At 40.7% G+C, this 123,083-nt stretch overlaps 2 protein-coding genes across 7 annotated transcripts; both read right to left on the bottom strand.

Annotated features, from left to right (window-relative positions):
- Window positions 1–41,381: 41,381 nt before the first annotated feature.
- dicer1 (dicer 1, ribonuclease type III) lies at window positions 41,382–68,849 on the bottom strand. Of its 4 annotated transcripts, XM_026151933.2 has the most exons (29): window positions 68,311–68,449; window positions 65,833–65,937; window positions 65,485–65,686; window positions 64,061–64,223; window positions 63,816–63,946; window positions 62,908–63,042; window positions 62,643–62,803; window positions 57,540–57,708; window positions 55,564–56,036; window positions 54,877–55,009; window positions 54,150–54,392; window positions 53,911–54,065; window positions 53,283–53,415; window positions 53,104–53,179; window positions 52,883–53,022; window positions 51,850–52,029; window positions 51,527–51,740; window positions 51,284–51,437; window positions 50,990–51,172; window positions 50,431–50,536; window positions 49,668–49,843; window positions 48,463–49,222; window positions 47,992–48,144; window positions 45,771–46,406; window positions 44,606–44,864; window positions 44,245–44,513; window positions 43,043–43,205; window positions 42,766–42,841; window positions 41,382–41,896 (listed from the first exon to the last, which is right to left on the bottom strand). In XM_026151933.2, the coding sequence occupies exons 3-29, from the start codon at window positions 65,596–65,598 to the stop codon at window positions 41,731–41,733; spliced, it is 5,721 nt and encodes a 1,906-aa protein (XP_026007718.1). In that variant the 5' UTR covers window positions 65,599–65,686; window positions 65,833–65,937; window positions 68,311–68,449; the 3' UTR covers window positions 41,382–41,730. The 4 variants fall into 4 exon arrangements, with proteins under 4 accessions (XP_026007718.1, XP_080149615.1, XP_080149614.1 ...); XM_080293489.1 differs by lacking the exon at window positions 68,311–68,449 and adding an exon at window positions 68,776–68,849 and having other exon boundaries at window positions 63,816–64,223; XM_080293488.1 differs by lacking the exon at window positions 68,311–68,449 and adding an exon at window positions 68,537–68,647 and having other exon boundaries at window positions 63,816–64,223.
- A 16,996-nt stretch (window positions 68,850–85,845) lies between these two features.
- clmna (calmin a) lies at window positions 85,846–121,980 on the bottom strand. 3 transcript variants are annotated; one of them, XM_026151939.2, is made up of 13 exons: window positions 121,586–121,980; window positions 101,196–101,257; window positions 97,108–97,203; window positions 96,919–97,002; window positions 96,748–96,840; window positions 95,829–96,025; window positions 95,178–95,371; window positions 93,524–93,606; window positions 91,273–93,420; window positions 90,240–90,421; window positions 89,426–89,513; window positions 89,286–89,338; window positions 85,846–86,996 (listed from the first exon to the last, which is right to left on the bottom strand). In XM_026151939.2, the coding sequence occupies exons 1-13, from the start codon at window positions 121,668–121,670 to the stop codon at window positions 86,879–86,881; spliced, it is 3,483 nt and encodes a 1,160-aa protein (XP_026007724.1). In that variant the 5' UTR covers window positions 121,671–121,980; the 3' UTR covers window positions 85,846–86,878. The 3 variants fall into 3 exon arrangements, with proteins under 3 accessions (XP_026007724.1, XP_026007725.1, XP_026007726.1); XM_026151940.2 differs by having other exon boundaries at window positions 86,526–86,996; window positions 89,426–89,510; XM_026151941.2 differs by having other exon boundaries at window positions 86,526–86,996; window positions 89,426–89,507.
- Window positions 121,981–123,083: the final 1,103 nt, after the last annotated feature.

The following is a 123,083-nucleotide window of genomic DNA, read 5'->3' as shown; positions in this document are numbered from 1 at the left end:
TATAATTTGTAGTGATTGCTCACACTTGCGGCCTACTTACATTCACAATGACAACCAAGCAGTGGCGTGACTCCAGAGAACACACTCTGTCTCTCTAGTGTTTCCTTATGTTGCCAGCTTATTTATTCTGCACAGTTTAAGTGGTGGCTGTGGAAAAGGCAGGAAACAAAGAGTCATTCTCAGAGCATGTATAAAGTTAATATAGAACTTTTTTCTCACTGTTCTGCTGCTTAGGGGAAAAATCTAGCCTGTTTTTAGTCTTTTTTCAGCTCACACAGCTCAAAGTTAGAGTAGAGAAACTGCAGAGCATTTACATCATCTTTTTAAATGACGAATAACATAAAAAGTGTAAGTGTGTTTCGGATGTACCGATGGATGACAAATTAAAGGAAAAACGTGAGCCCTCTCCCCAGACAAAGCAAAGTGGCTCTTTTACAGTCAAAAGTTTTTTTAATTCTAAAATATCTTTGCAATAATAGTTATTTGCGTTTCAAAAAAGATGAAAAACCTGTTCAGTCTATTCATTCAAAACATGCTATCTGTAACGAAAATGACTAAAATGACTCGAGAGACATCATCGTTAATAATTAAAGCTTCAGTATCATTACCCATGTTTTTATATCAGCGTTACAATTATTAAGATTAATTTTTAAGCAAAATTGATCATGTGTACAAGTAATGTACGAGGGCTCTGTTGTGCCCCAAATGATCAAATGCAAGTGTGCATTGTTGTTCTCTATGTTTAACATTTTGTTGTTTTGAATGGCTGTGAATTGTTACTTGTGTATTAAAATTTTGTGTAGCAGTACTCTGTTTAGATAAAAAAAAAAAAACAAAGCTTAAACATTTAGAGATTTTATTGAGCATCAGTAGTGCAAGATTGTGGTAGCCTTTACTACAACTGATGCTAAGAAACAGAAAGCTAAATTGGTCTCTCAGAGCTGGAGGGTTTGGGTTCCCCCACAAATCGTGGAGTGGCCATGTTTGTTTCTATGTCCTCTGTGAAAAAAACCACACATAGTAAGAACTTGCTTTTCTTTCCCACTATGAGTCCTGATGACCGCCCAGTGACCAAAAAAAGGTAACCTGATCTGTTTCTATTTGAACATCCCTCAGTGTAGCATGCAATTTTCGAGAGAAAGGGTTTGAACATGTGCACCAGCATGAGTCCAGTAGCTGTTATCTAAAAAGTCCGTGCAAGAGGTCACAACAGTCCCTGACCACATCTTCTGGGATACTTTTAAAGTGAAGACATCCAAAGTCACAGCCACAACAGCCCATAATGATCACAGCACATCAGGGCACAGTATCTGTGTGTGTAGCTGAGACGTCTGAATGAAAACCACTGATTTATGTTTCTTGCCACTGTATTTGTGTGATTTGGCAGCTTCAACTTTTCCCAGACTTGGAAAGTCAATTAATTCTCATTTGCAGCCTGGACAGAAGCTAGGGAATATTTAGATCAATCAGAATGATTTGTCTGGCATCGATATGTTGAAGGAAATGGAAAAGGTCTTCTTGCACAGATTAAACAATAGCATAATTGGTGAAATTTGGCTTTATTGTGCTAATATGAAACAGGTCCATTCTTTGAAGTCTGTTAAAGGACTTAAATAAATAACGAATGTATATTCGTTGTAAAAGAAAAAATGAGCATTTTCCCCCAAAACACACATGTTTTGAAGAAGTATTTATTTATTATTTATTTATTTAAGTATTTATTTATTTATTTTATTTATTAGAAGTATTTATTTCAAACTTTTTATGGGTGCATTATTTAACCGGCTTAGGTGACATCAGATTCATAGCCATCAGGTGACATGAACAGGTAACATCAGATTTATGGCCTGAATTATTCAGAAGGCATATAAAGGTACAACTTTGGTTGAAGTATGTAGTAGAAATATTCACAATATGTAATTCACTTCACAGACTGTATTGCTTTGACAACAGACAATCAAACAGGCTTCCTCATGATATCAGTTTTATTTCAGACAGATGAAGGACAGAAGCTGCTGACTCGATCTAACTTTTGTATTTTATAAGAGACTAAGCAGATCACTCAGCTCTCTGCCGTAACCATGTCTATTTACTCATCATTATGTTCAGTAGCCATTAAGCAGAGAACTTGTCATGCCGTCACAATAGTTTTTTCCTGTGTCTAATAATCTCATTTAAAGGCTTGTTTCTGTGCACTGATTAACGTATGATTAATTAAAGTACGTCTCCCCGAGCCCTGCCATGGCTGAATGTATGACTGCCTTATGAGGAGGGGGGTGGGGGCTAGAATGACTTCAGGGTTAGAGAAGTCAATGGCAGGCGAACTGCTTCAGCTCCCATTACATCATTCTCCCCACATGCTGAGCTGGGACTCAGTGATGTCACTCAGTTTATTCAGCTTCCAAGCCATTTGTTTTCCTATGAGTAGCTCTTTTGTTTATTTTCATAATTCTGAAGATCACTCTATGCCAGTTTTACATAGACTCTAAAACTCAATTAACCTAATGTGTCTTGCGTTCTGCGGGTGCTGCTGCAAGTCTCAGAAAAGTGCCCATTAAAACACATTTCTGACACTTTGTTTGCTTTGCAGAGCTCAATTATCAATGCACCAGCACCTTTTACAGGACCCTTGGCTGCAAGGTTTTAAGAGCTCCACGAGAGGTTAGATCTGTGATTTTTGTAGGACTTTCCAGAAGGAACCTTTGGGGGCGCTAAACACCTTTACTGCTGCCAATGTCTCCAATTACATAAAAAGCTAGAAAGAACCCAGAGATATAAGATATGTTCACAGAACAACAAGTTTGCTCTTGTTGGTACCAGTTAGCCGCTAGATGATCTATACTGAAATAGTGCAAGTTAAATATATGCCAAGTGCATGAAATGAAAGTATAGATATGGTATCATGACCTGCCTTCAGGGATACTCCAATAGCAGATGGATTGGACTCAAATTTTCTGGCTGTCTTGGCGGCTTAGGATGTCAAACTGATAAGACACTGTGACTGTATCCATACATACACAATAATACAACATAATCATGCAAAGAAGAGGGAAAAAAAGTGCACTTCCTCATACCGGGCCTTTACTTATTACCTCACCCCGAGGTAATTGTTAAACTCTGCAGGGATATATTTTGAGTGAAGGCATCAGCATCATGCTATAAATTCTACCTATGAGCTGTGGAGGGAAGAAAAGAGACTGAAAGTCCAAGTTCAGTGAAAGTGCAGGCTGAAGAAGGGCCCTGGAGCCAGTTCTGGGTTTCATCTGATTTGTGGTGGCAACAGTGGGCCACATGCCGGTCATCTCAGATGTGTTTTGGATTGAAAATAGGATTAATGTGCTAAGGTGTGATTAGACTGGTTAAACACAATTAATTGGAACAGACTCCAGTCGCCAGGGGAGCTGGGGTGGGGGTAGGAGTGTGAGGTGTATATGTGTTTGTCAATGGATGTCAGGGTGTTTCTGGATAGATTCCAGCTGAACCTACTGAACAAAGTGCGCTAACTGTCCAGGATTTTCCATGTCACTCCTTCTGTATGTGTATGCGCTTTGTGTAGGTGTGTGTCCACGAGCGCACAAGTGCCTTTTCCTTTTGCATTTTCTCATAGCCAACTTGTCTCAGCGCAGATTGAACACAGCTGAGAATGTTGGTCTAGGCCTGCAGTGCACCATCCTGGGGGAATAGGCAGGAACCGCAAGGCTGGACTTGGCTAGCTCTGCGACGGCTGAAAACTGCCATGCACCCAGGGCAGGGGTCCAGGTGGATCGGCTGGGGAGAGGGGAGTAATTTGGGGGTTATTTAAAATGATCTATTAAACCCCTGAACTTTAATCAGGGTTGCTACTATACTGACAGCCATGATTTACCTACAAATCAGTAGGACGGGGATGGGAGGGGATGGATAGGCTCAAAATGGGACCACTTCATCTGAATTATTTTCTAGGTCACTGGGGTTGGGGCATTAACATTGATGAGGCCCGAGGAAAGAGACCAATAGGTCTTAACAAATCTGCATTCCTTTCCAAATCCAACAGCTCAACATCATCCACGTCTGGCTGTTGACAAAGAAATTGCTTTATTATCCTTTTCCATCAACATATCCTTCTGGTATTAAAATGTCTTAGCTGGGAGAGGGCTCAGCATGGTGAATAGGAAACCTTGGTCTTGTCAGCGAAAGGCAGAATACCTCACACGGGGAGCAGACCTCACTTGTTTGAGTTATGTATAAATACAAGCCAGTTCTGACAGACACCTAAAGTCAAACTGGTTTACGGAGGCCCAGTGAAGCCAGAAAACAGAATCGAACTCTCACAGGTCATTACCACTGCCTGGTCTGTCACTGGGGTAATTGGAAAACCACGGGGGTGTGATGTAATCCACCGCTAGATTACAGACAAGTACACACATAAATATCCAATCATCACAGTACAAGGACTGAGACAAACCAATGAATGCATAATTGTGAGGATAGTGAACCTGTGGGCAACCCGTTTCATAAAAAGGTCTTGTCGGGTTAATATCTTCTCTGATCAAACGAACCTCAGCTTTGGAAGACGTCCACTTTACAGTCATGACCACCAAGAACCACCACGACCGCTGTTTACTGTTGAAATATTTGTTTTTTCCGTGACTTGCTTCCCAGGCAAACAATTTTTTAAAAACCCATGTAAACATTCAGTAATACTAAAATCCAGACTGTGTATGAAGCAGCCCATATGTTCTACCTACACTTGTTGAAATAGCTGCATATTCAAAATTTTTGTGTATTATTTCAGCCCTGCTTTTATCATCTCTTGAAGGTTTGTATAAACAAGATTTTACATTTAGCATCAACCATGTCTACCAACTACCTAACTGGTGTGCTAGAAGAGGAGCTTGAAGAAGCCTCATTTCTCTCAAAGAGTCCAAATGATGAAAAACAGTCTTTCCCAGTTCAATTCAATTTTATTTATATAGCACCAAAACACCACAACAGTCACCTCTAGGTGTTTTACATTGTAATGATAAAATTGTTTTTCTCGTTTTATATGAAGAAAATAAAGAAAAGTCCCAAACTGACTTAGCTTCACTTCTTTATGCCTTTTTCCTTCCCTGTAATTTAAACCACCACTACTCTCCAAACTTCTTAGGCAGGATTTATGGTCCTACATTGGTGTCTGCTTACTAGGACTTTGGATACACAGAAAGAGATATGTATGCAGCAGCTATGGAGATGCACTTGTGCACAGTTTTTCAAAAATGGACTAGTCCTTCAGCGCTGCTATAAATAGTAGGGGTGCAACGATACACAAAATTCACAGTTCGGTTCGGTTCGATACTTTGGTGTAACGGTTCGATATTTTTTCGACACAAAAAAATGTTCATGCTTTTTTAATTTGTCATTTATTAAAATTATAAATATATATTTTAACTCAAAAGCACAGTTTTTAAATTTAATATTGCTGAAACAGCAAGTAATAAAAAAAATAAATCTATCTGATCGAGAAATCACTCAGCTTTGGAAAAGAGAGTTTATTACAGAGAAATGTCTCTTTCCAAAATAAAAGCTATACTATACGCTTCTTCTGGGCTATATTCTCAGCAGCATATTAAACATATCAGGTCCCCATATGGAGAATCCTGTGCTAACGGCTGTCTAAATGACTCGGGTAAAGTTTGCAGCATGTGTGCTTGTTGTTTTTGTCTGCTTCCACTTGTCTTTGCACTAGGATGATGTCAGAGTAAATGTGCAGTCATATTCATTTTGTTCCCACTAGTGCTGTCAGCGTTAATCTGAAATGACGTTAACACCACAACACGGCAAATCTCCGTTAACGAGCTACCGCGGATCGTTCCGTACGTGGGGCTGGACGGCGTCAACACGTTAACAAGCAAACTGCGCTAATGCAGTAGTTCCCACCCATGTAATTGAGCATTGCATGGCAGATCCGACATACTGTTTTACTTTTGTCCATGACGCACTTACCTTCAGGGTCATACGTCACATGAAGACCAAAATAGTTCCAAAGGCCAGATCTGAATGAGGGTGGGGGAGGTTCAATTTGCCATGTTGCAACGAGCTTAGCTTCTGTCTTGCTAGCTTGCGCTGCGCTCAGTGGATCTGCGCTTAACAGTGCAGCCTAGGCGGAGTAGTCGAACGCAGATCCACTGAGCTCTCAACAGACAGCATCGTCAGAAGAAAAGTTGATAAAATAAATTAAAAATTTTGTATTGTTCGATACATATGCGTACCGAACCGAAAGCACTGTATCGAACGGTTCAATATCAATACGGGTATCGTTGCACCCCTAATAAATAGTTACCTAAAGCGGTTTTACTACAAGCCTTAGTCACACACATTCATACAAGCTCTTTTTTCTATACATAAATGTCTAACACTCATATGGATGCCTCAGGGGCAACTCAGGAGTCAGTATCTTGCCCAAGGATACATCCATATGTAGACTGGAGGAGCCAGGGTTTAAACCACCAGCCTTCCAATTGGTATAGGACCTGCTCTACCTCCCAAGCTAATGGAAAAAGAATGATTCTTTTCTTTGTTCTGTGATCACAAAGAGTTGGTAGAGCAATTTACTAAAAGAAAAATCATATCTTCTATTAGCATGAACAGGAGCAACAGCAAAGTTCAATAATAAGAAGGAAAGAAAAAGAGAAAGAAGAAGAAGGATGGGGAAGAAAAACAAAGAAAAGCAGAAGCAAACAAACAAATGAGGAGCACAAACAGAGGATATAGTGAAAAGCTTTTTAACAGTGAGTTTTGTGTATTATGACTAACCTAACGTCTTAGCTAGATACAGCTTTGAAAATATAAAATCAAAACAGTTACTTCAATCACATATGATTTTATCATTTTTATTACTTTTTTATTAACTTATAATTATTTTTAATTAATGTAGGATTTATATCTTACAATATAAAGCACCTTGGGGCAATTGCTGTGATTTAGTGCTATATAAATAAAAATGAATTAAATGATTTCCCTTTAGCCACCTGTTCTGGTTGTGAAATGTCGATTTGTATCCACTTTGATTAAGGGCACACATGCGACACACGTTTGTCCTTTTTGCCACTAATAATGTTATATCTTAGCTGTGTTGTGTTTCTGTCCAGTCTTGAAATGTTGAATTGAAAACAGCGAATTTATTAAACCATCTGTCAAATTTGTTTAAAAAAATTAATCAAATTTTAATTTTTGACTTTAAATTTAAATCATATTTGCTATATTTGGCATTTAAGAAAAAAAGCTAAACAATTTGTTGTGCAATTTATTTATGTTTTTCTTTAGGAAAATAATCACGCAAAAACTCTTTTTCAGATATGATACACTCGGCATCAAGGGGTTAAAGTTGTATATCTCTCACAAATGGACATCTATGACTGCCCCATTTTTAGGTGGCCTTTTTATTTGACACAATTCAATTGGATTCTACTACAAAACAAACATAGCATTACATAACCAAGTTCAATTCTTCAGCACTGCCGCTATAACAAGGTAAGTTGATGATGATGATGCTGTCTCATAAAACTATACAGAGTCAGGCAGCTGGATCTAATAATCAGCTGCAGAACCCCGTAAAACCTTTATAGGTCCCTGCACAAGGGTGAAGGGAAGACTTTGGAGTAAAAATCGGGATGAAGACAGGGAAGGCACCAATAAATCTTCAAGGATTAGGATTGAAAACAGGGATCATACGTCTACTGTCAGAAAGAGTCAGATGTGTCTTCTGTCATAGTTGCTGGGTGGTTGGACAGGGATTGTGCAAAATGTACAGGCTGCCCAGTCTGATATGTTCAGCCACATATGAATGTTGTAGAAAAGTACTTCTCTTGGGCTAAAAACACCCATCACAAAAAATGAGATGTAATGACAAAAAGACAAAACAGTAACCAGTACCTCAGTTCAAACAGCCTTTTTGTACTTGGAACAAGCTTTCACAGTGAAAGAGCCGTACTTTATGAGAGCGTTAGCTGAATTAACAAATTGCAATGCAAACGAAAAACATGTCTACAAGTAAAAACAATCTGATATGTCTGTCAGACTTCCAGTACACCCTACCACCCCTTCAATCTTATTGGAATTTTAGATCCGATTCGGTAACTTGAACTGAGGTGTTTTTCCCTATTAGATTTATAACGTCCTGCTGTTTCTGAGGGAGCCGAACACTAGCAAACTGCAAGGTTTTTGTAATGGCTGTGCCCTGACAGCAGAGTAATATCCACTGTCAGGAGAATTCAGGTGCAACAGGACTTAAAGGGAGGCTTCGCTGATGCCTGTCTGTAATTGGCCCAGGTCATGGCTGTCGTTTCACTGCAGATGACCCAGGTATTATATATTATTACAAAACAATGACTTCAAACCACTCATAAAATGAAGTATCAAGGGTATTTCTCCCAACCTTTACTTCTGCGGGCCTGGATTTTGTAAAAATCAAGATCCCCTCCCTCTTCTGTGTGTATACTTTTTTTCCCCACTGCCTGTCTTTTTTGAACATTAATTCCCAACAATGGTCATTTTCATGTGAGTGATAGCAGAGCAAGTCAAGACTCTCAGCATATGGCTGAGAGTCGGAGACCAGAGCTTTGAGATCGACTTAGCTTTAACTATTTTTTCTGAGCAGAATCCAAAGATGACCTGACTAATGGATGTTCACTGGTATGGCCCATAATACAGCCCAAGGCTCTTTCTCTCCTTGCTCACTTAGATGACTATCAAAATAATATCCCAGACTTGGCATGTGGTATCCTGAGTTGCTGCACTGATGTCCTATGAGCCTGAAAGTGTTTGCTTTTTCATGGAGAGCATTAGCACTTGCCAACTGTTTGCTTATTTCAAGATAATCCACCTAAAAAAAAAACCCTGGTTGAAGAGAAAACGAACCTTACAAATCTTATGGAAGCTAATTCATAAAACATATGTTAACATGTCAAAATGTCTTAAAGACTGAGGAATCTTAATGAGGTATTTGGAAATGGCCATCAGGACCAAGTCAACTTTCATTTGATTAATGCTGTCTTTAAATGACCTTCTCCTACCATGGTCACAATCCAGCTGTGTATGAGTATGATATGTGGACTATTCCTGATAACTCTGCTTGTTGAAAAGCTTTGGTTAAGTGGATAGAAAAATCCCAGAGAAAGCTATCGTATATCTTTTGGAAACTGGACCTTTGTTTTTTTTATACAACACTTAATCCCTTTTTCCATTATGAGGCTAAGGCATACACTTAGTTTTCTTCCTTGAGCAATACATTTCTTTTTCTATACATTTCTATAGGAATGTCTGGGATTCATGACAAAAAAATTTAATGGATAACAACATTTAAAACAATATTTATTTAACAGTGCATTTTCTCCTTTACAGGTCCAGGTGGAATTATCAACATAGCAAGGCGGGTGCAGGTAAGGCGAGCAAATTTGATGTCATAGGACAGCAGTTATAGCATAATGCATAATGAAGCAAAAATGGTGTCCAAATGCAAATTAATTAATTAATTATCCCCATTATGTTACCCATTCACCTAATGAGCAAATGATCCCCAGTTCACTCTCGAAAGGAGACAGAAATCAGGGGAGGCGTCCTGCAGAAAGAAACATGCCTGCATTCAATTTTTTAAAAATAATATTCAGAGTATTATCTTAGATTTTACAGAACTGTCATAGTTAAACTGCTTCCAGTAGGAAATCAGTTTATATATTTGCACTTTAACATAGTCCTCTATTTGGTTTTACATTAGATAAAAGATTGGATAAATACTGGAAATTCTAATAAATCACACTTTGTTTTTCATTCCATCATAAAATACTCTGTAAAGTAGCATATTTATCATGGAGTAGATTATATCATGTATTATGTTTCATGTTATGCCGCCATTAGAATCTTGCAGTTGGAATCCACTGTATTAGGTTCAAACTTCAGTTTAACAGAACGATTGTGAAGAAGAATCTTTATATTTTGTGTGTTTTATATGTATATGTAGTGGCCACTGGGATCAGAAAAAAACAGTTTATATACTAATTAATTTTGTTCATATGTATCCTTACAGAAATATCAGATTGCCAGCTGTTGATCTCTGCTGAGCTTAAAGAGGGAGGTCCGTCTTTAAGATGGTATTTGTCTGTTTGTAATTATCAGTTGGATCTAAAAATTTAAACTTAATTTAAACTCATACCAAAGCGATGCATTTATGAAATGCAGTAACTATACAAACATTTTGCAAATTGTTAACAAATAGGGCTGTTGCATTTTAGCAGAGCAAACAGAGCAGAAAGCCTTGCAAAGAACAGTTGCATTTGTGGTGTGTTATTCAACAAAGGTAAACACACACATTGCATCTGGCATTATGACATTCAGAATGCATAAGCTTTAGATAAACAGTCCTATACTGTAATGCATTCAGTGCTCGGCTGCCTTAATATTTCACTGCTCCTTTGAAGCTTTCCTGAGCTGTAAGGCCCTTATCTGCCCTAATGCATAGGTAATCACATGTGTCAGTTCTCACCACTTCCCCTACTGACAGGCCAATCGGCCAGCCACTCCAAACATGAAATACATCCTTTTTAAAAAATAACCCCCCTTTTGGCTTTTTTTCTCCTCCAAAGCCTGTGATGGACACACAGGGAGACTGTGTGACACTGATGGCTGGGTGAGGGCATCATTTCCATGAGTAAAATATCAAGCCCCTGTCAGACCTGTCAAGTGTTCCCCACACAATCATCCAAACACGCTCACACATAAACTCAAAGCATGCTAGGGAGCTTGTGCAGCACCCGTGTCAACAGATATTTTTTTTTATTCTTGGATTTTTCTTTTAAGTGCTAAATGGATGTGGCTCATTTGAGGAAAGAAAGCATTCATATTCGCATGTGTGACAGTTGAGGGGCTCATGGGATGCTCCTCTTTGCTCTGTGCCAGGCACTGTACTGTCAGGCTGGCCGGGGGCAAGAGTGGACAAAAAAGAAATGGAAGCACTTAGTACCGGGGCGAGTCTTTTTCACTGGGCACCACTTACAGGCACTCCATGAGTTAAAGAGGTTTGTAGAAGAAAACTCATCTGTCTCTTCTGTTTATGTTTCATTCATTCTGGCAGAATTTTTTGAATTATTTGGGGTTTTTTATATGCTCTACACTGTATGTCTTTGCGGTCTTTGCTGTATGTCTGTGCAGTATCTAGCGCAGTCAAAAAAGCATTTGCCCCGATCTTGGTTTCTCTGCTGTTTTTGCAGATTTTCCACAATAACATGCTTCAGATCATCAAAATTATAATAATAATAATAATAATAATAATAATAATGATGTTGAAAAATTAACCACTTTATTTTTCTTCAAAAGCTGAGTTCAGCCATTGTAAAGAAACATAAAAACCTTGGACTTCCTAGGAGTGACTGACCTACCAACATTACTCCAAGAGCCCATCAACAACTCATCCAAGGGGTCAAAAATGGTGGTGGTAGTGTGATGGTCCTGAGAAAATCTTGAATGAGAACGTCCAACATCAGTTTAGTATTATTTATATAGCACCAAATCAGTTGCCTCAAGGGGCTTTATAATGTAGGTTAAAGACCCTGCAGTAATACAAAGCAAAGCCGATGACCCCCTATGAGCAAGGACCTTTGGCATGCAGACTGGAGCAGAAAGACAACCATTTACCTTCCAGGTAGTAGGTTACCTGCTCTGTCACCTGAGCTACAGCCACCCCAATGGTGACAGTGGGAAGGAAAAATACTCCTAGGTTCAGGGAGGGGTGGCCATCTGCTGCAACCGGTTGGGGGCTTCATTCCCTTTATTTCCACGCAGTCGTGTTATGTAGTAGCAGGATAACGATCCAAAACATACCAACATGCACACCTCTGAATGTCCAAAAATGAATATTGTGGGGTGGCCTAATCAAAGTCTGGATTTAAATCTGATAACAATGATTTGGCATTATTGGCATCACACTTAAAAACCCTTCAAAGTGGATGAATTTAAAAAATTCTGCAAAGAAAAGTGGGCAAGGGTACCACAACCAGTTCTTTGGTTTAAGGGGCAATTACTTTTTTAAAATTGTTTGAATAACCCTTTTTCTTTAATAAAAGTATATTTTGATTTTTTTTTCAGGTTATCTATTGTCTAACATTATAATTAGTTTTCTGTTTCAACATCTTTGCACTTTGCAACAAATATTCCGGACATGTTGCTAATGTCAGTATTGTCTTTTGTCGATTATGTTATGCAAAGAAATAGCCAATGTGAACACAAAACTGATTCTGACTGATGAGCTATAACATTTAAGTGGGAGAAATATGCAAAACAACATGAAATAAGGAAGGGGACAATTTTACTTATTTTTGCATTTTATTTTTCAAGTTTTTGAAAAATCAGGAATTTAATAAGATAAGATAACCTTTATTAGTCCCACACGTGGGAAATTTGTTTTGTCACAGCAGGAAGTGGACAGTGCAAAAGTTATGAGGCAAAAATTAGAATACAATAAGAATAAATACAGTACACAACTGTACAGAATAGAATAAAATAAAATACTATGTACAGTAGAATAAAATAAAATAAATATACAATAAGATAAAAATAGAATACAAATACAAATACTATATACAACTGAGTAAAAATACAACGATGACAGAAAGGATTATTGCACTTAGTATTATTATTGTTATTGTTGTTGTTGTTGTTGTTGTTATTATCATTATTATTTGCATTGCAATTGTGTGCAAGTTTTGTTCTGGCACAGAGTAGAAAAGCACTATATAAGAAAGAGTTCATTTACCATTTAACATCTGGGTTTTAAGTACAGTCCACAAATTTTCAATAGGGTTTCAAGGAGTTTAATATTAGCCTGCTTTAGCCATTCCAAAACTAGTTGTGATGTGTGTTTGGTAACATTTAGTTGTGTTTAAGTTTCAACCATTTAGCTGCTGATTTGACATGAAAATCTGGAGATAGTCCTCTTTATTTATTATTCCATCCACTTTCCACTTTGAGCATTATTTTGCTGCCAGTGATATCGCTACGATATCACTGGCAGCAAAATAATGCTACCACCATTTTCACAGCAGCTATAACTATCTTGAATCTGAAAGCCTCACCTTTATTCATCCAAACATACCACCTGTCATTGCAGCCAAAGAGCTCCGTCTTTGTCTCATCTGACCATAGGCTTTTCTCTAGAAGGCATTTGGCTTGTTCTTATGGGCAGCTGCACACGGCATTCATGCCCATGAAGAGTATATGCAAAGTGGAAAAATGTACTTTAACCTGTTAGTAAGACATTTGGCTAATTCATAACATCAAATTAGAATAAAATTCTAACAACTGTCTAGTCTCCTGAAAACTTGACAGTAAGAACAGTGTTGAGTCAGAATACTAACCCAGAACACAGAATACACTGTGAGCAATATTGAGGCGTTTTCTTATTTCTCCCAAAACAGAGGCTTATGCTTCATTTGTCTGCTTCACGTAGGTTTGACTTGAATATTAATCCAGCAATTACAATGGAGAAACAGATATCTATTTTGTGCACCTCTGCTTTGTCCCTTTCCCTCCCTCGGCTCCTCTGTCCATCCATCCACTGCTACACCCCACCCTCCTACCGTGCTGTATGCTTATGGGAATCCACTGTAAAGAGTGTGATTAATTTAGATTATCAGTTGGTTGGGGCTCCTCAGCTGCCTACTTTTGATAAATTTGCCCTGCATCCTGAAGGCTAATAAGGAAAAGAAATGTGGATATTTCTCCTCCTTATTTGAGGATGATAGTTGCTGATGAGTTTGAGGGATAAGGAGAGGAGGATGTGGAAGAAATTGGGCTCTGGGGTTCTTTCTCCAGCCCAGCAGGAGGCAGCAAGGCAAAGCTCAAATAACAAATGAGTTTTGCTGAGGATTTGGCTAATCATCTCAGGCTGCCTCCCCAAGACAACTGGACTTATCAGAGAGAGGGAGAGAGAGGAAAACCCAGCACTTGAACTGTAGACCCTGGGCCCTAATTAACAACGACCACAAATGAAAAGCAGCTGTCTGTAATTACATAATTAAAGTGCCTTTGGGGGGAAGAAAAGCATAATTTCTGCAGCCATCGCCATAAATCTTGTGCTGTCCAAGTCCATACATTTAACATGAACTTTTCCCGAGCAGGTTAATGCATTACTCATATAAAAAACACACGATTCCTTTGTGTTTTGCTTGGACCTGCTTAATAACAAAGAGTATACCATCTCAGAGAACTCATTGAGCTTAAACAACTGACACCTCCACTTACCTCCATGTGTAAAACTTTCACTCCTTTTTTTTGTCTTTTCTCCAACACTAACTGGAGTGAAGCTATTACCTACTGTTCCAAAACTGACTGTTGCTGGGATAAAGCATGTTGAGGAAATCAATCTTGTGAGTTGCATGACTGACAGAGAGAGGAATTACAAGCCAGCTGCTACAAAGCAGGAAATTTAACTAAGGATTTCTTTTCTTTCATGTATTATTCTGTTAGTATGAGAATTTAATTTGACAATAGCCACCTTGGTAAATGGCCTGTATTTGTATAGCGCTCTATGAGCTTGAGCTTGAATGATACCCTGTGTGCGCTGGAGGGGGTGGGGTGGGGGGGCAATCCTACAAACACATTCTCATTTGAAATTAGCAATGAAAACCTCAAAGCGAACATTTGGTTTTACTTAGGATAATTCCCGTGAAACTCAAGTCAGACGGTAACTTTTACCCCCAAAACACCACAGCCACCAGCAGACGAGCAATTAAGCAATTACACCCATTTCACAAAGTAAGCCATAAACACCTCTAAGTGTATTATGAATAGACTCAGCACGTTCCGCTGGAACCTCACCGTGATCTTTTGTCAGACACTCTAGGGAATGATTAATAGTTTAATTTTTGAAAATTATTGAGACACACAAATAATTTGATAGAAAGAGGGGCTATTACCACATATTGTAATAGAGATGTTACAATGATGAAAGCTTTAATTTGTTTTTAGAGCACTTACAGGGGTTAGAAAAGCCACCTCGCTCCCCATCATCAATCATGTGTCACTTAACAGAAGTGTTATGTTATAGGGGAAATGCAAATATGCTGTCTTAAATGCATGCTGTCGAACAGCTGGCTTTTTCAGGCTCGCTGAATCTCTGCTTACAGTTTTCGCTATAAAGAAAATTACAAGTAGTCATCTGGCAGAGGATTTGTCCGTGCTGAATAAAGACCGGGATTGGCAGGAGGCACGACACTACTCTCAGGCAGTATGTAATTAAAACAGACAGATTTGTCCAGCTCTGCAAATCAGATACTTAAAGATTTCCAAATGCTAGGAAATATTGGAAATATTGATACTGAAGATTGGCCTATTCAAATTCATCAATGAATATGCTGTCTCTGTGTTAATGTTGAAAGTAAGCATATGCGGGATCACAGAAAACGAAACCAAATTCAAACCTTGCATGTGCAGCACAGTGCATGGCAGAAGTACTTCAACAGGATTACAACAGTGCTGCAGTTCAACGTCGAGGAGTGGCCTCAGCTGGGCAGCGTAGTCTCCTCTGCTCCCTCTGTTAGTCAGACCTCTGTCTGTTTTCTTTTCTACAAACTGATGTTTCATTGTTTGCTAGAAAAGTTCAAAAGGTATCACGAGGTATGAAGCTGAAACGGTTCCTGCGTTAAACATAAACACTGGCAGAGCCAAAATCTAAAGCAGATTTAGCAGTTTTATTTCTCATTGGTCTGTGGTGGTTCAAAAACTGCATGTATCCAACTGTACTGTAAATGAGGTTTCTGCGCCTGTTTTTCTAACTGGCCTTGTTGACACATCAGTGTGCTGCTACAGAAATGCAGACCTGATTGGGACCATGAGTGTTCCAGTGCATTTCAAGCGTCTTGACAGACTTCAGGGTTAAGATGTTCTGAATTAGATTTGAATTACAACCACTAAATGCCCCTGTCAAAGCTAATTACAGCTGACACTGGCCATGTGTGCTTGCTTCACCCACTCTTATAATGGAGGCACAGAGCTTAAACAAAGAAATATTACAAAGGAATCGCCCCAGAAATTGTCACAATGTAAAAGGGTAATAGGGAGGTATTTCTCAGCTCAAAATGCTAATCCACAGTCAGTCTCTGGCAGTGGCTTGGCAAATAAAAGGCCTGCAGAAAACTCCAGTGTAGGCAAGATTTTCTTTTTTTTAAGTTAGTGTTGAGAACAACAATGGCTTTTTTTGTTTGCATTTCATCAGTTTAAGTAACCACAAATCACATCGCTTCCACTATGAGAGGTTTGCGTAAAGATTTATACATAAGCCTCAGATGGAGGACTTTTCTCGATACAGCAAAGTGTCGTTCAGTGACTGCAGATGTTTAAGCTCAGTCTTCCTGACACAGTAATTGCCTGAGGAGGCAAGGTAACCTTAAACAACAGTCAGCATCGCTGAGAAAAATGAAAGGACGATGAAATAAATTAAAATTCTTGAGTGAAATGGTGAAAATAAACAGAATGCCTGAAATAGCACCATGAGTCCACAGAGAGGGACTCTGTCATTCCTCAAGGGCCTGGCCTATCAGAGCTAACTGCGTGTGCAGGCCAGCACTCCGTCATCCACACTTTCTCACTTAACTGACAGCTCAGGTGTAAAAGTTTTACATTTAGAGGACCAAAGCTCCCCTCCTCCACCCTCCTGCACCTCGAATCAGGACCATGCCAAATCAGAGCTGTCATTCGAACCAGCTACAATCAACGTGTTTGCACCCTAAAGGAAATTTAACTTGGTTCAGTTTCAGTTTGAGATCAACAGACTGTGTAGTGTGTGTGCGTACATGTATTAATATCTTTGTGTGGACCTAAAATTGGAATTTTACTATACTGGTGGGGACCAAAGTCCAGGTCCCCACAAGTTTGAAGGCATTTTTCAAAATGTGGTTTTAGTGTCAGGGTTACATTTGGGTTAAGGTTAGGTTTATGGTTAATGCTAGGCATTCATTTTTGATGGTTAGGGTTAGCATTATGTCAATGGGATGTCCCCACGAGGATAGCAAACCAGACGTGTGTGTGTGTGTGTGTGTGTGTGTGTGTGTGTGTGTGTGTGTGTGTGTGTGTGTGTGTGTGTGTGCGTGTGTGTGTGTGTGTAGAGAGAGAGAGAGAGAGAGAGAGAGATGTACTTTTAAAAACAATTAAGAGAAACACCCAAATGAATATGATTACAATAACAATGGATGATTTTGGTTTTAATGGAAGGGTTTTCATTTAACAGATTTTCTGATGTAGATTTTTTTGTACATTTTCTTTAGAGAGGAATTTATAATAACACTGTGTGGCCTTGAAAATGTTTGGCAATGTTATTTGTGAATATTAAGATGATATGACGCAGGCTTGGTTGTAGTAAACCCACACGCTGCGATCCTGAACTTAACTAAGACCCCAACACTTAAAATCTAGTGTCTCTAAATCTCCTTTACATTATATCAACAGTGTGAGTGCTGGCTGATCGGGACACATTTATGTTCATTATATTTTGTTTTTAGTGGAGAATAAAAAGTTAAATCACTTCCATCTCTGCCAACAGAAATTTCAGAACGTTTTTTGAAACAGAATTAATGCCTTTACGTCATTTCTGTACAAGCATGTTATTGTTTTCTCTCGAATATCGTTTTGGAGACCGGCAAGGTTTATTCATGTTTACAATGGCTCTCATGAGCTCTGATGTAATCCAACTCTAAAAAACAGGTCCACCAACACCTCGTTACTGGCTGAGGTAGCCCTGCTTTTGCCTTTGCCCTCTGAACCCCACAAGGTGCCCATTTCGTGACACCAGCAGGACCCCTTTTTTCCAGAGCCACCTCCTCACAGTTGAGCAGCCTGCCACAGAGCTGTGCAGCTACCTCCCTGTCTCTCTGTGCATAGGTGTGCATTACATACACAAAGTGCAAATTAGGTTACTGAACAATATTCACAGAGCTGGATCTGTGAGTCTCCAGCCAGAACTCATGCAGCATGTTTAAGGAAAACAGTTACAGAGCCATTATTATCAGGGGTGGGATTAGAGCGGGATTTGGCTGGCCATAAATATATCACAACTTCATTAAACATGGACAGCACTGGAGCGGGAAAATGAATGGATGGGGGATTTGAGACGGGTTGTGCAGGGGGCCTCTAAGATTGGTGTTTAAGATGGGGTGGTGGGTGGGGGTTTGGACAAGGCTTAGCTAATTCTCTTATTCTGGACTTGAAGGGGGGTTGATAAGAGCATTGCAAGGCATGAAAAGACTTTCCATCTGAAAGCACTTCATTAAAGGCCTTCCCGTGCTGCAGCTTTGCCCCGGCTGCTCTGGGAAGGCATTAAACAGCTGAGAGTGAAAGCTGAGTGGCTGGAGCCAATTCAGCCCAAAGGGGAACCTTGATTTGGGCCATTTATGCCTCATCACCGACTGCAAGGGTCTCAGCTTACACCACTGGAGGACACTCACCGTCTACTAAATTAGCTTTGATGCAGTCACAAACAGTTCAGAAAGAACAGTGTCAAAAGATATAAAGTATATAAAGTATATGAAACATAATATAGAAACATTCCTACTTTTATGATATTTATAGTCACATTTGTATATTAACAATTTAAAGTTATATCCATGAATTTTGGAGAAAATCACAGTATTTCGATTAACACATGGTTAATCCCTCTCTTAAACTACATGTAATTGGCTATAATTGTATTGATCTTGCTCACAATTTCAGCCCCGTAAATTGTTTGTCCTAATTCTGTAAAAGTGACACATACACACACCAGCACACAAGTATGTAAAAGTCACCCACTACAGTAGCCTTCATTGGGCTTCAGAGGTCACCCAATAATCAGCCTGAAAAAAGCCTTTATTCTTTTATTTATTTGATTGGAAATTTATTACAAATTTATATTATATTATATTTATTTTATTGTTTTCTTGTTAACTTATTGTTTTGTAATAACCCTATCTACCACTAACCAAGAATCCACCCCCAACCAGTTGTGGCAGACGGCTGCGCCGCACTGAGCCTGGTTCAGTTTGAGGTTTTTCCTTCCCACTGTCGCCAAAGTGTTTATTCATGGGGGGTCGTATGATTTGGGGCGTTTTCTCTGTTTTGTATCATTGTAGATTCTTTGCCTTACAACATAGTCTCACTCTCGCTATGTGACATACTGCCCCTTGCTGTGATGTGTCAACATGCTGGGAACACTCTTTCTGAGTAGAGCTTTAGAGAAGCATATTGTTCAATATCAAAGTGACACACAAGGTAAAATTCCAAAGAAAGCAAGCATACAGTACCACCAGGCTTTCACCTAGAGGACGCAATTTCTTGCCTCTTGGATGAGGACTGTTTCTAGACACAGTGTCGTCTGACTGTTTTGTTTTTTTTAAACTGTGAAATGGGTAACTGGTTAGGACTGCACTCCTGTCCTAGTTCTGCATTTTACTGATGCTTTTTATTAGGTAAAAGTGTTCATTACTGCTGTTTTAGTGGATAACTTTCTGTTTTAATTGTGTCAGAGCCCTGATGAAATGAAATATTGCATACTAAAACTATGCAAGGAACATACCACCCAGAATATCGCTAGAATGTGAATGGCTTCTGTCAAAGGTCTCACGCAAACACACTGCTGCAAATCAACTCAATGTTGAAGCTCTATGGGGCCAGTACAAGTATTTAGAAGAAGGAAAAACCCTCTTTAATAACACTGTAATATTATACTTGGGCTCCTTATTTTTTCTTTTCAAAAAGTGCATGTGTCATATTGGGCTCCCGCCTACAAATAGGAATTGAGGGTATTTCACCGCAATATTTCTATCTGGCTCATGAACAGTCAGTTCAAATGGAACCCAGGTTTCATCCTTCAGTCCCAAAATGGCATGGTTTTATAGAAGAAAAACACATGAGAGGAGTGTTTTAGATATCAGATTATCATCAAGAAGCAAAAGATGCCCTGGTATTTTGTTGAAGATTTTGGTATTAAATCTCTGCTTCAAAGTGACTAATTATGCTAAGTCCTGATTTCATGGTCACAGCTGTACCACATTACCAATCACAACACAGCTCGGCATATACTGTCACAGTTGCGCTGCATGGGGAGATGTTGAGGCGTATCTCTGTTTGTATTGATGTCACTGAAACACTCAGGAGAACCATCTGGATGCAAATTTCCATCAGTCACCACAGCCAACATCCAAAGACCAGGGGTTTATCTTAAGTTTTTATATTTGAAGTAAAAATTTGCTGATTGCTCATCACCTCATTTCATCCCTGTCTTTTCACGGTTCATTTCTTCACTCCGTCACTGCAGGCAACATGTGTTACTTGACAAACAAGCCACTGGAAGCATTACATGTATGCTGTCTATTTCATCCAGTGGCTGAAGGATTGCGAATGTGTGAATGTCCAAGAAAATACATCCAACTGAGCATGTCAGGAACAATTGTTTCCATGAATGATTTTTGTTTTATTAACAACAATTTAGCCAGTTGAGGAAAAATTGTTGAGGAAAAAATAAGATTAAAGCCATGCTGTCTCCTACTTACTGTAGTGTGTCATTACATTCCATAGTAATATCCTGCTGCACAACATGTCAGCAACAATGGGCCACAGCAAAGCAGTAAATATAGGACGTGTTAAAAAAAAGTGTTTGACACTAAGTAGTAGCATTGCTAGATACACAAATGTGTTTAGAAAATGTAATGATGCTAGTGGCTTCGAAATGTGGCATAGTCAACCCAGAGACCAGAACAAATCTCTGCCCATGGCATATTAGGGTAAGGGGAGGGTTGTAGTTATGGCAACTCACTGTAACTGCCAGTAATTACTCTGAGTCAATGATGAGAAAAACAAACAACCTTTGAAAAACGTAAGTACTCACTGTCGGGGTGACCATCACGTTCTTTATTTACATTTACATTTCATGAAGGCACATGACCTCTCGCATTTACACTTGTAAGAGTGATCCAAATTACTATCTGATTCATAGAGTCCATCTACAAGTTGCAAGCTTGGTGGATCGATCTCTGACACCTCCAGTCCTAATGCTGTATCATCAAGATACACAACTCTGAGTTGCTTACAGTACATTGTGTGTCAATGTTAGTTTGACAGTTGACTTCTGAATTCAGGTCATATTTATTTATATAGTGTTGGGAGTGGTTTCAGGATTCTTAAAGGCCTTACAATATTAGAGCAAAAACTCCAAAAATCAGATGGTTCCCTAAAAAATGAAGAAAAAATGAAAATTTCTCCTTTTAACAAGAAGAAATTTCAAGCAAAACCAGTGAAGAAGATAATGCCATGATACAACCTCAATTTTTTTAAAACAAGTTGGAAAATATATCATTTAAAAATAAAAAGGTCAATTATAAATTTGATGGAAGCAATAGATTTTATAAAATCAACATTTGGCAGTGGCAAAGATTATCTGCTTCCAGCAACTCCCATGCAGGATCTTAGAGGACTGCATGGCAGCAAATCGTGCGTGGGTAAAAACCTCTTTCCCCCCTCTGTCCGACTGAAAAGTGCACATGGACAGACACATTTCCAGGACTATAAATCCCACTTTAATGAGAGATGGACACGTCCTTGAGACAGAGAGAGCTGCAGTCTACAAATAAGCCAACAATAGCTGACTGCTGTCACAAGATGGCAGTAATGTAGAAGCTGGGTGCAAACAGGTGAGGAGTTTGTGACAGCAGTGTCCAAGATGAAAGGAGAGAGAGAATGATTTACTTCGGTACATTTTAATATATGTCTATTTTTAGTTTTGAAAAGGCAAGCACTGCTTGCCTTGCTTGTCCTGATGGATGCCCATTGAACTTTCATACTTCAGATTTTCAGAACATCTCTGAGTCATGCCACCAACAGAAATACTCGGATGATTGTTCAGAAGCTGGATATATTAGCGATAGGAAGTAGGGGCTAGTGGATTGATCCAAATATGAATACCAAAATGATATTGTATCAGATCGATACTAGCACAATAGGATCCATGCTTTAGTTTGTTTGTCTTTAAGTTCAACACACTGCTCCCACTCATCGGTGTTATAGTACTCATGTTTGTGCTTGTCTCACACAAGCACACTTTGCTCTACACATTCCTCCATGCCTAGGTGTCTTTAGTTGTCCCGCAGTCATGTGACTCAGTGGCACTGAGGAAGAGCGCGCAGCCTGCAGTGAGAAAGCATTGTGTAGGAATACTTTACAACTGCAAACAGTGATGCATGTTGGAAGAAAATTCTCTGCAGTGGCAACAACCTCTAACATATAAAAAGACATGACAGAGTATTAAAAAAAAAGAAAGCTTTGTCCCAGACCCACAGGCCAAAGCACACAGAGGTAAAGAACATCCAGAGAGCTCATATAGGAATGAAAGTGACGTTTGAGACAAAGGTCACCTCTTCAGCCTTACTTAACATTTATCAGACAGATTACCTGTGAACCGTGATTACATGTCTATTCAGGCAAAATAATATGATTAGCCACTGAATTAGGTTAAACAAATTGTTTTATTATTTTTCTTTACCTCTAAATTAACTAAGAAAAATGTCTGAAAGAGTAACCTTTTTGTGTTGACTGTCAAGTCTGTTTTATTTATATGGTATATTAAAACATCAGAAGCTGACCCAAAGTGCTTTAAAGACAGACACATTTATATTTACATTTGAAAATTAGTTTTAAAATACGTGAAACGCTGAAAGGTGTGTTTTCTTTCATTAACCTACGCTGACAAGTGCTAACATTTTTTATATTAAAGTGTGTTCAGAATTTGCACATTCATGATGATTCATCTCATAAATCATGACACGCTGCTCAAGTTGCCTTTACAAGTTAAAAGTATTGGTATCAGATGATCTACAGTACTTTTCTACAGTACCTGTTTTTAGGGTCCTAAAAACCCACAATAGTACCATCACCATGTGCAGCAAGGTAATGTGGCATGTGGCAGTAAGTACTATCGCATTCATATCATTTTGAGCTCAAGCAGCTTTGTGCATTCAATCACTTAACCCTGTAAGACCCAACCCATCAAAAAATAGCAGAAAAAATTCAGATTTTTTGGAATTTATTAACCTTTATTTAAAAAATCCACAAACTTTTTTTTTGCTATATCATGTTGTGTATGATATATTTTAATTATATATTTTTTGATGCAGTGGATGTTTCTGGCAACTTTTTGTTAACAACAATGTCAATTTTAGACAAAGAAATTGTCTGTAACATTTTGAAATTATGGCAAGTATTGTTCATGTTGATGAGAGAGGTCTCACAAACTCATGTATTAAATATGATACATAGGGCATTATAGGGTTACAGTAAAATCAAAGTTAACTTTCAGGTCTCAGCGCTTAGGCCATAACTGTACACACATTTCTCTTCTTTGGCTTCCTGTGTGTTGTTTTTTTCCTGATTGTCTATTCGCCTCTAGAGTTGAAGATGCATTTTACTGAGAAGCACGACAAACCCAATTAAAAGTCCTTATGAAACATGTAGCCACTCTTATTAAAGGATTGGTGCTTTGAGCTGTGGAACAAAAACCGAGACACACTCACGGAAGCAAAACTTCTTTTGATATTATTAATGATTTGTGACAAATAGAGATTTGACATCAGAAAGTCTAATGTCTGATTCAATGAAATGTCTTGTCGAACGAATACTCTTGTAGGAGGAGATCAAATTTGATTTTTCCCTCTTGTTTGAACGAGTGCACAATTAGCTGAAATGTAGTGCGAGCGAAATGCAGTGACAGGCTGTGATCTGAGAAAACGAAGCCAGAGCTACCACCAAAGCTGATATGGTTTTCATATATTATTATCTGCATAATAAGTTTTTTTCCAAGAAGAGTTGACTTTACAAATGATAACACACACCTCTGATGGTGTGAGTACCTCTTTCCATCAGCCAACCTAATATCATACTTTTACTCTGTGATTCACCCCCTCTAGTTCAGCTAGGCTCATATCATATTTAAAGTCACTCTGATTTAGTCCCCCCTGTTGATGGCATATTTCTCATTTATGTTAAATCAAAGAGATGTGGTGTCAGACCTAACCACTGCTCATTACCATCATCACAGGAATACAGGGAGCAATTTACCTGTGGAGATGTGGTAATGCTGAATGAAAATAGGCCAAGCAGGAGCTGAAATGATGTTTCTAATTATGTGGCAACTCTCCCACTGCTCCCATGCTGCTTCTCAAGCCTCCAGTGCCCAGACTTCATTTCAATATTTGCGTCTCATCAGACAAAGATAAAGGGGAACAGCATTTCAAGGTTAGAGGTCCTCCTCCAGCCTTCAAATACTGCTTTGGCAGAGAATGATGAGTATCCCCATGTAGCATCATGCACACAAACAAACAACAGCAATCGCAGTATTGCAGAAAGGTGACACTGTGTTAATTATCTGCCTAAGCAAGCACTGTCAGCTCCTTTTCCTATTTGCTAACACTGACTAAGGCTTCAATCAGCAGCTTGATTCTTATTCACTTCTGGTTTGCACAAGTTTTTATTATGACAGCCGTCTCAGCTCTTTAGGTGTGATGAGAAAAAGCAGCGAGCAAAGGAGAGTGACAGAATTAGCTGAAAGGTTCAGCTAATTCTCTCACTCTCCTTTGCTTGCTTACTGATGTCAGCGACATGCTTGAAAAAGTATAGGACAGGGATATGTTTACTACCTCTTCTCTTAGGAAACAAGCTTTATTTTTTTTTTACCAGCATTTCAGAACTTTCTGTCACGATTTGTAGAGCCAAATCGTGTGGAAAGAGTCAGGAGTGGACCCAAATGCAGGCAAAGGTGGATGATCACAAAAGGTGAGCCTTTACTGAACTGAGCTGAACAAAGCTACAAACAGAGAAAACTTACCAAAACCTAAACTGGGAAAACTAAGAATAAAGTAACGCGAACCTGAAACTACAACTAGCAAATCTGAAAACGCGAGGGGACTGTGGTAAGACAGGGGATGACAAGTAATCAGACATGACGAGACCAAGGAGAAGGAAAACTGACATAGGACACGGACTTTCAAAGTAAAACAGGAAACATAACACAGAGGACACAGGACTTGACAAGGGGATACAGAGCAACCATAGAACACAGAGACAGAAGCCAGAAGACTAGAAATGATAAATAATGACAAAAACAAAGTTCAATAATAATACAAAACTCAAAACACTGAGTCACTGACCCAGGACCGTGACACTTTCAGAAGGGGCCTCTGACAATTATGTTTAATTTTTTCAAAGTTGTATTTTCAGTTCCATTCACTTCAATTTTAATTATATAGAGGCAGGGCACAGTTATCTGTGTCGGCTGGTTGGGGAATGAGGGGGAAAAGAACAGAACTAAACAGAGGATGCATAACATACTGTGGGAGATAAAAGTTAAAGGCATATAAACACATCAGGTGAGAAACGAGCAGAGTGAGAAACCCTCAGTGAGAGGGCAAGTCCCTCAGCAGCTCAGGCCTATTGGTGCGTGGAAGCTGGAAAGTCCAAGTTCCCAGTCAGAGATGTTATGTGGAACACCCAATCAACTCAGATTTCCCAACTGGAAAGTCGAAACAGATCAACAAACCTTGAGATAGCAAACCAAGATGGTGGCACTGAACATATCTGGTGGTAAAACTGTAAACTTTTAATCTATACTGTCACTCTTGTGTACTTTTTTTTCTCATTAAGTAGCCATATTTTTTTTTAAACTGCGTGTTTTACACACACACTTGTGGATACACTGTAAGCTGAATGCAAATAGGGTCAGCTTTGTTGAAAACAGAGTTGAGGTGGAATCAGGGGTTATAGAGGGGGAATGAGCAGGGTTAATGGTGAGTTATTGCCTGTGCTGATAATGTACAGACTGCTGCTGTGTCACATCAGCGATTTATTTTAAAGTAAAATCAAAGGAAAACATGAATAAATATGCAAGAGGAAGGAAGAGGAGGGAGGGCTTGCCTGAACAGTTTTTTGGGGATTTTCACTGTAGCCTGCTGCAGTGCTGCAGAGTCTGTCACTCTGTACAGTTCTACTTCCAACCTCACCACGCTGTGGATATCGTCTACTCTGAAAGCTCCGTGGAAATCTGGGACAATTGAATATGAGACTGTTTGACCACAGACAACACCCCCGCACCCCTGCATTTTTTCTCAACTTAAAAGTACATCTGAACTTGTGGACTAAAATCTAAATAAGACTTCCTTATCTAAGGTTAGCATACTGGAACATCTCCTTTAATGAGGTTAATCAGTAACAATACTGGGTATAAAAAGAGCAGACACAGAGGCTGGCTCCAGACATTGTGGAGAGGTTCCTAACATTAAGGGAAACCGTTTAGCAGTAAAAGAAAATTGTTCTTAATTTGAAATTGTAAAAAATAAATGATCCGGCCTTCAAAGCACAATATTCTTTTTTTTTCAAATGAAATAAATAAAGCTGATTTTTTTTTTTTTACATTGAATGAACTGTCAGCTGACTGACTTTTGAATTTTTGTTTTTGTTTTTTTTCCTTTCTTGGACTGTTGAAGATATAATGTTCCTGGAAACCTCCTTCTGGAATGTGCATCAATGTAGATTGGACCTTCTACGCTAAGAAGTGTGTTGACTGGTTTATGCTGGTAATGATGTGAACCATGGGTCCGATTCCAAAAACAGCTGGAAGGTGTCTCAAATGTTAGGAAAAACACAATGCAATGATTTGCAGATCTCATAACCCCATATTTAATTCACAAGAGAACGTAGAAAACAGATTAAATATTTAAAGTGAGAAAATGCAGCTTAAGGAAAAAAACAGCATCAATGTTTCACACTTTGTATCCCCTGTTTAACAACAGTGTAGGAAGTGAGGACAGCAGCTGCTGCACTTCGGGGGAGTCTGATGGAGGATTTTAGTTTCTCAGCAGTCCTGGCTCTTTTTGGTTGTATTTTTTATTTCAATGCAGGCAGGGCAACCCATGTCCCTTGGGCTCAGAGATTTATCTAAATTATATTGTTGGAATAGTTAGATGATACTATGTACTGTAGATGATGAAATCTAGAAAGTCTTTGCAATTTTACTTCAAGGAGAAAACATTATCCTGAGCGCCTCCAAACAATAAGAGAACAAAAAAATGAGATGAATGCATACACCCTTCATGCTGCATGATTAAAATATTTGTTTTCATTGTCTACAAACTATTGCAAAAGCTAAGTTTCTGAAAACTGTAAACCGCAAAATAGCTTTTTAAAAGCTTCACTTACAGAGACCAAAAAATCTGTTTGGTTGTGGATGAAAAATGCAGAGAAAAAAGCTTTTTTTTTTTTATGACTCAAACTTTATTCGATTTTAATATACAACCCCCCCCCCCCGCCCCCAAAGATAGCAGAATGGACATTCCCAGTAACAACAACAGAACAAATTGAGAATCAATGCATATTTCCATCCAAAAAAAAAAAATGATGCCAACATTTCACATAGACCAGATTACAGCTATCCTAATTAGTCCGACCTTAACTACTTTAGCCGGATACGTCACTGACCTGTATGTAAAAAGTAGTTAGCCCACTTATCATTATAGTCGTCCAGTCTATTTAGCAGTCTATATGATAATCTTTCGTAAGCTGCCACTTGTCCCAAAGAGGTATACCACTGAGAGAAGGTAGGAGTCGATGAGGCCTTCCACTCTTTCACCAGCAGCTTCCTCCCCAGCATAATCGCCGTTTGTACCCAATGAGCAAGAGAAGTGGATAAGTGACTCAAAGCTAAAGGGTCTCCTAATACATAAAGACTGTTCATAAATGGGACCCCTTGACCTACAACCTTCTCTACTACAGTGTGAATATGAATCCTATGAATCCAATAATCTTGGACTTTGGAGCACCCCCAAAGCAAATGTAAAAGTGTGCCACTTCCTTGCTGGCATTTCCAGCATGCATCGTCAGTCGCTAGACCCACCCTATGCAACCGTGAGGGTGTCCAGTATACTCTATTTAAAATCTTAAATTGAACCAATCTTGAACGCAATTCGCGTGACATTTTTTTCAGATTCCTGAGGATGCCATTCCATTCCTCCACTGTAAAGTTGAGATTTAAGTCCATTTCCCACGTTCTTTTGAGGGACAGTGTGTTAGGATCAGAAGCTAATAAAAGCATTTTGTAATAAGTTGATGCCTCTTGTCCATGCCCAAAGGTTTTTTTTATTTTCCCCAGAAAGTCGCAGCTTGAAGACTCTAGAGCGGCTCTTCTAGAGCGGCTCTTCCTCAACTTCCTCCGACCACAGGTACAACATGCCCAGGACCCACTACAGTTTGCATACAAGGCGGGTGTCGGAGTGGAGGATGCCATCCTGTACCTCCTACACAGAGCCCACTCACACCTGGATGGGGGAAAAGGCACGGTCAGGATACTGTTTCTTGACTTTTCCAGTGCCTTTAATACCATCCGGCCCTGTATGCTTCAGGAAAAACTGAACAGGATGGAGGTGGACCCCTGCCTGGTGGCTTGGATCTCCGACTACCTCACCGACAGACCACAGTACGTCAGGCTGAAGGACATCACGTCTGACACTGTGGTCAGCAGCACAGGAGCACCACAGGGAACTGTGCTGTCCCCTCTTCTCTTCACCCTGTACACCTCTGACTTCTGCTACAACTCTGAATTATGCCATATTCAGAAGTTTGCAGATGACACGGCCATCATGGGGTGTATCTGGGATGATCAGGAAGAGGAGTACAGAAGTCTGGTGAGGAACTTTGTCGCATGGAGTCACACAAATCACCTGCAACTCAACACCTCAAAGACTAAGGAACTGGTTGTGGACTTCGGGAGGTCCAGAGAAGGTCCACTGCCGGTTCAGATAGAGGGGGAGGAGGTGGAGGTGGTCAACAAGTACAAGTACCTCGGGCTGTGGGTGGACAATAAACTGGACTGGTCATGCAACACAGAGCACCTGTATAAAAAAGCCCAAAGCCGACTGTACTTCCTCAGGAGGCTGAGGTCTTTTAACATCTGCAGGAAGCTCCTGAGGATGTTTTACCAGTCGGTGGTTGCTGGAGTACTTTTCTATGCTGTGGTGTGCTGGGGGAGCAGCACAGCAAAGAAGGACTCATCCAGGCTGGAAAAACTGATCAGGAGGGCTGGCTCTGTGGTCGGCATGAAGCTGGACACTCTGGTGACAGTGGCAGAGAAAAGGACATTAAAGAAACTGCTGGACATTATGGACAATGCCAGGCATCCTCTGCACACGGCCATTAACAACCAGAAGAGTCTGTTCAGTGACAGGTTGCTTCTCCCCAAGACAAGAACTAACAGACTTAAAAACTCCTTTGTCCCACACGCCATCAGACTGTTTAACTCCTCTCTGGAGGGGAGAGGGAGGGGAAACAGGAGGACAAAGGAGGGGGGAACAACTAAGCTGTAGTGCCTCTTCACCTCACTGTACAATACCTTGTGCAATACTTTTTGTAAATAGTCAACAGTGCAATAGACTCAATACTTGAAATGTGCAATTCACTTGTATTTTTATTTTTTATTCCTATTTATTCTATTTATCCCCTTTGTATATTTTATTTATATTTGTCTCTGTATTTATATATGTGTGTGTGTGTGTGTGTGTGTGTGTGTGTGTGTGTGTGTGTGTGTGTGTGTGTGTGTGTGTGTATATATATATATATATATATATAACAATTCTGTAACTGTAACTTCGGTCGTTGCTGTGCTTTTTGGAAGTCGAATTTCCCAGAGGAACCCACCCGAGGGATTAATAAAGTTCTATCTTATCTTATCTTCTCTTATCTTAGCTTAAAGTGAACTTTGCGAATGAACCACATGTATTGGCCATCAAATGTCTTAGTTGCAGGTATTTCCAAAATTCCTGTCTAGGTAAATCAAATTCTTCTGCAAGTTTTCCATATGATTTAAATATACTGTTTTCATAAATATCCCCCAACACTGTTATACCTCTCTGAAACCAGAGCTTCCAAAAGAAGGGTAGTTTAGCAATAGAAAGTTTGGGATTATACCAAATACCAGCAGATTGGTTAAGATATGGATCAAATTTGAATAATTTGGACATTCTTTTCCATACTTCTTTCAAATGAGAAAGTACCGGATGTGATTGGATACGGGGGGACAAATTAGTTGATAAGCTATATAATGGTGTAAATGGCGAGCAAGCAGTACTTTCAATAGAAAACCAAGGAGGCGCTTTCTCAGGGGGTAAGAACCAATGTGCCAAATGCCGAAGAGAAAAAGCATAATGATATATAAGTAGATTAGGCATCCCTAACCCACCTCTGTCCACTGGTTTCTGCAGTTTTCTCAGATTCAATCTAGGCTTTTTATTATTCCATATAAATGCCTTACAGAGCTGGTCAAATTGTTTGGTGTATTTCAAAGGAACATGAATTGGTAGAGCCTGCAACAAATAATTGAACTTAGGTGTACATACCATTTTGATTACGTTTACCTTTCCCCACATTGAGAGATACATCGGAGCCCAACGATCAATATTAATTTTCAGAGCGCTGAGTAAAGGTTCAAAATTTATCTTTATCAGGTCTGACAAATGAGGCGGGAAGGTGATGCCTAAATACTTAATGCCCTCCTGAGGCCAGGAAAACATACCGGTTTGAAAAAGTGACCTAGGACAATAACTAGTTAACGGAAGGGCCTCTGATTTGGTCCAATTCACCTTATAACCAGAAATAGCTGAAAACGTATTTATTATTGCCTGCAAGGAGTTTAAAGACTTTTCTGGGTCTGATATAAAAAGCAAAATGTCATCGGCGTGCAACATCAGTTTATGACAGTCTCTCCCTATACTGACACCTGGAAAATTGGGCTCCCTACGAATAGCCACTGCCAGCGGCTCAAGGGCCAGAGCAAAAAGAAGTCGAGAGACGGGATCCCCCTGCCTGGTTCCTCTACCTGGTTCAAAAGAAGGGCCTATTATTCCATTTGTGAGTACTGATGCCTTGGGGTGTACATATATAAGCTGAATCCAATTAATAAAGCTTTTGGTAAAACCGAAACACTCCAAAGTGGCGAATAAATATCTCCACTCGACTCTGTCGAATGCCTTTTCGGCATCCAGCGAAATCGCAGCTATGGGAGAATGGCTGTCCTGAACCGCCCACACAATGTCAATTAACCTCCTAATATTATCAGCTGAAGAGCGTGAGCTTATGAAACCAACTTGATCTACATGTACAAGAGAGGTTATTACCCGGTTTAATCGATTAGCCAGAATTTTAGATAAAATCTTACTATCATAGGAGGTCAGACTTAGCTTTTACAGTCAGTGGGGTCCTTATCCTTCTTTAGGATAAGTGTAATGATGGCTTCAGATAGTGAAGGTGGGAGCCTACCCTCTTGAAAAAAGCTATTTATTTCTATTTTTTCATTCACTTTAAATTATATAGCACTAGATCGTAACAGCAGTAGCTTTGAGGCACTTATGTTTACTAAAACAGCTGTGCACATGTGTCTAAAAAACAAAGACGAATTTCCTTTGCTTATTTGTATGATTTAACCATTAAAATCGGTGGCAATCGGGGTACTCTGTTCTGTTTAGTTTATCTATTTCCATCTATTATTATTTCATCTCTGAAAGACAGAGAGAGGAGGACAGAGATTACTTTCTGTTTGACTTTGCAGGTTAGTTTTCTTTTACTGTCGTGGACTTGAGGCGAAGAGAGACATCAGACTAGAACAGTTCAAGCTTCGATAGCTTGTGGGACTCTGGAGGCAGATGACAGCTGATGAGAAGCAAGTGGAATGCTAAAGCAAAAGCTTGGTGAGAACATGCAGCAAGATTTTTTGTCATTCTTAAAACTACAGGGTGGGCCATTTATATGGATACACCGTAATAACATGGGAATGGTTGGTGATATTAAAGTCCTGTTTGTGGCACATTAGTATATGTGAGGGGGCAAACTCCTCAAGATGGGTGGTGACCATGGTGGCCATTTAGAAGTCGGCCATCTTGGATACAACTTTTGTTTTTTCAATAGGAAGAGGGTCATGTGACACATCAAATTTATTGGTAACGTCACAAGAAAAACAATGGTGTGCTTGGTTTCAACGTAACTTTATTCTTTCATGAGTTATTTACAAGTTTCTGATCACTTATAAAATGTGTTCAATGTGCTGCCCATTGTGTTGGATTGTCAATGCAACCCTCTTCTCCCACTCTTCACACACTGATAGCAACACCGCAGGAGAAATGCCAGCACAGGCATCCAGCATCCGTAGTTTCAGGTGCTGCATCACAGGTGACTCCTCCCATCCCATCATCTGTTTGATTCGTTGCCCTCCCTCAGGTCACCCACACCTACAGACTCACAAACAGCTACTTCCCCTGGGCCATTTAGACTGTAAACAACCACCATTCCACACCCCTCCAACCATCAATCTCAGCCATGCTCTGAGTATCCTTCAGGCCACTCACATGCAGACTGCTTACTCAGACCAGAGGCGGAGGCAGACATTTGATACACACGGGGCTTAGCCCTAAAGGGTAGTAGATTGAGACTGAGAAAGGTTTATATAATTATTTAGCCTTGTTGTGCAAACAAGCTGCAAAACTTAATAAATATAGAATTTGAAAAATAACAAACCTAAAAAGAAACACTAGGTACGAGATACATGAGGACCTATGATACGCTGATACTTTTGGTAAACAACCATGTGACTAACATGTGTGTCTCACCTGCTCTTGTTCATCTCTGTTCTGTCCTCGTTCTCCTCTCTCTCCCTCTCTGTTCCCCCCTCTCTCTCTCTGTGCTGACAATCATCAAATATACAGTTGAAACCAGATATTTACAGACTCTTCGGATAAAAACACTTTTTTAATTGTAACATCAAATTAGACTAAATGTTTATTTTTTAGATAAATATAAAAAACATATTTGTTAACTTTAAGAGTAAAGAGATAAACTGTCTGTATTTCTTAATTGCAAATGGCACCAAATTGTATTCAAACTTGAGCCACACTTATGGAGCTCCACAGTTCTGTTCCTGGTGTTTTGTTGACATCTCTTGATGTTCCAATGTCAAAGAAACAGCCTCTGTGTTTTGCCTTATATGCATCCACAGCTGTGCCACCAGTTTACTCACATGGACTCTACTAACCTATCAGAAGCTTCTTCAGCTCAGAATGGAATCTTCTGCAGTTTCTTATTAATTAACAATAAACTTAGAGCTTCTATTTTTATCACTTTCATCAAATTTAGGAGCACATATACACTGTCTCTCTGTATTCTGACATTTAACTAATTCAAAAGATATTTCAATATTTATTTATCCAAAACAAAACAAGTTTACTCTAAATTGATGTTGTGCAGTAAAAAAATGTTCTTGTGTTTTCCATAAAGTGTAAATATCTGGTTTCAGCTGTGAATATACTGCTGTGTATTGAAGTTCCTCTTGTTTTGCATAGAAATATACTGAACAACATACAAAGCATAATATATAAAATAACATCTACCAGAGTTTTTTCTTTGAAAGAAGCTCCTTATGTCCATTCTTGTATATCAGTGCATTACTGAAACCGATTTATTTAGCCGTGGAGGGAAACAACTGAAAATATGAAATAAACACACGTGTAAGCTAAGACTCTCTAAAGAAACAGCATTGTTGTTGTTCGGCTTTTCATTTGTTGATTCACTTGAAGAGCAAGTAACGTAACATGGGTCAAGTGATCACTTTGATATCTTTCATGATTCACCGTCATATTTACATTATTTGTACAGTACGAATGATTTGCTTTGGTACCTGGTCGAACTTCAGTTCTCCTCTGTCTGCCTGGCTGCGTTTCTCCAACAGCTCACTCGCAGGCAGCAGCTGCCCCGCCCCCTCGCTCAGTCACTTAGTGTCTGAGCTCGGATCATACCAATATTAGGGGGGATTTACGCACAGTCGTAAATTCCCACAGTGTGCACTATGTGCTTCGAATATTGTGTGTAGTTTTTGTTTTATACAGTTGTCAGCCAGGCATCTAACTATGAAAAAATTACACTCCAAAAGACCCCGGGCTTCTGAAAAAACAACCCGGGCTTAAGCCCCATAAGCCACCCCCCCCGCTCCGCCCCTGACTCAGACCAAGTCCTTTGCACTAGATTTAAGCACTTTGCAACTTGTCCTTTTAATGTGCTCCTTTCTCTTGTTTTGTATTTATTCTTGTTATTTATTCCTGTTGTCATACCATTTGTATTTGTTGCACAGTTGGTGAGTAGCACCAACAATTTCATTGTACAATAACAAAAAGGGCTATTCTATCCTAAATTACATTTTCATGCAAATATGGAAAAATCAATATTTCTACAGGCTTTTTCATAGATTGTAGCCTGAACTGTGCTTCACAGGTTGACAAGCTTTTTTCTCTGAGCTGCTCCTTTGGGGGATTTCCTTTACAAACTCACATTTTGACAGGTTTATAAGAATGTGTTAGCCTTTAAGATTTTATAAATTCCAGATAGGAATGAACATCTCAACATGGGAAGAACAACAACAACAAAAAAAGACAAATTGAAGTTTGAAGTTTCACTGACACATTGGTCTGACTGAAAAATTACCTGCCTCTAAGCCGGTTTAGTCCAGTGAAATGTGACCCTGATGGTGAACCTGCTTTGAGTATTCCTGTTTGGTTCCCAGGGGGTGAATTAACTGCTGTGGTATGTTGTCAGGCACCTGAGATGGAGCCAGTATAGTGGGTGCTGTTGATGAGTTTCAGACCCGAGTGGCTGTACCTCCATACAGAGCTGAATTCAGCAGCTTAGACCCATCCAAGCTCAAATCAGAGGACAGACTTAAAAGTGATAAATGGCCTACGCATTTAGAAGACCTTAAAAAACCAACTTAAATACATTCACAGTTGTTTCATTTCTGTACATTATCTCAAAGGAACGTTTATGTTAAATCAGTGTTTGATTATTGCCTGATGGTTTGTAAACCATCTATGAACATTATCTTTATAAATCCGTGGTTAAGATTATGCATACCATCTACAATCAATATTGGATTATAAGGGTTTAACTGCTGTTTATACTTGTTCCAATATTGAACGGTTATCCTTTCTGAACTTAGTAGATGCAGTTTGAAACAGTGTAGGTGTGATGCAATGCAGATCCCACAAGAAAGTTCTCCAGAGTCTAGAAAGTGATACCTGAACTGTTTGAAGGAGAAAAAGAACAGTAAATACACCATTGAATGTATAAATGTAAAAATAAATCCTACAATACTTTCTGGAATGATCATCATAGGTTTATTTTAAACAGAATATGATTAGTGACACGTTTAACCCCCTGGTTCTCAAACTGGGGATTATAACAAAGATGTTCAGTGGCTGAGTGGTTACTTAGAAGTATTGGCAAAATTAACTTCAGTCTCAGAACCTTTATCAGAATATAAAGACAGCATATATAAGATACCTCACATGTGGGAAAAAAACAGTAACTCTGAATGAACAATGGGCTGTGTCATGACCATTTGCATATTAAAGATCAAGGAACTGACCTCACAGCCCATTGTTCATTCAGTGGTGCTAGTTTCAGTCATTGTGCAATGAACTGTTTATAAGGTTGGGGAAACCTGGAGTCAGCTGAGACTAAAGAAGTCACTTGGATGAGTGAAACATTTCTCTCACTAAAACCTAAACCAACTAAAACCTGCGTCCAGATGAACAGAATCAACTTTTTGGCAACTTTGTAGAATATTATATTGCTTTGCAAGTGGGCTGTGGGAGAGCAGCAAGGCTAAATGCTAACTGCTAGCAAGGTTTGGACAAGTTTTTGAAAGGACTGCTTCACCATGATGGTTCATGAAGAAAGCCAGAAAGGCTCTCTACACATTTATAAATTCATTACAAACAAAAAGAAAAGAGGAGTGTGACACTGACCAATATATCTAACTATTCAAATCCAGGGTCTAGTTTGGCTATAGTAGCCGTAACTACCATTAACAGAACATTGGTATTTGGTGGTGATAGTGTAACTGATTGCCCATTAATTATAGCTTGACCTATCAACATACTCAACCTGATTCTGTGCAGGGTTCCACCTGATAGAAAAAAAAATGAACTCCACAGAATAACCATACCATTATTTTTATTGTAGATATAACAGGCTACAATTATAAAAACATGGGGGGGAATTAAAGGTATTTGTGACCCATAAGGTGCAGACCGCAAACCACTGCAGCACGGTATTACAGTATGACTGAGTTCTATTCCAAAGTCCCTTAAATATATTTGCTGCAGGTTGTGATGGCCCATAATTCCTCATACTGATAACAGTTCACTCGATCTGTGTAGCTCCATTCTGCTGGTGTTCTGCTGCATGGTGAACAGGATGTTCGATGTTGGCTTCATGAGACCAATATCTTGCTGCCAAGAGTTCTCTCTTTACCCCACTTTTCACCGTTTAACATTTAACAAAGCAATGTTGGTTTTCTTACACTCCATATTTGATCCTTGAAGGAAAAACCCACCTTAAAAAAACACCAATAATGCTGGATACGGTGACATTTGCTTTACAAATTTACAACCAATCAGCCAAATGCATGTGGCCGACCTGACATAGAGATCTAGTGGCTGCCCAACATAAAAACATTTGAAACTCTGATGTCACGGTGGATGTAAAAAAAAAAAAAAAAAAAAAAAAAAGAATTTTCTGACAGTCATTCACAGAAAATGTAAACACTTTGGAAACTTGATTGTAATGAAGCATTGTAGAAAACCTTACCCATTTTCCAAGATTGTCATACCATTCATCACAGTACCCACTGATATCCACTGTAAGGTCTTAAACAAATACACGAGCACACCGTAGTGAGTCCACGTCCACGTCCACCTTCAGCACCATAAACGTTAAAGCACTTCTACCACCACAATATGCTGTTTGTTTATCTTCCCTGTTTGTTAAACTGCACACACCTCGCCGAGACTTAAAATTCACTGACTCTGTAATCAGGCGTCAGATCCATTAGTCTAAGCTCGCACTAAAGCAGAGCCATTAGGAACACATGTTGGAAACTGACATGTGGACCCTGCATCAACATTTCCATATCAGTAATAGCACCTGACATTTCAAAATAAAATAAAGTATTATTGAGACAATGTATTGTTTTAAGATCAGGAACGCTTGATGTAATTAAGAAATGACAATCATAGTTTGTCAAATCCACAGTACACAATGGTGAAGTATTACAAAGCCAGTATCAGTTAATATATCAGTACTGAAAGTTTGCTGTTTTGGTTAGGCTCTACTCTACCTTGAAAAGGACAATTTGTTGTTTCCACAGACTTTATGTAATCACATCAATTAAATGGAAAATTACAGAGTGAGCTGTGGACACAAAGCTGCATGGGCTAGATACTTTGACCTACTGGAGGAGACCCACTTTAGAGTCTCCATAGTAACTCTTGGAGTTTGCACAAAGGACCAAGAAGTGCAGTGTTTGCTCGTTTATAACAGCTGCAGAAAGAAGACTGCTGCTGATGCTGAAGGTGTTCTGATAAATCCCAACTTGAAGACCAAACAGTGTTACTACAGTAATCTATATAGTTTGACTTCAAAGTGTCACTTTTTTCATGATTGGTGTCAAAACATTCTAATTACATCCACGGCGAAAACGAGCAGTAATTTTACAGGCAAAGAATTCACAGAAGATCACAGACAATCAAATGTAAACAGTTTATGGTCCAATTCGTTTGAATGACAGACCACTTTCAGCCTACACTTGAAGAGCAGACGTGCTCATGTGAGCTGCTTCTCACAGGTATGAGTAGATTTTTCCTTTAGGTTCTCAAAAGGTTGGAAGTTTGATTACATGTGCCAGCCTCATTTCTCCTCCTGTGGTGGGCTAGTTTGCATTCTGTGACAAAGCAGGATTCAATTCAAAGTGTCAGTTTAACTTTACAATTCATTTCCAAACACATTTAAGGCAGGATATCCGACACATGACATCCAGACATTTTAGCCCCAATTACAGAGATTCTTCTTACAGTGTATTTGTCAGGTGAGAGCCTGCAGGCACGGTTTTATCTTTCCTCTCCAATCGTCTCATTCTCTCATTTTAAACATAGATTTGTGTAACACCAGCAACTGAGACAGCAGCAAACCACAAGTTAGTCCTTAATAACATGGCATCATATATACACACACTGCTTTTTCCTCCATTGTTCAGTCCCTTTCACACTTTGACATGAGGTAAGGTATGGCGCCCAAGTGCAATGCTCAATTGTGCTACATGTACAAAAAGAAAAAAAAAAAAAACAAAAAGAAAAAAACTTTGCCAGTAGAAGAAAACATCGTCCACTCCAAATAATCCAGGGCTACCTTAATTTCAGCACTCCCACACACGTCTTCATCTCCATCTGAAAAGGATCCTTGTTTTCCATCGGTCACACATAATACAGTGGGCGTGGCACCGCGAGCGATTTCACATTTGTTTTCTTTTTTTAAAATAATCCCTCTTCTGTCCCTCCCAGAGTCTCACTGATGATTAGTGTGTTCAGCTCTGTGTGTTTACTACAGAGTGAGGAGTGGCAGGGTGAAACTGATAGCCCACAGTGTCTCTAATGGGGGAATGAGAAATCACAGCCTGGTTTTCATAGTTCCACTCTGCCTGCTTGAGAAATAATAACAGATTGCACTCTGACAGTGATAAGCTGGAAAAAGGTGGACTGAAGTGTTGCAAAGTTTCACATTTACTCTTCACGTAGTATTCTGTTGGACCAAAGGAAGTGAATGGGAATCTGGGAAAAAGAAAGAATCAGGTTGCTGCAACAAACGGGTCAACAGAAATTTGGAATTTGTGGCCATATTCAAAACTACCGTACTGCAGCAGCTATCAGTCTGAACTTCGTTTGGGTGTTTGTAACACAGAATACTTCTGCCCTCTGTTGTTGATCGAACCCTTTCGGGCACCCAGTCAGAGCCAGTTCCTGTCCTGAGTTCTCAGGTTTATGTTTTCTCTAGTAACACTTAGCATGGGTCAGAGTTAGAAAATGTCTGCAGTGGGTCTTCAGTCAGCCAAGGACACTGGAGCCAATCAGTGACATGATTTATTTAGGAATAATCTTCAGTTTAATTACGGAGTTTAGATCAAAAGCAAGAACATATACATTCATGTTGATTTGTGTATTCAGTGTGTCGCTGAAGATGCTGTGAACAACGCTACTCAGGAGGCTACTCCACTGACTCCACTAACCCTGCCAGTAAAACAAAACAAAACTCCAGGCCAAAAATCCAATCCTGCAGCTAAATGCTTTCACCAGGCATTTTCCTTTTCAGTGTTCCCCAAGTCAGTTTCCACAGACCCACTCTAAACAATGACCCACCTTGGCCAAGCATCATAGCTAACATTGTCCGTAGCCCATACATGGCAAGTCATCTGGATTTGGAGACGACTACAGGTAATGACCGAGCCGTCCGAGTACGGGCAAACGCTGGTTTGGAAAATGCACCCGTGCAGGATCTGGCATGTGGTTTTTGAAAACGGCGTCAAGGCAGGCACATATTTGCATACAGAGTGGAGGACTGAGAGCCAATCACGAGTGGTACTCTACACCCACGGAGATGCATTCTAATGACGGACTGAAGTGGGCTGTCCACTTTGGATCAGAACACTGAATAGCCTTGTTAACATCAGATACGAGCAGGGCCTGCGATCTAGTCCGTGCACACGCTGGTTTCCTCCCACAGAAGGCACTAAGATCTGAGTCACATCTTTGATTCAAGACAAGCGACGCAAATCATTATGATGGAACTGGAGATTGGCTTATTGTATACTGAAGATCTGATGTAGACGGCGCTGTCAGAGTGCACTGAACTGAACTGCAGTCTTGTGCAGAAATGAACACTGAGAGGACGGTCCTTTGAGGTAGAAGACCTGTGTGGAGGATTTTGTGACCGATTAGATTTCAGATCGCTATACTAACAGTTCAGGTGTCACACAGGTAAAAGTCTTTTCCAACCCTTATTTATGAAGACAGAACTGAAGAGTTAAGTCAAGTATTTTCACCGCCTATTTTTTGGAGCAAATTTAAGAGTGCAATCCGATTACCTCTACAAGCACGTATCCTCGTGTGATCAATCAATCGTCTGTTTTACCCCTGAATTCGAAAGGAAACTCTAAATTGTTTGAAATGAATAGATGATGAAACTAATTTATGTGCAGAGAAAACAATTCCTATCCCCGCCCTCTAAAAATCATCAAGTGCCTCAAGTATGAGAGGGGAGAAGAGTCGACCACACAGCTTTCCTTTACAGCTCTATAGCAAACAAACAGGACCACCAAACTAAACAGTTAAAAAAAAAAAAAGGAGGTCAAATAAAGAGGTATTATAGTTACAGTGCAAAAAAGATGAGAAGTTCAAGCTTAATACAAAAAAAAATTAGCACCAAACAAAAAAGAAAAACAAAGACAAGAAAATGCATGCAATTAACTGAGGTATTCAAGTGAAAAGGGCTTATTTATGAGGGCGAGGGGGGAGACATTTAGCAAGAAGCAAAAACCACAGACGAGGCTGGTATTCTTACCCTCGGGAACTGACTTCATTCTCATAGTGTCACATCTACTATAGCTTTGGTAGGTAAGGGATGTGAGGAACACTGTTGAAATGAATTGGTCTTGTTCACAAAGACGGTCTGAAAAGATTCCGTGTCACACACGAGTATCCAACTCATAGAAAATTCTGCAGCATATTGAACGGGTGAGTTTCTCTTTTTTCCTCGTATCAAAACTGGATGATTTCCTGTGGAAAGACATCTATTGCGCAAGACTGACCAAGTCGACTCCATCCACTCTTAGCATCGCTAAAACCAAATCGCAGAGATAATGCCTTAAACATCTCACCTGGCTGTCGCACTACATATAGCCGTAGACTTGAAACATTTATAGAAGCCATCCAGTTGTCTCGGTTTATACATAAGCTACAAGAACATGCAACCTCAAGTGCGGTTAGAAACTAGTTTAAATTACAGTAACTGGGAATGTTGTAATTCCTATCCGTTTTGCAGGATGACGGTGAGCCTTAGCATCTAAGGCCGATAATATCATTTATGCATTTCATATATATTTATATACTTTGCTACGTATATGATTTTGGTGTCAATCTGACCACACCATTTTAAAAATAACAGATCCTAATGGAATAAGTGCAAAACTGATCAAGAATACATTTCAAGACAGATTAGACAGAAATGCCACCAGGTGTTCGCTCCAGTGGTATCTGTTAGCCACGTCTGCCGTTAGCATTTTACAAACCGCTTTAAAACTGACTGGCACTAGTGCACAGGCTGAGGGGTTTAGCGTTTTTTTTTCTTTTTTCTTCCTACATACACCTCTGATTGAACTATGTACAATCTAATACTACACAATAAGCATAAGCCTCATCTCACTGACACAAGGTTAAAAACAGATGACAACAAAAAGAACAGTGGGGAATTGACACTGTGACCTGACCTTTTTTTTTTTTATATATAAACACCTTGCTATACGTTAATAAAGCACTCATGATTACACAAAGCAGAAAGGAAAAGTAAAGATTGTGTTTGCGCAAAAAAAAAGAAAGGTAGAATATCTAATGTGAAATAGGCTGTGATATCAGTCTTCTTCAATTGTTGTGTCTGCACACAGTGTTCCCTGGGTGCCGTTGTTGTGCCATCACAGGCTAAAGATACAGGGCTAGTATCGTGCTGTGTTCGGAAGCCGACGTTGCTCTGTCGGCTTCGGTAACTTAGGTGCTAATGTTGACAGCTCAGTAAGAGAGCTCAATTGTTTTGGACCTGAGGTTGATTGGCTTTGAGGCTGCGCAGAGCTCGTCGCGCCGCTGCCGACTTGGCAATCCGGTAGCTGCGGCCAACACCTTTAAACTTGCCCTTTCCGACGACCTCCACCGTCACGCGGACTTTCCCATCATACGTTCTTTCTGCGGGGCTGCAAAGACAGGAGCGGGAACAACTGTTATTCTGAGTAATATACCAGCATTCTTTGAGTTGAATATCACACGTCCAATAAGAAATGATTCAAAAAGGTAGGGAAAAAAGGTGATTATATAGAGGCTTAACCCTTTAAAACATGAACCATGAAATAACTCCCAGAAATCTTTAATTGTTTTGATAACAGTGTTTGTTGAACCTTTACACAAAATATATCAAATTTGAATCTGCATATATGAGTATTAATTTGTATCACATTTGCTACATTAGCCACATTTTGCAATTCAGCCATTAAACATTTATCATGCAATTTACATCATTTTTTTTAAGGAAAAAGAAAAGTCACGCTGATGATGTAGAAGTCTCAAAAACACACAAAAACCCTTGTAATCAAATATGATACGCTTCCAGAGATGGAGTTTTGCATAAGTAAGAAGATGTCAGAGACCAGTGTTAGTCCAGTATGATTAGTATACCTTTTATATTTTGATCATTATGCTAATTACACACTGTCCAAAAGTTTAATACCACTAAATTCAGCTGCCCTGAGTTAATAGCATCCACCAAATCCTTTCTTCTGTTTCTTTAATAGTTGATCCCATCTTAAAGAAAATATAATTATTTTGTTATCTATAAATTTGTACATGTAAAGCTGTTATTTACATATATTCCTGAACAGAAAAAACTACTTTTAGTGGTGGAATATTTTGCTCGATTAATGTGTGATGATATTTAAAAATCCTTTTGAAAGACACAAAATAATTTCCTTGTTTTTAAAATCACAGCTGGCCTAATAAATTTAAAGCACTGCACTTTTGCCCCTGTATGTACAGTCAGTGTAGCGAAGCTGTGCTCTTCATGTCCTACCTGAACTTTGCAGTTTCTGGTTCCATCTCGAGCAGCTCTCTCACAGGAGAGCGTGGCACATTGGCAGAGAATTTCTCTGTAATTGGTGAGGGGATGAAGATTGGTGAGGTAGAAAGAGATGGTATCATGACGATTCAATTGACACAACCACAGAAGTGGCAAATTATCATGAATGTTTGCAGTCATTCAAGCTCTCTGCATGCGCTGCCCATCAATCACGGAGGATAAACAAGAAACACAGAAATAAATAGAGAAACATGCTTCCACTCTTTCTCACCTATAAGTGGCCTCATCATTGGATAATACACTTGCCACACAGTCTCCAATGACATCCTGCTGTCCATGTAAATTGCTCCAGCTAGCGACTCAAAGATATCTCCCATGGCCTTAGGGACTTCAATGTCCTCCTCCTTCTCTTCGTCTTCTTCGGAGCGTCGCAGCTGGAGACAAAAACAACAAAGCTGTGCGTCAGCTGACACACTGACAGCTGTAACACCCCCAACCAGTTACAGCTGCCCCTCCCTGAGCCCCTTTCTGTCAGAGGTTCCTTCCTGTTAAAAGGGAGTTTTTCCCTTCTCAATGTCTATCTGCACTCTGACAGGTTGCACTGATGGCAACACAATAACCAGATCCCAGTTAATTACATATGGAGTCCAGTACTGTTCCCAGTCTGAGGCTTCTTATATAGTGCTTTTCTACTCTTAGCACTCAAAGACTTTTACACAACTCATTCACCCATTTGCACAAGCACTTTCTTCTATGCTCTCTAACATTCACATGCATTTATTTCCGATGGATGCACCGGAGAGCAACATGGGGTTAGCATCTTGCCCAAGCAGACAGGGATCGAACCATAACCCTTCCAATTAAGTAGGTGACCTGCTCTACCACCTGAGCTGCAGCCACCCCGTGTTAACTCTATGCTATCAGCCTAATCTTCTTCTGTGTAATGGGGACATTGTGAGTGACTTTCCTGTAAAGCTGCAGAATTTAAGCCTCTGTCTGTTTAGCGTTACCAACTCACATTAAGTCATCTCTCCATTGCTTTTACAGCTTTTTCTGTCTGATTTGACCCCCAAATATGTTATTTTATTGTTCAGCTTAGGGCGCTCTGCAGAAACATTGAGAAAGGATTAAGCCAATGGCTATGGTAGGAAAGAGTGTGCGAGTTATTGCTTAATTTCTTTCTCTCACTTTTTTATTTTTATAAATGCGTTCTTGTTTATATGCCTGCTGTCCCCTAAGGCATAAAAGTCCTTAAGCACAACGAAAGGAGATTTTGGTGCCAAGCTAGCCTTTTGCAGACGAATGAAACCCAAACGTTGGAATATGAAAACAGCTTAATAAAAGCTGGCAGCCTCGTTATTCGCGGCGAGCGGTTCTTGAACTTATTTCAGAGGGCAAAGCTACAACAACAAAGATTAGGCTTGTTCCTGCAGAAGCGATAATAACCACATTCTTCAGAGAAGCAGGACTCACCTCAGAGTCCATGCCTTGCATTTCATTCTTCTCCAGCTGAAACTGCACAAAGTCATCAATGACGTGGAAAAGCTCTGGCGAGATGGCCTTGAAGTACTTGTGATAATCGTATTTAACAGCCAGAGAGGCAAAGATGGTGTTGTTGACGAGCGCTGAGCGCAGGTCGGTCAGTACTCCAGGAGAGTGCTGCCGTGGGTCTTCGTAAAGGTGCTTTGTTATGAGGTAGTCTAGAATTGCATCGCCAAGAAACTCCAGCCGCTGGTAACAATCTAAGAAAAAGTGAAAGAAGCACAGATTTGTCAACTGGAGATGCACAACTAAGAATGAAGGACAAAGTCAGTAAAGCATAAGGTTTACTGACCTGTAATGGTGTTATAATGGTAGGAAGCGTGAGTGAAGGCTTGCAGGAGATAAGCCTTGTTCTTAAAAGTGTAGTTGATCTTTTTTTCAAAGTTCTCAAAGCCAGATATGAGGTGGTTGAGAGTTCGTTCTGCATCTGGATGGTCCAGCATGCAGCGGGGTGGGATCTTGAGCCAGCCGTAACACAGGTCTGCGACTTGAGTATGAGTGTGAACCTGTGCCGCTGCTCCAGTCGGTGGACCTCTCTCCAATGGTAAAACCTGTTGTCGTTTTATTAAAAAATAATAATAATAATAATAGGAGAGAGAGAGAGTTTTGCCTTGCATTCTTTAAAACGTTACTTTCAAACAGTGCCATGTCTGTAAAGCTTGGGTCCTTCCAGATTTGAGCTGATGCAAGTACTCGGTCCATAATTCTCAATATTTTATGCATCACAAAAATTAACATCATTAACATCACTGCAATGTTTTCCTGAACAATGCATGTCGCCACTCAAACTCCATAAACTCCATGTTAGGACGCAGGGGGAGGAGCTTGCTTAACTTTGCGATCGCCTAACTGGCATGTTCAGTAACTGACATGTATCTGAATTATTTATAATTAATATAAAAATATTATCAAATATAATTAACTATTTATTTGAACTGAGTCAGGAACATATAAGACCAAAAGTGAAGCGTGTTGCAAAGCTGAGGCCAACAGCAAAACAATGAACAGTAATAAAAAGTTTGTTCTGAAAGCTGGTAAAGTACATCCAAATCAGTATTATAATTCATGTATTAAGTTCAGGCCCAGGTTTAGTTTTTTCTATAGTTATTAAATAACACAGTAACAAAGTATTTGCCACTTTCCACTGTTACAAAAGTGAAATCTAAATTTGAAGAAGCCACTTTCATCTGTGGTTTTCACTTTGGACTACTCAGGTTCTCTGCAAATGCTAAACAAGCCTGAAAGAACAAACAGGCAAAGGAAAAAGTGCATTCTCCAAAATCGGGGAACTCTTTTATAGATGTTATAATAAAAAACTTAGGGAGAAGCAGTGGCAGGAAATATTCCACATCATGTTTATGCTCATCAAAAGGACATGTGGTTTTATTAGGATTCTCAATTGATTCATTTTTGTGCGTGTTCATTTGTTTCTGCATTGCGATGCATTCAGAGCTCACCTTGAGGCCCAGTGAACACAGGAACATTTGTGCAGCTCTCTCTCCACAGCTGGTCAGGTAGCAACCTAGCAGAGCCTCGACACAGTCAGCGATGCTCTTGTCTGCGATGCACTGCTCTGTATGCAGGTCGTAGGATATGGACTGCTTACCGAGCTCAGTGCCACAGTTCTCTTCCGATGGATTCCAAAAGCCTACCACAAAGTCATCCTCCTCACCGGCCTTGCTGGGGTCCAGGTAGCACATTGCATCCCACGAGCTGTAGTCAAACTCCTCAGGTGAGGGCCCACTGGGCACCTGCTCTGTGGGGTAATGAGCTGCGGTTGGATGGGAGGGCTTCTTGGGGGTCTTCCAATCATACGGAGATTCCATAGCTGGTGAGGAGCCTGAAGCTGGAGTAAGATTGGGAGGGAAGCCACTCAACGAGATCTTCTTCCCAAATGCTCCAGATCCCAGCAACATGTTGTCAATGAAGCGGATGTGCTCCTTGTAATACTCAAGATCATCCTCCATGTTCACTTCATCTTTTGGCTCATCTTTCAGCATCAACTCGCCATCTTCATCTACATCCTCGCCCTCGTCATCATCCTCATCATATTCGTGTCCAGATCGCCCATTAGCCAAAAGCTCCTCTTTGGCCTGCATGAGGAAAAAAAAAAAGTCAATATAGTCCAAAAATCAATAGTTCATATTTCTATAGTATAATCACTGAAGTCTCTTCAGCACAAATTACTTTCTCCTGGGAGTAATTAAGTAATGTACTGCATTAGGTTTAACAAAATTGTTCTGTGTCATGTATGTAATACGTTACCTTTTTAAAAATAATAACTCCAACACTGATCACACAACAAAGAGAAGAAACGCCTCCAACGCACACAAACATTTGAGCACACAGCTCATTAGCATGAATGTAATCTCATTGATATGCTGTGGAGCCAATGAGAATTGATAAGGAATCAAATCGATAACCAATAACAATAACGTAATCAGGTCTGCTGAAGCAGGTTTCCAGAGGCAAAATTAATCAAAATGCAACTTTAAGTATGTGAGCTGTCATTCATAGCCTACAGTTTAATGTGTGTTTAGTGAAGTATGCATATATAGACTACACATTGACATTAACAGACGATATGTCCTAAGCATTATCAAAAAACATAACTAAACTCTTAATAAAAGTCTAATTGTGCACAGCGACTGTGTCTTGCTCCATTTTGTGAGTGTTTCTGTAAAAACACAGAGGAGACTGCTATCTGAACTAAATTAGAAAATGAGCCTGTCTCAGTGTTTTACTGCTTTTTATTGTTAAGCATTAGTTTTATTGCAATTTATTTCTGTTTTACATTTTCCTGCAGTTATTTCTGGGACAGTATATCATTCAACACAAACACAGTATCGCAGGCCTGTTTTCAGCACTCTGGATATTTCCTGCATTCACACAGCATTAGTCCATCTCGTTTGTTATGCCACTTTTAAGCACTGTTGATGCACATAATGTGCCTAATTAAAATCATGTGGGGCACCAGGTTACTTTCAGTTCAGCATAAAGTTGAATTTGTCTTTGGCCTGTTCTCTTAGCAACAGACTTTCATAGATTATTGGTACAATCTGGAGCAAAGGCTATACAGCATTGTGTAATTTCCCACATCCATATGTGGATAACGAAAAGGGATGCCAGGGATGAAAAGTATATAGAAAGCTAGCACCACACGAACCATGAACAAACTGTCAGGTGAACATCTAATTTTATGGTATGTATCATCATCATCACTTCAAAAATAGATCTCCTTAAAATGTTCAACGACTGGATGTTTGGGCATATGGTTTGATTCACTGAAGGTTATTATCTAAAAGGAAAAGATTTTAGTCTTTTCTGTTTTAGGTTGTTCCTTTTTAGCTCACATCTGACCATTAACTGTGTTTTATTTCAAGCCGTTTTTCCCAAGTGGTGTATAAAAGAGTGTGTCGAAGGATTTTGGTTTTTAACCTTCATTATGAAAAACATTATCTGAGCTCCAGGAGTTCAAATGAGAGTTCAGACCTGTTCGACATGCAAGCACACAATCTCACCACGAGTTGCAAAACACGGAGAAAGTCTGCCCTCTACTGGCCCGTCATCGTCATTACATGAAACAACCTTTGGAAACTCCTCAGCGAACACACCGATCGACTACCACACAACAAAGAGAAAAAAACAGAGCGTATAAAGCTGCAGTAATCCACTGACCTCCTCTGAATTCATTCTGTCGGTGCTGCTCTTGTCCTGGTTGACCACATATCCAGGAGGCAGCCAGTTAACTGGAGGGTCGAAGATGGACACCACCATTCTGCTAGGAAGCCCTTTCTTCTTTCCCAGACGGTACAGGTTACAGTTGCTCACCTGGACATCAGGCAGAGTGTGAGTAACACAATGAAGTCATCTTGTCTTAATGGACACTGTGACATCAGCCAAGCCAGGACACAGTGCAAAGATGAGTTCTTAAACAGGTTTGCAGCTGTTCCCAAATGACACTAATCAACAGACCAAATGCTAATGCATCCAAGTCATTTTGTGTTATTTGCCTTGTTGTAGACAGCGATGAAAGTGTGTACATCTTCAGCCGGGCTGCATTCCATTATATACTGTTACTGTGTACACACATGCACGGCCTGTACCTTACTACTGCCACACGGTTCAGAGAAATAACATGCGTCTCACCTTCTTGCTGCGCATGTAGCTGAGACGTCCTTCGTGAGCATCAGGGTAGGTACAGAACAGGTATGTAGTGATGGCATGCTTCAGGAAAGAGTCACCGAGCATCTCCAGCCGCTCCAGGTTGAAGCCATCGCTGGCATTAGACAAGGTCAGGGCCTGCAGGATGAGACCGGGGTTGGGCCCCAAGCTCTTGGGTGAGTTTGCTGCGTGGGATCCATGCTGGGGACGAGCACAGACATCAGAAGGTGCTGTGAGAGTGTTGGGACTCGTGGCTGCTCGGCTGCAGACTGAGGTAGCTTTTTTTGTGTGGTCTGAAGTCCTCCCCGATGTACATTCATCACTAGGCTGTGGAGGACTGGAGTTGGGCTTCTTCAAGGTGTGAGGGGGCTGCACAAGAACTGAGGTAGTGCTTTGTACTGATTTGGAGCTCTGCAGCCCAGCAAAGCTGAGCTGGGAGCATTGGCAATTGTCACATTGGGGAAGGTGCTCATTTTGGTTGCCATCGTCACAGCTAGCAAAGAAGGCAGTGCCATTAGTTAGGTTCCTGGTGCAGGGGGCTTCTTCAGAATCTAAAGCTTTGAAGTCCTCCTGCTCAGACATGGAAGAGTGCTCACCACTGGGAAGCATTAGGGAACTGGGATCAGGGCTTATAGTCTCTTGGTGCTTACAGTGACTGGCACCTTCCTCGCTGCAGGACTCAGGGCAGGATATGAAGGTTTTGCTGTCAATAGACCTTTTCCAGCCGAAGTCCAGGTTTGGATATCTGCCACATACAGAGCATCTACATGTTAGCGTGTGCACACACACACAAGTTGTTCACAAACAACAAATCCTAAAAGAGAAGATTCGGTTTTCTTAACTAAGATCAGACATTAACACTAACTCATCAAGTCCCAATGGGACACTTTGGTCTGGCCATTCTTGTGGATGTTACTTTGACATGTGCCACCCACATCAGCATTCTAACAACTTTATCATGCAATCAACTCGTTTTACTGTGCAATAGGAAAAAATGTGCAATTTTGAGGACACCAACATTTATATAGTCCTTTCCTAGTCTAATAAGTCAAAAGGCTTTACAATCTAACCAACAGTCACCCATTTTCTACACTTGCACTCCAATGAACAGTTTTAATTGTGTTTGTGTATGAATCTTTTGGAAAGTGTGACGCAGAAATCTGTTATTCTATTGTGTATGTAACAGCAACCTGAAGTCAGGGGGGAGGGTCTGGACTCCCACTCCGGCCTCACTAGCTGTCTGAGCTCTGAGCTCCTCAGCAGTCAACAGGCAGTGTAGGCGGTAAAGAATGCTGGGCAGACACACTGCTTTTCTCCACAGGGAGGCTGGAATAGGGTGGATGGCACACAGTTCTGGGACCAGGATCTGACAAACACAAAGCACATGAGACTGGGATTGTCGGAATAAACAGCAACTCACAACAAGACTTCGTCTCTGGCACTCACTGGTCTAATAATTCCTGAAAGCTAACAGATCACCATCAACCCTGTCCACACACATGATCATGCCATATTAAATAATGCATCTTTGAGAATAGTATTCTTTGATATAATAGGTTATAGAAATCAGTAATAATAATAATCATCATCATCATCATCAATCCATCCTCTTTTCCAGTTCAAATTCACAGTAGGGCTGGAGCCAGAGAGACGAGCGTTTACCCCACAGCCAATTCAGAACCAGTATCTGGACTGTGGGAGGAACCCCGAGCACCCGGACACAGACACAGGGAGAACATGCCCACTCTACACAGAAAGACTCCAGCTGACCAGTGGATGGAAACAGGACCACTGTACTAACCAGCAGTAAAGTGATATCTAGAAACGTTCTTTAAAAACACACAAAAATGAAATATGAGCATGTCCCATGTTCCTTTACACACAAAATTATACTAGGTTTCCTACACTGATGGATATCTCCTCACCCTACAATCTAACAGAGGCAGCGAGTACCTGTTTGTTCTGTAAACTCTCCCACTTGGCCTTCCTCTTCTCTGCACTGCTGAGTGGCAGGGCTTTGCCCTTCTGGTTTAGGTGTCGAGGGGTTAACAGGTTCAGTCTGCGATGGGACAAGAGAGTTGGAAAGCCTGGTCACCATAGTGAACATTTAAATTTATATATATATATATACGCATAGTATCAAACAAGCACCCCCCCAGGTTTGCCTTTTTCCTCCTGACCTTTATTCCACACTTCTGTGGATTACATATTGACAGTTCTCATAAAAGCTAGCATGTAAGCATATTCACACTTGGAAATTGCATTAATCTGTTTATTGCCTTTCATGAAATAACCAGTACAGACTCCACTCTTGGCTATAACATTATTATTCAGGAAGGGAGGTACTTCCTAAAAATAAAAATTGCTCCAATTCCTAACAACACAATATTTATGCAAAGCCAAGTGGAATCGCATATCTGCTTCTGTGCTTTTCTGTGTTTTCTCACATGCCTGAGAAAACTGTCCTTGTCCACATAATTATGAACCTGGCTCCAGATTTGGTGCCACTGACCTGGAGGAGGTGTGGTCTACATCCAGGAGCGGCTGGTTAAGGTTTGACAAGTCCAGGTTGTACTTTGTTTTGTAGTACTCAGCGAAAGTCTCATACTCTGGCGAAGGAAACTTGCTGAGTGGTGTCAGGTCTGCGTACACATCAGCGACATAGAAGCGATGAGGCTGGTCGAAGTTGCGATACCTGGAAAGTAGCAGCGAGGCGATTATCACGTCGTTTGGCTCAGCGTATACTTCATACAGCTGACACGTTCACACAAAATCAATCCAGTACAGACACGTGCCGCTCCACTACCTTGGAATGATGACAGCATCCTGGTAGTCCTCCAGCTTAAAGGTGAAGGGGTTCTGCTTTGTGTACTGAGTAGTAGGAATGCCAGTGCGGGCCTCAGACTTCTCAATGCCTTCCATAAACTTAAAATCCATATCTAGTGTGTTGGAGTCTCCAACTGAAGAAGCCAAAGGAGAGAAGGAAAGATGGTTAACAAACATTTTAACACAGGTGGAAATGAATTTACAAACTGAACTGAGCACTCACCAACATTCAGAGGTAGAACACAGTAAGCAGAGTCAGCCATTGTGGGCATGAACTCCAGTGCAGGTTTCTCCAGGCGGAGAATATGGGAGAAAATGTACTGGTGGAGACGAGTGATGAGGTCGAGCTGGGCAGTGGTGAGCGTGAAGCCAGACTTCTGCAACTCGATGGAGATGGTCACCTCACCAGAGCGAGTGTACACCGGGAAATGGGGAATCTGGATCAAAGCAAAGCTGCTCGTTTTCACATGTATAACACGTCTACAGAATAAATGCTGAAGAATATTGTGAAGCACTGAGGTACTCAAATGTGCCGAAGCAACGTACTCGAGGTATGGGTTTGGCAGTCAGTATGCCGAAGCACCTGGTGGTGTCCTCTGGCGGGTAGAGCTTTCTTCTACGGAAATTGAGCTCATCAGGGAGGGGAGTGGTGAGCACCATCCCAATCACATACAGGTAGTAGCTCTGCTCCGGTACTGCATAACAGTCACACAGACACTCCGGTATCTGGAGATGGCAGAAACGGGACACACGATTTTTGCACAGTACTGTATGCTCATTGAGTCAGCCCTCATGTTTCTCTATCCGGGTTTGCCTTTACTGCACTGGCAGTGCGTTTGGGATGAAAACTCATTCAACATTAACCAGTAACATGTTTTCCATATGGTAGTGCACTGCGGATCAAAATATGACTGTACTTTTCTTGCATTCGTAATTCCTTCAATCATAATTCCAACCACACTGGATGAAGTGCACCGTTCACCTGCTGATTATTTTTTCTAGGCCTGCTACTTGTGTTGACCTCCACTTGTCCAGTTTCCTTCCTTTTTTAAAGGTCACCATGTCATATTTTGGCAAGTTTACAGTTTGCTAAACTAAAGCAAATAGTGTGCTTTAGCAACAGGCTGCTAGTAAAGCATTTAAAGATACAATGTAAAAATGAGTCTTTGCTAATGTAAAAGTCAGTGTTAAATGGCTTAACTTGGCTCTGAAAATGTCAGGCACTGAAACTGGACTGATAAGTACGAAAGCAGCCAGCATCTAAGGTGTTTCACAGTTTTTCTTTAAAGAAGTCTGGAGTACTACTGCTAAAGCCTACTTTAGAGGAAGCAGAATACAAAGAAATGAGGGGAGCACAGTGCTGTATATGCCAACACATTTACTTACTGGTGCGATATAGCAAGGTTCTGCCAATCCAGAGAGTCAGTGATGAGTTTGGATACAGCCAGTTGACCCCCCCCCCCCATCCCCCCATATCACCTCAGATTTTTGCAGCTGAATTACTTCAAAAACAGTCTGTAAACTGGTTCAGCCGTGCCCTCCCTGCATCAAATGCCTGCCTGTAATGAGCATGACGTACAGCTTTGGGGTAGCACTGCCTTCTCTTCGTAGAACCAGGCCGGCCTGGGACACTGGTCTCCTCCTCATCGTGAAGATCAAGCTCCTCCTCGTATTTTACCGTCTCCTTTCCCACGGGCATCAGGTGATCATCCAGTTCACCTTAGAAGGAAGAGGCAAAAGATGAAGCAATGAAGACAAAAATAACAAGATTAGTCTGCAAGATTGTTATTGTGGTTTTACCTATTTTGTGGAGTTTCTCACAGCATACTAGTGCAACTGCCTTCTCTGCCACTCTTGCACAATTCATCACTGGACCCTGTAGGTGCAAGTCAAAATATCAATCATCCTTTAGAAATATAAAAGGAGCACGTCAAAATGTTTACACTGGCAATTTTGAAAACTATAACAGCCTTCCTTACCTTGACAGGAACTCGCAGAGGGGAGTTTATAGGCAAGTAGAGAGTGGACTGGAAACATCCATCCCCCATCTCCACGGTTTTACATTTTGGTGCTAGGTGTGTGAATGGGTCGCTGGGCAGCCGAGCACAATACCTGAACACCAGGGCAGAAAGACCTTTTCAAATATTTATGGCAATATTTTGATAGATACAGAGCTCTGCTGGTTCTTTCTCACATCTCAAAGTGCTTTACTGTTTTTTGCCACTTGTACCCAGGAATCATGAATGAAACACACACACACCTCGAGGAAACTCACACTGGCACAGAGACAACATGCAAACACTTCATCTCTTTATTACAAACTTAGTGCTGATGCGATGGCGATTGGACTGTGTGTCTGACACTTTCACTGGATTGGGAACCCTGTACTGTCTTCAGCTATACTGACATGTAAAATGATGAGTGAGAGAAAAAGAAGCAGCAGTATCATGTATATGTTGGCTCCATGCAAGCAGAAACCGTGGGCAGCAGTTCACATGGATTTAAAGTGACAAACAAAAAGAGGCTGTTTGGAGCAACCGGCAGTCTCGATCAATAACAAAGTATTTGAGCTGGAAAGAAAAACATTCTGAAAATCAGAAACCACACCTGTTAATGTGACCGATGGCCGTGTTGATGGTGACTCGAGGACCTCCATCCTCAGACCGCAGGACATAGGGTGGTAGAATGTTGTCATCATCCATCACCTGTTCCACTTCAAACTCACTCACCTCCACTGACTTGGAGCACTTATTCCTTAAGATCTGTTTGAGAGAAAATTAGGTCATTTGGCCCCTAAGCCAACAGACTAAGCATCTCAGTCTTGTCAGATAAAGAGAAAACATTACTTTTTCTATGGCCTTGTAGGTACTGAGATCCTCTTCAAAGGCTTTGGTCCTCCCAGTGTCAGCCAGCATGATGTAGTTGGAGACAGGTGCCCGAGCTCGGCCTTTGGACTGGACGTAGGACCTGTACTCTGTAGGCAAGTCAAACCGCACCACCAAGTTACACTTTGGAATATCTACGCCTTCCTCGACGATGCTGGTGGCAATCAGAAGGTTAGTTTCATGAGCCCGGAATTTGCGAAGAACCTGTCAGAGAAGGAAAAGGGGTCCTGAGTTCAGGAAGTGATAACAACAAAACAACCAAGAATTTAGCACGGTATCCACACATCTCTCCATCGTTCATTTTCAAAATCCAAGTTTTCTTTTATATTCAGCACAATTTCTTCCTGTAGTTATCTTATCAGATTCAGTGGCAGCGTCTGAACCCGGTGACCAGGTGCACAACATTTGCGAAAAGCACCTGACCGAGAAAAGTCTAGAAAGAGAAAGTGTTGTTGCCATGGTGCTCACTGTGCACACAACCACAAGTGCTAGCTCACAGGATTAGAGAAAACCATTAAATAACTCCAAACACATTTTTAAGACCTGTTCCAAGGTCCTCACAGGTCAGTGGGGTCAGAATGACTCTTTAGAAATAGTTACACTTGACTTTTCACAGAGTGCCACACCACTCAGAAGCTAATATGGAGAGAGTGTGATGGCTGACATCCCCAAGTTATCTCTCACTTACCTCCTCTTGCTTCCTGAACTCCACCTCCATTTGTTTGTTGCGTGCCTGGTTCTTGCCAATGCTGTGGCCAGTGATGAAGTTGCTACTTATATAAGCAAGCTCTGGGTCCTGCTTCCCTGCCTCCTTGATAAGACTGGAGAACAGAAAGAGTGTCAGTGATAACTCACCAAGGACAAAAACATGCAGCCAGTCAAACAACAGACGCCATCTTTCCAAACTTTTATGATTTATCACCAACTACCTGCTGCACTGACGATTTAGAGGGCGCGTTCATTCTCACCACATGCCTCTATCACTCAGCCACCAAAGTAAGAACAGAAAGGGTATTTTGGTACCTTAAGATGTAAACTCAATGGCTCTAAACACCGGGGATTTTTTTAAAATCCCAAAGCTACGATCATTAAGCTAGCCAGTGTATCTTATTTTGCCTCACTGTTACTGCTTTAAAAATACTTCTTCTTTTTTTAAACACCTCGAAAAATTGTAAAAACGCAGACGAATTTTATATGATATCATCCATTTAGGTCCACTAATTACAGACTATGACAGGCAGATTAACCACGAGTCAGTGCTCTCTCCTGCTGGTATTACTCCAGTTTCCTTCTGATGTCTGCAGCACTGACTGACTGACACACACGAAATAACACCAGTCTCTAAGCTGAAGCAATTATTCCTTGAAGTCCTTACCGATTGAGGACAACAGCTGTATAACGCCTCTCCACAAAGATGATTCCACACAGGATATTTGTGAATGGAGAGGGAAAGTTAGCTTCAGGCCTCTCTTTGGCTTCCACCTCTTCATCCTCATCTTCATCCTCAGAGTCGCTCCAGGACACATAGTTGTCCTGGTTGCGGTTGTTGTACCACTCCACACTTTCAAACTGCTGCCGCTCAAACGGCTTGTATTCGTGCAGGATCTCAAGCAGCCGTAGGACCTTTGGCGTGACAAACTTGAGGTCCAGGCAGGCGGGGGAGAAATGCTCCTCACAGAGAGCGTGCACTTTGCGCAGAATAGTGTCCGTGAAGAGTAGAAATTTGCGGCTGAGTTCCTCCTGCTCGTGTTTGATGTACTTCTGTAGCTCGCGCACCATGATGCCTGCTGCCTTATCTGCACACCAGGGCCCCAGCACCTGCAGTACGGCCCGGCAGTCATTGAGGACCTGGACGGGAAGGGCACAGTATAAACAACAAGTTCACAGAGTAGGCTGTTCTACAGCTCACCTTTCTACTTGTAATTTTAGAATCTTTTCTGGGGACATTTTTCCATCATCATGGCTGGATAGCCACCAGTAAAAATCTCCCAAATAAGCATGGCAAATTACAAAATCTTCTCAGGTATACCCAGTATACCACATTATGACTGTTTCAGCAACCTCCCTTATATTGATAATAAAATTATTATTCCTTATCCAGGGATGATGACCATTATTCTCTCACTGATGAATTCAAAAATACTGGCAGTTGTACCCTTCAGCCTTCTAGTATGGTATCAATTTTGGCATGGTGACGACAATACCACAACATTTTATGGCTGAGAGGTAAAAAGTGCGGCGAAGAATCCACTAATGGTGCTGAAATCATAATAGCTGCTGACTGCATCGGCCCGATGAGTACCGGTAGTTACATTTCTCGGGAGGCGCACATCCACCTATGTCTTAGATTTAGTGCTGAAGCATAATTCAGGCATTACATCGATGGTTAACGCTCAGGGATCAGAAAATGCATAAAGCAACAGCCTGATGAGTCCAACACATGGGTGTACAGTAAGGTTGGGCATGGACGTATATATCGACTATCACCGACAGGCTGAGGCTTTCACCCATCGTTTTTACAAGAGCAATTTATTTATTTATTTATTTGCCCATGAGTAAGTTTTCTAATAATGTTGGTTGAAGCTAAGAGAAGCAGTCAACGAAAAAAATAATGACACTATTTTAACAGCATCCTCTTCTAGCTGCAAACAAATGCAGCAATTCATTTACTCAAACTCATAACAGTAAAAAAGATCAGAAAAAAATTAAAAACATTTTATTTAAATTAAGAAAAAAACCCACAATGGTGAGGAGGGAAACAAAGAGAAACTGCCTTCTTTTTTCCACTATAACCGTGTTTACAGGCCGTTCCAGTGTTTGTCTGACTTACACACTCGACCAAACAACAAATACAAAATTAAACCAAAAGTAAGTTAAAAATAAATTTAAAAAAAGTTAAAAAAAAAAAAAAAAAAAAAAACGCCAACGTAATGTACAGTCTTCTGTGCAAGTTGGCGCATCTCAATTAAATAAATAAATGAATATTCCAAAAACTATATTAATCCTGAAAGAAAGAAGAAAAGAAGGTAAAATATTCCCTGCAAACAAAACAAATTCTGAATGCGCAAATCAGTCTGTGTACGATTACATTGGTCACCCATCAAAAACTGACCTGCGTGACTATCGCCGGTTATTGGACTGATGGTTGTTGGTTGGAAAATTTTGACATATCGCCCAACCTTCGTGTACAAATATACAAAACCTGCAAAAACGATGCTGGTCTTTTCTGCGGTTAGTGAGAGGCACAGAAACCACCTCCAGAGTATGATGAAGTAAATAACCGTAGGATAAATAAAACTGAGATGAAGAAACACTAAATTTTAAAAGGCAGAAAACCTTTGGAACTCTGACCTGTTTGGAGATGAATGTGGGATCACGGTCCTCCTTGACCACAGATATGTTGCAGTCATTCAGGAAGTGAAGAGCTTCATTGAGTTCAGCCTGCAAACGGGAGGAGAGGCCACTCTTGTCCACGTAGGAACCGCAGTCCAACACCACTTCTCTTGGCTGAGAGGCGTATCTAAAACAAGACCCTGTATTGTGAGCATTTCACTGCCACCATTACTGGTTTTCAGTCTAGTTTCACATGTGTCACATACAATGGTGTGAAAAAGTGTTTGCCCTCTTCCTGATTTCCTATATTTTGGTACGTTTGTCACATTTAAATGTTTCACATCATCAAACAATTTTAAATATTAAAACAAACACAAGTAAACACAAAATTTAGTTTCTAAATTAAGCTGTTTACCATTAAAGGAGAAAAAAAATCCAAACTTGTGTGTGAAAAACTGAATGCCCCCTAAACCTAATAACTGGTTGGGCCACCGTTAGGAGCAACAAATGCAATCAAGCATTTGCCATTGGAGGAATTTTGACCCACTCATGTTTGCAGAATTGTTGTAATTTAGCCATATTGGAGGGTTTTTGAGCATGAACCACTTTTTTAAGGCAATGCGTCCCAAACGGATTCATGTCAAGACTTTGACCTGGCCACTCCAAAGTCTACATTTTGTTCTTCTTAAGCCATTCGGAGGTGGACTTGCTGGAGTGCTTTGGATCATTGTCCTGCTGCAGAACCCAAGTGCTTGAGGTCACAAACAGATGATTGGACATTCTCCTTCAAGGTGTTTTGGTAGACAGCAGGTTCCACTTACCAAGTCTTCCAGGTCGTGAGGCAGCAAAACACCCGTTCCTATTTAGCGCTTTTCTACTCTGAGCACACGTGTACATTCACACCAGCAGTTTTTTCTGTGCTGTTCCTAACTGCTTTCTGTCTAAGTGGTTTTTAAGCATCTCACTGAGCATTTGTCAACAAGCAATCTGTATGAACCATTTCAGTCTGCTTTTAGACCAAATCACTCCACAGAAACAGCTTTAGTCAAAGTGGTCAATGATCTGCTCGTAAATGCAGACAATGATCGCACTTCAGTTTTATTACTGCTGGATCCAAGTGCTGCGTTTGACACTGTGGATCACTGCATTTTATTGGATAGGCTTGAACATTTTATTGGAATTACAGGAAATGTTTTATCATGGCTGAGATCTTACCTGCTTGGGAGGTCTCAGACTGTTAGTTTCAAAAATGATCTCTCTGAGACCTGTGCAGTGAGGCATGGGGTCCCTCAGGGGTCCGTACTTGGACCATTGCTGTTTTCTATGTACCTGCTGCCTCTTGGTGTTCTTTTACATTCTTTTAATGTAACCTTTCATTGTTACGCTGATGACCTGCAGCTTTATGTTCCTTTAACCATTGGAAATTGTGCTGAAGTCTCTAAACTAGAATGCTGTTTATCTGCAATTAAGGGCTGGTTATTGGATAATTTCTTGCTCCTAAATACTGATAAGACAGAGTTGATGGTCATTGGGCCACACAAATTTCAGCACTTGTCCCAAAATTTCATCTTGAAAATTGATGACAGTGTCATAAATTGCAGGAACAAGGTAAAAACTTGGGCGTGTGGTTCGACATGGTGCTCTCCTTCGAATCTCATGTAAAAGAGATAACAAAGACCGCCTTTTATCATTTGAGGAACATTGCCAGAATCAGACAAGTTTTGTCAAGCGACACTGCGGAGGTTCTTGTCCATGCATTTGTGTCTTCCCGCATTGATTATTGCAATGCTCTTCTTTCTGGCCTACCAAAGAAAAGTTTTAGAGGTCTACAGATGGTGCAAAATGCAGCTGCTCGCATTTTAACAAGAACTGGAAATTTGAGTACATTACCCCGGTTCTGAGATCTCTGCATTGGCTACCTTGTCAGGTTCGAGCAGATTTTAAGGTCCTGCTGCTCACCTACAAGGCTTTAAACGGATTGGCACCTTCATACCTCTCCGACCTTTTAGACCTTTATGTTCCATCTCGTGCTCTACGATCTCAGGACTCTGGCCTTCTAAAAGTTCCTAGAGCCAGAAAAAAGACAATTGGAGAGCTTTTTCTTTTCGTGCCCCGTTTCTGTGGAACAACCTCCCTCAAGATATTCAGCAGGCATGCTCTGTGGAGGTTTTTAAAACTAAGTTGAAGACACATTTGTTCACCTTATCCTACATGTCTTAATTATATGGCTTTTAGTTTTTAAATTTTTATTGTTTTTAACTTGTATTGTGTCTCTTACCTGTATTGCTATGTATCACTTTTATTTCATTTATCCCTTTAGTTGTACAGCACTTTATTTGAAAGCGCTTTATAAATAAAGTTATTACTATTATTACTATTATTATTATTAACAACAACATTCACACGCATTCCGATGCATCCATCGGAGGGCAAACATGGGGTTAGTATCTTGCCCAAGGATATTTGGCATGCAGACTGAAATCGAACCACCTACCACCCGGATAGTAGGTGACCTGCTCTACCACCTGAGCTACAGCCACCCCACAAAGCTACAGGGGTTCAGATATTGACTCAGGTGGTGACTCCAGGGTGTCTGGAGTCATGAACACTGACCTTAACTGAGCCAAATGAGGCCTGCAGTCCTTTGGTTGTTGCTGTGGGGTCTTTTGTGACCTCTTGGATGAGTCTTTGCTGCATTCTTGTAATTTTAGTCGGTTCACCACTGTTCCATGTTTTCATTACTTGTGATGGGGTCCCACAGCTTTAGAAATGGCTTTTACAACCTTTTCCAGACAGAGATCTCAATTACTTTGTTTCTCATTTGTTCTGATGAAATATTGGATCACGGCATGATGTCTGGCTTTTGAGGATCTTTTAGTCTACTCCACTTTGTCAGGCAGGTCTAATTTAAGTGATTTGTTGATTGAGAACAGGTGTGGCAGTAATTAGGCCTGACTGTGGCTAGAGAAATTGAACTCTGCTTTCCAAAGATGTGATACACCACAGTTAATTTACATTATAATGAAGGAGTGGGGGTTTGAATTTTTCCCCCCTTAATAAACATCTTCATTTAGAAACTGCATTTTGTGTTTACTTGTGTTATCTTTGTGTCTACTATTTAAATATCGGGAAGGGCGCAAACACTTTCTCACACTATTATAAATAGGGATGGGAATTGATAAGAAATTAGCGATTCCAAATCCATTGTCGATATCGCTTATCGATTAGATTCCTTATCGATTCCCATTGGCTTCACAGAGTCAGCATCATCTCTACGCAGCATATCAATGACAATATATTCATGCAAATTTATTACATGCTGTGTGGTCAAATTTTCCATCTTTGTTGTGATCAGTGTTGGAGTCATTATTGAAAAAGTAAAAAAGGTATTACACAGAACACTTAAAAGTAATGCAGTACATTACTTAATTACACCCTAATGAGTACATATGTGATTTTTCTCTTAGTATTTCAGTTTAGACACAAAACAAAGATGAAAACCAGCACAAAGACACTTCAAAGTGATGGTCACAGTGATTCTACTGTGGAAACACGAACTGGTAGAAACGGAGGCTGCAGCCTGACTGCTCATTAGTTTGTTACCTGTTGAAGTTCAGCAGCAGCTGGCTTCACCAAAATAAAAATAAAAATAAAAGTAACATCTATATTCAGGTTATAGACCACTCCACTATTTTCCTCCTCTCACATGTGAACTGAAATCAGCTGATTGTAGTGAGAGCTCAAGAACCGATAGGCACTAACAATTCCAAGCAACTGGACAACTGGGAACCAGTTCTTGTAGAGAACCCGATTCCCATCCCTAATTAGAACCCTAGCCCTATTTTTTGTTTTAAAAACAAAACACAAACAAACAACAAAAAACAGACACACAGTAGCAGCAGTAGGGGTGGGTTTTTATAATCAATTCATCGATTAAAATAGATTCTGTCTTGGATAATGTGAAAATCGATTCATTAAAATCCTGAATCGATTTTTTAATATAAATTTATTTTGCCCGAAACGGCAGAATCTCAGGTGAAACCTCACAAATTTTCAACAACCACCAAACAGCTAAAACGGTAAATGAGAGCAGGAACACGACTTCTGCACAAAGACGTAAACACAAAGCGCGGACCCGCGGATCAGAATCAGTGAGATGTCGCCTTTCTCACCCGACGGCACGGACACGGTCGGGGCTGAAAGCCGACAGCTCGCTGATTCTGATGTTTCGGCGGGTCCGCGCTTTGTTTTCACGCCCTTTTACGCTGATTCTAAAGCTGTAAGTTTTATCTCTCTCCAAACAATATTGACTGAACCAGCAGCAAAAGAAGATCCAAACTATGCTTCACATAAACATCGTCATGAATTCCTTCTTACTTTTGCTGTTTTGCTTCCACCACGATAAAATCACACTTCATGCACAGCTCTCTCTCTGTACTTCAAGAACAGTTTCCCGTCTAAAAATCTGTTTTCTGCATTATTCGCTTGCTTGTTACTCACAAGTCTACTGTTGTTTACAGGCTGTCGGCCGCTGCTTTTTTTCCCCTTTTACTTACTTCCGAAAAGAAAACCTAATTTCTGCCGTTCAATACTGAACAAATTTAAACTTTTTAAAATTATGCAACATGCAATACGCTTAGCTGTGTCTCTAATAAAACCGCTGTAATGTCAGAGGTAACGTTCATATGTTGATTAATGGTTTTCTTTCGTTTTTGATGTACTGCAGAATATTTTTATAAAATCCAGGCCAGGAAAATCACCTTCATGTTTTTCTGTGTTTTATCTTCAGCTACTTTGACACAAAGACATCTGCTGTGATGCTCACACCTTTGATAAAGTCTTGCGTGTGTCAGCTTCCTTTTAATAGATACAAAAATATGTAAATGTACTGATCTGAATTATAATATTTCTGACTCAAAATTTCCCAGATTCAAATCGAATTGAATCGGTATCGAATCGATTCTAGAAATCAGTGACAAAACCCAGTCCTACACAGCAGTATAAACCTGCAAGTGGCTAGTCGAAGCAAATTTTTGCTGAACCTCATGCTCACCCCAGCGCCTGCTATGTGAGCGCCTTAAGCCGAGGAAAGTGTCAAATGCACGCAGTTATAAGGCTTACCTGTCCAGGACCACAAGATCAGTAGCAGTCTCAGCATTGCTCTTAAGGATTCTTTCCAGATTCTGAATCTTCTGCTCCAGTTCTGATGGGTCACACTTTCCATTCAGAATGGAAGCCGTGAGACCAAGGATACGAGGAGTGCAGGAGCAGCCCTCAAACAGCTGCACACACAGAGGACAACCAGGTCACCCACAATGATTTTGCATGATTCTCTGCCACTATTACAATAAACGTAATCCCATTTCCTTAAAGACTACAATCTCACCTTCATTATCTGACAGTAAGGGTGGTCTGTGATGGCCAGGTGGCAGTCATCAAACACCACCAAGTTGATTTTCGACAATGGTAAGATTTTATTCCTCAGAACATGAAGGAATATGTGGCAAGTCATGACCAGCACCTTACAGAAAGTGACAAGGACAATGGAATAGATTATTACCAACAGTGAGTACAGGATATCTAACTATCAGATATACATCTCTATTTTTCTCTCTCTCCTGCTCTCCTTCCTTGGATGTGTATTTGGTGCCATGTATGTAATGTAAATTGTCCACAGCCAAATCTGAACAGTCACCAAACAAAACAAAAACATCTGCAATCACCCTCGCACTCACGATCTAATGACACAATTATCACCCTGTCCCAAGAAGACCCCAGTGAAATCACAGACAAAGTACACTGGAGGATTTAGAGTCCCCCTGAAGCATGAAGGGAAACAGAGTGCTGGGCTTACCATGCCCAATAAGTCAGTGTTTAAAGGTATGAAAAAAGAAATGCAAGTACAGATATTATTTTTATTATGACAAAGTAATGGTGTTTCTGAGAAAAACACTGGCATCAGACAATATTTGCTTAACTGGATGCTGTTGGCTTATTATGTGAATGTGATGACATTCAGGAACAACAATGACCAAAGTTTAACTTCCATCTGTGTTTAAATGGGACCCAGTCTCATATTGTGTACATTCAAAGTGAGTACACTGAAAGAAGCTAAAACAATTAGTTTGTATAAATATGTTAAAAGGGTGAAAAAAAGATGAACAATCTGACATATTATTGTATCCAACCAGTATTGCCCTTCATACAGTTTGTTTTACTCTCCAAGTCTGTGTGTAAAGGAAGACAAACTTGTAAGAGCATCCCAGCATGCAACTAGCATCAGCTTAAGCACACCTGATTTTCTATTATCTGTCGACTCCACCGTTGGTCAGTCCATGCTAAGGTCTCCTCCAGATCTGTATACTCTCCCACACTGAGGTCAGAGTGAGTCCTGACTGCAGCTGCTTGCTGAACTACAGAAGCAGCTGTGGAGCACAGAGCAGAGATACAGAATGACACACAGACAAAAATCAAGCACAATGTCACACCAGCTGAATCCGAATAAACAACAAGTTCACAGACATTTCTGGCACAGGTACCTGTGTTCACTAGAAAAACAGTCCTCTTTGCATTTTCTTGGTAAGGTCCACGTATTTGGTGGGAGAGCTCTTTTGTTAGAAGTACTGCAATGAAGGTCTTCCCTGAGCCAGTATTCAAGCAGACGATGGTATTGCGTTCAAGAGCTGCTTCAAGAAGTTCAACCTGTGGAGGCAGTTTCACATTTAGAGACAGCAAGCCCATAGCAGAACTAGGGACACAGTGACAAAGCACAGTGCTTTTTAAAACTACTGGGGATCACTGATCACTAAGGCTGGGCAGTTCATCAAAAATGATTCAAAACCAACATCCAGAACACTCTGATTAGTGTGATCTAGCACTATTTATAACTTAAATTCTGTTAATACTTCTACCACTAAAATATACTAAGGTGTGTGATGGAATAATTGAACGTTCACATGTCATAGTCCTGAACCTTTTTTTCCTCTGCTTTTTGAGCCATAAGCAATCAGCAAGTATTACTCAGGAAAAGGACTCCAGCATTATGAGTTAGACTGATAACCAGTACGTGGAACTGGTATACATATGTGGACACCCCCCACCGCCCCCCAAAAGAAAACAAAAAAAACACCTTGGTATAAAAACAGGGTGAAAGACGTCTACTACAAAAGTAGTAGATGTCTTTTAAAATTAGAGTACTGGATTACTTATGACAATTACAGGTCAATATACACATCTCAAAATCCTGAGGAATGACTACACAAGCAAACTACGATATTGTACGCTTTCTTTATCATTAATGTCCCTATATAAGTGTGTTACTTTTTTGTTTTTTTTATTGTTTTAGGGTTTTTTTTTTAAAATAAGCCATCAAACTGCAAAGACTTACAGATAAAAAAAAAAGTCTATATGGCAAAATATGGCACATTCAAATGACAATTCTGAGTCCTCACTTTCCCTTGTTAATTACAAAACAAAGGTGTTAGTTTCATTGCTTTCCATTGACAGGTTTGTGCAATTAAGTGGCCGTTCGGTAACTTGTCCTAGTCCTGTGGCTGTCCCTCTGCTAAGGTCACTGAATGCCTGCTTTGCCGCTTATGCTACTTGTTCAGTTTTTTTGCTACTGGTAGAAAGATGTATGATACTTGGAGCACACTTTCATAGGATTGTGCTTTGTACAACATCAGTGATGTCTGCCTCCATATCTTCAGAAGAGCTGAGCTTTGCTCCTGACAGCAAATGTGGTCGTTTGCCTTCCATGCTCATCCTGTGCTCCGGACATTGCTCAGAAGACCACAGAGTAAAGACTAAAGATAGAGTTGACTGCACTAGAGCCATAGGAGCCCTTCTTTTTTTTTTTTTATTATTTCGTCTAATCAGTTAAAACAAACATAATAATAAGACACACAGGAAATCAGCAGTAATAAATGATCACTCAAATGCTCATGAATTGTAGCCTTCTTGCCTGATATTTTCTAGGTGTATAAATGTTATCATGAATAGCCTCCTGCTGCCATGGAAGACCAAAGAAAGGCCCCATGGGTGAGGTGGCAGGAGTAACAAGCTGTAGGCCAGCCATGCTTCAAACTGGTGGAGGTGAGGGGGCTAAGGCTCCTCCAGTCGTCCACTTTATCTCATTTCGTCATCCTCTTCTTTTCAACAGTTCACTGGCAGTGGACATGAAAAGATTTTGTTAGGGTGCTGCAAATGACAGACATAACATTAGGGTGTTTTAAGGTATAAACAAGTTAAATTTAAGACTTAAGAATGGCTAAGTATATGTTGGAAAATGCAAAAATAAATAAATACTTACTGATAACAGAGACACATGGGCTAGGCAGACAAATGTTAATCTGGGCTTCATGATAAAATATATCTTCAGCTCCTAATGCTTCCCCACATTTGGCTCAAAACAGACCTGAGAAATCAGAACATTGTTATGATCATGTATTTCAAACATAGCTCAGTCAATAAGATTCAAGTAATCTATAAATGAGAATCATTTATTCTGATCCATCAATCAACTACTTTTCAACACATCTTAAACCTGAAATCGTCACCAGACCACCTGACGCTTGCCTGAAGGCTGTTCAGCCCTGGCAGCTATAACCATTCCCAGCAGTCAGCTTGGTGCAGCAAGCATTTCTTGCTGTAAATGAAGCAGTTCACATTTGCTTGCAATTTAAAAGATTACAACCTGACACAACAGGCCTGAAGTGAGGTCTTTCACATACACAAATCTAGTAAGTGTTTGAAATTAAAGCAGACCACACTGGTAACGCAAATACTGGAAGCCTTAACATTTCATATACAAGATGTCAACATGCAGGTAGAAAAAAAAAAGGTTAAGTAAGAAAGAAAGAAGGAAAGAAAGAAAGAAAGAAAGAAAGAAAGAAAGAAAGAAAGAAAGAAAGAAAGAAAGAAAGAAAGAAAGAAAGAAAGAAAGAAAGAAAGAAAGAAAGAAAGAAAGAAAGAAAGAAAGAAAGAAAGAAAGAAAGAAAGAAAGAAAGAAAGAAAGAAAGAAAGAAAGAAAGAAAGAAAGAAAGAAAGAAAGAAAGAAAGAAAGAAAGAAAGAAAGAAAGAAAAGCTCAAATTCTGTAGCATTTATAAACCAAGTGTGGACCTCTGTGTGGCTTATCATGGGACAAAGTCCACCTCAAAAATGGCCACACAGATGTAAACACACAGGTGCATGGTGCTAACTGTTTGGATCACAAAATTGAGGAAGCTAATGTGTTAACCTGCTTACATCTACACAAAAATGAAAAATTTATAATAAAAATGTAAACAATATATCACTGGGTACCTGGAAACCGTATTGACTTTTTTTTACGTTCTGAAACCGACTGCAACTTGTGATGACTAAATGGTTGCCCAGAGTTTGAGTGTGGCACACTCACAACCACTCCTGATCGCAAGGCGATTGCACAGGTTGCCTGATAAGAGGCATTTTTTCTAAAGTAGACTGACAGCAGTCACTCGCAGAGAGAGATTGTTGAAGCAAATAATTGCTAAGTTATCAAAGGGGACAGACTGCCAACATGTTGTCATCAGTCTGAATGAGTCTTTGTCAATGACCAACGCCAGTGTCACAAATGATTTAGCAGACTGACTTTATCTTGTGGGAAGTTTTAGCAGCAGTTTAGGCGTGCTTGACAATCTCATTTTGCAGCCAAAAAACAGAATATAGTAAAAAATATAATTTGCCGTTGAAAAGGTGGTGTTAAATCACAAAACATCTTTTTCTTCTGATTATCCACTTCAGGGTTGCGGTGGACTGAAGCCTATCCCAGCTGCCTTAGGGCAAGAGGTGGCTGAACATGTCACCAATCACAGCTATGGGCAATTTAGAATCACCAGTTAACCCAACCCCACTAACTGCAAGTTTTTGGATGGTGGGAGGAGAGCCAACGCAGACTCTGCACAGTAAGGCCAGATGGTGAATTTGAACCAGGACTCTTGTTGTGAGCCACAGTGCTAACCGCCATGCTGTCCCAGTTTCATCATTAGTTGATCAAATTGAAGTCCACTTCCCAGGTTCTATATTACGTTAAATTGTTACATTAAATCCAAGGCCGAACTCTGGCATTTCTCCACTTGTCAGCAAGTGGCAAAGAGCACAATGTGTGTTGGATGGCTAGTTAGCAGCTAAATGTCACATTTCCACCGAACACCTTCAGACAACCAGTCGAGCTGATGCACACGAACTCGACATTAAATTAGTTTGAGTAAACATTTGAATACTGGTGATTTAAAAACATGTACTAGAAGAAAACGAGAACTTTAAAGTCCCTGGCCTGAGAACTGCTATAAAAGTACAACGATAGCTACTGCTAAGTGTGCCATATTACAAAAAATAACTTATTTACGTAATGCTGCCTTACACTATGATGTAAAGAACCAAACGTCTCTAAGAACCCGTTAGCATTGTACAAAGCGTTGCCGATTGAGCAGAGACTTGTACAATTGCAATGAAAACCTTTTCACAGCGGCCAAAACAGTAAGTGAACGTAGCATGCCTAGCACACGATAAATGAAAGACTGGGCCTGTGTATTGCGGCGGTAAATGGCCTGGCTGTGTGTTTTTCCTCGCATTGTCCCTGAGCTACAGGCGAATCTGACCCATGGCTTCACTTGAAATTTACAGCGTTAAATGTAGTGCAACATCTGTACGGTTACTGCGGCCACCATGCACCATCATCATGTCAGCCAGCTAGCTAACAGCTAGCGAGGCCAAACACCACAGCAGTATTTTACAAAGAAGAAACAAGCAACTCGACTATAAACTCACCACTGGATGCTTTTCTGATTATCACCTCGATTAGCTTAAACTCATTCGTTGAATATTTTAAGTGCCATTTACTCTCGTCCCGATTTGGTAGCTACTCGTCCACGGGGGACCACTTCCTTTTACCTGGGCCTCTGCTACGACAAAACATTCACGTAAGCTACGCAACCGCTAGTCAAAGAGTGGCGCACCAGTCTACTAACACGAACCAGAATAGCAGTCCCCGTACCGAGCACGAAGTGTGGAGGTCCCCCTCCGACCATCTCAGACAGGAAACCACTAACGGATTTAACTAGACCAAAGCAACACTGAACACCTGTGACACTGAACCTGACGCTGCCCAGTTTACAGGTTATTAATATTTCATTCTGCTGTTGGATTAATCGTTACTACTATTTAGACTATAAATAAATTGTTCTCCCACTAGGAGCTCAGTCTGAGTGGAGTCTTTTTTTCTCCTCCTCTTACCTCATGTAGTGTATTTTCGTTGTTTTTTTTCCTATCAGCCTACCTTCTGACATGTCTGCCCAATGTGATGTTTGTGTAAAGTTGGTCAGAAGGTTCCTTTGTGAGTGCGCATGCGCCATTAGCGTGCTGCCTGCTGTAACCCCTAATTTCCCTCGGGATGAATAAAGTATTCTGATTCTGATTCTGAAATAGGTCTGTGTGAAATGTAAGTGAAAACAGGATGCAATGACAGCATTCAGACAAGCAGAAGCCTGGCTACTGGTTTCTTTTAACAAAACCCTGACAGCAAACGTCACCAAATGCTGTGTTCTCGATTCTTACCTGATATAGCATCAAACTGTTGCTTTCACATCTTAACAAATGTTTTCAGTGGGTGAAAAGTACCATAACTTCTCTGCTTCTGAGCCATACCAATGGATGTTAAATAAAAGTAACATTAAAAAAATCTATCATTGAGGATTTGCTGTTTGTTTGTTTGTTCTGGGTTTTTTGTGAAAACAGTGATAGTAATATCAAAATTAAGAAAAGCAATGGGAAGGGACATATAGGATTTTGGAGCGTGATGTCACGAGAGGGGGCGTGACCAGGTTTTTTGGTCGAGTCGCCATGTTAGTAGGCCAAACAAAGCGAACGTGCTGTGTTGTTGGTTGCAACGTTAGTGGTCAATAAAGAGATGCTGTAAAGCGTGTTCATGTAAACATCGTCGGGTCTGCCGTGATACGTTTACAATGGGACTTGTAACATAAACAAAATACACTTCAGCTAAATACTTCTAATTTATTTTACCAAACAACGAGGAGCCGCACTATAAGGACTAAAGAGCCGCAGGTTGCCGACCTCTGATCTAGAGCCGAGGAAAAAAAATCAAAGGAGTGAGACCCATATGAGCATACAGAGTTGAGTAAGGACGTGCTGCCCAACTTTCATCGCGCACATATTTATTATTATATGGTCCTAAGTTGTAGTGCATACACTCACAAAATGTTTAGTAACTTCAGACCCCTGCAACAAGCCCAGGTCCAGTTTACTTTGGTGATTTGGACTATTCCATTTCACAGCTGTTGTTAATTTTTTTCCCTTTGCGTTGGCCTGCGCAGGAGATAATCTATTTATTGTTTCAGGTTGTAGTATTACACAACATTTTCAGATCTAATAGAAATAAAATGAGTGTTTTGTAATTCATTCAATTTATTATCTGTATTTATAACTGGCATTATTGTTTCATTCTATTATAGAATCTTACAAGAAAGAGGCAAAATTGTATTCCATTATGCTTTATTAGCTGCTTCGGTGAAAAACAAATCAACAATGCAAAAAAAATAATAATTTCAAAACAACATACTGGAAAACCGTTATTCATCTCTTGATTGCTTCAATACAACACTTGGGCACATATAAGCGGGACTTTTCGTGGCTGTTTTGATATCGCTGTCTCTGTTAACCGATCAAATCTCGCCGTGGTAGCAGCTTTACACTCGGTATGACCCAGGTTGATAGAGGGGCCCAGTCTGGATCGCATTCCAGCATTTTGTAGGCCGGTTTTCCTACAAAACACAACAAACATTAGCCCGCAAAGCCACAGTGAACAAAGCAGCATAGCGCAACGAATTCAATTCAAATTAAGACTTATTTGTAACCTACATCAACAATTATGTTATGATAAATTACGTAGTAACTACAACAGAAGACTTACCTTTGTGGAAATGCTTGGAGCAGACTAACATGTGAGCTGGAGTGTTCTGGGACGTTATGTTTGGTCTTCGAATGGCTGCAATCCAGGCCATCCGTCGGTTCTGTTACTTCGGAAACATGGCTCGAACAATTTCTCTTCCACTACGTAATCCGATAACAACGATCTCTTTACCCGTCGGCTTCCCGTGGCTGTCATGCAACCGGCTATTGCAGTTAATAATACAACATCTTCTTGCCATTTTTTGTGTTTCTTTTTATCGCTGTGTGACTGTTTTCATGTGCTAGTACTGCTTGCCACTCGTTCCCAGAATCCTTTGCGGTTTTACCCCTGAATGACGTCACATTTTCAATCTCTATAGAGATCGAAAATATGACGTCATTTCCGGGGTAAAACCGCAAAGGATTGTAGGTACGAGTGGCCAGTGCGCACGGGCCATAGACCCTGTGCACGAGATAATGCTAACCACTCACCACTGCTGTCATAAAAAAAATAAAATGATCAATTTTGACTTTTGAAGCTTGTAGATCGATTGGTTGTTTACATCAGTCAACACAAGCAGAACTTCATTACAAAATGAGAAGACACATCGGCAAATGTTCAGCATTCAAACTACAGGTGAACAATAGTCAAATGTTTCCAGTTATGTTGATATCAGCTAGCCAAGTACACACCTACACAGCATGTCAACAAACCATGAAAAAAAAGCCACAAAAAATAAATGTATCGTGCTGGTAAGTATTTCTATACATTAGTATTTACAAAGGGTATGTTGTGACTTACCTTCAAAATTACAGTGGTCCCTCGCTATAACGCCATTCGCCTTCCGCGGCTGTGCTGTTTCGTGGATTTTTTTAGTGCAATTTTGCATGCTTTTTTTTTTTTTTTACAGTGCATTGTGTTCTGTGTCCTGATTGGCTGCAGACCACTGTCGATCTCCTCCGTGCCCTCTCTCCTGCACAGTACAGAATCGCTACATCAATCGCTGATTCATTGATGTTGAATTATCTCGCAGCTGCTCTATTCCCATGTTCTGGACCTGAAAACAGGGTTTGATCTTTGGTTTCTTTCTATAATACTCGACTTATTTTTCTACAAAGGTTTGAACTTTGAGAGTGTTTAAACAACAGAGAAAAGTGTGAAAATGTTCATGCCTGTATGAGAAAAGTGTAAGTGTGTAGTGAGGGGCGTTACAGTCTTAAAACATCTATAATAATTGTAAAAAATAAAGTTGGCTACTTTGCGGATTTCACCTATCGCTGGTTATTTTTAGAACATAACATCCGCAATAAACGAGGGACCGCTGTATACAAATACTGAGAAATATAGAATTTGAATCCTTTCTCTCTTTTGTTCTGAGATGCGGGGGGAAAAAATATGCTGCCCCGACATCATGCCAGCGCATATTGGGAATGGCACAGGCACTGAGCGGTTTTCTATCGCCCATTTGCTGGGAGTAAGGGCGCCCTCCGTTTGCGAGGTGCGCCTGCTGCTTGCGGCGCAGAGAGGAGAGGGCGGGGCGGCGGGGGATTCTCGGGCTGGCTGGAGCAGCATCTAATAATCAACTCGCAAAATAAAACAAAAGGGGTAAAGGGCTCTGTTAGGTATTTTAGTACCATGGTAGCATTTACTGGATATTGTTTTATAGTGACATTATACAGGAAAACTCTGTCATTCAATAAGGCCCCTTTGTTTTAGTTATTTTTCTCTTTGACCCAAGAATTGATGTGTGAGAATCACAGGCTGGTACAAGGTTGAAATACCACAGAGATCACTCCCTCAGCTACATTAGTTTCTTAATCTTTTAGACGCCTGTTGAAGGCCAAATGGTTTGTTTCAGATTTCACTAATGAAAGAACTCTTCGTTTTGTGCCTTGAAAATATGTCGCTGAGATAATCACAATTGTAGCTGAACTAATAAACTACACAAAGGATGCTTCTTCACCCAAGGGCAGGAAGACGCTGCCTTATCTTGGTCTGTACTGGTTTAAACTGATAAATCTGCTGTCTCATGAATTTTACCCTCTATATAAACTGTTGTACTTGTGAATAAAGTTGAGTCACTTTGGGAAGACAATCTAAAGCAGTCTCTGTTTTCTTGTTCTCCCAAGCTGCTCCCGAGCTCGTACTAACACGCTGAATGGCATGCTTGAATATTACTTGAGAATATATTTGACTGTGTTACAGACTAAGGGACATTCTCTGCTGATAGGTGAAGGTGCATTCTCTGCTGATAGACGTCCACGCCTCGAAGGAAGTCGATCCACGGATTAGGCCCTGGAAACCGTTTCCTTCAGGCTCAATAACAATTTATAATTTACAGTTTGATGATTTAAAGTCTCACACACAACCCATCGAAAGGGGAGGGGGGCGGCTGCTTCCAAATAGAGCGCATTTCATTCATAATGATGTAAATCCAAGTCCATTATCTATTCATGATTTGAATCCTGGGTTGTGTGAAATCCCAGAAATAAACCCGAGACAAAGTGAATCTGTGAACTAAGGTGTAGGTCTATTAGGTTATGTTGTGGTGATCGGACAACATGACGGAGGGACTGGATTGCAGGGTAAGTCCTGAGACACACGGTAGTACAAGAAATCCCTTTCACTGGAAAGAACAGTGACTGTCGCTGCCCCCTCTGTCTTCCAGTACTCCAGAGCGAAGAGACAGGACGGCCGGGGACATCGCTGGGTTTTCTTTGCCTCGCTCCGATTTTAGTGGATTTTAATGCTGTGGGTGACGCCACTGGATTTTTTGTGTTGTTTTTATGTTTTTACTGTGTGTTCTCCCTGGCCAGGGGTGTTTAACTGTTTTAAAAAATAAATAAATTGTGAAATAAATTATATTTTCGTAATCGAGTTTTATATTGTTCTTTTGCCTTGGCTACTCCACTGCTCTGTCCGTTTTTTGAGGGGTTTCCCTTCACTTAGAATAAAACCACCTACATATCTGGCTATTCTGAACATGTCAGTGTCCTGTAACCATCCGTCGGTAAACTGGAACTGGGCTTGTTGCAGGGATCTGAAGTTACTAAACACTTCATGAGTGTATGCACTCACACTTAAGACCATATAATTATAAATATGAGCGTGATGAAAGCTGGGCAGCACGCTAACGGCCACTCTTATGCTTGTATGGGTCTAACCCTTTCACTCCTTTGATTTTTTTTCCTCGTACCTTTTTTTTTTTTTTTTTTTTGCCTTTTCATCAAGTCTGTCTGTGTCAGACCTGCCGCTTTCTCCTTCGTTTTGTACATAACTGTTTTGGGGGCAAATAATATGCAAGTAGGGATTAAAACTGCAGAATGAATGGTTACCGGTGATGGAAATGCTAGCGCTTGATGCAGTGTTTTGATTTTGCTGCTACTGGTACCTACAATGCAACGCGTGCAAGTCACGTGGTCTGTCAATCTCTATACATGTGTTTGTGTGTTCATTTGGCCCCATTGTACTTCTGTATGTTCTCATCCTCCTCCTTTTTGATGTTGTTATCTGCTAGGCTTTGGTCTTCTGCTCCTTGTCTGGTTTTTAACCATCTTTGATAGTGTCTCCTATTGGAACTTGGAAACAGGACCATGTTGCAGACTGTACAACGGTGCCCCGGAGACTATTCAACACATACTAGAAGGGTGTGAAAAAAAAAAAGTGGTCCCATTGGTCATGAGAGCATTAGGAGACAAAGTCTCCTAATGCATAAATGCAGGAGACATTGTCGCAGATTTCAGACACAACATCTCTAGTCTAGAAAAAAAAAGTCATTATCATATACTACACATTGAGAGGTTTTATTTGATATCACTCTCTTATTTATTTTTTTTAATCTTAACTCTTCATGTTCTCCCTGTGCTTCTTTGGAATACATTGTAGGAGGAGACCAGGTGTTTCCTACCACATACCAAAGACATGCTAGGTCAAATATGCTAGATTAATTGGTGATTCTAAATTGGCTGTGTGTCAGGGTCCTCTGAGCAACTATGGACTTATGTTATATTATATGTATTGTATATGTATTTTTGGTGTTGCTGCCACAACTCTCTGTGTGTGTGTGTATGTGTGTACACGTGTGTACAGATGCCGGTGTTTCTGTGAACACAGATTTGCGGGCGCCTTCAGGCCCGGTGGGTGTGGCCCTGTTGGTACTGGCCACACCCGAAGCCACACACCTGCTGCTGATCAGGGCTTGTCGGGGGAGCTACTTAGGAGAGTCTTGGAGCTCCCACTGACGTGGGATCATTGCATGAGACTCCACGTTAGTCACCCAGTTTAGGTTTAGTCGTTTAGTGCATGCCTGCTATTAAGCGTCCTGACAGCTGCCGCTATTGTTTCCCGCAGGAGGAGCATAGGAGGCCCCAAGGGCAGCGAGCACCGGGAGTGCAGACACGGAGCAGAGAGCACAAGGAGGACACGACACGGGAGTCTTGGGAAACACGGGGACTTATTGTTGTTTTGCACCATACACTGTAAATAAACGCACTGTTCCTAACCCTAACTTTTAAGTAGTTTCCATGGACAGTGATGTTAAAAGTGTTTTTCGTGTGGCCGAACGGACCCCTTTCAAGACTGAAAGTCTGTCCTGTTGAGATAAAATTATTTGAAGTGCCTCAATAATGCTATGCTTTTATTAATAAGTGTTATAAAGTTATATAGTATAGTATTAAGTGGACACAGCCCTGAAAAATAAAGGCATTAGACTATGTGTCCTTGGGGAGTGGAATGCTGTGGACTCTTGCTCACGCTTGCCTGGGAAAAAGTAGATAACAGGGGACCATCTTCTAGTGGAAAGTTACTGAGACACTGTTGTTTAGACTAGAATGAGAGAGCTTCCGTAATAAAACTGTTAAGCCCGCATCACCATTTTGAGAACCACAGCAATATGTCATGCAGGACGCATCTCCCTTCTAGAAGTACTGTGAAAGCGAAATAAAGTGTTAAGTGGTCTACTGAGCTGTCACAGTCTGCGGGGCAGACCGAGTGGAGAGAGTGAGGTGGACCCAGGTGCAGACACAGATGAGGAGATGAAACTGAATCTCAAACGAAAAGCGAGCTTTTATTGTGGCTGAAACAATGACATGACAAAAACAGCCGGGACAGAGATTAAACTTAACTAGAACCTGAACTGGAGAACAGTATGACTAACTATGAGAACTAGGGAGACTATGGTTATGAGGACTATGAACAAGATTCGGTGCAGATGCATGAAAAAAACCATGAGAAAACCTTGACTTGACATAAACACTAAGAACGTGACCTGCAACGAATCTTGAAAAAACACTTGACATGACCTGAGGGACGAAACACAGACGACGCCACACTGACAAAGAGAAACACGGGGCTTAAATACACAGAGGGATAACGAGGGGAACTAGGCACAGGAGGAGCTGGGAGTAATCAGAAATGACAAGACCAGGAGGAAGCAAAACTCAATACATTGACAAAGGACACCGACTTTCAAAGTAAAACAGGAAACAATTCACAAAGACGCAGACTTAACACAGGACTAAAGCTATACTAAACACGAGCGTACAAGAACAAGACCCTTAACTGAAACAGACGAAGAATAATAATAATCAACAAGACACAACCAGAGATTAAGAATAGCCCATAATACAAAATCAAACCAAAAGATAAGAACTCAAAATGCTGGGTCGAAATGACCCAGAACCGTGACATGAGCAGTGTTTTGTCTTCCATCGGATGCCTCTGAGGAATCAAAAGAACTCTGTGAAGTGTTGATATTTAACAACTGGGGGCTCATCCGGGATTGCGATAGGCTAAGGAAGACAGATTGGGCAGTCTGGGGGCTCAACCAGCAAAGTGAACAGAGGCCCGGGTCATTTTCAAATAAAGGTAAGCACCACCTGTTAAATCAAAGTGTGCATATTGGAGCTTATCTAAATCGTCTGTTTCCCAAGTTGTTTGAATTCTCAGTGTCAATTTGCTGTTGTAGACAAAGAGGCGGTGTATGATCTGTCCCACTGCGTTAGAGCAACTAAATTGTGGGTGTAATAAGCCAAGTAAACCAATTGGCTGTTGTGGATAGCGACTGAAAAGAGTAAGAGTAATTATTAGGGATGCACCGATACCGGTATCTGGTATCTGCCTCGATACCACATTTTCTAAAGTACTTGTACTCCTTAAAAGTCCCCCGATACCGGGGACCGATTCCACGCTCTGAGAAATGTCTATGTTTGAGCGGCGTGTAAGGGGTTAATCACAGGCGCAGAGTCCCCGCCCCCAGGCCCCGGCTGCAGCTCACAGCAGGGAGAAGGCGAGGCGAGACATGTCAGCCGTGTGGAACTATTTCAAAGTGAGTGAAGACGACAAATTAAGGCCGACTGCAAATTGTGCTCAGCAAAATTGTCCAGAGGAGGCTCAAAAGGTAGCGCATTTAACACAAGTGATTTAATCAAGCACCTAAAATCCCAACACGGCAATGAGTACAAAGAGTTTACCCACGCTTCTAAACCAACACAACCCATGCTGCAGCAAACTCTTGCAAGACGAGAGAAAATGTCCAGAGACAATCCACGTGCTGTGAAAATAACACAGACAATTATCGAGTACATTGCATTGAGTGACCAGCCACTCTCGGAGGTAGAAAATGTTGGATTCCTGCATCTCCTCCATGTTCTGGAGCCCAGATATGATGTCCAAGCCGCCGCTACATGACTAACACGGAGCTGCCTAAACTACACGAGTTTAGTGGCTCGCGAAAAAACATATCCACAGCCAACTGGAAGCCTCCTCTGCGTTTAGTTTCACCACAGATATTTGGACAAGCAGTGTTAGCCCCGTGTCACTAATTAGCCTAACCTCCCAGTGGATAGACGAGAGTTTCACGCCACAACGAGCCATATTACATGCAAAACAATTCCGCGGCTCGCACACCAGCCAGGCTATAGTGCATGTGTTTGCGGAAATGCTCCAGACATGGGGTATACCTAAAACATCAGTACATGTTGTGCTTGGTGACAATGCCAAAAACATGATAAAATCCATGAATAACGCAGGGCTCCCAAGTCTGCCGTGTGTCGCTGTGATGGATGCATGCAACCACACAACTGAGATACTTAGGTAATATTCATTTGGTCTTTTGTCTTATGTTTACGTTATGCTCTAAAGTTTCTGTGATCATAAGTTAATTAATTTGATATTTTGAGTTTACCTGTAATGCATGACAGCACTAAGCTATAGCCCAAATGGTGGCATAGACTTTCCTTTGCATTGTTTGTTATTTTATACAGGTATGTTATATTGATTATATTTCTGCTCTTTCTGAGTTACCTGACCTCCGCTCCAGTCCTTCCTGGTTTGGCTGAAAGAGGAGGCTGAGGGTGGAGCTGGTTTAAATGCAGAAGCCAATAAAGTGGAATGGACCATCTATTGTGATCATGCAGGGGGAATGGGGTTCTTCTTGAATGATGGTTATCTGTTATCTCTTTAGTTTTCACCTTTGGTGTATATAATGGTTTATTCATTTGCTATATAACTGGAGCTGTTTCTCATTTGGGCAGGTCAGTTTGTTGAGTTATGTTTTTGTTAAGTGATTTTTGAGTAGCGGTCTGTTAAGTTAACCTCTTTTATGGGCCCACTTGGTTCTTAAAGACTTTATTTTTTTGTTATTTTGAATTTTTGTAATCATCTTGTCCTTTTTGGGGGTATAATAAAACCCATTTTTTGAAGTTTACATTTGTGCCTGTGTGTTCCTGGCTGCTTGGTTCATGACAGTCGCGCACAAGTTCACGAGGGCTTATTAGCACAGAGGAGCATAGCTGATGCTATAGCAGTGGGGCAGAAAATAGTTGGGCATTTTAAACATTCCGCCTTAGCCTACTCCCGCCTCGAGGACATTCAGGGACAGCTCAACCAGCCAATAAAGAGACTGCAGCAGGATGTACAGACGCGCTGGAACAGCACGTATTACATGCTCCAGTCCCTCATAGAGCATGTGTCTGAACATGAACTCCCTATCTCACCGCTCACCAATGGGCTCTTATGAAAAAGACTGTTGCCATCCTCGCCCCCTTTGAGGAACTAACTAAAAAAGTGAGCAGCTACGACGCACTAGCCTCTGATGTCGTCCCAGCTGTGACTGTGCTAGTAAGACTTCTAAACAGAGAAACAGACGAGGACCACGGCGTCAAGACAATGAAAGCAACCTTACTGGCAGCTGTCAAGAAGCGCTTCAGTGACGTCGAGACCAACCCACTGTACTTCATCTCCACCATACTTGACCCAAGGTAAAGTCTGTGTGCTATAGGTATTCAATGATAAACTACAGTACTAAATGTAAGATTAATTTCCATCTGAAATATTATATTTTTGTAACTAAAATACACAAATACAAAAGTATGCAATATGTATAATATGAAATACATTTACTACCAGAAAGCCAAATGGCTGGCATTTGTGACAGTGGTTTAGGGGAAACTAAAATCAGTCCTATTTTTCCACATATTAATACATTCATTAATTTTGTTCAGGTATAAAGATTGCTTCTTCCCCAACAACACTCCTCCAGAGGCCAAGCTGCACCTGAAGCAGGAGCTGCAGAACCTCCTGCTAAAGTGTTCCTCAAGGCCCAGGCCAGCACTAGCAGCAGTCTGGACACTGTATTTGAAGAAATCACTAAGGAGCAGCCCCAGGCACCACAGCCGCTGGTAGCAGGTGCTGCCATTGAGCTCGACACATACCTCAGAGAGGCCCCAAGCCCTCGTGAAGACAGTCCCCTGAAGTACTGGGGTGTCAACAAAATCAGGTTCCCCATTTTGGCTAAAATGGCCCGTAAATACCTCTCAGCCCCATGGAGCAGTGTGGAAAGTGACAGGCTTATTAGCTCAGTGTCACACATTATAGATGAAAACAGAACCAGGCTGACTGCTGATAATGCAGAAAAGCTACTGTTACGCCCCAGTCTAGGGGTACAGGAACGCAACATAAGTTTGAAAAGATTGCCCCGCATTGGTCCCCAAAACCATACACAGAGGGAAAACCAATTTCTTAGTGAATGGTGGCTTATTTTTCTACACTGCAAAAATGAAGCTCCGGGGTGAACAAAGGCCAAAATAACAAACAAAACAAGCTAAGTCAGGAGGAGGTGCTATCTAAAACCCTATGTGAAATCAAACAAAAGACAAGCGCTACACCTAACTCCCTAATTGAAATAAACAGGAGAAAACAGTGCAAGGAAAACAATAAGGCAGCTCACCCCTGCTATTTACAATGAAAACTAATGTACACACTATATACAGAACTCAGAAAGTCGCACAAATGTCTCAGGTTTTGGAGGCCAGGGTCAGGTCTGCTGCTGCTGTCAGTGGCTGCCCCGGGACAACTGCTGGTGATGGATTTTGAATGCGACCACATGATCAGCGGACCAATCGGCAGCCGTCAGCTCATCCAATCCGGGGCCTGCCAAGACTTAAAGACACAGACAATAACAGCCACCAAAACAGATTATGGACAGGGCCATAACAGCTACTTTTCTTTAAAAAAAAAAACCTGCCACTCACTTTTTCTAAATATGCTCCATTAAGTGAGTCGTCTTAGACTTGATGTTAATACCTACCTCAGTTGCACTGACTGGTGGTTGGTGGTTGTTAGTTTATTCAAATATTGTGCACTAAATAGCAAAGATGTTTATTAATGCCCCTTGTGTTGTCCAAAGCGGCAGAGTTTATAACAAACTGAAAAAAATACTTGAGTTGCGCTGTCACTGTTTACATTTTTTTAATAATTATTTATTCTGTAATATGTTGGATACAACATGCTTTTCATTTTAAATAAATGTTCTTAATTCCAAACTAGTCCCTTGTTTTTTTGTTAAATTATATGACTAAAGCTGTTACCTGTAAATTTAAATCATGTTTTTATTAAGTACTCGGTAACGGTATCGGTGCATCCCTACAAAAAAGATGTCACCTCACCACAGGGGTGTAGTGCAGCCAGAAGGCAATGGAGTAATGCTCCGCCACTTCTTATTTCTGAGGAAATAAAATAGTCAATTAACTCAATTGGTTGCAATTTATTCATCATTTTGATACATACACCCATGCTAGTGGGATTTTTTGGGTGGTCTACTAATATTGCACTAATATATATTACAAGGATGCAGTTAGCTTATTTCAGTAATTACCTCCCAAGAGCAGTAAATATCAGCGGTGTGAAATTACTCAAAAAAGTTTTATATTTTAGATTCTTCAAAATATCCACCCTTTGCTTTGCTTTGGAGATGGAGCTGGACCAGATGGTGGCAAGGCAGCTGCAGATGGGTGCAGGATGCTGGACATGTCTGGCTGAGCCTGTAGCTCAGACATGAACAGGTGCAGACACCTGCCAAACACTAGCCATCCCCACCCGAAAAATTGGTACAGGTGCGGAGCTCTGCTGTACCCTGGCTGGCCTCACCCTAGGAACCGGCATGGGTGCAGGAGCCTGAGGAGTAGGTAAGGGTGCAGGAGAGGCAAAGGGGGACTATAGGAGGAGGATCGAGGACCATTTGAAGAGTAATACCAGCCGGCAGGTGTGGCAAGGCATCCAGCACCTAACCAACTATAAGATCAATCTCGGAGCTGCGGACGGTGACCTGGAGCTGGCAGAGGAGCTGAATATCTTCTTTGCCCGCTTTGAGACCAGGGTACCGGAGGTATTGGAGCCACAGCAGCAACACGCCACCCATAGCAGCACCACCCTCACCCTGGAAGAGCACGAGGTGAGGCGCATGCTGCAGGCTGTTAACCCGAGGAAGGCGGCGGGTCCTGATGGTGTGCCAGGTCGAATATTGAGGGATTGTGCAGGACAGCTGGCTGGGATCTTCACCAGGATTTTCAACAAATCCCTCGCACAGGCGACTGTCCCACTCTGCCTGAGTCCTCCACCATAGTCCCCTTGCCTAAGAAGCCCCACATCACCGGCCTGAATGACTACAGACCGGTGGCACTCACCCCAGTGGTAATGAAATGCTTTGAGAAGCTGGTCCGCAGACACATCACAGCAGCCCTGCCCCGCAGCCTGGATCCACACCAGTTTGCCTACAGAGCAAACCGATCCACGGAAGACGCTGTAGCCACAGCACTCCATGCTGCATTAACTCACCTGGAAGAGCATGGTAGCTATGTGCGGATGCTCTTCGTGGATTACTGCTCAGCTTTTAACACCATCCTTCCACACAAACTGGTGGCCAAGCTACAAGACCTGGGGCTTCCATACAGCACCTGCATGTGGATCAATAGCTTCCTCTCGGGCCGTAGACAGAGAGTCAGAGTTGGCCATCACACATCCTCAGCCCTGAGTCTCAGCACTGGCTCACCCCAGGGCTGTGTGCTCAGTCCACTGCTCTACTCTCTCTACACACACGACTGCACTCCTCGCCACCACAGCAACATCTTTGTGAAATTTGCAGATGACACCACAGTGGTGGGGCTCATTTCCAAGGGAGACGAGTCTACGTACAGAGACGAGGTGGAGCAGCTGACGTCATGGTGTAAGGCCAATAACCTCCTCCTCAACACTTCAAAAACCAAAGAACTCATAATAGACTTCAGAAGGAAAAAGGCAGAGATCCAACCACTATTCATAAATGGGGACTGTGTAGAAAGGGTGGCAAGCTTCCGCTTCCTGGGAGTCAATATAGAGGAGAACCTTTCCTGGAGTGTGAACACCTCCGAGCTGCTGAAAAAGGCCCAACAGAGACTGTACTTCCTGAGAATTCTCAGGAGGAATAACATCACACAGAGACTGCTGGTGTCCTTCTACAGAGCCACCATTAAGAGTGTTCTAACTTACTGCATATGCATCTGGTACACTAGCTGCACAGGGGCTCAGAGGAAAGCACTCCAAGGGATCATTAACACCGCCCAAAAGATCACTGGCTGCCCTCTCCCCACACTGGAAGTTCTACACAACGCCCACTGTTTTAAAAAGGCCCAAAACATCATAAAAGACACCTCACATCCTGGCCACTCCCTGTTCGAACTGTTGCCCTCAGGCAGACGGTACAGGGCAATCAGAGCAAGGACTAATAGACTCAAACACAGCTGTTATCCAACTGCAATAACACATCTGAATACTACAAAAAAATGTCCATCACGCCACTCTTGTGTTAATCTATGCACGGTCTGAAGCATGTGTGTGAGAATGTATGTGAATGTTTTACTGTTACATCTTATTAGTATTTTAAGTATTCTATCTATTTTATTTATTGAATTTTATTGTTTTATTTATATTTTGATATTGCTAGGGATGATGCAATGATCGGGGACCATTCTTAATTTCGTTGTTCTCATGACAATGACAATAAAGTTTCTGATTCTGATTCTGAGAAGGCTGGGTCGCGGCTACCCTGACCCTGGGAGCCAGGACTGGCACAGGTACTGCCTGGACGCCCTCTGTTTCCACCCAGAAAACATACGCGGGTCTGAGGACCAGTGGCGCCTCAGCTGCCCTGGGAACAGGAGTAGCGACCGGAAACAGTTCTTTGAGGTGCTGACAGGGGAGCGACACCAGAAATCTTTAATTTTTGTCAGTTCTCTTAGTTATCATGCTTCTTTCCCTCTCTGGACCCTCTGTCCCCCTTTAACGGGTGGGCCATATATGGGATGACCGCTGTGTTTGGGCACTTGTCAAAGTATAAAAATTACAGGCTATTATTAAAGCTAATTCTCTCAGACCTCTCATTATTTTCCAGCCTCCCCCAATCCCCATTCTGGTTGTTTCCTGCTTCCACCTTTGTGCTCAGACTAGGGCTTTTTACCTTCTTTACAGTTAAACAACTAATCTTCCAGGACGGGCGATTCTCTGCGCTCCTCTCCTCTTCTCTTCCAGAGATAACCTTCACCTTAATGGGAGCAATTGTATCCATTACATTTAACATTTTGCATTAAAGCTATTGACGAGCTCATTGACTGAATTCATATTCTGCCTAATATTATACAACATGGAGATGGGGTGATGCTTTACTACACAAGAAATATGTGACTTTATGTGTGTTGAAAACAAGACTCAGTTATTGGGCCTGTGGTGAGTTGTGTCATTTCTGTTTGCACTTCCAACACTATCTTTGGCAGTTTGTGTTCCTTCTTAAAAAGTGCAAAAGACTCAAAATTCTTCCTTCATAGTGCTGGTACGGAAGCTCAGTATTCCAAAGTTTTGACATATATTGTCCTACAATTTTTCTAAGTGCCATCAAAAACATTCTGAAATCTTTTTTTTTTTTTTTTTTTTTAAAAAAAAACAAAACAAAACAAACAACCTTTTTGGTTTAAATTGAGTTCATATATCCTTCAAGGACGCCTTCTTCTTGAACCAGATTTGAAGAACTTCTTGATAACACCCTCATTATTTCATAAAATCTTCATCAGGTTTAGATGGCTTTACATTTTGCATTCAGTTATCCATAGTATGTATTTTTGTGTACAAATCAAGTCTACTGTACAGTTATGATGAACCACAAAAATATAATAGTGCATTTGTAAGCACATATGCAACAAAATATCAAGGCCACAGTTGAATAAAAATATGAATGTAATATTTTAAGAAATGTGCCATTTTCTGATTAAAGATGTTATTAATAGTAATAGTCATTGTCTAACATACGATGAAGTTTGGATTTAAAGAACAAAGCTGCATCTCTACATGGGAAAATGTGAAAAGAAAAAGCCTTTTGAGAGAGGAAAATATGCTTGATTTTACCAACACACTTTCATTTTTATAATTATTTATAATTTGTCAAATTACAAGTTCATTTTCATCACACAATGGCATTTCAATAGAGAAGAATTCATTAGAAAAAAAATAAATTACAACTACAAATTAAAATGAAAACTTAACTGTAAATATTAGTAACTCAAAACCTTCAATGTTTATTAAGGTCATCACATCTATGATGCAAAACAGCATGATGCTGTTATGGAGCTTGACACCTGAATAAAGGTTTCTAATAATATGTGACAAGGTCTATATAGCAGTGGTGGACAAAAGGTCACATTAACGCAGCAGGATCTGCTTCAAGTGACATTTTTCTCACACAGTGAGTGCATGGGTTCATGCGGACATCTCCATGCCTGTCAAGTTTTTCTGATTGCATGGACTCATCTGTGGAGATGTACATTACAATGCACCAACTGTGGATGTGGCAGGCAGGACAGGTTACAACAACGCAATTAATGTATGGGGACGATGTGTTTTAATGTAATAATTTAATGATTTTTAAATAGTATCTAATGTTTTGATACATTCGACATGTGAAATGCATAAAGCCTTAAAAACAAATGTCTGATAAATGTATTTAAAAATGCATTGTAGCATACACCTACATAGATGTTGTTACAGTTTTACTTGCACAACTGCAGCTTTCTTCTTCAGCCTTTATAAATAGGACTTATTTGTACAAAACAAAAAAGCCTTTATTTTTCTATTAAAACTTTTAATCTATAACCCTTTTTTGTGAAAGTTAATACATTTATTTTAATATTAAGACTAATATGAGTGCACTAAAATTTCAAGAATAAAGTTGCAGGATCTTTTGCAGTCATGTAAAACTCAAAGATACTATGTGTTTTTGAAATGTAGCTTTTTTTGGTTCCTGTGCAAAATGTGTTTAAAAACAGAAAGCAATGATTTGCAAATCTCACAAACCCATATTTTATTCACAATTTAAAAAAAACTGAAAATATACTAAAGGTTTAAACTAGGAATTATTTTAAGAAAAATATTGGCTCATCTTGAAATTGATGGCAGTTTGTATGAACACTGAGCTTCTGGGAAGCAGGCTTAGCTAAAACTGAGTTGATAATAAAGTTTCCCTCATCTCAGGGTTAACAAACTCAAAGTCAGATCTATACTCACCATCTTTCTAAGTCTTTGACCCTGGGCAATAATCCTGTCAGGCTGTCAGCAAATTTCCTGAAAACATTTACCGTGTGTTGCACACTGGGAATATTGTCAGCTGTCACACTTGGAGCGCATGTAATTTGTGTGAACACTAGGTGGGGCTGAGATGACTTTAAGTGTCATGGTTCCTGGAGTCAGTGTTTTCAGTTTGTTGTTCTTTTTCCTCAGTTAATTTTTTTTTAAAATCTATATTTTCAGTGTTCTTGTAATTATGTTTGGATTATGTCCTGAAGTTTCTGGGTTTTTGTTTATAATTTAATAAACAAGCTTCAATTAATGTCTATCTTTTATTATCATTCTGCTTTTGGTGATTCGGTTTATACTTATTCTTCTTAGCCTTCCCCGTTCCCTCAGTGTAGGTGTTTTCATGACTTCCTGTCTTATTTTGCCATTCAGTCATCTCAGTTTTCTTCAGTTCATGTTTTGTTGTCCATGCTCCCACGCTCTGTGTTTTCTCTGCTGTCTCCTAGTTTTGCACTTCTGCCTTGAGCCCAGCTTTGTCTCCGTGACATCCAGGAGTAAACATCCTTTTGAGTTTATCCTTTTGTCTCCAGGGTCCTGCCTGCCGCACAGCATATCACGACATTGACACTCAAACTATATATTTTATATTATATATATTTTAGAGTTGTTCTTAAACATGGACTATCTGCAGGTTCTGAACATTTACATTGTGTGCACAGACTCAGATTAAGTCATTATTATTCTGAATTATGTCAAACAACATTTTGGTATCTGAATTTCAGCGTCTGAGCCTAGGCACATTTTACACTGAAAAGCAGCTAAATTAGTGTCGAGTCAACCCGGAACCTTAATCGCTGAGATGATAGGCTCTGCAACAGATCAGCAAACCATGTCAGAGTCTACTTATCCAAAACAGATCATGGATTCAGATCTGACATTTTTATCTTCACTTTTTACACCTACATTTTGTTGTTCTTAGGTTAGAAGTGAATAATTAAATTTAGATATCAAATCAAATTAGGATTCCAGCCTCATCTAAAAATCAGTTGGGTGCATGATGACAGCAGGCCTCATAAAAACTATACCGCCAGTGCTACCCCAGAATCTTCTAGCAGATGTATTAATTTAAAATTAATTTCAAATTTTGGTTTGTCTGATTACAGAATTCTGTTTAGGTTTTTCTTACATTTTACACAGTGTCCCAACCTTTTCAGAATCTGGTTTGTTTATTTTAAACCAGTAAAATTTTGATCTTTAAATTTTTAACTTCATTTTCATATAAGTGTGATCTTTTTCTAAAAAGACTGCAATGTTTTTCCTCCCCAAGTGACCTTTACACTCTCACATAAACTGCTTAAGCCACACTAGAAGCTAAAAACCAAAACACAGAAAACAAGCTCTTGTAGTTTTAAATTATACAGGTTTTAAATATCTTCACTTAATGTAGATTCATAAAAAGGTGGCAGTTGGCTGTATGAGCATGTGCATGTTAAAAAACCTAAAGTTTTTTATTTTTCCTCATAGCTCAGAGAAGCTGTGCTTGTGCGCGTGTGTGTGCGTTCAGCGGTTCAGCAGCATGTCGGGCAGTGTCTTCAGGTCGATCTGAGGCAACACCCAGAAACAGTAGAGCAGTAACCATAGCAGCAGCAGCACACGTAGCTCCCAGTTCTCCCTCCACCTACACACACAGAGACAAGTGCAACTTTACTTTCTCTTTGCACAGTGTTTGAGCTCATTTGATTTAATTGGTGGTTGAGCTGCACTCTTCGGCTAGTTCACACACTTGTGCTCTTCATAACATTTTCAGTATTGCAGCACATTCTCGCTATATTAACTCAAGCAGCTGTTTTCATTGCAGACAATTTAACATAGAAGAAACCCACATTTGAGGCAAAGCTATGATGCTGAACCAGACTGCACACTACAGCCGTGCTGGAATTAGCTCACACAGATGGAACGGAAATTTGAATGTGCCTTCCTGTCTGTTACAACAAGATGTCTGCTGTGTTACAAAAGTCATGTCCAGTAACAAATCACATTTTTCTGACAGCAACAGATTTCAGCATTTACCATGTTGTAATTTTTTGTTATATTTACTACAAAAACAAGTTGCATGGACCAGCTACGTTGTGATTTCATTCAAAGGAAGTCTGTGTAGTCTTCACAGGTACATCCAAACGTAGGTTCTCCTGCTAATCTGTAAGCTTCAGAGAAATGAAGACGTCCGTCCTTCCTGTGCCACGTATAAATCTAACTCGAGTGCTGTTTGCTCACAAAAACATAATTTGAAGTTACTTCAATTCAGCAGCTACTGTTACAAACTTGGCAACACGGTAAACCTACATCACAGTTAAAGGCTTGAGTGTTACAAACAACTCCAGTCAGGTCCATAAATATTGGGACATCGACACAATTCTAACATTTTTGGCTCTATACACCACCACGATGGATTCCAAATGAAACGAACAAGATTGTCAGCTTTTATTTGAGGGTATTTACATTTGCAAATGTGCCTCCCACTTCTCAAGGGACCAAAAGTAATGGGACAATCGGCTTTTCAGCTGTTAGATGGCCAGGTGTGTGTTATTCCCTCATTACCCCAATTACAATGAGCAGATAAAAGGTCCAGAGTTCATTTCAAGTGTGCTGTTTGCATTTGGAACCTGTTGCTGTCAACTGCCAAGATGAGATCCAAAGAGGTGTCACTATCAGTGAAGCAAGCCATCATTAGGCTGAAAAAAACAAAACAAACCCATCAGAGAGATAGCAAAAACATCAGGCGTCTCAAAAAGAAGGAACGCACCGGTGAGCTCAGAAACACCAAAAGACCCGGAAGACCACGGAAAACAACTGTGGTGGATGATCAAAGAATCCTTTCCCTGGTGAAGAAAACACCCCTCACAACAGTTGGTCAGATCAAGAACACTCTCCAGGAGGTAGGTGTATGTGTGTCAGAGTCAACAATCAAGAGAAGACTCCACCAGTGTGAATACAGAGGGTTCACCACAAGATGTAAAACCTTTGGTGAGCCCCAAAAACAGGAAGGCCAGATTAGAGTTTGTCAAATGACATCTAAAAAAGCCGTCACAGTTCTGGAACAACATCCTATGGACAGATGAAACCAAGATCAACTTGTACCAGAGTGATGGGAAGAGAAGAGTATGGAGACGGAAAGGAACTGCTCATGATCCTAAGCATACCACCTCATCAGTGAAGCATGGTGGTGGAAGTGTCATGGCGTGGGCATGTATGGCTGCCAGTGGAACTGGTTCTCTTGTATTTACTGATGATGTGACTGCTGACAAAAGCAGCACGATGAATTCTGAAGTGTTTCGGGCAATATTTTCTGCTCATATTCAGACAAATGCTTCAGAACTCATTGGACGGTGCTTCACATTGCAGATGGACAACGACCCAAAGCAAACTGCAAAAGCAACCAAAGAGTTTTTGAAGGGAAAGAAGTGGACTGTTTTGCAATGGCCAAGTCAATCACCTGACCTGAATCGGATTGAGCATGCATTTCATTTGCTAAAGACAAAACTGAAGGGAAAATGCCCCAAGAACAAGCAGGAACTGAAGACAGTTGCAGTAGAGGCCTGGCAGAGCATCAGCAGGGATGAAACCCAGCATCTGGTGATGTCTGTGTGTTCCAGACTTCAGGCTGTGACTGACTGCAACCAAGTATTAAAAAATTAAAGTTTGATTTATGGTTCTTATTCTATCCCATTACTTTTGGTCCCTTAACAAGTGGAAAGCACATATGCAAACTGTTGTAATTCCAACACCGTTCCCCTGATTTGGATGTAAACACCCTCAAATAAAAGCTGACAGTCTGCAGTTAAAGCACATCTTGTTCGTTTCATTTGGAATCCATTGTGGTGGTGTATGGAGCCAAAAACGTTAGAATCGTGTCGATGTCCTAATATTTATGGACCTGACTGTAAATCAGGGAAGGAAATGCTCTTACCAAAAATCAAAGTCATCACGGTCAGCTTTTGTAGTTACAGCTCTCCGACTGTCCTGTGAAAATGCCAGTCGCACTCTCAATATACAGTGGTACTCATTGTTTTAACATCTCTGTGGGAGGGAAAGGAGCATCAAACTCACCACTGACTCGGGGCAATGAGCCCCCTTTCTGTGACGGAGAACTGGTGGGATATGGCTTTCACCTTGTCTGCTGGAACCTCCACTGCTCCTGACGAAACAAAAATCTATCACTTTCATTCTCAACAGGAGACAGTAAAGCCAGGAAATAACAAAAACAATTACTTTTTCAAGCCTCTGGAATCACAGAATAAGTACTGGCATGAAAGCAACACTAAGCTGCTCCAACATTCTGGCTCAAGAAACTTCAGGTTTACAGTGAAAACACTAAAACAAAACAAAGAACCAGACAGGACCAAGCTCTGATTCTACTAATACTTAAGGGTCAGGCAGAACTGAAGAATATAAAAAGGCTTTAAACATTAAAAAAGATCCTTTATTTTTTTCCTTTATTTTCTGCTATGTATTTTTAAAAAGTGAGATTGGTCCAGCTGTGGCTGTAGCTCAGGAGGTAGAGCAGGTCATCTGCTGATAGGTAAAGTTGGTGGTTCAATTCCTGGCACCCCCTAGTCTGCAGGCCAAATATCCTTGGGCAAGATACTAACCCCAACACATTCATACTCTGATAAATGTGTGTGAATGTTAGCTAGAAAGCACAGAAGAAAGTGTTTCACTTTAATGTCTTTAATTCTCAAGTCACAGTCTTGTCTGTCTCATACTGCCTTCCTTTAATTTCCTACAGCCTCCACTTTTCAGGACATTTATAGAAATGTCTAACTGAAAGGCTGGGTCAGAAGAATCCCATCATTTGCCACAACATTGCTTTCCCCCTGGGTAAAGTGTGCTTCTCAGTGTACACTAAGAATAGAAAGCCTACCTCACAGGCTCTGTGTTTTCCCTGGCAGAGACTGGCTTCTGTTGCTCAGCCTCACTGGGATCCCTCCTGTCTGCTAGAACATCAGCATCTCCTAAGGGCTTACATAGCTTCACTCCAGGCAACAAGCAGTGCTGCTGGGATCCAAATACATTCTTTGTCTCTTGGGTGGTCTTTGTGATCACCTAATAGGATAAAAAGAGATATTTTAACAGAATAAAAAGTACAGAAAAAAACGTCACACTTCAACATATCATTGCTTCTGTCCTGCTCATTGTGTGAAAATCATCAACCACTTAATGTATCAGTAATGTCTCTGAGAAACTTGCCAAACAAGCTGAAGGCAGGGCTAGGTGATAAAATGCTACACTGCAAAAACTCAAAATCTTACCAAGTATATTTGTCTTATTTCTAGTCAAAATTATCTCATTACACTTAAAATAAGACACAATCAGCTACAGGGCAACATTTCAGTAAGCTAAAGGAACTTGTTTCAAGACAGTGAATCTTGAAACTAGAGAAAAACTAGAGATTTTTCACTTGTTCCATTGGCAGATTTTTTTCACTTATTTTAAGCTAAAATATCTTGTATTAAGTGAAAAAATCTGCCAATGGAACAAGTGAAAAATCTCTAGTTTTTCTCTAGTTTCAAGATTCACTGTCTTGAAACAAGTTCCTTTAGCTTACTGAAATGTTGCCCTGTAGCTGATTGTGTCTTATTTTAAGTGTAATGAGATAATTTTGACTAGAAATAAGACAAATATACTTGGTAAGATTTTGAGTTTTTGCAGTGTAAATACAGCGAAATAACTTTTCCACTATCGAAATATGAGACATGGTCAATATAAAGTCAGCAGAACTCATGTGTTTCACATTTTGAAGGCTAGAGACAATGACGAGTTGTGTAGCGGTACATACCTTAAGAGCAATAGCAAGAGAAAAGACAAAATGACAACAGAAATGCTCCTGAAAACTCGCAACGCAACAGTGTTACTGACCTTTAAGCCCCAAGAAAGTGAAACAGGTTCACATTTACCTCATCGTGCTCCTCTATCAAGTCCACTTCCCTGAAGTCTTCACCCAGCGGATCGAATTGTTGGTCATCTGGTAAAATGTCTGAAGGTGGTGCTGGCTGCAGAGCAGAGACACTCAAAACAGAGGGCCAGGTTTGTGCTTCAGTGTCAGGTTGGTCTGTAAACATGAGCTCTTCTTTGTCAGGGTAGAACAGATCCATGGGCTCAACAGGGTCACCAACCAGATCCTCTGTTGGAGAACCTCGATCAAAGTCCGTGTAAAACAAAACGTCCATGTTTCTGGACAGGGTAGCTGGTTCAGAGCGCAACGTCCCTATCTCATCACTTGGTTCGGTGTTGAATGGATCCAGTGTACTAAGCTGTGTGTTGGCTATGTCGCTGCTACAAAAGGTGTCAGCTAGTTTGCTCTCATGTCCATCAGGTGGATCAGTGGAATTTACAGCATGCTCAATATCCACTATATGAGTTTCAGCCTCTGTAGAAAAGTTAGTTTCTCCCTGAGAATCATCAAGAGGAGGCTTGCATTTATCACCATCTTCACTTATTTCAATCTGACCTTGCACGTATTCATTTGATGATAGATTGTGTTCATTTATATCAATTAAATGCTGATTTTCTGGATCCATTAATTCTCCTGAAGATGTGGCTTTAGCATTTTCAAACAGACCCTCAGCAATAATTTCATCGTCTTTATTGGAGGTAGAGCTTTTTTCACCTGGGTTTGCAGTACTGTTGACACACATGTCGGTCACCTCGCTTACAAACACCAATGGCTGGCTGAGATTTTCATCATCAGTACCGTGTTCATCCTGTTCTTCTGGCACACTGACAATAGAGATGGAAGGAATATTCATGCCTATGCTTGGATCCTGACTTGTTGTTAATACTTCCTCTGTGTTGGTAGAAGAGGTGTTTTCTAAAGCTTTAGTAATTTGTACAGAATTATTTGTGTCCTGAGAGTCTTGGCTGTCTTTTAAAAGTCCTTCACTTGCTTCATCTTGTGTTTCTACAAGTACTTCATTCCTGCCCTTTAACATTTCTGGTTCTTTTTTGTTCTCTAAAGAACCACAGCAGTCTGTTTTATGACATTCAGTTTCCAATTCAACCTCCTCAGAGACATTTATGTCTTGCAGAAATTCACTTTGACTGTTAGTTTCTCCTTTGTGGTTCTGTGCATCCACAGATTTCTTCACACATTTCTCATCTCTGTGAGTACCGTCTTCTATAATATTCTCTTTCACAGATTCTTCACAATAGTCGCTGGATGTGTTGGAGCTCAGTATTTGAGGTTCAAGGATATCTTCAGCACCAAAGTTGCTCACTTCAGCTGAAGATTCTTGCTCCTTCTCTTTTAGGGACTCAGACTCTAGCTGTGTTATAACCTCAGTATTGATCTGCTCAGGTACCTGCTCCGTTTCCAAGTCCTTGTTGCTTCTTTCAAGTTTTGAATCTTCCACTTCAGCTACTCGCACTTCCCTTTTCTTAGCATGCCCCTGGAATCTGTCCTGCATGCTCTCCAGTGAGCTCAAAGAGTAAATCCCTTCATCAACACAACACTCACTCAGTGACTGCTCATCAGCGGCTCTTTCTTCTATGGATGGGATAAATCCTTCATCAATAGCAGTTACTTCCACAGGAGTCGCACGGTACACATCCCAAGCTGTTCCAATATCACACAAGCAACTTTGGCTCTCACCATCCTTCTCCCCTGCCACGGCAAGCTCACTCTCCACCCAAGAGTCCGGTGAGCTGATTGCAGAGTCATCCATTACTGACTCTGTGTTTACAGACTCGGGTACTGATGAGCCGGTGGGCGAGTGAGTATAAGACAGCTGTGGGTCATCATTGTTGGTTAAGATTTCTTCCACCGGTTTTATGGGGTCATCTGTGTGGGGCGAATCTGTCAAAATGTCATCGCTGGACCACGATCGAGTTGCCGTAACCCTGAAGGAAGGTGGCATCATGCTTCTGTCTTCCGATACAGAGGAAATTAAGATTTTGGGTGGGGGTTGGGCACAGTCCTTCTGAAACATATAGGACCTCTCCCTTATTCTGCTTCGGTGAGTACCTTTACTCATGTGGTCAGAGTCACTGAAGTTGAGTCGGCCCATAGAGACACTTCGTTCAATTAACTGGCAGGGCTCCTCTGGCTGAGACGGGAACAGGGAAATATCAGTTTTCAAATGACTGCTTAGTCAAAATACAATTCAATTCCAATTCACTGATTTTGTCTAGGTAAGGGATCTTTCATACCTCTTCGATACCAGGGAAGTGCTCCAGGAACTGAGACACATATGTAATGATAGACTGCTCATCTGGTGCATTGATAGACACATCTGAGCAAATAAAGCAAAATTGAGAGAGAACAAGAGTGAAAGAAAGAGTAACTAAATGTAAACATGCCTTTTTATTATTATTATTGTTATTATGGTATGATCCTATGTCCAAGATGTGCCCAAAAGACAATCCAGGAACAGGCTTATGAAAATCAAAAAGCCGTGTCCAACTTAAATTAGGTAAGGCTCCTGTTCAACATAATCTCCTTGGGCATGCCTACACAGCTTCCAGTGCAGCTGCTCTGTTTGGAGGGTCTTAGGAGACTCTGACCAGTTTCCTGTCTGTGGCAAAATCTCTACCTCGTCACTGGGGATGAAAGTTAGGTTTCCAGCAGTTTTCACTGGAAGAATGTGATCTTACTAACTCTGACAGTTGTGTGCCAGGCAAGAGACTGAGACCAGGAGCATCGAATGACTGCTTTACAGGAGCACCAAAGCATTCATTACAAGTACAAATACAATGGAACTTCCACGGACTGATCTTAAAAACAAAGCAGCCAATTGAAGACAGCCCAGAGATGCACGAGAGGATTACCTTGAAAGGTTCTATATTTCCACTCATAATAATGGGGAAATCTACAGGCTGTCTGTTTTTTACTGTCTCTTGCATACTAGACCAGGACAAATACAGCATAAGCACTGCAGCTCTGTGTAAAAAGGAACTACCATTACTTTATTAACTCAGTGAAGACTGTCTCAAAGGGCTACTGTGTAGTGTAACAGCATTTTTTATATGTGGTAAAAATAAATGACACTACGCTAAATTTAACAGCTTTGATTTTTTCAAATGATGGTCAATATTCCCCGTCAAATCCTTCAGTCTATCACGTGTACAACAAAAAGGATTTCTCATTCTTTGTTAGCAAATAATCCATCTGAATCTCAGTGTCTGCTAAATCAAGAATTACGTTATCAGCCGAGCTAATGTAAAACATATTTATAGAATACTGTGTGTAACACTGTTTGCAAACACTTCAGATAAAAGTTTCTAGTGGCAGCAGTCTGCCTATGGAGGACAGATGGGAGCATATGTGGTGGTGTAGCATGGGAAACACAAAAGACTACAGGAAGTTACAGTTAAGCAATGTGTCGTATACACAGTGCATGTATTTTTATATTTATGGTCCATTTGTTCTCTGGTGCTGAGTAAAATGTATTTTCTTCCTGTTAATGGGAGTTTACGTTATCATATAACCACTGGGTCATTTTCTTCTCACAAATATAAAAGGTCACTGCTGCATTCCTTACAAAGTAGAATGTAAAACTTCGCCCCCTTAAAAGCAGCATCTCTGAAGGCTATTCATTCTGATACACAAAAGCAGTCGGCTATCCTCAGAAAAGCTGATTCTGACTAGATTCTGACTCTTAACGAAGGTTTTCTTACTGTTGCATTTTAATCTCAAGAAATTACTCACACATTACAAAAATATGCTGATGAGATACACTCAACTACTATTGTCACTGTTCTTGAGCTCTCTTTTATCACGTCATCTGTAAAATAGATGAATTACAGTTTCAGTCACTAGAGTAGTGATTAGGCTGTTAAGTAAAAGTAGCTGTTGTCTTGTTACCTTCAGGTTCCAGAAGGCGCGGTATACCCAGGCTGTAGTGGGCGATTCTGAAGGCATCCTCTAGATTTTCTCTGGAACTTCTCAGTAGGGCTTTCCTCATGTCTACCAAGCTGGAGTCAATGGACTTAATAACAGCCAGGAAAGCCAGACCACTGATCCAGCTTTTACTAAAGTCCTGCACTGCTACACCATACCTGTAACAAAAATAAGAAATAGTCTGTGGAAAGGGCCAGTCCAGGAACACCACCAAAAAAAACCCAAACAAACAAAAACAAACACTACATTGATCATCTCATGGCACTTTCCATTGAAAACGAAAAAACCTGCATAACCAAAGAGGGAACCCCAAACATCAGACGATGCCCGATGAGTAAGCACTTGGTGACAATGGGAGGGAAGGGCGTCCTTTTCACAGGACAACACCTTCGGCAGGACCAGGCTCTAGAGGGGTAACCATCTGCCTCAACCAGTTGGGCAGTGAGGGTAAAAAGGCAAGAGAAAAGCAGAATATAGAGGGACCACAAAGAACTAACTGGATCAAACACAAACAGATACAAAGAATTACTGCTTTTCCAAAAAGGACACAAACTATGTAATTGTATAATGCATGTAACATATTTCCATATAATGGAAACGGCAGCTCCAACTCACTTGCGTGTTCGCTTCTGTACCCACTGCAGTAACTTCTTAATGGCCCTGCTCTGTTCTCGCACGGCTGTGGATGCTGACTGCCTGTCGTCCAATGGCGTGCTGCTGTAGGATGTGTCAGAGTCAGAGCTGGTGGGAATGGATGAAAGGCTGGAAGAGGAGGGGAACTGGCTCCTGATGTTCCCAGTCAGTTCCTTAATCTGGGTGGTGGAAGAGCTGAGTTAGTTGAGCTACTTTACTACTCATTTCAACATTTAGGCATTAAACAGATAAAGTCCTCATATCTATTGACTCATTGCATCATGGTTACTATAGTAACCATTGGATGAAATTGTTACCCTTAAACAGATTGTGAAAGAATAAAACTGAGAATTCGTTTAGTGGAGAATCTGTGGAGCTTTTCACCTTTAGTTCAGTTTACACTGTCAGAGTTACTCAGAATAAGAAAACAGCTGTGACTGAACATTTGACAAGATGGGTAACATTTGCCTCTTCACCCCTGATAGCAGCTGATTAGCTGAGTGATCATAGCTACCACGCTTTGAGGCCCATCTACTTAACAGTGATGAACAAAAGTTTCTTTGTCAAAGCACTGATGCCAAAGCAAAAAATAACTTCTGCTGTCAATACATTGTTGGCTTTGCTATAAAATGCCAAATTTTAAGCTACACAAATCTTATATTACAGTTTGTGTTAAACAAAGATTTGCATTGGAAGTTAACAAAAGAAAAAGGTATAGTTTAGCCAATAGCTAACCTCGCCTAGATCTGACTCTAGAATAGAGGAGAAGAGCTTTCTTTCCCTTTTAGAGAAAGGAAGTGCAAAGCTTATGAAAAATACACCGTTTTGTACTAGCATCCTCTTCTTAGAGAAGTGAGAGAGGATTTTGATGAAGAAGCTTCAAGACAAAAAATGCAATTACCTGAAAGAAGAGAATGATGTTCCAAATGAGTCCCAAGATGATGGAGGAATTTCCATCTGCAATGTCAACTGCATCGATACTGACCAGCTTTACCTGTTGACAGAGCGTGTATGTCCTCACAGTTCTGCATTTCATCCAGCAATTTAACCACTGCTTAACTGTCATACTCACATTTCTCTCCTCAAGAAAAGACAGGACCTTGGCGATGTTATTCAGTCGGAAAATACGATGGGAGGACTTCCTGAACCCATGAAGCTGGGAAAAAGTACAATTAAGTATCCTATAAAACAGCAACAACACTTGGCAAAGCAAGTAGTGCAAAACCAATCTAGCACTTAAAAGTCAGTGTTACAGGCTGACCAGTTTACAGCCAGAGAGTTCCTCCAGCAGGGCCATGAGGATGCGCCCATCCCGGATGTCCTGAAAGAGGTCATGGACCTCTATGGGTGGGTCACACTGTGGATGGACAAACAAGAATGAGGAGAAAAGAGGGCTTTCTTTAACAATAGACATGGAGAAAGGAAAAGAGTCTATTACCATTTACAGAAATGATCATGATCATGATCAATTGTTTTCCTTTTTAGGAATTACTAAAGCTGATAATTGGCAGTACAGATGCAGATTCTTGTTTCTGTTAATGTCATAGACAATCATCCAAGCAAAAAGTTGAGACACTGGGTAAAATGCAGATAAAAACAGCATCATATTTAATCAAAAAAATAGTATATATAAATAATACATTTTGAATTCCAGCCCTGACTGTGTTTATGCATTTGTATATCATGAAGTTCTGGTTTCTCCTGATAGAAACCAGAACTTCAATAACTTCATTGCCCCACCTCAACAGTTTAAGAATGAAGATCTCTCAGCTAAAGGAATAATTTAATGTCTTGGCTTTGGTTGTTAGCCACACTGACTCAGTCCTGCAAACCGTTTTGTCAATGACATAGACTATTCAATTCAAAGACTTGACAGGAACAAAAAGTCCCATTTTTGGAAAGTCAACATGTTAAAAAAATGAGAATACCAAAATATTGAAAACATCTAGAGTCTGCTGTCTTAGCCACAGTTCTTGAGCATTACATAGAGAGTGGTGACCACAAACCCATCATCCAGCACGTATACTGCATTAACCCAGCACGGATCGGTCATCGGATGTTGGAAGATGGGTTTGTAGAATACACTGCCAAATCTTTTAAGTTGAAAAAATGTCCCAGCCACTTTTCAAAGGCTGATGAACACTGTGCAGTCTGGTGTGAAAAATTATGTAGCATATCTGGATGACTCTGGTATGTTCTTCCACGTGGTCTGAGAATATGGGCATTTTTGGGGGAACGTGTGACCAAAAGTTTGAAATGAAATGTGGCATTCTTTTTTATTTACAGTTATTAAAACATCTCATTTTGTTGTAGATTGGGTTGTACAAACCTACTTTACATCATTACACCTACATCATTTAAATCTGAATGAAATCTGATATTTAATAAAGTAAACAGAAAATGTTAGCATAAAGGCTCAATTTCAAGAAGTTGAAGAGTTTAGTTTAACATGACCTGTGATGGGAATTAACAAGATCTAAACTGTAATAGATCATTACGCTTCAAGCTGAGCAGCACAGAGCAAAAACAACATTAATACTGTCTTAAATCACTGAAATCTCCGGTTGGCAACAAGCTGATGAAGGTTGGGCATTGAAAGATTGTAGAAACTGTGTAACATTTCCTGTCATCAGCTGTGCAGCAAACTATAAGAGCTTTGTGAAAAATCAAAGGTTCACTGCTGTACACTTTAATTAATGTTAATGTTTTAAACGGATGCTTTGAGTTAGGGCTGGGTGATATGGCCTAAAATCCATATCACAGTATAATATGAAGCATGTGCGGTAACGATATATATCACGATATATTCTTTTCTTCTGTATAACATATTTTACACACTATAAGTCACACTTAAAATCCTTTAATTTTCTCAAAAATCGACAGTGTGCCTTCTGTATGAATTCCGGTTGTGCTTACTGACCTCGAACCGATTTTATGTGGTACACAGCGTGCACAAATCTGTCAAGAAATGTTTTAGTACGACTTTGGTAAGCTATGAAACCGCACCGCTTGATGGATTGTCGGAGCATTATGGCTGCCGTAGTGAGGAGCCTCGCAGAGTAATCTGGGACCTGAAGCAGATGGAGTTTTGGACCCAATGTCAAACGAACACTGCGGCATCACTAAGAGTTAAAAACTGTCTAAATCCTTTCATCTGTAATAAAATGATCAGCGTTGCTGCTTTACCAGGTGTAACAATTAAGTTTAACATCCAGGCATCCATGAATTTATTAAATTCAACGGAGTTAGAAGTTAGCAGGAAGTTAGCTCGCTAGTTTCCACCTAAACATGATATAGCATGTTCTGACTGAGAGATTTCTGAAAAAATTAAAACGTACAGCTCTGCTATCACTTCCAACATAAATGAAAACAGAAAACTGAACAGCAGCGACTTTTTTAGGGTTACTGAAGTTGGACTAGCTGGTACATAATGATGTCCTACGTGATCACTAGTAAAACAGCTACGTTAGCATAACATTAGCACAGTGAAGCTGAAGGATGAACGCTAACTTGATACTCGATAAAAGTTAACGTGAAGGTTTCTGGTGGTCAGGGACAAATGTAATTGCATGGCAGGATGCCGTAAACAGACCAAACTTCAGTCAGGAGAACAACTGAGATCATCCATCCACAATACGAGGTTAGTCATTAACATACTGCAACAACATGGGAATAGAGCAGCTGCGAGACAATTCAACATTGATTGATTGGTAATTTATTTCAACATGTGAACAATATAATAATAATATAATAACAATAAAATAAGAAAGAAAAAAAATACTATACAAATTACATACAAAAAAAACCGTTCTGATTAATTTACATGTTGAAAGGGAGTGGGAAGAAGTAAACACTTATTTAATCCCACCCCTTTGTATGGAAGCCCGTTTCCCCCACTAAAAAAAAAAAAAAAAAAAAAAAAAAAAAAAAGATCCATAACTCAAAATTTCGAGTTATTTTCTCGAAATTTCAAGTTATTTTCTCGAAATTTCAAGTTAATATGTCGAAATTTCGAGAAAGTAACTCGAAATTTCGATTTATTAACTCAAAACTTTGAGAAAAGCAACTCGAAATTTCGAGTTAGCGCTGCCAATCAGTAATCTACGTGAATGACGTCATTTCCTTGTTACCCGGAAGCTGAAGCCCTCAGCTACAAATGCTACAGCTAAGCTACCGTTATTACATCCAGTCGTGAATGCACAGATTGCTGCGTGTTTTCAGCCTGGCTTCACAAATGATGAAATCCCTGTGTTATTAGCTGAATCACATGGTGTTACTATCAGTAAACGTACTCGCGAAAGCGCCAATTTGTTGGGATCCGTTTTTGAGTGCGCGTTCCTCTGCGCCATATGCTTCCGGGTAACAAGAAAGCGACCTCATTCACGTATATTTTTGATTGGCAGAGCTAACTCGAAATTTTGAGAAAAGTAACTCGAAATTTTGAGTTATATTTCTCGAAATTTCGAGTTATTTTCTCAAAATTTCTAATAAGCCATTCCTCTGCGGATGATCTGTTAGCTGTTTGACAACTACTCTTTTTTGAGATGAAAGGAAGGTTGGAGATTGGCCTATAATTAGCTAAGACAGCTGGGTCAAATGATGGGTTTTGAAGTCTTGGTTTAATTGTTACCTGCTTAAAGACATGGTACGTAGGCCAACGGCAGCAAGTGCAAGCACAGGCTTATCGTTAAAATCAGTCTGCATGAGCCAACACTTAGCTCTGTTGTCATAACAATTAAAAAACAACTCAGGGATTTGTGAACCAGTCTGAACATGGTTTGCATGTTGTGTGGTGGAGGGGTCAGAGGGTGGGGGAATCAACTTTCCAAGTTGACAGCAGACAAACGCATGATTGTCAATTAGTGGGTCAGAAATTTGACACATGGCCAAAGAGTGAATAAGAGAAGAGAGGCTCATTGTGTGAGGCAAAACAAAAGCCTTGATCAGACACTCCAACTCACAGCTAACTCTGACTCACCCCTGATTAGAACTGCCAACAAAAGCAAAACAGAAGCTCCAGAGTAGAAAAGCACAGACTCCACAGAATCATAATCAGTCTCTAGAAACAGAGTATGTCTGGGGAATAGATTAACAATAGATTGGATCAACAGTAGAAAACCAAATGAAAGTTTAATGTCACACACAGGCAGTTTCACACAACCACATACATAATTCAGAGTGGCTGTCCCCATTAATATCCATCTTGTGTGTCCTACCATGTGTATGAGCGGGTTCCTCTGCTTAACCGCAGTTAGATTAAAGAGTAGCAACTGCAGTAACTGAGCATGATTTATGTTTCTAGTCCTGTGAATGTTCTGCAGTGATAACATCCTGATGCTCTGCACAAACCTTTTCTAGGTGGAGGTTTATCCAACGGGTGAAGGTCCTCTTCTGAACCAGTTCCCTTTCAACTGTAACACAGAAAAACAAGAAAAAAGGATTTGAGAGTTACTTTATCAAAGAAGACAGCACACGTAGGTCTACTGCGGTTACTATTCAAAACAATGCATTGCATTGTGACATAATGTTGTTCAGTCACAATGCATGGAAAGTAGTATTTAGAGAGTATGCTCCAAATGTTATTGTCTCATAAAAAGAACAATTTAATTAGGGTTGGAGCCCATCCCAACTGTCACGATATGAGAAGCGGGGTACACCCTGGACAGGTTGCCACTTTATCGCACAACCAACACAGAGACAGGCAACCATTCACACTCACAATAAAACCTATGGCAAATTCAGAATCACCAACAAGCCTAACAAGGATGGCTTTGGAGTGTGTGAAGAAGCTGGAGGATCTGCAAAGAACCCACAACGGGAGAACATGTAAACTCCCCTGCTTGGCAGCGGATTTGGTCCTATTATCAGTCAGTGTGTCACATGTGCTCTCTGACTACTTCCAGTAGTCATGCCTGTAAACTCTGTTATCTGTCCACTAATAAACTACAAATACACCAATGATATACAGAATACAGATACACCAGTAATATTTGTTTGGTTCACCTCAGGCCAGGTGGACCGCTGAGCTAATGACCAACTAGCGGAAACTCTAGTTGGTCAGATGAATTACAATTATTATTTTTTCCTGTTAATTTCCTTTACCAATACTAGAGAGGCAGAAGTTGCAACATAGAGAGTGGATGTATGGAGGGAAACAACTAGAGAGCGGACCGGAGGGGTTGCCATGGCAGCAAAGTCAGCTGTTATTTATTTCCATGTTCAGAATGGGTCAGGTACTGAAGCAAACGCTGCAGACAAGGGTAACGAGAGCTTATACAGTTGCAGTAATGCTGAATGTTTCATCATCATCATCATCATCACAGTGCAGTTTGATGACAGGTCACCTTAAAGCAAAAATCAATATCAGCTGCACCTCTGTATCAGAGGAGTAACATGTAGAATGCTGATACATCTTGTCAATGTGTCCAGTAAAGTGAACCTCAGCAGTGTTTCCTCAAAGGGAATGCCTTCCAGCAGAGGATTTACCTCACTGTTCTCAGAGAGTGCCAGTTTTGGTATTTAGGGGGTGTAGCTGAGGCTTTTGTCACAGCAGACAGAAGAAGGGGGTGGCGTTAGGTGAGAAAACCGAAAAAGCATGACGGGAAAAAGCCTGAGGAAAGATGAGCCAGATGAACTGAAGAGTATGCTCTAAAACAATTATAGAGTAGCCAGTGCTACAGACTGAATCCCACCGTACTCGATGATCAAGGGTTCAAAGTACATACTTCTAGTTAGGTCCTAACTATTCCCACAATGATGAAATACTTTCAGTACCAATTCTATTTCATCTTGTGATGCTAAGCCTTTTTATGGGTCTCTCTGCTTTCAGCAGTCATATCCTCAAACACTGATGCCACTCTTGTTGACTATTTTTAATTGAGCTTCACTAAGTTCCTATTAAAAAAGAATTACTTACTTCCCACTTCTAAAAAGGATACACTGTTAGGTATGCAAGACACTGACTTAATGTTTCATTAAAACATCAGCCACTTGCCACAGTTCAGCATTCATTTCCTAACAGGGACCAGAGCAGTGTGTCAGATATTACACCTGGGGCCCGTTCTTCGTACGTCGCTTACTACATCCAAGATCAAATGACACATCCAAGACCAAACCATCGCGCTAACCGTGAGCTCGCTAATCCGGTTCCCCGAACACACCTGCTGTTGACGATCAGTACAGCTGGATGAAGTAATGTGAGATCACTGGGTGTCGTAAAAGGGGCTACGCATCGATAGTAGAAACATTGATCGGCAACCCTCTGATTGGTCGGCGAAAATGTCGAAGGAGAGCGCTCGGTATTTTTCGGCAGCAGAGCAAGAACTCTTGAGTGAGGGATTTCAGGAGTTTCAGAGTTTAATCAGAACGCAAGGGAACACTGCAAAGGCTGCAAAAGGAAGGAGAGAGGGCTGGCAGGAAGTTGCTGACAAATTAAACTCGTAAATAATTTAATAATAACAATAATAATGGAGTGGATTGATATAGCGCTTTCCAAGGCACCCAAAGCGCTTTACAATGCCACTATTCAGTCACTCTCACATTCACACACTGGTGGAGGCAGCTACGGTTGTAGCCACAGCTGCCCTGGGGCAGACTGACAGAAGCCAGGCTGCCATATCGCGCCATCGGCCCCTCTGGCCAACACCAGTAGGCGGTAGGGTAGATTTATTATATTACACTATATTATCCAATATTACATTACATTATATTATATTGTTATATTATATCCCCTTACACATTAGAGCCACAACAGGACCCACTAGAACATGGGAACAAGTAAAAGGGAAATATAAGAATATTCTACAGAATGGTAATATTTATCACTTATATTGCTTGTCGTCTCTTGGAAAGAGACCCTGGAATAATCTGTTTGTTTATAACAGCAACCAAGAAAAGGGCAGAGCAAAAAAAAGACAGGTGGTGGTCCTGCACCCCCTCGTCAACAAGTTGGTTAAGTAAATAATACCCTCACGGGAATATCGATATCTCTCAATGAGCACACTGTCGCGCTGAGCTAAAGGATCCTGTCTATCCCGCAATATACGCTGGATTCTGAGGACTCTCCTTATCAATCTTGCACCTTCCGCAATGGGCTGCTCGCGTATACGGACAGGATATGACTGCGACAGACTTCCCAAATCCACCTTCGCTTTTATAGCCGTGGTCTCCCATCTTGATTACACGAAGTGATTTCCAATTACTACTCTGAAATATGAATTACATCTGTAATAATCACATACATGTAATAGAATGTTAATAGTACATTTCCCTTTTTTAGGAAATGACCTGTATGTATCTGTATGAAATCAATAAATGGATCAAGTGCTGCATTATCTTTAGTTACATTGATGTTATTTATTTATGGTGAAACAGTGGTGGAATATCGCTGTTGCTTTCGTATAAATGAAGCAGACATACCTGCGTGGCCGCGATCTAATCCTGTTTACATAAAGTGAACCTGCTCTCGAGCAGGTTTACGCTTACGGCTCTGTTGCTATGGCAGCAAGTCCCGGATGAGCTTCGGGGAACCGAACGATCCAAGATCACGCGAAATCGTCAACAATCAAATCCAGCTAACCTACTTAGCGAGGTACGAAGAACGGACCCCTGGAAAAACGATTTCAGCTGCTGACATTACTTTCATAACACATAATGAATGGGCTTCTTTCAAAAGTTATGTCAGATTTCATAACTTGGTGATTAATGGATAAGCTTTGACTGTACTACAATAGATATATGATCATCATTTTATTCAAATGTGAGGGTAGATTACCAATCATTTCAGAAGAAAGCAAACAAACTCAGTACTGGAAATTGTTGTTCTGGTTGTCGCACATCTGTCATCCTCTTTTAGAAAATGCCTACAAACTGATTTTTTTTATTTTTTGGTCATGAGTTTTTTTGAAGTTCGGAGCTCATGTTTATCTTTACGTGGTTTTCATGTGTCCTTGGTTCTGCAGGTCTGTTGTATCATGTTCTTATATTCATCAGTATTCTGTACTTTCAGTTCTTGCTTTGTTTTAGTCTTAGTATAGTTTTTGTGCCTCTTTCTTTCACCCTGTTAGATTCACTTGTGTTCACTGTCTTTTGCCTGGATCCTCTCACTCATTCATTGCAACAGATTTACTTGAACAGCACACAACAACACAAAGACGTAAGCTACAGTTAACTGGTTAGCACTGGAGGAGGTAGTATATATTCTCACCAACAAAGCTAATGGCACAAAACATTAGCTAGAAGAAAGACACCGGGGATGGGGATGTAACTGCATCACCATCAACATTCATGAAGCTGCTATTTCACATGTTGCAAGTAACTCCATGTATCTCAGATTGTGCTTGAGGCATTGAGAGAACAGACTGAGCAAAATATGACTAACTTTAAGATGACTGTTACCACCCACGGTTTTTTAAATCCTGCCTTGTATACGTAAGGCTTCAAATTTATTTGATGATTTCACTTCTGAACTCCATAGCAGCAGCATTATTTACCCTCTCACATGTCTAAAACACATTTTGTATTGTTTAAAATGTGTCGCTGACATTTGTGAGAATTTTGAGACCAAACAAATCAGAGTTATCCAAAAATTGGGATTTATGCTCAGTTACCCAACAACCACCTTTCATCTGTGCTCAAGTTACATTTATCTAAGCCAAGCCTTCTCTGGCTGGCTGCTCTCATTTGTTTGCTGTGCAAATTTTTTTGTTTTTAAATTATGGGCAGTATGAAGGATGTATTTACAGCTTTAATGATATTACTGGGTACACAGAGGTGGAGGAAGAGCACTCAGAAAGTTAGCAATTATAATTAATTAGTAAGTGGTTAGGTGTTCACTTTTGGCTCCAAATCTACTGGAAACATTTTCACTGATTCTTTTATTTACAGCATGTTTTAAGAGATTTTCTGCTGGGGATACATGTTATATGTACAGGTTGTTAAGCCATACTTAAAACTGTGTGTCGCTTTGTCACAGGAATGTCCGTGTATCAAAATTAAAATGTTAAAAAGTTCTTTTACACTTCATTCTAATCTGCTATCAAATGTATTCTTCTGCTGGGATTGCAGCTACTAGAACACAGAACACACGTCAAGAATACCCGAGCAAACAGTCGCAGTGTTATCACTGTGATCTGCGACAAACTGCAGCGATTTCCACGTCTTCTTCATCAGGCTGTGAGACAGTAAGCTTTAATGTTTAAATAGTCTTCACAGCTCTAAATGTGCAGTCGCCGCTTTGGAAATAAACAGCAGCACTGAGAACACAGTGATAAAATAATTAACTGGAATTAAAATCTTTATTTTATTGCTCTGTGCAGCACTGATCTTTTGTCCTTTTATCAACAGTGTTGCAGTTTACTGGTTTACATTTATGCTTTTTAGAGCTTATCACCATTTGATAACATCTCTGGAGGGATTATTTTCTTTGAAGGAAGAGTCATGCGATCCATGAAACACCCCTTCGTGTTTGGTCAGCTGCTGTCACCCCTTTCATATGAACATGCAGGGGAAACTCGGGGTTAACTTAAGAGTTGATAACCAGCTTCATGTTACTGCTGACGCTGATCAACAATGTTAGGGCAAGTGAATCCAGATAACAGAAAGATATCCCAGATAGGTTGAACTGGCTTTGTAGTAAAAAATGGACTGGTTCTTATACAGCATTACCTGACATGTTGTTTTTAATTAAACGTCTTTAAAAGATGGTAATTTCAAAGGGAAGGGTTAGCTCTGACTTCTGCTAGTTTGAGCCACAAAGACAACTTCTTACACTCTGATAACACTGAAAATGAATCACTGCACATATCTTGGATCCACCTACACATTCACTGGTGTCACTCTGAATGCCGACTCAAGAGATGAAATACTGCAAATTCCCAGAGAAAGTCCTTTCTTTTAGTGATTGTGATTGTTTTGTGTTTGGGGACCTAATTATTATCAGTATTACACTTGCAGCGTTAATGCTGGTTTGTGACTCAAGGTAACAGAATACCAAAATAGCAGTAGAGCAATTTCACTGAAATATTTATTGAGCAGCTATGACAGGAGCATCCCTTTAGACTGCAGTGCTGCATCATCCAGAGACATTACATAACAGCAGAGTTCAAAGAAGCTGTTTCCCCACGCTTTGGTCCACTCTTTCCCCGTCGACATTTAACCCATTAAATTGTTTTAATCAAATCTCCGAAAACGTTACAGCACTCTTGTAAATATGTGATGTCTCAATAAAGCGCAAATGCAAACACTGAGCGAGAGGGGCTGCTGTTGTGTGTGTGTGTGTGTGTGTGTGTGTGTGTGTGTGTGTGTGTGTGTGTGTGTGTGTGTGTAATAGCAAACACTGAAATACAGTTTTTGCACGCAGCATTGAATTTTGTTCACTCAAATTTAGCTTTTCTTCGCTCAAAATAAATTTCTCCTCAACATGCAACACTTGCACCTGCAAAATGTTTTTTACGTGCGCTCAGAATAGTGGCACAAAAATAACGCCATAACCCAGTGGTTCTCAAACATTTTTTGCTAGGACCCCCTTTGATTTACAAGAAAAATGTTCGCTCGCACCCCCCCGCGCGCGCGCGCACAAACACATCCTCCAACCACACACACGCCCATATTTTGCTCCATTGTGGTTTATTTCACACCTCAAACATTTAGTAAACAATTAAGCAAATACAAGTAATCTGCAATAAATTACAGGTAGTAAGAAAATAAACTACTAACTCTTTTAGGCTACATCAGCACCTACACGGGTATTTTTGAAAGCGCAGCTGTTTCGTCCACACCGAAAACTGAGGTTTTTAAAAACTTCTTTTTTGCGTTCATGTGTGGATGAGGAATACAGAGTTGGTCACGCAACGTCAAAGGTATGTGCCTTTTTTCACGCCACGCTGTGCGCCACGTTATTGTTTATATGAGATGAATTGCAGAATGGCAGATAGTCAGATTAACAGTATTTTGTCTCTATCTGCAGGTTTTACACGCTTACATACACACACGCAGTTACTGTCCCTCCATTTACAAAGGCAGAGGCGTCACGGTGTGATTATTTTACATGTAGATGTTTTTTTTCCTGTGTAATAATATTCAACATTGCTATCAATACATTTTTCAAAAAATGCCTCTCTGTACAAAATGGGTTTAAAAACAAACAACTGTGGGATACTGTTTGTCCGTGATTTGAACTGGGGGAACAAATCATGGCAGGATCAGCCTGATATTATTTGTATCCAGTGTTGGGGAGTAACGGAATACATGTACCGCCGTTACGTATTTAAAATACAAAATATGAGTAACTGTATTGCGTTACAGTTACCGTTTAAAAAGGTGGTATTCAGAATACAGTTACTTTGTTGAAATAAATGGATTACACTGCGGTATTTTCCTGTTTCATATTGTGGCGGGTCAGAACTGTTTGGTTTTTGTTTGACAGCTGTGATGTTCTGTTGTGCCAGGCGGCAGCTTACGGTTGCCATGGATACAGGGCAACGCGCTCTCTCTCTCTCTCTCTGCGACTGTGTGTTTCCTGGGTGAGAGAGTGCCTTTTTGTTGTTGTTGTTGTGCTAAGCTAACAGGCAGAATGCTACAGGCATAGCTCTAAAGAATGTAGCCTCATGGGCAGTGTAGTCCGTGCTGCAGGGAGAATGGACTGCCATACACGTTATGTGTGTGTGAGCAAGAGGAGGGAGAAAAAGGAGAGTGGAAAAGTACGAGCTGTCATCGAGCAAAAACGGGAGCTGGAAGCATGTAAATATAATAATAACCACTGCAGCCAAGAAGAGTGCCTGACGAGCCCAGTTGTAAATAAGCTATTAAGACTCGACTGTACGCTGTGTTCGTGTTTTCCTCCGAAAACAATTCAATTCAACAACAAGTTCCGTTGGAGCAGTCTTTCAACGCCTCTCTCTGTCTCTTGCAAGAAAAGTTGACCCAGACAACAAAGTAAAGCTATTTTTTTATATATTGTATATATACACACACACACACACACACACACACGTGCACACTTACGTGCACACACGTACACACTTACGTGCACACACGTACACACTTACGTATGTGTGTACGTATGTGTACGTACACACATACACAAAGTTACGTTGAAACCAAGCACACCATTGTTTTTCTTGTGACATTACCAATAAGTCTGATGTGTCACATGGCCCTCTTCCTATTGAAAAAACAAAAGTTGTATCCAAGATGGCCGACTTCTAAATGGCCACCATGGTCACCACCCATCTTCAGGAGTTTGCCCCCTCACATATACTAATGTGCCACAAACAGGACTTTAATATCACCAACCATTCCCATGTTATTACAGTGTTTCCATATAAATGGCCCACCCTGTATATTGAACTTTAGCACATGTGCTTCTCATAATCTGCCTAAACTGGCATGGCTCTAACTCTGTTCCAACCCCATGATTTGTTCAGCGCGGTATCCTTCTTGTCTGTCCAGGAAAAGTTATTTCACAGTAATTCTTTTAATCGTTTTATCACCCAACCCTACCTGAAAGCACGCCCTTCACAGTGCAAAGGTCTCACCTTTGAATTCAGGTAACTGTGACTGTCTCACAGTAAACACACAGAAAAACAATCTGGATACTGATCTGAACAGAGTGTTTTGTTTTATCTCCCTATACAGAGGTCAACTCACAGCGGTGTGGAGAGTGCTTTCAGTCTGTTCTCGTAGTAAGGTAGCCATCTAAACAATTAGAGCACACACTCTGCTGTGCTCAAACGGATTGGTAATCCATGTCCATACTTTTATTATTGTGGGGTCTTTACATTGCCAAGTAAAGCGCCTTGAGGTGACTGTGGTTGTGATTTGGCGCTGTCTAAATAAAACTGAATTGTAAGATCTGTAACATCTGGTCCACATAACTTGGCCAACGGAACAACCCCTCCTTTTTTGTGGATGGAGGGAAAAAGGATTACAATGATGCAGACTCAACACAGCCCTGTATGCTAGCCAGCACCACTAGTGTCCATGATTGTTAATCAGTTATTAATCTCTTTGCTCATGTCTTTCACACTCACCAGTAAGCCAATATGCTCACACCCCCCCTTTCTGACGTGGCACGCTAGTCAAACAAAGAAAAAGCCCCAGACTATTTTTTATGTGGTCACTGATGTTGGTGCACGAGTTGCACCTGTTCCTCTGCAAGCATCAATAAATCCTCAAGGAAGCCATTTATTAGGTTAATGTTTAAAAATGTTTCAGAGAACAACAAACGCTGCTGACACGACTGACTAAGCTTATCTCTCGTGTCATAGGATGTGAGGATAAAACTGACAGTGAGGATTGGTTTACAAATCAACATCAAATCACACGTGTTTGCCACAAACTTTTTACTTTTTAAGCTACTCACTGATATTAAAATGTGTTACAACTATTTTGTCAGATTTTATTTTTTATTTCAACATTTCTATAAGACTTGAGAATTTTATGTTCATCAACAACATCACCACATAATACTGGAGGCCCATATCATAACTTTTTTTTTTTTTTTTTTAAGTTAACATGTTCTTTATTTCTTTTTTTTTTTTCTTTTTTTTTGGCCTGTCCCGTTTGGCTCTTTTGCCATCAGAATTGTTGTCTAAAGGCAAAGAAAGATGCCCAACGGATTTACTTTACCAAACTGACCATCCCAGCCTTGCCGTAATGGTCCATTTGATTCACCTTTTATTGTTTATTTTATTTTCACTTACTGAATACGGGACAGACTTGACTGGGGGAAAGAAGGGGAGAAAGAAAGAGGGAAAGAGAAACAGCTGGGAAGAGGGACGGGGGAGAAGGGCAAAAGACAAAAACCAACAGAACGGGCAGAGAAAAAAAAATGCATATATCAATCACCTGGATCACCTGCTGAGAAAGAAAAAAGAAAGCAAGCAGAAGAGAACAAGAGTAATAGAATAAACAACATCACAATGATATATGGGAATATGACAGTAAATACTAAATGTTAAACATTATTGTGCAGCACATAAGATCAACAGAACACAGTGTGCTTTGAGGTAGGAGCCAAAAAGGGTGTAGTTTGTGGGTGTGATCACCCGTGTGTACACCTGTGAGCATGGACGCGCTTGTTTTTTGTTTTTTTAAAAGGTTCCTTCATGTAATAATCTGCTAGAGGGTGTGGGGGGGCCACAGCCCCGTCCTCCAGGGCGTGAAGCAGGTGTGGAGGAGATCAAAACTCCAGACATCCAGAGGCCCCCAGAACACAAGAGACCAAGGAAGACCAACAGAGGGGCAGCCGCGCCACTGTCCCGAAAAGAGCTGAGGAGAGTCCCAGATGAGGGCTCACTCAGCAGCCGCGGAGCAGAAGCCCATATCATAACTGACATCATCAAGGCGTAAAGTTGTCCTCCTTCATGATTCCATCCACTTTGTGCTTTGAGCCATACAGCCTAAAACACTGCACAACCATCACCGTGCTTGACTGCTGGTGCAGTGTTTTTAGGTGTTAAAGCCTCACCTTTAACCCTCTTCACATTGTGGCCAAACAGCTCAGTCTTTGTCCTGTTTATTTATTAAACTTCTGATCATGACTTTAAATTAACACTAGCCATGGGCCTAAATGCTTGGTAATCCAGATTAAGAATATCAAGAAGCCATTATATTTTGTGCTTGTGTTGTACGCCATGTTGAAGACTCATATGAAGACATTTGTCACTATAGCTGACGTCCTGTCCATTTGCTTGGCTAAGAGAATTTGCTACATCATTTTTTGATGCTGAAACCCAGGAGAAATGAGCAAACAAGATTCACGTTGTGGCACAGCCGAAGCTGCAAGAGTGGCAGATGACGAGCATGGAAGGGAAATGGAACAAACAAAATACAAATTCAGAATGTATGCACATGTTTGGCTCCTTTGTTCCCACAAGATCAAAATGAATCACAGTAAAGGTCTTGCTACAAAATATCTGGCATCCTAGGCAGAAAATTGTAATAAAAGCTGTGGAGACCCCACAAGTGTCCTTGGCCATTCCTGGTGAACAGAAATTGTTCAGCAGATTTGGTGCAGAACTATTTAGAGCAGAACATAGCAGAAGATGCGAGACAAGATAACATCAGCACAGATACTGTAAGATACTATATGCCTCACCATGTAGTGCTCAGAAGCAACCACCAAATTAAGAGTGGTCCTCGATGTGTCGTCCCATGAAGACAGCTGTCCATTGCTGAATGGTTGCTTACTTACAGAGCCAAACTTGAATCCAGATCTGCTCATTGTTCTTATTAGATGTAGAAACATAAAGTTGCCTTTCTGGCAGGTTCTTGTGACTCTCAGGTACACCGACAGTAAAAGGAATGAACACCTGTGCATTCTGAGGATGACGAGACTGGTGTTTGGGGTTACACCAAGCCCATTTGTGCTTGTGGCTAGGATTCAAAGACACCTAAAGCAATATGAAACATACAAACCACAAGTTGTGAATACAATAAGGGAGTCACTCTGTGTGGATGAATTCATTTCAAGTACACGCACGGTTGAAGAAGCACATCATAGAACAACAACTGCCAAACAAAACTGGCTGCTGCAGGTATGAAGCTCTGCAAATGGATGAGGAGAGCTCCGCAAACTACATGTTGGCACCTGAGACAAATGGAAAACCACTTAAAGTACTTGAATCAGTGTGGAGGCCAGAGACTAACGATTTTACCTTTGACCTTAAGGCACTAGTCAGGTTTTTAACAGAGAGGAAAGGAACTAAAGGAAGTGTTCTGCATTCCTCAACACGCACTTATGACTTTACCATTAGCATCATGTGCATTTCAAGAAATGGAAGTGGGAGAGGGGGCTCTCCTGGGATGAAGAATTGCCACCAGATCTGGCCCGAGAATGGAAACAGTGGTGTTCAGAACTCACTTATTCATACATCAGCTCACCAAACCAAGGTGGTACCAAACCAGCATGCAGCAAAATAATTATGAATTGGAACTACATGTGTTCTGTGAAGGGAGTGAGAAAGCATACAGTGCTGTGGCATATCTGCAAGCTAAAAAACAAGAAGGAGAAACAACAATGAGCTTAGTCGCATCTAAATCCATCCAAAAAATAAATAAAAAAATAAATAACAATGCTGCGTCCGGAGCTCATGGGAAGCCCTGACTGGATCAAGACTGGGAAACAACTTGATCATCTCATTGAAGACTGAGGAAAGCCAGATAAAATAAGATCACTTCACAATGGATTTGCAGTTCTGCACAAAGGTGGAAATCATTTGTCACAAACAGAGTGACCGACGTCCAGATGCTTACCAATTTATCTTCATGGTCACACATCCTGGGGAAGATTAATCCAGCTGACCTTCCCACAAGAAGGCAAACAGCAAAGGCCCTGATACACAACCAGCTATGGTCGAATGGGCCAAGTGTCTTTGTATCAGAAGATCAGACACAGGAGGCTGAATGAACATTTCAGGTGAAGTGAAAGCAGAACATCATACAGTTTGCTGCCAATGACACCAACATCTGTGAACTAATACTGAAAATTAGAGCAAGCTGAAAAGCGTTCTCAGAGTGACGGCATGGATAAGAAGAAATTTCTGTCTGAGAAATCAGACAAACTCTGGGTTAGGCCCATGTGGACGATAGATGATTACAAATAAAAGTTGTTAATAATAACAACAACCAGTAATCATCCTGCTGTAACCCAGTTTCTCTAAGGCCGGGTTAATCGATTTGTTGATCAGTTACTGATTCGTGTACTAACAGGGACTTAATGTTTAATAATCCACATTTCAATGTTTTAGTCTTTTGTGAAGATATGGATACTATATTGTTCTTTCTTTGTGATTTCTTATGTTTAAGTCATTTGTTGACTTAAACATAGCTCCCAAACAGACAAAAAACTAACTTTTAGTTTGTTTTTTGTCTGTTTGGGAGCTGACACAGCCTCTAAGGGGATGGGGTTTTGGGGGGATAACAGGAGGATAGAAGCTGCAGAGAAGTGTGCAACTCTGCTTCAAAACAACAGCTTGTGATTAAATAACAACAACAACAACAATAATGTACACTTTATTGATCCCTGTGGGGAAATTACTCTCTGCATTTAACCCATTCACTCTGTGAAGCAGTGGGCGGACGCAAATCAGGCCCCGGGGAGCAGTGTGTAGGGACGGTACCTTGCTCAGGGGTACCTCAGGGTAGCCGTTCAGTGGATTTGAACCCCCGACCTTCCGATCATGGGGTGACCACGCTACCGAACCCTTGGGCCATCATACGAAATCAGAGGGTGATTCTGAACTGATATAAGAGCTGAACACCGTATAAACTGGCTCATGTCACCCTGTTTTAAACATCATCTAAATTCCAGCAAATTATACAAACCAGCCACTACTTCAACAAAGCTCGAACACTAGTTTTGATCAAAAACTGAGGCAATAGCTTCGAAATGAAGGATGCTTAAAGAAACGAGTGAAGCATCAAGAGATGGACCTCAGGTTGAATATGTGGAGAATTGAAAAGCGATCCCTGCTCAGTGGTTGGGTGGATGTTTTTCTGTTGCACTTACACCTCTTCAGTGAACACCCCCGGGGGCGGCAAGTCAACCTGAGAGCATAATCTCTTAGTAACAATGAGGCACATGGCTCATCACCATTTCTTTGGAGGCAGCTCTACTTCAGTGCATGTGTCCGTACCAGGCCATTTGTCAGGCTCCAGGGAATCATGTGCATGTCATAAAACCAGCTTTTCCAGGCCAATCACAGACTGCAGATGAAAACTGAGCAAAACCAGGCTTACATTACCCAGCACTTTATTTTTAGACAAGGAAGTGAGAATAAATGTTGAAAAGGAGCTTCTTCCAGACTTTCAGTGGTCATTCATTGTGTAATTACTATGTTAAACACAGCCATTAACAGGAGTAAGTTAAAGTAAGACTGGGCAAGATGAATTTTTGTTATAATTCACAGCTGGGCAAAAGGAGATTCCACTGAAAAAGCTTGTCTGTTTGGACAAATTAAAACCTGATGCTTTCCAGTCTACAGTAAATGTAAAGGGATATCACAATTTGCTATCTTTTAGAGTGAAGAATAATTTTGTTTCTGGTTAAAGTCTGCTACAGTTACAGATCAAAACTGTTCAGTAGTATTTACTAGGGATGCAACAGATTTGGTTTGATTATTTTACTTTGAGTAGTCCAAGTCTTCTTCTGAAAGTTCCTAAAATTGTTATGGAGTAGTTCATCATGGTAAAAATGGTCCCCCCAAAAAATAAATTATCGCATTCACAAGATTGTCAAAACACTTGACCTCTGACCTTGATCTTAAAGTCAAGGTCACTGAGACTTGAGCTCATCTGAGATCAATATTTTAAGGAGGAGAGAAATTGCTTCACTCTGCCCACCCGCCATTGCAATACTGTTAATTACGAGGTTCATAGGGAGGTTGAAATTATCATCATCATCGTGTCCTCTGGTCAGAACGCAAAATGAAACAGCCATCAATCTGTTGCAGTATATTTCGGTTTATTTCGTTATTATCAGTGATAGCTTAACTTAAGGGGACACCCACATGGACTGCTAACTCTCAGCTGCTGCCCCATGTGGGAGTGAAAAGAGTGAGCTGGTAGTGAGTGCAGTCTTTATATAATGTGTGCCAGGTGAGTTCCATTAAGGAACAAACTCCAGAGCCAATCAGTGGTGAGAAAGTAAAAGAGGAAGCAAAGTGGTCCTGGTGAGGCGAGGGAGCGTGAGGAAAGGGGCAAATGAAACAAGAATCTTTACAACAAACACACAATCAGGATTACAGTGCAGTAGCTCTGAGAAATCTGATAAAGTCACAATATTCTGATCTGTCTGTTCTTATTGCAGCCAACTGTCCAGCCACGCACAGCTCTTGGTAATGTGTAAAGATATACTGTGATACTTTGCTATCCTCTGAATTGAAGAAACCTTCTTAACATGAATGATATACAACCACCGTGGAGTTTTCATGAAAGCAGGAAAGATTTTTTCTTCAAAGTTATGCAACCTCACAGATTTGCATCCTGTTTTGCCTTTTAGAGCAAAAGATCCCTGCACCTTTCCACTTTCGCTTTACCAAGCCAGTGCTCTTTAATAATCTTTAAAAGATTCTGTTCAACACAACAGAGAGGATTACTCGAACTTGAACTCTATTGACCTGTAATAAATATCCAAAAATCCATTTATAGACTTTCTTGGGCAAAAGCACAATGATCAAATTTCATTTCCTGACTTATGTGCTAGGATTTCATTTCAGCTCAGTGTAAAGTCAATGGTAAATCGACTGGTTCTTATATAGCACTGTTCTACTTTACCTGAGCCTCCAAGCACTTTATACAGCATGACATAATTGACCCATTCATACGAGCCCTTTGTTTCTATATTGAAATACTTTAACGCTCACACTCAGATGAATGTATCGGAGAGCAACTTGCCCAAGGTTATATATTAGATTATAGACTGAAGCAGTTAGGGATTGAACCACCAACCTTTCACTCAGTAGATGCCCTGCTCAGCCTCCTGAACTACAGCTAATCTTCTGTCTTTTGCTGCTCTCTGTTCTGTTTCACTGTGTGTCTTTGAGCTGAAGCTTAACTGAATTGCCCTTTGGATGTTTTCAAATGTATATTTCAGTCAGCAGGCCTATTTTTCTGGAGATTCTTATGTGTTTGTGGAATGTAGTACATAAAATAGTACATTTACAAAATGGATGCAAGGCTGTATACACGAGTGTTAGAGCAGTGTAATGAAATGATGTGCACTTTGTTAATTACAAAGATTTTCCCATTGTTGGCTCAGGGAGAAGCTTGTATGTGAATACAGCACAAGCTTTAAAGTTGACTGGTTGTTATGCTGTGTGTCCAATGTGCACACACAAAGGAGGAGTCTATTACTCTATAAGTTTCAGGCTAGAGAGTGTTTGTGCAGTGAAAGCTTTTTTACTGTATCAAGGCGAAATCTGAAGTCTATACATGCCTTGCCCGCAGGAAATGCAAACAAGAATGAACTCAAAAGACGAGACCTTTGTTCACCTCCAGGATCCTCAAGCAGTGAGTGTATGGAGACTCGAGCCGGTCTTATGGTCGAGCAGTGAGAGTGTGTCCCTGTCCGTCTGCCTGCAGTGAGCTCTGTTCTCACATAGAGGCAATGCACAAAGTATGTGCTACAACTGGTGTCTGGGCCGCTCTGCTTGTGTTGTTGTTGGTCCCTGAGCCGACCACGGAAGAGAGCAAGGTTCTAACATACAAAGAGCTGAAGTGTTAAAAACAATGAAAAGAGTCACTGCAGTTACTGACTGTGCTTTTGATGCTTTATTTTTTGATCTCTGAAGTTTTTGTTGTTGTTGTTTTTTTCCACAGTTCTCCTGTTCCCAGTGAACTCTGTTATTGCTTCCTGCTGCATTCTGACCCACTTGTCAAGCAATAAACATCAGCAGTCGCACACTTCGTCCACTTCCAGTGACGCACAGTCAGGATCTTGGAGGGCTGCGCAGCAGCACGTCTGGCGTGGGTGAACCCCACGTTTGCTTGGTTGTTGTTGTTGTTTGTTTGTTTGTTTGTTTTTTCAGGGTTACCAAAGCATGTGCAAACCCAGATTAGATTTTAAAAGTGTGTAACTATGTTAAATTGATTCTGAGCATGCAGACTCACTGAAGGAAAAGCTGCCGGTACTGGAAGCTCTCTGGTTGCTGTTAGTAGTCTGAGTAGTATTATGTGACTTTGAGGTAAACCAGGTTTTGGTTTCCTGCAGAGCAAAAGACAAACGTTTAAACTGTCCAAAGTCAAACACTATCAGACAAAAGAAAACATTTAAATTTATATGCAGTTCTAGTCTGACTGTAAATAGTAATGCACAGATCACAGGCCTGTACTATGAATCAACATTGGTGGTTATCATGGTAATTTCATGTTTAACTCTCAGTGTTATGAACAGGGTTGCTTTCCGACTGTGGTACATTATAATATCTTTTATTGCACACCCAATCTGCTTACGCTTGTAGGCTATGCTTGGGTATAATCATTTCGTGTATAAAAATCACAGCCTACTGACCAGTCAGTTCTCTTGAAAACAACGAGGATCAGTACAGGATCCCATGGACCTGAGTACACAGACAATATGAGGGTCTATAGGGGGGGTGGGGAACTCCAGGCCTCGAGGGCCGGTGTCCTGCAGGTTTTAGATGTGTCCTTGATCCAACACAGCTGATTCAAATGGCTAAATGACCTCCTCAACATGTCTTGAAGTTCTCCAGAGGCCTGCTAATGAACTAATCATGTGATTCAGGTGTGTGGACTCACGGTGATATCTAAAACCTGCAGGACACCGGCCCTCGAGGCCTGGAGTTCTCACCGCTGGTCTATAATGTCTTGGGACACATTAAAATGGTACGCCTCAATAAGAAATAGAATGATGCATTTAGAAATCTGAGTATTGTTCAATATTCGTTTTTTCCACCATTTAATTAAAAAAAATTGAGTTCTGATGTACGTTTAATATTCATTACACATGAATAGCAATATACCAACATTTCTTATGTAATATATCTTTGTTTAACTTTTGTGATTATATCTTATATTAATAGATTATATCTATCTCTCATGAAAATCACAAAACCACTATTCTTTATTTTTCTTCATTATTTTTATTAATATTAATTATTGTTATTATTATTATTATTATTATCCACGTTTATTAAGTTCCAGTACATTTCTGTTTAAACTGTATAAATACTATGCACCTCTCTCTACCTCAGTACAGATGATGGCAATAATGGGGAAGGCTGTAAAGTTGACAGTTGTCCAGATGATGACTATCGGCACCTTCCATGAACAAGGAAAGCCAAAAGAAGGTCATTGCTGTTTACAGAATGCTTTATCAAAGCATATTTAAGTAAAGTTGACTGGAAGGAAAAAAATCTATCAGGGAAAAAGTGCAGAAGCAACAGTGATGACCACAGCTCTGAGAGAAGTGTCACCAAAACTCTACTCAAGAACTTCAGAAGGAGTAACTGAGGCTAGTCTAGAGCATCAGGAGACAGCAATCAAATACATTTTCGAGAACTCATCCTTTATGCTTTCTTAGACTTGCCAACTTTCTTTGACAGAGATTGATACTTACTTTTCCCCCAAAATAATTTCCTGACATCAAGCAGACCACAGAAAAAGCCATGAGGATATAGTTCAGCATGTGTTTGAAGGAAAGGGTCAAATAGAGAACATATAGTGGGACTCGTGCTGTTATCAAAAAGGAACACCTGTGACAACTGTGCAAAGATTAGAAGTGTTCTGACCCATGATATGAGTGGAAACAACCTGAAAAATAAACTCTGGTCATCGTGGGATAAATGTAAAGGAATGTGAATACAGCTCTGTAGACAGTCCTGTACATTTAAATGAAATCACACTCATAGCAAATGAATTTTTCACAAGGATTCAGCACATCATAATCAAGTTTAGAATCATCCCGTGTTTATGGTATAAACTAGCAGAAAGTAATTCTTTAGTAATGTGTTACTTGAATGCAAACCAGCAATGTTAACTGTACTCAGAAAGAAACCTACATCCCAGTGAGGTAGGACAGAAAGCTGTGTGGGATGTGTGGGAACGTTCAATATTGTTATGCACAGAGAGCTGCTCTCTCTCGTTCTCCCTCTCATTTTGTGTTATGTAACAACCTCCAGGCCATTGTTTTAAAGTGATAGCTGCTCATCGAGCTTTCGTGCAGAGAAGAGGGACAAAAGCGTGAAACTGGCGCATTTTAAGAAGGTGGAATTGACATGTCCATGTTCATGGGAAAAGCTTTGTTTAAAACCATATAGGAATGAATGGCTGAGAATGTGCGGGCTTCTCATTAGAGCACATGCTCCCGTAGAGACAGCAGGGCTTGGGTTTATGAGCCGGACACATGACTACACTCCCTCCGTCACTTTGAGTCTAGATTGTACCAAACCATGATGCACATGATTAAATCATTTTGAATCCTCTCACAACATTCCAGTAAGATTCATACCTGTGCCTTCATTTTCTATACCTGAGTAAATACCTCAGGCAGCAGAAACCAGAGAAAGAAGAGGAGGAACAGGCCCCTGAACGGTATGTACTACCGGCAGATAGAGGAAGTGGCTGATATCCAGAAATCCTACCAGTGGCTGAACAAACCTGAACTGAAAGACCTAGGCACTAATCATAGCAGCACAAGAACAAGCTCCAAGTACAAGATCAATAGAGGCTGGGGTCTACAACACCAGGTAAGGCCCAGGTGCAGGCTGTGTAAAGATGCCCCAGAGACAATCCAGCACATAACAGCAGGGTGCAAGATGCTAGCAGGCAAGGCATACATGGAACACATTAACCAAGTGGCCTGCACAGTGTACAGGAACATCCATACAGAGTATGGTCTGGAAGTCCCGAGGTCAAAATGGGAAACGCCGCAGGTGGTTGAGAATGACCGAACATAGATGTGTGTGTCAAAATAACAAAACACACCTTTCTGATCATGTTGCATAACCTAGTTTCATTTAACATGTTTGGCTCTTATTCAGGTCGATTGGCAGCTAAATAAGAGATTTTCAGTGACTGCAGTGGAATTAAACATCTAAAGATGTTTTCACTGTTCAACAGTGGTGTTAAATTACTTAAAATCCACAGCAGGCTTTGCTTTTTCACATGTGCTCTGCTTCTGGAGAAGAGGCAGAGAGAGCCATTCTTACACCCACAGGAGTGAAAAATAGAATGTAATGCACCTACACATGCAGAAGAGCTGTCTGTAAGAATCAATCCACAACATGTTAGCTCACACATTCATGCCCCCCTTCTTATAATAAAAACCACAAGATTGCTTTCTCTGAGGAGTATTTAGGGAAATTATGAAAACTGTTATGTTACTTTTTTTGCTTTATGTGTGACATGAAAAACAATCTTAAGACAACTCACATTTTAATACTGGCTTTTAAGCACACTCCAATTAAAGAAGCGTTATAACTTATTAGACAAGAACACATAGATGTTTGCTTGAAAAGCTGGCTCTAATACATACTGAGGAAGTCAGGACGCCTCAACCTGAGCTGCAGGTTCATATCCGGATGCCTCCCCACATTTCTGCAGGAGCATTATAGGCCAATACAAAAGTCATTCAGACAGCAACAGCAGTACTTTACCCAGTGATGACATACAAGTGTCCACACTAGTGCACTCTGATTTAGTGGAAGTTATTTTTTCTCTGGAAGTGAACCTGGTCTAATCAACTACTGGGATTGGATGGTTTTAGAAAATGAACACACACACACAGAGAGAGAGAGAGAGAGAGAGACCACTTCTATGTTGGATTCAAATAATAGACAAATAATTCAAATAAGTAGACCAACAATAGAATAACTAATTACTGCAGCTCTATGATCATTCCCTTTTTAAAATAATCTTTAGTGTACTAGTCTTGAAAAGAGTATACCTATCAGGGACCGCATACGTCGAGTACACTGAAAGTGCACTTCAGTAAATAAAAGCCTCCACACAGCAGATCACCGGGTCACTGAGTCTGTGAGGCTCCTGGGCGCACAGTGTGGAACAAAGCGTTTGTGAGCTCCGTTTGGAAAGTTTGGAACCTTCGTGCTGCAAGTGAAAGCAGCCAAATACAACAAAAGAAAAGTTCCCCACATCAGAATAAAACGATCTTCTACGCAACTGAGTTCCTGGGCACTGTGCACTCTGCTGGTGCATGCGTGGCCAGGCCATCCGCACTGTTCTGTGGACTCAAACTACAGTAGCGGAGATGTTCCTACCTTGCAGGTTCTGCACTCGGATATCGCTGATTTGTCCGATAAATTCTTCCCTCTCGAACCAGTCTTCCCAGCCGTGTCCGGCCATCTGGAGCCGCGGTGAGTTCAGAATTCCCGGACAGGAATGCTGGAAAAGCTCCCCGGCTAAGAACGAGAAGCTGCTGCTGCACCGGGCTGCCTATTGTCCGTCCGTCCGAGCGGAATCCACCACGGCGGTGTGTCAATCAGTGGAAGCACATAGCAGCTGCTCACTGCCGCAGGCTTCCGTCAAAGCAGCGTTGAAGCGACTCACGTCCACAAGCATGTGGGAGGCCAGCGGGCAGCAGAGGAGGAAGAAGCTGCAGCACCTGGTTGGTATTTTCGAGGTGGGATGGAGCTGCGCCAGAGCCCGCCCACCCGCTCTCGCTCGCTCTCCCTCTCTCGCTTTGTACACATACACAGGTTCCTCCAAGTGGTGGAAAATAACTGATGGCAGAACCTGATTTCCCTTTTTCCCTCTTTTTCCTTTTTTCCCTTTACCCCTTCTTTTCCCTTTTCGTTGGGGGGGGGATGACTTTTACAGCTCACTGCTACACAGGAGTTTATCTTTGCATAATTTCATTTTAAATTGGGAAAAACATTAAAATGAAGTCTTTTACTCAGTAAAAAGTTATACAGTAACCCTGCTTAAATAGCTTAATAATGCATCAGCTGTACTGAGTAAGTACACATGCACATTATGCAGAATGCTACTTTTCAGCATCACAAACATTATTTGATCATCGCAGGTGCTGATGAATAAATTACTTATAAATTACTGACTAGCTTGTGTGACACTGTGAGGTCTCTCGGTGCTTCCTCATTTGGGGAGCCTGGAGAGAGTCAGACACTACATACACTACTGAATTCATCGATCTTTATGGTTATTTTAGCTTTACTATGTTTAACTTTTGAAAAAAAAAATATCATGTGTGGCCTCCTGATCTGTCCTTCCACTGACCCAGGCTGTGACACTTGATCTACAGGGTGGGCCATTTATATGGATACACCGTAATAAAATGGGAATGGTTGGTGATATTAAAGTCCTGTTTGTGGCACATTAATATATGTGAGGGGGCAAACTCCTGAAGATGGGTGGTGACCATGGTGGCCATTTAGAAGTCGGCCATCTTGGATACAACTTTTGTTTTTTCAATAGGAAGAGGGCCATGTGACACATCAAACTTATTGGTAATGTCACAAGAAAAACAATGGTGTGCTTGGTTTCAACGTAGCTTTATTCTTTCATGAGTTTTTTACAAGTTTCTCCTTGTTCACAGCCATTGACATATCAAAGAGGTTAACACGTGTCATGTTCGGAGGCAATAAGACGCAGGGTTCTCAAGCACGAACCACTTTTATTGGCTTGTAGCAGCAGTGTACGTCGCTACATCAATTTCTGGAAAACACATATACACACCGGTCTCCTAGCGACCTCTAGTGGCTGCCCTCATGGTAGCCTTACTAGGACAACATAAACAGA

The sequence above is a fragment of the Astatotilapia calliptera genome, chromosome 19 (genome assembly GCF_964374335.1).
Source record: "Astatotilapia calliptera chromosome 19, fAstCal68.1, whole genome shotgun sequence".
Classification (NCBI taxonomy): domain Eukaryota; kingdom Metazoa; phylum Chordata; class Actinopteri; order Cichliformes; family Cichlidae; genus Astatotilapia; species Astatotilapia calliptera.
This window is presented reverse-complemented; position numbering and strand designations above follow the sequence as displayed.

Coding starts and splice junctions, on each gene's coding strand:
- clmna (XM_026151939.2), bottom strand. CDS start 121,670: ATGGCCGGACACGGCTGGGAAGACTGGTTCGAGAGGGAAGAATTTATC. Junction 96,841..96,918: donor CTTTTCTTGAGGAGAGAAAT/GTGAGTATGACA, acceptor CTCTGTCAACAG/GTAAAGCTGGTCAGTATCGA. Junction 95,372..95,828: donor GTACAGAAGCGAACACGCAA/GTGAGTTGGAGC, acceptor TTTTTGTTACAG/GTATGGTGTAGCAGTGCAGG.
- dicer1 (XM_080293489.1), bottom strand. CDS start 65,598: ATGGCTGGCCTACAGCTTGTTACTCCTGCCACCTCACCCATGGGGCCT. Junction 64,224..65,484: donor ATACACCTAGAAAATATCAG/GCAAGAAGGCTA, acceptor CTGCCTCCACAG/GTTGAACTTCTTGAAGCAGC. Junction 53,416..53,910: donor GCCATCGGTCACATTAACAG/GTGTGGTTTCTG, acceptor CCTGGTGTTCAG/GTATTGTGCTCGGCTGCCCA.